This window comes from the organism of the source record quoted next, unplaced genomic scaffold, assembly GCF_019419815.1.
Source record: "Pyrus x bretschneideri cultivar Hongxiangsu unplaced genomic scaffold, Pyrus_bretschneideri_v1 Contig25, whole genome shotgun sequence".
In the NCBI taxonomy this organism is placed as follows: domain Eukaryota; kingdom Viridiplantae; phylum Streptophyta; class Magnoliopsida; order Rosales; family Rosaceae; genus Pyrus; species Pyrus x bretschneideri.
The window spans coordinates 3,492,168-3,632,238 of record NW_025999557.1 but is presented as its reverse complement, the minus strand read 5'-3'; the positions used below and the strand labels follow the sequence as shown (position 1 = coordinate 3,632,238).

General features: G+C 36.3%; 14 protein-coding genes and 1 pseudogene across 22 annotated transcripts in view; 8 read left to right on the top strand and 7 right to left on the bottom strand.

Annotated features, from left to right (window-relative positions):
• The window catches only part of LOC103941891, a 5,526-nt gene extending 2,683 nt beyond the window's left edge, over positions 1-2,843 (bottom strand). Inside the window, exons 1-10 of one of the 2 annotated variants that reach the window (XM_048587032.1) lie at positions 2,699-2,843; positions 2,503-2,580; positions 2,000-2,083; positions 1,742-1,906; positions 1,540-1,608; positions 1,316-1,442; positions 887-959; positions 609-725; positions 368-487; positions 239-257 (exon numbers count right to left, since the gene is read on the bottom strand). In XM_048587032.1, coding sequence (XP_048442989.1) covers positions 239-257; positions 368-487; positions 609-725; positions 887-959; positions 1,316-1,442; positions 1,540-1,608; positions 1,742-1,906; positions 2,000-2,083; positions 2,503-2,580; positions 2,699-2,788 — 942 coding nt within the window. In that variant the 5' untranslated portion in view covers positions 2,789-2,843. The remainder of the gene's footprint in view (positions 1-238; positions 258-367; positions 488-608; positions 726-886; positions 960-1,315; positions 1,443-1,539; positions 1,609-1,741; positions 1,907-1,999; positions 2,084-2,502; positions 2,581-2,698) is intronic. The other variant, XM_048587033.1, reaches the window with a different exon arrangement.
• A 595-nt stretch (positions 2,844-3,438) lies between these two features.
• LOC103941892 (transmembrane emp24 domain-containing protein p24beta3-like) lies at positions 3,439-5,176 on the top strand. Its single transcript, XM_009352094.3, has 4 exons — positions 3,439-3,666; positions 3,876-4,062; positions 4,672-4,779; positions 4,961-5,176. Exons 1-4 carry the CDS (start codon positions 3,439-3,441, stop codon positions 5,092-5,094), a joined length of 657 nt encoding a protein of 218 aa, XP_009350369.1. The 3' UTR covers positions 5,095-5,176.
• Positions 5,177-13,897: 8,721 nt separating this feature from the next.
• Positions 13,898-31,481, top strand: LOC103941894 (protein SPIRRIG). Of its 3 annotated transcripts, none has more exons than XM_048586739.1 (19): positions 13,898-14,640; positions 15,820-15,889; positions 16,346-16,431; positions 17,062-17,197; positions 17,278-17,334; positions 17,449-17,628; positions 18,080-18,271; positions 18,367-18,432; positions 18,704-18,818; positions 18,942-20,098; positions 20,371-21,070; positions 21,153-21,255; positions 21,459-22,564; positions 22,720-24,370; positions 24,473-27,526; positions 27,870-28,178; positions 28,389-28,695; positions 29,074-29,220; positions 29,660-31,481. In XM_048586739.1, the coding sequence occupies exons 1-19, from the start codon at positions 14,465-14,467 to the stop codon at positions 30,833-30,835; spliced, it is 10,788 nt and encodes a 3,595-aa protein (XP_048442696.1). In that variant the 5' UTR covers positions 13,898-14,464; the 3' UTR covers positions 30,836-31,481. The 3 variants fall into 3 exon arrangements, with proteins under 3 accessions (XP_048442696.1, XP_048442697.1, XP_048442698.1); XM_048586740.1 differs by having other exon boundaries at positions 13,899-14,640; positions 17,452-17,628; XM_048586741.1 differs by lacking the exons at positions 13,898-14,640; positions 15,820-15,889; positions 16,346-16,431; positions 17,062-17,197; positions 17,278-17,334 and having other exon boundaries at positions 17,520-17,645.
• A 306-nt stretch (positions 31,482-31,787) lies between these two features.
• On the top strand, positions 31,788-35,799 carry LOC125478511 (pentatricopeptide repeat-containing protein At3g63370, chloroplastic). Its single transcript, XM_048586703.1, has one exon. The coding sequence runs from the start codon at positions 31,876-31,878 to the stop codon at positions 34,822-34,824; it is 2,949 nt and encodes a 982-aa protein (XP_048442660.1). The 5' UTR covers positions 31,788-31,875; the 3' UTR covers positions 34,825-35,799.
• A 17,185-nt stretch (positions 35,800-52,984) lies between these two features.
• LOC103960086 (calcium-transporting ATPase 12, plasma membrane-type) lies at positions 52,985-58,559 on the bottom strand. 2 transcript variants are annotated; one of them, XM_048586826.1, is made up of 3 exons: positions 58,196-58,559; positions 54,174-56,612; positions 53,855-54,078 (listed from the first exon to the last, which is right to left on the bottom strand). In XM_048586826.1, exons 1-3 carry the CDS (start codon positions 58,468-58,470, stop codon positions 53,988-53,990), a joined length of 2,805 nt encoding a protein of 934 aa, XP_048442783.1. In that variant the 5' UTR covers positions 58,471-58,559; the 3' UTR covers positions 53,855-53,987. The 2 variants fall into 2 exon arrangements, with proteins under 2 accessions (XP_048442782.1, XP_048442783.1); XM_048586825.1 differs by having other exon boundaries at positions 52,985-56,612.
• Positions 58,560-64,302: 5,743 nt separating this feature from the next.
• LOC125478441 lies at positions 64,303-68,798 on the bottom strand (annotated as a pseudogene).
• Positions 68,799-69,192: 394 nt separating this feature from the next.
• LOC125478619 (calmodulin-like protein 11) lies at positions 69,193-70,585 on the bottom strand. Its single transcript, XM_048586980.1, has 4 exons — positions 70,288-70,585; positions 69,939-70,096; positions 69,763-69,840; positions 69,193-69,526 (listed from the first exon to the last, which is right to left on the bottom strand). Exons 1-4 carry the CDS (start codon positions 70,361-70,363, stop codon positions 69,392-69,394), a joined length of 447 nt encoding a protein of 148 aa, XP_048442937.1. The 5' UTR covers positions 70,364-70,585; the 3' UTR covers positions 69,193-69,391.
• Positions 70,586-73,297: 2,712 nt separating this feature from the next.
• On the top strand, positions 73,298-78,650 carry LOC125468167 (peptidyl-prolyl cis-trans isomerase CYP63-like). 3 transcript variants are annotated; one of them, XM_048586773.1, is made up of 14 exons: positions 73,306-73,451; positions 74,018-74,162; positions 74,293-74,347; positions 74,928-75,016; positions 75,185-75,209; positions 75,321-75,359; positions 75,453-75,570; positions 75,759-75,925; positions 76,008-76,335; positions 76,433-76,575; positions 76,695-76,896; positions 76,999-77,361; positions 77,440-77,520; positions 78,122-78,650. In XM_048586773.1, exons 2-14 carry the CDS (start codon positions 74,037-74,039, stop codon positions 78,462-78,464), a joined length of 2,079 nt encoding a protein of 692 aa, XP_048442730.1. In that variant the 5' UTR covers positions 73,306-73,451; positions 74,018-74,036; the 3' UTR covers positions 78,465-78,650. The 3 variants fall into 3 exon arrangements, with proteins under 3 accessions (XP_048442728.1, XP_048442730.1, XP_048442729.1); XM_048586771.1 differs by lacking the exons at positions 76,008-76,335; positions 76,433-76,575; positions 76,695-76,896; ... (1 more) ...; positions 77,440-77,520; positions 78,122-78,650 and having other exon boundaries at positions 73,298-73,451; positions 74,079-74,162; positions 75,759-75,957; XM_048586772.1 differs by lacking the exons at positions 76,008-76,335; positions 76,433-76,575; positions 76,695-76,896; ... (1 more) ...; positions 77,440-77,520; positions 78,122-78,650 and having other exon boundaries at positions 73,309-73,451; positions 74,083-74,162; positions 75,759-75,957.
• Positions 78,651-78,851: 201 nt separating this feature from the next.
• Positions 78,852-81,168, bottom strand: LOC103960081 (2-methyl-6-phytyl-1,4-hydroquinone methyltransferase, chloroplastic). 2 transcript variants are annotated; one of them, XM_048586770.1, is made up of 4 exons: positions 81,025-81,168; positions 80,219-80,822; positions 79,498-79,804; positions 78,852-79,135 (listed from the first exon to the last, which is right to left on the bottom strand). In XM_048586770.1, exons 2-4 carry the CDS (start codon positions 80,797-80,799, stop codon positions 78,980-78,982), a joined length of 1,044 nt encoding a protein of 347 aa, XP_048442727.1. In that variant the 5' UTR covers positions 80,800-80,822; positions 81,025-81,168; the 3' UTR covers positions 78,852-78,979. The 2 variants fall into 2 exon arrangements, with proteins under 2 accessions (XP_048442727.1, XP_048442726.1); XM_048586769.1 differs by having other exon boundaries at positions 81,008-81,164.
• A 5,492-nt stretch (positions 81,169-86,660) lies between these two features.
• On the top strand, positions 86,661-89,510 carry LOC125478456 (ammonium transporter 2 member 5-like). Its single transcript, XM_048586634.1, has 3 exons — positions 86,661-87,248; positions 87,951-88,236; positions 88,855-89,510. Exons 1-3 carry the CDS (start codon positions 86,661-86,663, stop codon positions 89,394-89,396), a joined length of 1,416 nt encoding a protein of 471 aa, XP_048442591.1. The 3' UTR covers positions 89,397-89,510.
• Positions 89,511-91,630: 2,120 nt separating this feature from the next.
• LOC125478647 (2-oxoglutarate-Fe(II) type oxidoreductase hxnY-like) lies at positions 91,631-92,623 on the top strand. The gene has a single exon (XM_048587031.1). It carries the CDS (start codon positions 91,662-91,664, stop codon positions 92,601-92,603), a length of 942 nt encoding a protein of 313 aa, XP_048442988.1. The 5' UTR covers positions 91,631-91,661; the 3' UTR covers positions 92,604-92,623.
• Positions 92,624-95,298: 2,675 nt separating this feature from the next.
• LOC125478599 (guanine nucleotide-binding protein subunit gamma 1-like) lies at positions 95,299-97,882 on the top strand. Its single transcript, XM_048586922.1, has 4 exons — positions 95,299-95,664; positions 97,258-97,310; positions 97,432-97,476; positions 97,577-97,882. The coding sequence occupies exons 1-4, from the start codon at positions 95,503-95,505 to the stop codon at positions 97,659-97,661; spliced, it is 345 nt and encodes a 114-aa protein (XP_048442879.1). The 5' UTR covers positions 95,299-95,502; the 3' UTR covers positions 97,662-97,882.
• A 13,631-nt stretch (positions 97,883-111,513) lies between these two features.
• LOC125478577 (protein LONGIFOLIA 1-like) lies at positions 111,514-115,784 on the top strand. The gene is made up of 4 exons (XM_048586862.1): positions 111,514-111,815; positions 111,948-113,378; positions 113,474-113,645; positions 115,001-115,784. The coding sequence occupies exons 1-4, from the start codon at positions 111,675-111,677 to the stop codon at positions 115,546-115,548; spliced, it is 2,292 nt and encodes a 763-aa protein (XP_048442819.1). The 5' UTR covers positions 111,514-111,674; the 3' UTR covers positions 115,549-115,784.
• An 11,858-nt stretch (positions 115,785-127,642) lies between these two features.
• Positions 127,643-130,733, bottom strand: LOC125478534 (beta-carotene isomerase D27, chloroplastic-like). Its single transcript, XM_048586762.1, has 6 exons — positions 130,481-130,733; positions 130,237-130,376; positions 129,777-129,869; positions 129,113-129,174; positions 128,509-128,615; positions 127,643-127,821 (listed from the first exon to the last, which is right to left on the bottom strand). Exons 1-6 carry the CDS (start codon positions 130,731-130,733, stop codon positions 127,643-127,645), a joined length of 834 nt encoding a protein of 277 aa, XP_048442719.1.
• Positions 130,734-134,496: 3,763 nt separating this feature from the next.
• LOC125478437 (histone H2A variant 1-like) lies at positions 134,497-136,466 on the bottom strand. 2 transcript variants are annotated; one of them, XM_048586596.1, is made up of 3 exons: positions 136,336-136,466; positions 135,675-135,800; positions 134,497-135,026 (listed from the first exon to the last, which is right to left on the bottom strand). In XM_048586596.1, the coding sequence occupies exons 2-3, from the start codon at positions 135,792-135,794 to the stop codon at positions 134,730-134,732; spliced, it is 417 nt and encodes a 138-aa protein (XP_048442553.1). In that variant the 5' UTR covers positions 135,795-135,800; positions 136,336-136,466; the 3' UTR covers positions 134,497-134,729. The 2 variants fall into 2 exon arrangements, with proteins under 2 accessions (XP_048442553.1, XP_048442555.1); XM_048586598.1 differs by having other exon boundaries at positions 135,675-135,796; positions 136,336-136,447.
• Positions 136,467-140,071: the final 3,605 nt, after the last annotated feature.

Sequence of the window (140,071 nt, the reverse complement as noted above, 5' to 3'; positions counted from 1 at the left end):
CTTCTGATTCAAAGCTAAAAACAAAGGCGGAAGAAAACGCAGTCGATGTGAACACAAAGTTTTCAAATACGACAAAAATAAAATGATAAAGCATATACCAATATAGAACAATATGTTTACTTATATGTTTCCATATTGTAACTTAAAACTTGTTATTTTGAAAATAAACGCACAAATAAGAATGTCTACCAATGTGTGTGTTCGTGTGAGAGAGAGAGAGAGAGAGAGAGGTACACACCATTTCTCTATCTGTCAGTCTTTTGATGCGGATTGGACAAGTAAACGACACATGTGAGAGATACAAAATAATGTTAGCTTGTTCCGTTAATGCTTTGCATACTAACTAAAAGGAAACAATACCACAAACCTTCTTAATATTATGCGCAGATAATATGCATCCATGTGTTCTGACATGTTTAACGCTACATTGGACCGCCACCAAAAGTTCACGGCAATGGTCAGATCATCACTATCGACCTGGTGGAACCTGTAGCAAAAATAAATAACCACTATGAATAAAAAGGTCACGCTAAAGTCTTATATTATAAGAAGACAAAAAAAAAAAAAAAAGACTCCTAATGAACACACTAATGGATATTAAACCTTACCAGCCTTCAGGAATGAAAAGGGCGTCACCTGGCTGAAGAGTAAGCTTCTGCGAGTGCTGCATTAAACATTGTGCTCTTGGATAATTTGAAAAGTTTGGGTTCTCTAAAGGAACAGAACTGCAAGAAGGCGTAAATTATAAGATTGAAAGACTGCAATTCGTTCTCTTTGTTGATAGAACAATAGATACAAATAACTAATAGAAGCATAAAATTTTCATGATTAAATAATTACAAAGATATCTAATCTGAATTCATATTTATTATTTCAGGTACTATACCTGTGATTTGATGCCTCCCCATATATTGGCCTAGGGTATAGCATAGGACTTGCTGAAGGAGGCCATAAAACCACTGTGAAACATGCAAGCTTTTATTAGAAAAATTCCAGAAATAAAAAAATCTATTTAGACAAATTTTACACACTAACATAGTTGGGGACACTGAACAAAGTTAAGTTCTATCTTCAAATCTCAAACCAACTTGTTCTAGAAATCAAATAACCCTTAAATCAGTGGCCTTCTAAGAATAAAACAAAAAAAAAATCACTTTTGTAGGGATGCAAATAAACAATAAGAGGGAAAATCAATTTGCTTTCTTGGCAGATAATCATTCAGTGATATAGAGAACCGGCAACATGAAACCTATCTAACCATTCTGAAGTTGGACAGAGCATGATGCACTAAGAGAGCCAGAGAAAATGATTCTACCTTGTTTGCCGCCAGAGACTACACAGAGAAGGTTATGGTGTGGATCATAGTGAGTACTTGATCTAGCTTGAGCATTGTTCATCCACAAGTTGATAGAAACTATTACTTTGTCCTCCAAAAATACAGGCTAAAGTGGTCATTAGAAATCAAGGATGAGAAAAAAGGATTCATTAGTGGAAGGCTGTAGGATAAACAACAAGGACTAGTACAAGAAACTCACGAACCGTTTGGATATCCTCCCTCAAAGATCCTAGTTGAACCCTCTCTTCAGTTTCAGTATTGATTATTGGGATCTGAATCACATATAATAAAAGTTATGTCCCAAATATGTGACCCTTCAAAGAAAACTAATCAGTCTAACATATTAAAGAAAGTTAGCCGAATAATGACTAATCAAGCCATTAACAAAGCCTTTGAAGGTTAAACCTGTGCTAAATAGATTTGTTGAGGAGCATCCTCATAGGGCTTACTGTCATACTCAGATGAAGACTCCAGTAGCCCATGCTGATCTGATTCAACACCTGAACCATCCTCCGAATGATGCATGCGTTTCTTACATAGACCAATGAATGCAGAAAATTGCAGCGGTACCTACAGATGGAAGGGGTAGTAAACTAGTTAGGGCTAATGAGATCCAGAAGAGAGTATTTCAGACCATTCACCAGGGACATACAAATTACTTACCCTCTCATGGCTTCTAATATCACCATTGAATACAGGTGCTGAATCAGATAGCATAGCTTCCACAACACACAATCCAACTCGCTCCTAATTTTCCATTCGTAGAGACCATATAAATCACAAACTTCAATTTAACGAAAGCAAAGAAATCAACGATCTACGCAACGAGCAAATAACTTAAAAATGAAACAAAAAATTACTTGTTAATCCCTGAAAAACTACACAGTCAGCTCCCTAAGGCCTAATTCAGTAGTAGGAATGGATTAGCACACCCAAGGCTCGGAATTAGAAACAGAATTCGAATACGTTAAGCACAAGAACATCATTAAGCAACCATTTGAGGTTGATCCTGATCACATTTCGTTGCTGCTGTGGTAAATTTTTAAGTAGTCGAAAGAAAGCAAAGCAGCTTTGACCAGATAATCCCTAATTTCCTCAAATTTACAACCAATCACCACACAGAACAAAGCAGAACTGACTGGAACAAAAAATTCAAGGCAAAATACCTGCAAATAATCGAGACCGCCATTACATGGATTCCAATTGGAGAAAGCTTTCCAATCTGTGACGCAGCCGCTAAAAACCTAATGAGAAGAAGAAAGCAAGAACAGACAGAACGAGCGAGAGTGAGCAAATGCTCGTGAATTTTAGAAAGGCGCGAAGAAAATTGCAGTTAATTATGTGAAACAGTAAGGAATTTACGGCGGGAACGTTCTCGGATTCGATCCGAGACGCGAAGTCTGTGGCCGAAGGAACTTCGTTCAATCTTCGAACTCGCAGAGACGACTCCATTGCTGCGCTGATTCGCTCTCCGACTCACTGAGCTCGGCGAACTAGCACACAACCATAGCAGAGCAGGAGAGAGATTTAGGGTGATATGTATTAAAAATTTAAAACGACTAATTAAAGGAAATATTTTTGTTTTAAATGTATTTAAAATGTTGTCTGCAGTAAGAACGAGCAGTTATGTGCTTTTCTCAAGAACTAATGATTGGTTTTAAAAATATTTCCATCAAAAACGTTTTCAGCCATTTCAAAAATATATTCAAACGAGTTTTTAATTTAAAGAAAATTGTACAAAGGGACGTGATATCCACACCTTCCGTTTTACTTCTCTCACACCCTTTTAATTTTTTAATCATCGGATCGAATAAATGGAAGAATATCAAATGACAGAAATTAACAAGAGATGTGGAAGAACTAAAAAAGGGGTGTGGAAAGCACATCCTTGCACAAATCACCTAAAAGCCCAACCATTTAAAGAAGCTAGGCCCAAAAGAAAGCCCAATCATGAAGAAAACAAAGTCATGGAGGGAGCCAAAGATTTCTTAACGAAGTAACCGAATTTCAAGCCTCCTTATTTTCTTCAGGAACACTCTCTCTCGATCGATCGATCGATTCAGTTCTGTGGCTGATTGAATTCCAGAGCAAAGATAAAAAAAATGGAGAAAAGAAAGAGATTCGAGACCGCCAAGATTTACGTGGCGTACGGTTTTCTTCTGAGCCTCATCGACAATGGCAGTGTTGCTACTGCTCTTTCAATCACCGTGACGGAGTTTGAATGCGTATCAGAGCAGGTTCTACACGAAGGAGACACCGTCTCCGGAAACTTTGTTGCCATCGACCACGACATCTTCTGGAGCTCCGACCACCCTGGCATCGATTTCACTGTAAGCTCCTAATACAAAACTTTCACGTCAAATAACTGAGCATGTTACGCTTTCAGACGGTGTAAATCAAAATCATTACGTAGGTGTCATTGTATCAAAATGCAGAGTCCTAATTTACGAACAACGAAATGTGTCAAATAATTCGTAGAAGATTGTTACATTTCCACTTAAATGGGAGGTGCAATACAACTTATGTGTGGTTTATGCAGGCTACAGCTCCAGGAGGCAGCATTGTGTCTTCTCTGAAAGGAACGTCGGGAGATAAGTTCAAGTTCAAGGCACAGAAAAGCGGAATCTACAAGTTCTGTTTTCGAAATCCTGCTTCGACTCCTGAGACTGTTTCATTCTACATCCATGTTGGCCACATCCCAAATGAGCATGACTTGGCTAAAGACGGTTAGTTCAACATATTTTTTGCTCCTTGGTAGCGAAATATGTACGGTAGGAGAGTCTTTCGAGTTTGAAATTTTGAGAGGATCCCTTTGATTGTTTGCATCGGATTATTCATGGTGATAAAATGGGTCACATTCAATTCAGATTGATCGTTACTCAGTTGTTTTTAGCTTTTATTTTACCACATATGTAACGGGGAAAAAATGTTTTTTAGTCAAAATGATCTATGAGATTGACATAACTCTTCATTTTTGTCTCTGAGATTTGAAATCGTTAGAAGTGGTCTTGAGTCCATCATCAATCATTTTAATTATTCCATAAAAAAATCTTCATTAAATAAAGATAAAAATATAAAAATACTCTCAATTTTATCAAATCATTTTGACCTATTGTTTATTAAATTAAGGATATTTTTGTCATTTTCATTCTTATTTAACAAAATTCTTCACATAATGACCAAAATAATTGATGGCGGACAAACTCAATGACCACTTCTATCGATTTCAAACTCAAGGATTAAAGTGATGAATTATACCAATATCAAAGACCATTTTGACTAAAAACGTCTAAAAAAAAACAAGGTCATTTTCATTTATTGTAATTTTGGTGCAGAACACATGGACCCTCTGAATATTAAGATTGCCGAGCTGAGAGAGGCATTGGAAGCAATCACAACAGAGCAAAAGTTCCTTAAGGCGCGCGATGCCAGGCATAGATACAGTAAGTGTTGAGATTATGAATCCAGCATCCAAGAACGAATAGACTTTGCATGTGCTTATAAGTTGGGTTATTTTTTATATTACTAATTGGTTTCATGATGGAACCTCAACTTTCTTCTGTCAGTCTCGTACGTTTCCAATTGATTGTGTTATCGTCTAACAACATTTTTGTATCGTTGCAGCAAATGTTAGCACGAACAAACGAGTGATCTACTTCACACTTGCAGAGTACCTTGTATTTGCCGGTGCAAGCGCTCTTCAAGTGCTCTACATCCGCAATCTGTTCAGCAAGTCCGTTGCTTATAACAGAGTTTAATTAGGTTCCCATTTTTCTTAATAATCTTCTTATAAATTCGTAACAAATGTTATTTATCTCTTTTTATTGGTAAATAAGGCAACATTACCAGCACATTTCAAACAGTTTTTAGCCTGCAATTTTTTCTTCTGTTTTCATGTTCAACTGTTAGAATACGTGATACCGATCATAATCGACCTCACATACTGTGTGTCGAAGTTACAAGCACGAGTAAATGTCGTTTATGTTAGAATTGTGTGGCTCGATAGAAAGCAAGGACGTGATGATGGACTCGGTACCCTATTCAAAAAAGTACAATAACTTGCAATACAAAAATTAGGTCGTTCATTACTGATAGCATTTCCAAATAAAATGTATACTGCAAGAGCATAAAGAGCGACCTCAAGCTAATAAGGCTCTTTCTTTTGCGAGGATTTGGAGGATCATCTATCTTACACAGTTTTACCATTGCTTTGCAAAGAAGTTATTTTCATGATTCAAACTCGTAACCTTTCGGTGACAAAAAAAACAACATTTTCGTTCCGTCAAGTCCCTAAACCCTATATTGCTGAAGCATGCTTTAGAAAAAATAGGATAGCTACTTTGCAAAACTAAGATTGGGCATGGTTTAATTGTAGTGGCTCAATAGGCATGTGGGGCTCGGCTAGCTTCTCGCGATAAAAATTTGCATGCACTTGTTGGATACTTGTTGACCCTAAAAACTACCAAGTCTACGTGGCGCGCAGGCCAAGTAACTAATGAGCTAATTACGTCATTCAGTTATGTGCGGGGCGTGCCAACTCGTCTGCCGAGTTCAGCCGGGGAGTAAAATATGATGATGTCGCATTGAGCGCGCTACTGACTTCTTGATCTTGTAACTGCGATCAAGTAAGAAACACGTATCGGCATTCGGGTTCTAGAGCTTGTAGACAAGACTACTAGTTCTGCGAAGTTCAATTTCAAATTCGGCTTTCAACGTGCCGAATCGTAGTAAGGTTGATGAGATGACCTCTACCAACAAGGACTTGAAAATCCTTGCCGACCAAGACTTGGATAAATAAGCAGTTGGTCTCAAAGCAATGCTGTTTATCCAAACTCGAAATCTTTGTAGAGTTCAATCGGGATTCTACCACCTTCTCCACATAATATGCGACATCAAAATCCCAAATTCCTGATGTAGACCACGTGCATTTGTGATAATGGCCCCAGGAAACAATTCTAATATTTGATGGTATGGTACCATGCATATCATTCCCTCAATGCCACGTGCTTTATTGGATGACTTATCCATCGATTTCTGTAAAACTTTAGAATGGTGCTATACCCATCCTAATATCTTATCTCCTCACCCATCTTATATTTGCATTCATCATAAACAGTGAAAAAACACAAACTCTTTTCCCACCCACCATTATTTCCAAAATAACCCTTGCTGTAAAAAATAATTATCCTAACAAAATTACCCAATGACTCCAAATATCACCATCCCCAACACCCAACGCCCATCCTCGATCGCCAACCATCGCAGCACTACCATGTTTCGAAAACCGCTTCGGTACCCACTCTGTTGTTTCCAAATTGTCCCAAAACAAATACGATCGAAGTTCTAAGTGTGGAGGATGAAAGGTTTATGATATTATTATTATTATTATTATTAAATCCCATAAGGTTCAGAACATAGCTATATTAATTTATGGATGTTCCAAAACTATCCTGGTTGCAATTCTCAACATTTTTATCTCACTAGGAATTATAACAACTGGGTAGAACTCTGATTGAAATGTCGAATTTGTTTACTATATTTTAGGTTTTTCTGTCAATATAACTATTATCAAGTGTTAATATATGATTGGTTGGTCTTTAGGTCTTTGAAAGTTATTTTATATAAGGATAAATTTGTCAATAAATTTTTTTTTTTTTTAAATGGATGAGGAGATAAGACACTGAGGTGAACTTAATAGTACTCAAATTTTATTAGCCTATTGTCCTCCTTCCTTATCTTTTGCATGGCACCAATTTAATCCAAAGATTGCTTTTAATATTTGAATGCCTAAATCGCAGTTTACGTGGATCTCTATCGTCCAAATTCCCATGCACCAATGACATTCCAATGTGCATCATTATCTTGACTTCATCATTATGCCAAAACCATGCATCCTGACTATTCAAACCTCATCTTAATGTACCATGCTGCTCTAATCTGATAACAAGAATCCCAAGTCCATTTGAACTGTACTACTTGTTTGGAAATATAATTTGCATCTTATCTATCATGTTTAAGAATATGCCAAAACAATACATATTAAAAGATAATTATTATGATAAAAACCATAATATTATATTTTAATAACAAAATTATCTTCACTTTTCCATCCGACGGTTGGGAGCTATGCTCACTCAATGGCCTTGATGGCACGGGCCGATTATTTAATTTTGGGTCCAAACAATACTATAATTTATCTCATATATACTCGAGTGTTACGATGATATGTCATTATAACTGTGAAACACAGACGTTGTGTGCCACAAGTGCATGCAAATTTTTTCTCCTACCTTAGACACAAGATAATGACGCTTCATATTTTTTATATTATCGACGCTAGACCAACTTCATTGTCCTGTTTAACATCGAAGCATTTGTATTAGGCATGGATAAGTGGTCGTTTTATGCCATTTTCTCTTTGTTTCCATTGCATTGAGAGAATATTACAACTTCAAAATGGAAGAGGCCTCAACAGCTGAAAAATTAGGCCCAACTCTAACCGCTCTTCAACTTGTTTCTTACCAATCAGTCAACGGCCCAGAATTGTTTCATCAAGTAAATATTTTTATTTGGTATTGTGCAGGCAAAATTCCAAGGACTGAAACCTTATCCATTTATGACTCTTAGAATTCCAAATATTTGAAATTCCAATATTATACCTCAATTGTTCGTACTAACTAGGGAGAAGTTTTACCAAATCCAAAAAACACAAGCAATTAAAAAATTAAAAACATATATGGGCTCGATTGAAATTGTTTTTAAAATGATTGAAAGCGCTTTTAGAAGAAAAATAAAATATTCTTAAGTTCCAAAAACATTAAAGTGGAAAAAATTCATGATAGTAGAATTTCTTTTATAATTTAATTGTTTTTTTTCTTCTCAAATTTCATTAAGCTAGCTTGTAAGCATGTTTTCACAATGATAGCCTATTACACATATTATTTAAAAATTTTAGTACTTAAATATGTTAAATTCAAGTTCTGTAAGCATTTTGATTTTTTATATTTCCACGCCAAACTTCACCAGGGGTAGCTGCCCCCAGTGGATCTTAGCTATTTCCATCCTTGCACGTAACTTTACCCTCTTATCTTCGGTTTTAGGGTTTATATTCTTCACGCTCATGTCATGTAATAAATATTTTATTATTCAGACAATAATAGATCAATGTCTAATCGTATTTTATACTTGAATCCTGAAAAGAAAAAAAAAGCCACGGGCCTACTAGAAAAGGGGAAATAAGCTATTGCCATGATGTCAATCAAGAAAAAGCAACACTATGATGGAATCATATGGAAGATTTCACGTTTGAAGTATTCAAGCCACCAAAATAGTTCAGATTTATAAAAAAAAAAAAGGATAAAAAAAGAAAGAAGATTCAAAAGTCAGCCATTCGTAATGTCAAAAGACCGAAACTCTTGCATTTCGCGCGTTTTGATTGGTCGTGGGATCAAAATGGAAGGGAAGGGCTGTGCCGCCGTGGGAGCCACTTTCACGCGGTCTGCGAGATGGCGGGGCCCGCACAAGTGTCTGACTCTTTGGTTTTTTTCCTGTCTTCCTTGCAGACACACGCGCGCTTCCAGTGGGGTAGCTTCACCCTCTTCAATCTTCATATGTTATAATTTTTGTACGGTAGATTTGGGGAAATCAAGTGATTAGTGGGATTTGATTGGAAGTAGGTACGGCTGATATTCGCATTAGCAGGCGAGTAGAATACAATTATTTCAATTGTTTAGCAAAATGGTGAATGGTCGACACGAGGACCAAATCACGGTTTTGGCGGGAAACTATTATTTACACAAGGCAGTTCTCGGACGTTAATAAAAATAAAAACTTTAACAAAAAATTCTTGATACTGTTTATTTTAACGAAAAATTATATTTTTACATTAAAAAACCAATGTTGGTACTATTTCTTTTACCCTTTATTTTATATTTATAGTTTAAACTCAAAGTTTATTTATAGTTTAAACTCAAAATTTTCAAATCATTTTTATTAGTTTTCATAAGAAAATGTCAGAAATAAATATTTAAACCTAATTGGATTAAGAAAATTATTAAGTGGAATAACAATTTTTTTTAAAAAAAAACGATATTAACTACACTAAAAGGGTAAGAGGGTAGGTTAAACCTCAAAATAGGTAAACAATTCGTCTTTGACAAGAATTCAACATAAGATCTCTTACTTACAAATGAATAAGAATACCACTAGATCATAGATTAAGTGACGATTTTGTTTTATTTTTAAGTTCTCATGTTTTTTGAAAACCGAAAAATAAAAAGTGAAATTTATTTTTAGGTTTTCAAAGTTTGGCTTTTAGTTTTTTTGTGGCCAAATAGTTTTCAGCTTTTAAAAATATAAAAATTGAAAACAAAATAGGTATTAAATAATTTTCATGTATTAATTTATGATAACTTTCTGAAGGAGGTGAACTAAATTAAAATGACTTTCGACAAAAAAAAAAAAAAAAAAAACCTAAATGAAAATGACTAAAATTTAGTTCATTACCACTTGAAATTGTCTTATTTCGACTCCTTTGAGACCTATAAAAAGACATTGTATATATTAAAAATAGCCATTCATGTCTCAGCTAACCAAAATACCATGGTTGAAAGAAAGGAAATGTTATGTTCTGTGATGATGATCAGACCATGCGTCTTTTCTCAAAGGCATAGCTATAGTTTTTGATATTCACGTTTAGGTATTCATAGTTTTGTGCTATTATATGAAATTTTCTCGATGTTTAATAAAGTATCTTTTCAATTTTTTTAATAAAATAAATATTAACGACGGTGTTGCAAATTGACCCCATCATGTTAGCATCAAATTCCTTGAACATTCTCAAAGAAATGTACTTCGAATATTATGCTATTTTTTTTTAGAAAATATTACGCATCGGTTTAAACTAGTCTACTACTTCTGATTTCCCATGCTAAATCTATTTGTTACCAATGAAATAACTATCACTTCCTCTTTCAGTTACCTAAATTAGCTGCTATGTCACGGTCTAATTCACCTAAATTCACCTTTGCTCTTATTTGAATTTGGTACCAACCTTTGGTTTTAAGTTATATTAAACTGGATGACGCAAATTTAACGGTGTATAATGTAGGGCTGCTCTTAAATTATTTTCTATGCCCAGAAATTATAATCAAATTTGGTTTTTGTTTTCTTTTGTTTAGTCATATTCACACCAAAGGAATTCAACATCCCACACCTCAAAAAAATAAAAAATAAATAAAGGACCGGAAAGGCTCCAACACATGCCAAATTAGAATTTTCTACAAAGAAAAAGAATTTATACAAATTTGTTAAAAAGAACTAGAGTAAATTAGTCACTAATTATCAAAGTTTTAAAAGGCGAAGACGAAATCAAGACATTACATGGATAATTTTGCCTCAAGTGACCTAAAATTATTAATATTTAGTCTAGTTGGAGGGTATGTCATATAGTCTAGTTGATTATTTGGTATAGTGAGTTTAAGCCTACTTTCGTTGGGTGGAGGCGTTTTTATCACTGCCCAAGTGTGCCTCAAGGCTCGTTTTTTATAACATTGTTGATGATTGGGTGTAGCGATATTTAGTCTACAGGTTGTACACGTTGTTAGAAAATATTATGCATTTTAGTTTATTGGACGAATTTTTTTATTGTTTAATCGAATCCATAGGAAGTTTTATTTGTTAGAAATGTCAGATTACGCACTATACTCATAAAAAATTACAATTAAGAGTTATAGTTAATAACACATAATATCACCAGGATTATTATAGTAACGTTGAGTTTGAAATTGTGAATAATTACATTGTCAAGATAAAATGTTATATGTGAATGTGATTACGTTACAAAAACGACTATATTGCATAGTAATATCGAACATATAATAATGCTTGAGGGTTTGATATAACTTTAAACTTTCACCAACTCTTGATCAACATGGTAGCAGGAGTCATAGACATCATGCCTTCCTTAATTAACACTTTAATTAAACTCATTTTAATAAATTGAAAACGTAACATTTGAAATGACTCATGAGTCTTTTCGACTTCTGATAATATGAACTGCCATAACTTCACTACTAGTTGATTCCTTTTCAGAAAAATTCTTGAGCATGTTGATACGGTGGCGGGGTCCACTTTTAGTATCCATTTGGTAAACACATTATTCTCCCCCAAATATACAACCATATTATATGGCCATATTATGTTCCAAGTACATGTTAGCATGAAACATGTGGGATGGATCTACTTTCCCCACCATACCATAAGTTGTTACAATATAATCATATATCGATCATAATGTTTTTACATAGTAGAGCTCAAGTACCTAAAATTAGTAAGTTAATGTATAATTATAAGGTTAATTATTTTATCTCGACTCGCTTCACAATGTAGTACAATGAATCAAATTGTTCGATATTTAGGTTTGTACACAATGATCATAATTGTCAAAATTCATCTGAATTGAAGAGTGTGAACCTTTAATTTTATTTTATTTTTTACCAAAAACGGTGTGTTATTCTAATTATCTGGTTACAATAAGACAAGTAAACGCGTTTCGATGTGAGTAAATATGTGTATGAAATGATTTTTAATGAGAAATTAAATCATGGTTGGTTATATCATGGGGTTATAGTATGTAGTTGGTCCTAACAAGTGGCACGGAGAAATTAATTTTATTTTGGATTCCTTATCGTGATTTATTTTTATAAATTTATAATATTTTATATAAAATTTTAAACCTATGATCGCCCCGCCCCTAACCTTGGGCTGGGTGTCCGAGTTAGCACCCATCATTGCCCTTAGGCCTGGTTTGGTACTGAGGTGATTTTGAAAAAAGATGGTATCAAAAAATGCTGGGAGCTGTTTTTGTGTTTGATAAACATTTAGCTTCAGCTTTTTTTTTCACAGTTTTGGGTAAAAAAAGCCAAAAACAAGAAGCTTGCAAAACCCAGCTTTAAAAAACCGGCTTTTTCACATTTGTTTTACATAAAAGTTTACCAAACACTATAATATTGTTTTTTTTCTTTTCAAAAGCACTTTTACAAAAAAGTTTACCAAACACTCTGCTGCTTTATTTCACAACTACTTATTCTTACAGCACAGCAGAAGCATTTGTTTTTCAAAGTACAACAATACCAAATCAGCCCTTATACCCAATACAATTTTAATGTGCTACGTAGCGCGTAAACTTGTCCCTTACACCTAGTTTGGTTATGCCATTACCAATTATGTGTAATCCCTAGGGCAACCGCCCTAACCTAACAAGAACAATTATCCTTACGATCAAACAAGGAGCAGACAATCCATGCATTTTACTTGGTTATACGTTTTATACTCATTGATACCCCTACATGTTCTACACTCTCCATAATGTGCTAGTTCACTCGTACTTAGACGACTAGTAGTATAAGTTAACAATAGTAGTAATAGATTGATACTTTGACCTCTTTAACATTAAGGAGATAAATGCTACTAGATTAATAGCTAATTGATTTACTCTAAGGGCAGATAATGGCTTTAATATTATAAGGGGCTAGCAATAATGTGATTTAAATTTACCTTTGACGATAATCAGACTTAAGACCTCTTTCGTTCTTATTAAACATCCTACACAAATCGTAAAACTTACACATAAATTCATTAAATATTTATCTCATTCTTGCCTGATTCGCTACTTTTTACCCTACATCTTTTATGTTCGATTCTTCATCTCATTTCTTAAACGAACAAAATTGGTAGGATGAAACTGAAAATGAACAAAATTGATTATTATTATTTGGCTCGATTCTCAACTTCGAAGATGAATCGGATATTACCCTAACATAAGATATCTCATAAAATTAGAAAAAGAAAAGAAAAAGGTACGTGCTAGATCCCTTAGCCATTAAGGCACATACAATACTGTTGCATCAACAATTAAATGCTTCCCACCGTAAACATAAACAAAAAAAAGTTTTAACGAAACACTTTTAGTACTATTCATTTTTAAACAATAAAAAATATTTTTATTTTAAAAAGTCACTCATAGACTATTCACTTACAACACATTTTCGTCATTTTGATTAAAACTCAAAGTTTTCAAGTCATTTTCATTAGTTTTTCTTAAACAAAAATATAAAGCTCATTTGGATGTACTTTTAAAATGATTAAAAACGTTTTTGGTGAAAATATTTTTAGAACAAATCTTTAATAAAAATACAAGTAAATCTTAAAAAATCACTTAAAGTGCTTATTGAAAGAAACACATAATTGATGATTATTGCAGAAAACACTTTAACTGCTTTTAAAACTCAAAAATATTAAACAAAAATATTTTCAATCATTTTAAAAATACATCTATACCAATATATAATCACTCCACCTCTCAAAAAGATCGCATTTGAATCTTTGATTTGCTTTGCCGGAAGCGAGAGAGAGAAAAGGACTCATGAGAGAGAGTGGCAGTCACGTCTGGCACGTTCATATCAGGAAGCCACGTGGAACGCTGGGAGACGTGGATCCCATGCCGACGTGGTCGATGAGAGTATGGAAAAAACAACACAACGTTGCTTCCAATATTTTTGAATTTTTATTCTAGAGAGAGAAAGAGTTAGAGAGAGAGAGAGTTGAAGTTGAATGAAAGGATATATAGAAAGAAGCGACGAACAAGGCGCGGAGAGGCCGTCCGAGAACACGCACACAGACAACGTTATCATTTATTTCAATTCATTTTTTTTCGCTTTTCTCCTCCAAAGTCCGCGTATCCGCGTTTTCCGCACACCAAAAAATTAAAGAAAAAAAAAGAAAATCGGGAAAAAAAAAATTGAACGAAATCCGGGAAGGAAAATCCATCTTGGAGAAGAAAGAAACGCGCAAGAAACGAGCAGCGAAACGCCAAGATTCATCGAGCTCGATACGCCGGATCTTGCTGCTCCGATTCCCGACCCGAATCCGAGTCCGCTCGCTGACTGTTCGGACGCATTGGTTTATTAGCTCCGTGTTCGTTTTGATTTTCCTGCAAATTTTTTTTTGCGGTTTGGGTAAATTTGATTGTGAGGTTTCTGTGGCTGGATCAGATCCTTCCGGTGGAGCTTGGATCTGGTGCGGCGGTGAGAGAGGGGGTGTATGTATTAAGAATCAGTAGGGAAAACGATGAAATGGGGAACATTGCTTAAGGACTTAAGGGAGAAGGTCGGTCTCACTCAATCGCCGTCGTCTTCTTTATCTGCTTCTGCTGCCGCCGCCGCCGCTTCTTCGTCCTCGTCGTCGGCTCTCTCTGCCAATAACAATGTTAATTCAGCTCTTCACGGCTCGTATTCTCCTTCAGGGTACTCTACTCCTTTTATTTTTCATTTTTTTCGCTTTTTTAAATTATTGGGTTTTCAATTTTGTAGGTTAATATATTGATAAACTGGTTCATTTTCAGTATTTTGGGTTTAATTTATTTACTAATTTCTTGTTAATTTGGGGGTTTAATGGGTTTTAAGTGGCCGTGGATTGAGTGTTTTGTTAATACTTCAACGGTGTTATGCACTCTAGGGAAGCTTGTAGTTGTTAAATATTTTTGAATTGAATGAGCTGTGATGAGTATTTGTTGACTTAAGCTTTGCAGCTTGTTGTTTGATCAAATGCTAGATTGTTAGATTTGGCTCATCTAGTTTGTTGTTTGATCAAATGCTCGATTGTTAGATTTGGCTCATCTAGTCTCACCTGTTGGATGGTCTGTTCCGCTATCCATACAAATTTTGCAGCAACTGATGGTGTGAAAATGGATTTAATTTTAGCTTGTTGGAGTGGTTTAGACTTCAGAGTGTAGCCCATGGTTGCATTGCCTTGGCATCGATGTCATTGACATCTCATTTGTGGCAAGTCCTCAGTGATTATAGGTTATATGTGATCAGCTAATGCACCCGTCCTTTAATGGATCCCTGTTTTAGCATATGGTGGCTTGGGTTAGAGTTTAGTCATCAAACCTCGTGGCTTTAGCTTGTTTGTCGTTGATTGAAACTTTGCGTTCCAAACCTTGATATGCTTGAATGGGTTTAGAAAGGAAAATGTAATAGACTATGTCTGATGATGTGATTAAGACATGTAGAATATAACACATAGCTTGTGTGTTAAAACTTGGAGATTTGGCGGATAAAGAGGGTAGTCTATACACACGCATTATAACCTATATATGTATCCATGCAAATAGTTTGTACAAAACAATAGAGGTGAATTATGTAGCTGTTGATTCTGCTGGCCACTAAAAACATGTTTGGATTATCATAAGAAGTAGCAAAAAGTTACTGCAAGCTCTTGGTGCCAAAGTAAAGAGTTAGTGCTGTCTTTTTTAGTGAATCTTAACATAAATTTTGTGAGGGTCAACATCTAAGTTTTATGATTTGCATTCGCATATAAATCTTCCATAAAGGATACATGGTATCAGTTGTTTGTAGTTTCTATATGTCAATTTGATACTGTAGCATTACAAGATCATTAACATCCAATGCCTGTGAAAGCAGAGACAAACATGAATTGGAATTGGACTTCAAGAGATTTTGGGAAGAGTTCCGGTCATCCAGCTCTGAAAAGGTTTTTTTCATTACTTATTCCATATGATTTCTTTTTTATCAATGTGTTGCAGAATAAATAAGGGGAAAAGGAGCAGAGAGTTTCTGGGTGAAATAGAAGAGGGGGGAAATGAGACAGAGATGAAGAGCAATAGGGAGTCGGGGGTTTCAAATATATGATGGTCAATCCTCAAAATACGTTTGGAAAAAAAAGATCCTCAAATAGTTACATCATGAACTATTTATGTAGCCTTTCCAGAAATCAGATCTCCAATTAGCTTTCTAACAAACTGAAATCACCAATTAAATCCGCAATAACATCTCTAAATTAGGATAAAACGTTTCAAATCATTAACTTTTATTCTTAAGCAGAATCTTCATCGTATTGTTTGTTGCTTTTATATATTCGCATGCAGTTATTTTTTGTGTCTGAAAATAGTGGTTTCTAATTTTTTTTTTTTTTTAATTGTATATGCAGGAGAAAGAAGCGGCCTTGAATTTAACTGTAGATATTTTTTGTAGATTAGTACAGCAACATGCAAATGTAGCTCAATTAGTTACCATGTATGAACCCTCTTCCCCTTTTTCTTGTCTTCTGCATTGATTAGTACATAATTTCTTTGAAAAATGGGAAAAAGATGTAATATTATGATTCATATTGTTATGATAAAATTAACTATGCGAAGGGCTAATTTACCTTGTAATAGAGATGCAAGTGATGTATACAATATTTCCTTTTAAGAAAAATTAATTATTGATTTGACATTTATGTGTGTACCGAATTTGGTTTTGTGGTGCTGCTGCAAATTAAAATAGATCAGTTCCCTGCATAACCAGCAACTTTGTGTTGCTAAAGCTGGGTTGGACAAGTATTGGCTGTTTACTCCACTTTATTTTCTTGTCACTGGTGTCACTGAAAACATGTTTTTCCTCATTTATTTTTGTCAGATCCAATTACCAAAATCTGTTGTCATGTCGAGTTGGAGACCTCTATTTGATTTTAATTTGAGTATGCACATATGCATAATTTTGTTTGAATTTTTAAAGCAGTTTTTTCTCATTAGAAAATGAATCATGAAAAATGACTTGCTTGTTTTGGAACTTTTGTCAAAAGTTAAACTCTGCATTTCTATAACTGTTGGTTATAGAAAAATCCGAGTTTGTCTACTAACATACAAGTTTTGATGAACGCAGGTTAGTTGAAACACATATATTCTCATTTGTCCTGGGAAGGGCATTTGTAACAGATATTGAGAAGCTAAAAATCAGCAGCAGAAAAAGATATTTGGATGTAGAAAAAGTGCTGAAGTTTTTTTCAGAAGTCACAAAGGTTGGCTTTTATTTTAGTGGATGTTATCATTGTTTTCTCATCCGTTTCCTGAAGTCATAATCTTATTTACTTCTGTGCAGGATGGCATCAGTCCTGGTTCAAATTTGTTAACTGCTTTACAAGTGCTAGCTTCTGCGGTAAAATTTTGTTAATTTCACTAGATTAGGATACTTCTTTGGTTGTGACGGACTTAAATGACTTTTTTGTCTTTCATTCATATGCTGTTAATGCTTGTTTCCTTTTGCTGTTTGCAGCCTATTGATAAACAATCTCTCCTTGATTCGGGCATAATGTGCTGTCTCATTCATATTCTCAATTCCCTTCTGGATCCTGATGAGGCCAATCAGAAGCAAAGGGCTACTGATCATGATGAACTACTCTCAACTGGGAAAGATTATGACGGTGTTCCTGGCCAAGTCCGTCGGCTTGAGGTAGCTTTTGCTTAATGGTACACAAAACCATACATGTTTATTACACATGGATGTATGCAAAGATTGATTTTGAAACCACAATAGGCTTAATTGCTATCTTGTGTTTAGTAGAAGTAGAACCTTGTAGCATTTAAAGCGTGACATTTTTTTAACATGCCATGATTTGTGGGTATTTTAACATTTTTATTTTTCTTTTTTAGATGTTTATATTTCACATATTTGAACTCCAGCCAGTAGTGCGTGACATTTTTCTCATACTGAACTTTTCTTTGTTTGTATGTTATTGTGCTGTCCATTATCACTTGCCTTATTAGGCCAAACCTCATTATTACTTTATCAGAAATTTTATTTATTTATGTTTGAAATTGATTTTTAAGCCTGTTGTACTTGCTATGTTCTCGGTTCATGGTACTTTAAATTTTCTTTTTGTTTCTAACCTATAATTATGCAGGTAGAGGGGAGTGTTGTGCATATTATGAAAGCACTGGCAAACCATCCCTTGGCAGCACAAAGTTTGATTGAGGATGATTCTCTTCAGTTGCTCTTTCAGATGGTTGCGAATGGCTCTTTGACAGTCTTCTCTAGATACAAGGAGGGCCTGGTTCTGCTGCACAGCATTCAGCTTCATAGACATGCTATGCAGGTTGATACATTGCATGTATTGCCTGCCGTATTTGTAGAGACATTAGAACCCGTAATTCGGATTTTGTTTGTGCTAACTTGTGCTTATCTTTCCAGATTCTTGGTCTTCTTTTGGTCAATGACAATGGGAGCACTGCAAACTATATTCGCAAACATCATCTGGTATGTAATATATTATATGCGTGCACTGCATTGTAATGGTTAAATAATATACTGAATATGCCTGCTCAACTGACCATGCATACCTCCCACATACCCTCTAATGTTGGATAAGCATATAGTTCTAGCAGGAACATGAGCTAGCCAATGATGATTACACAGGCGGTGCTGACTTTTTTAATGTATTGTTTTCAAAGAATGGCTTGATCCATGGTTTTCTGGTTATCATTTTAAAATTATTCTCACATTATGATTTTCTGTTCCCCCTGTGCAGATTAAAGTTCTTTTAATGGCTGTCAAAGATTTCAATCCTGATTGCGGTGATTCTACATATACCATGGGCATTGTGGATTTGCTGCTTGAATGTGTTGAATTGTCATATAGACCTGGTAATTGGCTCGTCAGTTTTCCTTCTTTAGTTGAACTAACATCTCTTCCTTGTGTTGTATTTTTTTAATATGATTTTCTGCAGCTTAAATATGTGTTGGGTCTGATACATTTTTGGTATGTAGACGCTGGTGGTGTCAGGCTCAGGGAGGATATACATAATGCCCATGGTTATCAGTTCCTCGTTCAGTTTGCTTTAACACTTTCCACAATGTCTGAAAGTCAGGGGTTCCATTCCGTTCAGTATAAATTTTCAGACCAAAATTCTGCTTCAGGCGGTTCCCATGCACAGGATGTTGTAGACATTCAGGATTCCATGGGAGAAAAGGGACCCTTAGATGAACAACTTTCTCCCACACTGTCTAGGTTGCTTGATGTTCTTGTTAATCTAGCTCAAACTGGCCCAACCGAACCGAAAGGTTCCAACTCTTCCCATACCAGGTCCAGTGACCATAGCAGAAGTACACCATCTTCAGACAGATTGGCTGATGAAGTTTGGGAAAAGGACAATAATAAAGTCAAAGACCTTGAAGCAGTTCAGATGTTGCAGGACATTTTCCTCAAAGCAGAAAGCAGGGAGTTGCAAGCAGAAGTTCTGAATAGAATGTTCAAAATATTTTCAAGTCATCTTGAAAATTACAAGTTGTGCCAGCAGTTACGGACTGTTCCACTTTTCATCCTAAATATGGCTGGTTTTCCCCCATCTTTACAAGAGATACTGCTAAAAATTCTTGAGTATGCCGTGACTGTTGTAAACTGCGTCCCTGAGCAAGAGTTACTGTCACTTTGTTGCTTGTTGCAGCAACCAATATCATCAGACTTAAAGCACACTGTACTTTCTTTTTTTGTAAAACTTCTATCTTTTGACCAGCAGTACAAAAAGGTCCTCCGAGAAGTTGGTGTCCTGGAGGTTTTGTTGGATGACCTGAAGCAGCACAAGTTGCTTTTGGGTCAAGAGCATCAAAGTGCCAATACTAATCAGTCGGAGAGAAATTCCGGTTCAAGCAGCTTTAAAAAGCACTTGGACAGCAAGGATGTAATTATTTCATCACCCAAACTAATGGAATCTGGTTCAGGGAGGCTTCCTATATTTGAAGTTGATGGTACAATTACTATAGCGTGGGATTGTATGGTCTCTTTATTAAAGAAAACCGAAACCAACCAATCGTCTTTCCGTGTGGCTAATGGTGTAACTACTGTTCTTCCGTTTCTTGTGTCTGACACACACCGAGCAGGGGTGCTTAGGGTGTTGTCATGTTTGATCATTGAAGATGGTACCCAGGTTTGTTAACTTTTTTAGTCTACTGTAACTCTGTACAAATTTGAAATTCTGTGGTTTTGCATTCAATTCTTGTCCCTTTATTTATTTTTTTAAATTTTCATTCATATATTTCTGAAATAAAAATTAGTGACAAATCTAGAACTTTCATAACATAGAATCCGTGGATGTCTTAGCAGTTATAGAAGCTTTTGTGCAGACATAGTAGTATTTTAGTCATCGAGCTTTGCCATTGTTGATTGTCGAAATAACTTTAATTTCTCATATTTGACCAGGCACATCCCGAAGAATTAGGTGTGATTGTTGAAATTCTAAAAAGTGGAATGGTTACCAGTGTTATGGGATCTCAATACAGGCTTCAAAATGATGCAAAATGTGACACTATGGGGGCTTTGTGGCGCATTCTGGGAGTTAATAACTCCGCTCAGAGGGTTTTTGGCGAAGCCACTGGTTTTTCTATTCTTCTTACCACACTCCATAGTTTCCAAGGTGACGGGGAGCGTTCAGATCAATCTTCTTTAGAGGTTTACATCAAGGTGTTTACGTATTTGTTGCGTCTAGTGACTGCTGGAGTGTGTGGTAATGCTGTTAATAGGACAAAATTACACACAATTATATCATCCCAAACTTTCTATGATCTTCTATCTGAGTCAGGCTTACTTGGTGTGGACTGTGAAAAGCAAGTCATACAATTATTGTTTGAACTAGCTCTTGAAATTGTGCTTCCACCGTTCTTAACATCAGAAAGTGTTACATCGTCGGATGTGCTTGATAATGAGTCTTCAAGTTTTTCAATAATGACTACATCAGGTTCATTTCATCCTGATAAGGAACGGGTGTTCAATGCTGGTGCTGTCAGAGTTCTTATTCGGTCGTTACTGCTTTTTACTCCAAAGATGCAGCTTGAAGTGCTTAACCTTATTGAAAGGCTTGCTCGTGCTGGTCCCTTCAACCAGGAAAACCTCACCTCTATAGGTGCGAAAAACAATAATTATTGGCTTAAGTATCTAAATTGGTGACCAGTCCTCTCACTTTCTACTTTGTCTAATGTATTTAGGTTGCATTGAACTTCTGCTGGAAACCATTCACCCATTCCTTTTGGGCTCATCTCCATTCCTTAAGCATGCTCTGGAGATTGTGGAAGTTCTTGGGGCATACAGGTAAGACTTGCTACATGTATTGGAATTTATTTGTTTTCTCTGTTCAGTTCTCATTGTCTTTTCACTTTATTTTTATCTAAGTTCTTTTTCTGTGCCATTTATATATGGATTTTTGGGAATGGAGGTGTCTCTCAGCAATTAAGACTGGTGGTTTGACCTTATTCAATTTGAATAACAAGGTTTTTTTATGTATATGGTGGTAGGCTATCTGCATCAGAACTTCGAATGCTTATTCGATATGTGTTGCAAATGAGGTCAATGAAGTCAGGTCGTATACTTGTTGACATGATGGAAAGGTTAATTCTCATGGAGGATTCAGAAAATATTTCCCTCGCACCATTTGTAGAGATGGACATGAGCAAGATTGGTCATGCTTCCATTCAGGTTTCTCTGGGAGAAAGATCATGGCCTCCAGCAGCTGGTTATTCATTTGTGTGTTGGTTTCAGTTTCAGAATCTGTTGAAGTTGCAAACAAAAGAAACTGAGTCCAAAGCTGGTTCTTCTAAGAAGTGGAGCAGTTCTGCCGGGCAACATCATGAGCGGCATATTCTCCGGATATTTTCTGTTGGTGCAGCAAATAATGGAAATGCATTCTATGCAGAATTATATATTGACGAGGATGGTGTTCTTACCCTTGCAACTAGCAGTTCTTGCTCCTTATCATTTTCAGGATTGGAACTTGAGGAAGGCAGGTGGCATCACCTTGCAGTTGTACATAGCAAGCCAAATGCTCTTGCTGGATTGTTCCAAGCCAGTGTTGCTTATGTGTATCTTGATGGAAAGCTTAGACACACAGGGAAACTAGGATATTCTCCATCTCCGATTGGGAAACCTTTGCAGGTAACCGTGGGGACTCCAGTTAATTGTGCAAGAGTTAGTGACTTGACCTGGAAGGTCCGTTCTTGCTACCTTTTTGAGGAGGTGCTCACCTCAGGTAGTATTTGTTTCATGTACATTCTTGGTAGAGGATATAGAGGGCTCTACCAGGACACAGATCTTCTTCGTTTTGTCCCCAACCAGGCATGTGGTGGTGGTAGCATGTCTATCTTAGATACCTTGGATGCTGACTTGACCTTGGCTTCTAATACACAGAAGCTTGACATATCTAGTAAGCAAGTAGACTCCAAGGCAGATGGCAGTGGAATTGTTTGGGATTTGGAGAGACTAGGTTATCTCTCTTCACAGCTCTCTGGGAAGAAGCTTATATTCGCATTTGATGGAACCTGTGCAGAAGCTATTCGAGCATCAGGGGAGCTCTCCATGCTCAATCTAGTTGATCCATTGTCGGCAGCTGCTTCTCCTATTGGGGGTATGTTTAAGACTACGGCTCACATATTGGGTCCAAATTTTCACATTTATATGATTATATACGTATATATGCATGTATGTATGTGAAAAACTGGCGGATCTAGAGTTTTAGAATTCTCCTCTATTTCCTTTGTTCTCATTTTTTGTTTTGTGCAGGTATACCACGATTTGGGCGTCTTTATGGGGATATTTACCTATGTAGTCAATGTGTAATCGGTGATACTATCTGCCTGGTTGGTGGGATGACCGTTATCCTGGCCTTAGTTGAGGCTGCTGAGACTAGGGACATGCTACAAATGGCCCTTACTTTACTGGCCTCTGCCCTTCATCAGAATCCTCAGAATGTGAGAGACATGCAAAAATGCCGGGGATACCATTTGTTGGCTCTCTTTTTGCGTCGTCGAATGTCACTGTTTGACATGCAATCTCTTGAGATCTTTTTCCAGATTGCTGCTTGTGAAGCTTCATTTTCGGAACCAAGGAAGTTGAAATATAATCGGACTAATTTGTCACCGGTTACAACTATGCACCAAACCAGTTTTGAGGAAGTTAATTTGTCAAGGTTTCGTGATGAGTTTTCTTCTGTTGGATCTCAAGGAGACATGGATGATTTTTCTGCACCAAAAGATTCATATAGTCATATTTCGGAGCTTGAAAGTGCTGATATTCCGGATGAAACCTCAAATTGCATTGTCTTGTCAAATGAAGACATGGTTGAACATGTCTTGTTGGATTGGACATTGTGGGTAACGGCTCCAGTTGCAATTCAAATTGCACTTCTTGGTTTTCTAGAGCATCTAGTGTCCATGCACTGGTACAGAAATCATAACCTTACTGTTCTGCGCCGAATAAACCTTGTTCAACATTTATTAGTTACTCTACAGCGGGGTGATGTTGAAGTTCCTGTTTTGGAGAAATTGGTTGTATTGCTTGGTGTCATTTTAGAAGATGGGTTTCTCTCTTCTGAACTGGAACATGTGGTTCGGTTTGTGATCATGACATTTGATCCACCTGACTTGACACCCCGACATCCAATAGTGCGTGAGGCCATGGGAAAGCATGTAATTGTGAGAAACATGCTGCTGGAGATGCTTATTGATCTGCAAGTAACCATTAAATCCGAAGAATTGCTTGAGCAGTGGCATAAGATTGTTTCTTCTAAATTGATTACATATTTTCTAGACGAATCTGTTCACCCAACAAGTATGAGATGGATCATGACTCTTCTTGGAGTTTGTCTTACTTCGTCTCCTACATTTGCGCTAAAGTTTCGGACAAGTGGAGGTTATCAAGGCTTGACCCGGGTGCTTCCAAGCTTCTATGATTCCCCAGACATATATTACATTTTGTTCTGTCTGATATTCGGAAAGTCTGTCTATCCTAGATTGCCGGAAGTTCGCATGCTAGACTTTCATGCACTTATGCCAAATGATGGAAGTAATGTGGAGCTGAAATTTGTAGAATTGTTGGAATCTGTTATTACCATGGCAAAATCTACATTTGATAGGCTGAGCATTCAGTCAATGCTTGCTCACCAATCTGGTAATCTTTCCCAGGTTGGTGCTGGCCTTGTGGCAGAACTCGTGAATGGAAATGCAGACATGGCCGGGGAGCTTCAAGGTGAAGCATTGATGCATAAAACATATGCGGCACGCTTAATGGGTGGGGAGGCATCAGCCCCTTTTGCTGCTACTTCGGTCTTGAGATTTATGGTTGATTTGGCAAAAATGTGCCCCCGTTTCACTGCTGTCTGCAAACGAGCAGAGTTTCTTGAAAGCTGCATTGACCTATATTTTTCTTGTGTCAGGTTTGTCATGGGACTGAATATTTTCTGACATTGATACTGTTAATTTACTGGTTTTTCTTAGAACTTCTCTTTTTACTGAACTCATTATCTTGTTTCTTACAGAGCAGCCCATGCTGTGAAGATGGCGAAGGAGCTATCTGTAAAGGCAGAAGAGAAGAACTTGAATGATTGTGACGATACCTGTAGTTCACAGAACACGTTTTCTAGCCTACCTCATGAACAGGATCAGTCTGCCAAAACCTCCATTAGTGTTGGAAGCTTCCCTCCTGGTCAGGTGAGTTCAAGTTCTGAAGACACGGCTGTTCCCCTAAATTCTGGGGCCGATGATAAAGCAAAGACCAAGGCTACTACAGCCCAGCAGGAATTGCACATATCAGTGCAAGATGATGTACAAGCTGTTCAGAGCTTAGATGGTGACAATGCTGACCAGGTTTCTGCCACATCCAGCACAAATGATTTCAGTTTCCGTAAGAAGGTCACCCTGGAACCCCTTAAACCAGTGGATTCTGAGAGTTCCGCATCTTTTACCATGCTTGATTCTCCCAATTTATCAGAGAAGTCTAGTTTGAGACTCCCACTTACACCTTCTCCTTCTCCTGTTTTAGCATTGACATCTTGGCTGGGAAGTGCAGGCTATAATGAATTCAAATCTCCCTTGGTTGCCACTCCTTCCATTGATTCTTCTGCGACTACCACTGAATTTGATCCATCTGCAGAGCTGAAGTCTCCTGGGCCTTCTAATGCAAGTAATTTTTTTTCAGCTAGTCCAAAGCTACTTCTTGAAATGGATGATTGTGGCTATGGAGGTGGTCCTTGTCCTGCTGGAGCCACTGCAGTTTTAGATTTTATTGCAGAAGTTCTTTCTGAGTTTGTGACCGAGCAAATTAAAGCATCACAGATTATAGAGGGAATCTTGGAAAGTGTTCCATTATATGTTGATGCAGATTCTATGTTGGTATTCCAAGGATTGTGCCTTAGTAGACTGATGAACTTTCTGGAAAGGCGTCTCTTGCGCGATGATGAAGAAAATGAGAAAAAGCTAGATAAAAATCGTTGGTCCTCAAATTTAGATTCATTATGCTGGATGATAGTGGATCGTGCATATATGGGCGCTTTTCCTCAACCCTCTGGAATACTAAAGATGCTTGAGTTCTTATTATCTATGCTACAATTAGCAAATAAAGATGGCCGAATTGAAGAAGCTACTCCTAGTGGGAAGAGCCTCTTATCTATTGGAAGAGGGAGCAGACAACTTGATGCTTATATACATTCAATTCTTAAAAACACAAATCGTATGATACTGTATTGTTTTCTGCCATCATTCTTGTCTTCAATAGGAGAAGATGTTCTGCTTTTGTGCTTAGGTTTGCTAGTTGAATCAAAGAAGAGAGCTTCCTCCAACTCTTCACATGATAATTCAGGAATTAATATCGGCACAGTCTTACAGTTATTAGTTGCTCACAGGCGAATTATATTCTGTCCCAGCAATATGGATACCGATATAAATTGTTGTCTTTGTGTCAATTTAATATCTCTCCTGCATGACCAACGACAGAATGTGCAGAACATGGCTGTTGATATTGTCAAGTATCTCCTGGTGCATCGTCGGGTAGCTCTAGAAGATCTGCTGGTTTCTAAGCCAAATCAAGGACACCAACTGGATGTGCTACATGGGGGATTTGACAAGTTATTAACATTGACTGAAAATTTATCAGCTTTCTTTGAATGGCTTCAGAGTTCTGAAGCGATGGTGAATAAAGTACTAGAGCAGTGTGCTTCCATTATGTGGGTACAGTACATTACTGGATCAACAAAATTTCCAGGAGTGAGAATTAAAGCTATGGAGGGTCGTCGCAAGAGAGAAATGGGGAGAAAATCTAGGGATACGTCAAAGTTAGATATAAAGCACTGGGAGCAGGTGAATGAACGGAGATATGCACTGGAATTGGTGCGTGATGCAATGTCCACTGAACTGAGAGTGGTGCGTCAAGACAAGTATGGATGGGTTCTGCATGCTGAGAGTGAGTGGCAAACGTATCTTCAACAACTTGTCCATGAGCGGGGAATATTCCCAATGCGAAAATCCTCTGTTAATCAGGATCCTGATTGGCAGCTTTGTCCAATTGAAGGTCCATACAGGATGCGCAAAAAACTTGAGCGCTGCAGATTGAAACTTGATACTATCCAAAATGTTCTTGATGGACAATTTGAAGTAAGGGAAGCAGAGCTGTCCAAAGAGAATAATGAGAATGATCTGGATGCTTCTGATAATGATTCTGAGTCATACTTTCAACTTTTGACTGATGGTGCCAAACAGAATGGCCTTGATGGTGAACTGTATGAAAGGTCATTTCTTAAAGAACCTGATAATGCCAAAGATGTTGCTTCTGTTAGTCGTGAATGGAATGATGATAGAGCTAGTAGTATCAATGAAGCAAGTTTGCACTCTGCACTCGAGTTTGGTGGAAAATCTAGTTCAGCATCTGTCCCCATGGATGACAGTGTACATGAAAGATCTGACCTAGGGTCTCCATGGCAATCTTCTTCTGCAAGAATTGATGATGTCAAAGTCACAGATGATAAATCGGATAAGGAACTCCATGATAATGGTGAATACCTGATCAGGCCTTATCTGGAACCTTTTGAAAAGATACGATTTCGGTATAATTGTGAACGAGTTATGGGTCTGGACAAGCATGATGGTATATTTTTAATAGGCGAGCATTCTCTGTATGTGATTGAAAATTTCTATATCGATGACTCTGGGTGTATTTGTGAAAAGGAATGCGAAGATGAACTCTCTATCATTGATCAGGCTCTTGGTGTAAAGAAGGATGTTACTATGGATTTCCATTCAAAGTCAACTTCATCTTGGGGAGCAACAGTAAAGTCAGGAGTTGGGGGAAGAGCATGGGCCTACAATGGCGGTGCATGGGGAAAGGAGAAAGTCTCTACTAGTGGTAATCTACCTCACCCGTGGAACATGTGGAAACTGAACAGTGTTCATGAGCTTTTGAAGCGTGATTACCAGCTGCGTCCTGTTGCTATTGAAATCTTTAGCATGGATGGATGTAATGATCTTTTGGTGTTCCACAAAAAAGAAAGGGAAGAAGTTTTCAAAAATCTAGTAGCCATGAATCTTCCCAGAAATAGCATGTAAGCAATCAATTCCCAGTTCCCTCTAATTTTTTTTTCCAATATTTCTTTTCGTGTTATAATTGTTGTATTTGTATATTTTTGCATGATTTTTTTGGTCTACTAGTGTGTGTATGTCTGTCTTTGTGTGTGTTTTGTTTGTGTGCCCTTTTGGGACTCGGGATGTTGAAACTGTGCAAGTTTATATTGTGGAACATAGCATTTAAGTAAGATATGAACTGCAAATTTACCTATATTAGTGTTTTACTTGTGTATTGATGGTTTTCCTGCCTAATATCTTTTGTATCACCTTTGGGATTTTTGCCAGTAATTTTTTAATTCGTAATTCTATTCCTTGCTTTAGGTTGGACACAACCATATCAGGATCAGCAAAACAAGAAAGCAATGAGGGTAGCCGCCTATTTAAGTCAATGGCCAAGTCCTTTTCAAGGAGGTGGCAAAATGGAGAAATAAGCAATTTCCAGTACCTCATGCATCTCAACACGTTGGCAGGACGGGGATACAGTGATCTTACCCAATATCCAGTGTTTCCATGGGTTCTTGCAGATTATGAGAGTGAAAACCTGGACTTATCAGATCCCAAAACTTTTCGTGGACTTGACAAACCGATGGGTTGTCAAACATTAGAGGGCAGAGAAGAATTCAGGAAAAGGTAATATCAATTCCACTGGTTTATTCTTATTTCACTTTTAAGTTTTAAGTTGTGTTTTCTTTGATTACAGTTTTTCCTGTTTTATTTCTATATAGTTGTTTTAACCACATGAAGCACTTTAGCATGGTTTTCTATATGCAGAAATACTTTTTTGGATGTATGTTATCAGCACTGTTTATTTATTCATCTTATGTTTCCTTCTCTACTCAGGTACGAGAGCTGGGATGATCCGGAGGTCCCAAAGTTCCATTATGGTTCTCATTATTCCAGTGCTGGGATTGTCCTCTTCTATCTTCTACGCCTACCACCTTTCAGTACAGAGAATCAAAAGTTACAGGGAGGGCAATTTGACCATGCTGATCGTCTTTTTAATAGTATTAAAGATACTTGGTTCAGTGCAGCTGGAAGGGGCAACACATCAGATGTGAAGGAGTTGATTCCTGAATTTTTCTACATGCCAGAGTTCCTGGAAAATCGTTTCAATCTTGATTTGGGAGAGAAGCAATCAGGAGAGAAGGTGAAACATCTTAATCCCTTACTAAGAATAAGAATTATTTGATGTTCAAGAGTCGTTAACCACCCTTGAGGGCCCAAATGCATATACCATTTTGGTAGGCTTGTACAACTTTCTATTGTACATTCTAATAAACAAAATATTGTGCTTTCTAATAAACAAAATAAGATGCTCTAACAAAAGTTTCTTTTGTTGGTACATACAATTTTGAAAATGCTATTAAGGTAGTAATAGTTAAGGTAGGGGAAATGGGGTTTTTTGTGCTCTAGCCAAATGCCACTTTTTTTTTTGAGAGCAAGAGCCCAATGCTACTTGAATCCTCTTTTTTTTCTTTCTACTATTTGAGAATTTAAACATTATCTCTTTAATTTCTATCATTAGGTTGGTGATGTTGGCTTACCTCCATGGGCTAAGGGCAGTGCTAGAGAATTCATCAAGAAGCACAGGGAGGCCCTGGAATCTGATTACGTTTCACAAAATTTGCATCATTGGATAGATCTCATTTTTGGATATAAACAGAGAGGAAAGGTTCGTATTGAGATTCATTCCTGGCATGCTGCAACTCATTCATAAGCTTTTAATAGGCCTCATAACGTTGCACTTGTGCACCTGGAAGTTCTTCAGAGAAATTTGTGGCATCATTTTAGTTTCATCTTTCAGCTCAGTATTTACCGCACCTAGAGACAAATTGCCCACATATATGTGATTGCATGAGATATACCCAAACCTAACTTGAACTGGTGAATAGTGAAGTCCTCATCTTTGCATGTGCTTATTTCAATTTGATAAAGCAATTGTTGGCTGAAAATTTGCTGAGATATAATACTACCCGACTATTTTTCTATTCTGGATCATATTGTGCCAAGCATTTGTGTTTACCGCACTTCTTCTGGTCCTGACTTAGTGTTCTACTTTACTCTTTCTGTTTTGGTTTGCTTTTCATTATAAATTTCCTTGAAATTGACAGGCAGCTGAGGAAGCTGTGAATGTTTTCTATCACTACACGTACGAGGGGAGTGTAGACATAGACTCGGTGACAGATCCTGCAATGAAAGCCTCAATTCTAGCACAGATTAATCATTTTGGGCAGACACCCAAACAGCTATTCCTCAAACCCCATGTGAAAAGGCAGGTCAACAGAAGGGTTCCTCATCCACTTAAGTACTCGCACCATCTCGTTCAGCATGAGATACGCAAGACATCGTCTTCGATAACTCAGATTGTTACTGTCAATGAGAAAATCCTAGTGGCAGGAACAAATTGTTTGCTTAAGCCAAGAACGTATACCAAGTATGTTGCATGGGGTTTCCCAGATCGTAGCTTAAGATTTATGAGCTATGATCAAGATCGACTCCTATCGACACACGAGAATCTTCATGGGGGCAACCAGATTCAGTGTACTGGCGTTAGCCATGATGGTCAGATTCTGGTCACTGGGGCTGATGATGGTTTAGTTTCTGTTTGGAGAATCAGTAATTATGGCCCCCGTGTCTTGAGACGCTTGCAGTTGGAGAAGGCACTTTGCGCCCACGCATCCAGAATTACATGTCTTCATGTTAGCCAGCCTTACATGCTGATTGTGAGTGGATCAGATGACTGCACTGTTGTTGTATGGGATCTCAGCTCCTTGGTTTTTGTTAGGCAGCTCCCTGAGTTTCCAGCGCCGATTTCTGCGATTTATGTGAATGACTTGACAGGGGATATTGTGACGGCAGCTGGAATTTTACTTGCAGTTTGGAGCGTTAATGGGGACTGCCTTGCAATGGTTAACACGTCTCAACTGCCTTCTGATTCAATTCTTTCTGTTACAAGTAGTTCAATTTCTGATTGGCTGGACGCAAACTGGTTTGTAACGGGTCATCAAAGTGGGGCTGTTAAGGTGTGGCAAATGGTTCACCACACCAACCTAGAGAGTTCCCAACAGAAGTCAACGAGCAATGGGATGGGTGGTTTAAATCTCAATGATAAAGTGCCAGAGTACAGGTTGGTCCTCCACAAGGTGCTCAAGTTTCATAAGCATCCCGTTACTGCCCTTCTCCTTACAAATGACCTCAAGCAGTTACTAAGCGGGGATTCTGGCGGGCATTTGTTGTCATGGACAGTGCCAGAGGAGAGCTTGAGAGCATCAATGAATCAGGGGTGATGATCCTAAAATATGATTCAAGTGTGATAACTTCAGCAAATGGGGCAGCCCTCGGTTCTAACTAAGACCCGAACCCTCGTGATGAAAAGAACAGAAGTGCGTCTCATGCTAAAGGGTACAAATGTGACAGCAGGGCTGGCCTGGACCGGAACAGGAGAAAACTACAGAGGATTGACAGTAAAGACAAAGCCACTCATAAACTAATTGTTAAGTGTTGAAAACCACGCAAGCATGCTGCCTATCAGGATCTTTGCTACACCAGGTTGAGCATCTGATTGGGAAGGCAATACTCGATGCTTTTAGGATGAATATAGGAGGATGCTCTCCATTTCGGACGAGGAGCGTCCAAGTCTTACAGGTTTTTTGGTTTGTTTGTTATTTTTAATGTAAATAGTTGGACTAACACGGTGTGTGATGGAAGTTGTATAGCAGAGAAGTGTGCCAGGAATGGGGACGTTTGGGTGAAAAATGATCGGTCCAGTGTGAAATCGGTCTATTGTGGGCATTTTTTGGCTACAATTCTTTTTGTAATAGTGCATTTTGGGCACTTATTATTGCCCATTTCTTTTTGTAAAATTTACCCCTCTCATGAACAAAAGGTTGTGTTTTGTTTTCGATTAGGTAGTGGAATCATTCTAATTCACAACTTCTCGAGCGTTTACTAGAACGTTAGTATTACAATTATTCTGATTCTTTACTCGAGCGTTTACTAGAACGTTAGTATTAAAATTATTTTGATTCTTTACTTCGTTGTGGTTAGTATTGAATACAAAATCAAAAGCATGTTAGTTTACAATTTATAATCACCTGTGCCCAACTTATCTAATTTTTAACTTTCTCGTTCTCAATAAGTAAACATGTCATTATTTTAAAACTGATAATAACAAAATGCATCTTGGAAAAAAATAACTGATGTTGATATTATTTTTTTGAGATCAATTGTTTGTAGTATTGGGTGGTCTGCTTGCACTCAAAATTGAATTCCGCTACACTTGAGTTTGAATCTCCGTCCTAGTACATCAAAGCTCAATATAAAACGCATGCATTACACTCATTATGCGCTAGAATATAGTCCCGCGCAGCGCTTGCGTTTGCCATGCACGTACTCGGCTAATGTAATGGCTACTTCAACCCGACACTACTGCTCCTCCACTTCCTCCGCCGTGCACCGCCATTCCATGTTGAAGAAAGCTCTGCCAAACCCGATTCTCCACTTCTCCAAACACCCTCAAAACCCCATTAAATTACCTTCCTTGAAGGAGGTTTGCGACGGAGGAAGCCTCAGGGAAGCTTTTGACTCACTCGGCAGTTTGCTCACGCATCCAAATTCCCTTCAGCTTTCTCTGGATGCGGCTTACTCGCCGGTCCTCGAGTTCTGCGCAAACGAGAAGGCTCTCTCAGAAGGGCAGCAAATCCACGCCCAGTTGATCAAATGTTGTGATGTGTCTGATTCTGCATTTCTGAGTACCAAGCTTGTTTTTATGTACGGGAAATGTGGCTCTCTTTTGGACGCGGAGAAGGTGTTTGATAAAATGTCCCACAGAACGATTTTCAGTTGGAACGCGATGATTGCTGCTTGTGCTTCAAACGGGAAGCCTTGGAAAGCTCTGGAGCTGTATAGGGACATGAGGGTTTTGGAGGTACCTCTCGATTCTTGCACTTTTCCTTGTATTCTGAAAGCGTGCGTTGCGGTTAACAATCTCCACTCTGGGGCAGAAATTCATGGTCTGGCTATCAAATACGGGTATAGTAATGTAACACTCGTTGTCAACTCACTAGCTTCGATGTATGCAAACTGCAAATGTGTTGACGGGGCGAGGAAGTTATTTGATGGTGTGAAGGAAAAAGAGGATATTGTGTCGTGGAATTCAATTATTTCAGCGTATTCCGCAAATGGGAAATCAGCTGAAGCATTGGGGCTGTTTCGAGAAATGCTAAGCTTGGGACTTGCCCTGAACTCATATACTCTTGTCGCCGCTCTTCAAGCCTGCGAGGATTCTTTTTGTGGTAAACTTGGTATGGAGATCCATGCTGCTGTGTTGAAATCAGGCCACTTCTTTGACATTTATGTGGCGAATTCTTTGCTTGCTATGTACGTAAGATGTGGTAACATGCATGAGGCTGCAATAATCTTCAGGGACTTGGATGCCAAGGATGTTGTTTCGTGGAATACCATGCTCTCTGGTTTTTCCCAGAATGGTCTATATGACGAAACACTGCTGTTGTTCCGAGATATGCAGAGTACTGATACAAAACCTGACCAGGTTTCACTATTAAATATCCTTGCAGCATCCGGTCGATTAGGAGATTTGTTGTCTGGGTTGGAAGCTCATGCTTATGCGATTAAAAAGGGATTCGACTCTGATTTGCAGCTCGGAAATACACTGATAGATATGTATGCTAGGTGTGGTTGTGTGAACTTCATGGGCCGTGCTTTTGACAAGATGCCTACTAAGGACTTAATTTCTTGGACAACTGTTATTGCTGGCTATGCTCAGAACAATTGTCACTTAAGGGCCTTAGAATTGTGCCGGAAGGTGCAGACGCTCCGATTGGATGCTGATGCAATGATGGTAGAAAGCATTTTAGCAGTTTGTGGGGCATTGAAATGTGTTTCTTTGGTAAAAGAAGTTCATGGTTACGCCGTGAGAAGAGGTTTATTCAATCTGGTGTTACAAAATGCAGTTGTCAACCTATATGGAGAGTGTGGATATGTGAAATATGCAGAGCAGATGTTCGAATTGATTGACTCTAAGGATATTGTGTCTTGGACGAGCATGATCTCTTGTTATGTTCATAATGGGTTTGCAAATGAGGCCCTTGAACTATGCCACTTCATGAAAGAAACAAATGTTGAACCTGATGCTATAGCACTAGTTAGTATACTATCGGCTGTTGCGAGTTTATCTGTTCTGAAGAAAGGGAAAGAGATTCATGGTTTTCTTATCCGGAAGGGCTTCATCTTAGAGGGATCTCTTGGAAGCTCTCTAGTCGATATGTATGCCCGCTCTGGAACTTTGGAGAATGCATATGAGGTATATAACTGTATTAAAAATAGAAGTCTAATTTTGTGGACTACCATGATTAATGCGTATGGAATGCATGGCCAAGGCAAGGCAGCCATTGATTTATTCGAGTGGATGGAAGGTGAAAGAATTGTTCCTGATCATATTACGTTTTTGGCTCTTCTATATGCCTGCAGTCATTCGGGCTTGATTGATGAGGGTAAAAGAATATTTGAAATTATGAGAGATGATTATCATTTGGAACCATGGCCTGAACATTCTGCCTGTATGGTTGATCTTCTTGGTCGTGCCAATCGGTTGGAAGAGGCATACCATTTTGCGAATAGCATGCAGAGTGAACCTACTGCTGAGGTATGGTGTGCACTCCTTGGGGCTTGCCGGGTTCATTCTAACAAAGAATTCGGAGAAATTGCAGCAAAGAAAATCCTAGAGTTGGACCCGGAGAATCCTGGAAATTATGTGCTTGTATCTAATGTGTTTGCTGCTAGTGGAAGATGGAAAGATGTAGATGAAGTGAGGTTGAGAATGAAGGGGAGTGGATTGAAGAAAAATCCGGGATGTAGTTGGATTGAGGTTGGAAACAAGGTTCATACATTCACAGCGAGGGATAAATCTCATCCGCAGTCCGATGATATTTACCTCAAGTTAGCTCAAATCACAGAGAAATTGGAGAGAGAAGTAGATTATGTGGCTCAAACCAAATTTGTTTTGCACAATGTAGAGGAAGAAGAGAGAGTTAAAATGCTTTATGGACATAGTGAAAGGCTGGCAATTGCATACGGTCTGCTTAAAACTCCCGAAGGAACCCCTATCCGAATCACCAAGAACCTTCGGGTTTGTTGCGATTGCCATCATTTCATTAAACTAGTTTCAAAAGTTTTTAGGCGGGTGCTTGTTGTGAGGGATGCAAATAGATTTCATCACTTTGAAGATGGTATCTGTTCTTGTGGCGATTTCTGGTGAAAGTTGAACATTGTGTTTAAATTTCTTCACAAACAAGTATGGATGTCTTGGATTTACTACTGCTGGTGGGATCATTGAAACATTGGTTCGATGTGCTAGCCGCTACATCTCTTGTGCTAATTATCTGCTCCCCGAATGCACAGTGTGCGGGATACAATGGTTGGAAATTCTGCTTGCATCAAGAACTTCTCCAAAACATGTTTGAGTCCAACCTTGTGTGCCAAGAAAGAGCAGTTGGAGTTGGTTATTAAGTTGCTTTCCAGCAGCTATTGAAGGAGAAATTACAATGTAACAACAGAGTTCGGATGGATTTCGACATAATTCAGGAATTGCGTACTTCAAATCGCAGGAACTACCAGACAGACGAGTTCGTGAAACTAAACAGGTGAAAATTTTCACCAAATGAACCATAGTTCTTCAAGAATGATTGTTTTTTTTCTTCACCTTACTGATTTTTAAGAAGGAATGGGCAAATAAATCACCATAGTTGTGATGTAGAAACATAAAAAGGTCACTTACTACTCATGATAAATTCTTGTATCTCTCGTCACATAATTTTCTTGTGTGTGTGGGTCAGATAGTGCGAGATAGACACATTGCATGTGATTTTCTTGTGTGTGCATGAGATCGAGAGACTGAGAGAGAGATACGTTGCATGTACTAGAAGGGACTACTTGGCACAAGCACAAGAGGTTGTATAAAGTCAATTGTCTGTATCTCCTGTACGGTATTGTTTGTATCTCTTATTACGTGATGTTTGTATTTCTTGTTACATGACAAGTCGTGTAATGAAAAAAAGAGACGTGTTTGTATTTGACATGCCGTATTGACAGGTGATGTGTTGTGGCAAATTAAACATGTGATACCAATTTCCTAACCAACCCGATAGGGTCTGGGCTAAATGATGGCATATCTTGAGCAGCCAAATAAATGTAATGTTAGCATACCAAGAGAAATGAAAAGGTTGCTTGCTCTCTCTTCTTCTTCCTCTCAGTAACTATGCTGCAGGTTAGCAGGGAAAGATATGGGAGCACCCTACCCTATAGCAGCAGATCACAGACTGCCCCGACTCATGCATTTACTTCTTATTTCAGATGTTAAGACTAGTCCCATCTCAACCTTCAGATTTCTTTATTTTTGGACCTTTAAATGATGGAAAATGGATAAAAAAAAAAAAAAAAAAAAGAAGGAAAGAAAATAAGATGTACCATTTTAGTTGTTTAACAATTTGATTAGTCACTTGGTACTATGATCTAGTGATATTCCTCTTTAGTTATAAGTGAAAGGTTCGATTCTCGCCAAAGACGAGTTTGAATCACATTATTGCTAGCCTATTGTGAGGCTAAGTCCACCTCTTCCCTTTAATGTAGATAATATCATTTGTCTAAACTGTTCAACTAGTCATACAACCTAATAATTAAACTTTGATCACATATTAACCAACACATTAAGAAACTGTAAACAAATTGCTCAAGTTTATTTATGAATGGAACTTTGTAGACTAATTATTTCACCAATTGCTCAAGTTTATTTATGAATGGAAAAGAAAAATCCAATCGATTTCATACTTGTCCAAAAAAAAAAAAAAAAAACTTTTAAAGGCCATCTCACAGGTAGCTATTAGCTTGGTCGTCAAAAAACGAGCCGTCTGCAATGAGAGAGCACGCAGACGCAGGGCATGGAGACTCGGGCATGGAAGGAAAGAGGACCAACGTTTACTGTGATCTTCATCTCCATCGAAACAAGCACCCATCCATCAGATCAGATCCCATGTCTTAAAAAGGAACTTTGATGACAAATTCACGTTTATCGAATCAATAGATCATATCAAGTTTATATGAAACAAAAACTCAGAAGGAACAGCGTCCTGTAATATCAAACACAACGCGAAAATTTGAATTTGCATTTGCGTTTCCTGCTCAGTTATCACGCTTGCAACAAACATGATCAATTGACAACTGACTACTCACTGTCGTCCAATGGAGAGATATCTCTATGAAGTACAAACTAATTGTGATGCTCTTTCAGCCATAAAAAATTCGAAAATAAAATTCTTCTTCTCTTTTCTTATTTTCCTTGTCATTAGCTAACTGTTGTACCAAAGTTTGAACTTTCAATTTTTTTAAACCACTTTTTCAAATCCATTTTCGTTTAGTATCAATTAAACTTGAAATCGTTAGTTATCTAACGGCCATTCAATAAATCTAATAGCTATCTAATATTTAATTAAACATTGAATATTTTTACAACGTAAGCAAATAGTTAAACAATTCTTTATTGGATTAATTTTATGCATGGTTAATTTAAAGATTAAACTAAAAAGTATAATGTTTCGATCTATATGGAATATTACAATAAGAGAAGAATAGTCGAGAATGAAAAATAAAAAAAATTCCAGCTGAGAATGTCAGTACATCCCCTTAAATCAAAAATTTTATCAACCTAATAATTGAAGTATCGTGGCCCTTTCTGTTGTGTAGCAACAGTGTGTTTGAATTTTTGTTAAGTACTTTTTAGAACGAACCCCATCTCCCTCTATTCCTGCAGTCCACAGTCTACAGTTTTCTAAATTTTCTTTAGGGTTTTTCGAGAGAGAAGGAGACTCGGGGCTATGGCCACTGCAAAGCCGCTCTATACCTTCCACCTGTGACACCTAAACACTGTTTTAGCACAGCCTATACAGATTTGATTGATAGCTGCAATAGCTGTTAAATTTCCAGTCCTTTTTTTGCCACATGCTGATACCTCTTTAATTCACTGCTTACAAAGAGGGAAGGGGGCTAGGGTTTTTAAGAACCTCCTTATCTACCTCTTTAACATCTGTCTCATTTCAACCAATCCAAATGCAACATCTGCCTCAGTTCCACCCTATATACATTAACACAAGCCCTGAGGTTTCTGCATCTCTTGCGTTCCTCTCCAGTCTCCTTATTTTTCCTAAAGCTTTCCCAATTTTTTTTTTATTAAACTTCATCTTCTTTTGCTTTCCAAAAGAAAAAACCCTTCTCCTTTTCTAGTTAGCCAATGGAGAAAGAATATCCTTCTTTTTCTTGCAAAAGTTGGCCAATGGGGAAATAGTATCTTTTTTTAATTTCTTGCAAAGATTTGCTCTAGATTTAGTTTTTTCTTGGTCAATACTTTTCTTTAAAATCATAATTTCTTTATATATTGAAGTTTATGCAATATTTTCATAAACTTGTTATGATCCAGGTTTATATATTTCAAGGATCAGATTTTTGTTTGAAATTTTGATTTTTATTATCGTGGATGTTCTTTTATTTTTGTTACCTCGTCGTGGATGTTCATGCACTATATATTTCTTAAACTTTTTGGTCCTTTTTTCATTTTTTCCTTATTTTCATTCTGTGCTCCAGTAGCCCTAGCTTCTTGTAGATATTCATTCTCCTTTTGTTCATCCACACAATCACGAGAGCAAGAGTTGACCTAGTCTCTGCATAAAGAAAGCAAGTTCACAAGGGAAAAAGTGAAGCTGCCAGCATGATCTAGCTTTGGCTAAAGATGTATATAATCACATATATATATGTATGTATGTATGTATCAGTTCTATTAACCCTGGCTAGGTCATGCTCTGACAGCTTCACTCCTTCCTGTTTTGGGGACCCAAAAAACACAGAAAGCCAACCATCCTCTCAAGAACAAGAAAAGCAGCATAAAGTTATGAGATATCACTGTAAGTACATCATAGTATATTCCTCTGGTCTTAGATTTATTTGTCTTTCCTAGCATGCGTTCTAACTTTCTCTTTTTTTGCTCCCAGCTTTTCTCTTTGTTCTTATACTTTTTTTCTAAATTATAAGCTGTTCAGTGATCTAACCCCTAACAGTGTAAGATTGACCCGCACCTTGAAGATGTATATATGTAAATATAATTTTCTCGTGTAAATATTCCTGATGCAGATTGGGTATATACACAGATTTTGGTGAGTGTAAAGATTTTAATAAACTGGTGTGTAGTAAGAATTCAACTCTACCAGATATTTTTGGGTTGAGGATACAATATTCGGATTGTTCAATACTTTGTAACTTGGTTCCCTCTAAGATCCAATACAACTGTCCTTCTGGGTATTGTATACTTTTTTGTTAGATAAAATTTACTATTACACCAAGAGAATGATATGTTTGTCATTTTCAACATGTATTTGTGAATGGAAGTTAGAGATTTCACACCAAGTTAATATGGAAATAAAAATGCTCAGCCAGAGAAATTTATGCGGAAAACAGTGTGAAGCTAGGCCACACTCCACAGCATATATGAATTTGTATTAAGCTTGTAGCCACTCTTGTACACAACCGAACTTGAGGTGAAATGTCAGGAGTTTTTATTTGTTTCTGTTGATATGTTGGACTGTTTGGTCTCCAAATTTTCTATAATGGTTTGAGACTACAAAAATGGGAAGTGTTTGATTGACTGGCGTCTGCACTAAGATCGGATGAGTTATTTAGCATCAATTCTCGTCTGAACTAAACATTGGCTTAATAACTCATCCAATGTGATTATTTTATCTTATATTTAAAAGCCAACACAAAAGGTTAATGGTGCTTTTGGTGTCATCAATATTCATCAAAAAAAAAATATATTTGGACAATAATGCCCCCAAGACAAAAAACTTACAAGGCATTCCAAAGCAATTCAAAAAATAAGGTAGGGGTATTTTTGTCATTTTAATAGTTTTTTTAATAATTAATTTTTTTGTGCTTTTAAAAAAAAAAAAGTAACTCATAATAGACTAGTAATAATGTGATATAATTTCTCTATTTTTAAACACGTTTAAAACATTTTAAGAAGCTTGTAATGTCAATGATAAAAAATGTCTTTTGCACGCGCGCGAATAATAATGTGATTAGTTGTCAAATGATTGTTTTTTTTTTAACAAATAATATTATCTACACTAAAGAGGAGAGGATGTGCTTAACTTCACAATGAGTTAGCAATGATGTGATTCAATCAATTGTTTATTAAATATTATTTTTGCTGAACTGATTTTATTATATGAATTTAGCTGTTTTAATTAGTTTATGAAAAATTTCTTTTAGCATGATCTATAATTATTCATTTATTTTAAATATTTGAATGTATGAAAGCTAGTCACGTGCGTACATAAATGCTAGTTATATATTATTCGCGGACTCCATGAACAGAGATTCTCTACGCTAGTTATATATTATTCGCGGACTCCATGAACAGAGATTCTCATTTCAGCCGTATTAGGCCCACCAATCCATTGCCATATCTCTTGCTGCTTTTCTGAAAAAAGTCGGCTTGAAATCCCCCTCAATCGTGTGCCCATATTGCTACATCCTAATTACTTTTTCTCTATGAACTGGATGATAGATGATAGATTGCTGATTGACTCTTATATGGAATGATGGATTAATTGTCACACACATCTCGAAGTTTTGATTCATTAGACAAATCAATCCCCAAGATCGATAGAGAGGGGTTTGTATTAGTTAATTATATTGTGTATCCTCATCAATTAGGAGGAGTTGAGGATACACAATATAATTAACCAAGATCGGGATACCATTGTGCAAACTATAGATGCTCAACTTCAGAGTATCAAAGATTGTGTCGGTTATTATGATGCTTTACAATATCCATTGTTACCTTATAGAACATATGGATGAGATGAGATGTGAATACTCGAAATAACAACCGTAGAATAGTGACATGTTGTAACTATTATTCTTATGTTCTTCAAGTAACCGGAGACCTTCATTTCTATACACATGATATTAATTTTTTAAATTATATTATGTTGAGCGAAATTTTATATCATTTTAGATTTGTGAACGTGATGAATCGCTTCTACTTCGTGGTGGTCGCCTCTTACAGCAATATGTAGTTGATAACTACGTAAAGATCAAATCACAAAAGCTTAGATGGATGAGTGATAATCAACACATAATTCGATCTAAATTTTATCGAAGACTACAAGACTCATTCATTGTAGGACAAAATAATGCAGGTATAAAACTTATTAAGTTATATACAATAACATATCCGCTTCATTTTCATGTCCTATCATATCAAATAGGAGAAGTTATAACAAAACAAATATATTCAGGGGCATTTTTGTCATTTTAACAACGTTTTTTTTAATGATTTATTTTTTGGTAAAGTTTTTTAATTTTCTAATTAGTACCTCACAATAGGCTAGCAATAATGTAATTTAATTTCTCTATTTTTAAACACGTTCAAAACATCTTAAGAGGTATATAATGCTGGTTATAAAAAGAGTCTTTCGCACACGGATAATAATGTGATTAAATAAGTTGTCAAATGATTTTTTTTTTTTTAACAAACGATATTATCTACACTAAGGAAAGGAGGTGGGCTTAGCCTCACAATGGGCTAGCAATAATATGATTCAATCAGTTTTTTATTAAATATTATTTTCTCTATTTTTAAATACGTTCAAAACATCTTAAGAGAAGTGTAATGTCGGTTAAAAAAAAAAAGGTATTTCGCATGCGGATAATAATGTGATTAAATTAATTGTCAAATGATTGTTTTTTGTTTTAAACAAACGAGATTATCTACACTAAGGGGGTGAGCTTAGCCTCACAACGGGTTAGCAATAATATGATTCAATCAATTGTTTATTAAATATTATTTTCTCTATTCTTAATGTAAATTCTATAGAGATTGATTTTATTATGTGAATTCAGCTACTTTAATTGGTTTATGAGGGGTTTTTTTTAGCATGATCTAAAATTATTTATTTACTTCAAATATTTGATTTTCCTTTTGTCAATTTACGCATATAAATACATTTAAAACGTGTAAGTCACGCATAGAACCAACCCATCTCAAAGTTCGAAGTCTTGATTCATTAGACAAATCAATCCCCAAGATCGATAGATAGGGGTTTGTATTAGTTAATTATATTGTGTATCCTCATCAACTAGGAGGAGTTGATACACAATATAATTAACTAAGAGAAATCTAAAAGGACTCTCAAAAGTGAAACTCTTCATGAATCTTCTATCACTTTATGTTTATGGCACAATATTTTATAATGTTGACACACATGAATCGATGTTAAATTATGAGATGACAGAGAGTCCACTGAGAGTCTCACTTTTAAGAAAGTCCCCTTAGCATCTATCATAAACTAATTAAGCGTTGGTATATGAGAAAGTTAAAACACATAATTATATACTTGATTAACTTGAAATACAATATTATAGTTACAGATAAGTTACTCTAGCTTGGAGAAAGACTTGCAGTGGGTTGTATATTGTGCTTATAGTATACACCTCTTTTTGTTTATCTCTTCACTCACGTGACATATCACATGAGGATCGAGAGAGAGTCACAAAAGTACTATCTAGCTGCACTAAGTTTTAACTTCTTAAACATCTCATGAGGGAGGTAGAAAGTGACACTTGCACTTATGTTTTTTTTTTCACAAGTGGGTGCCAATTTGGTGTACTGTGCTCACTTTCCCAGCCTTCAATACGATACGGTAGATTTTGTATCTTTCACAATAGCATGTATCTCTCCCCCTTCGACTATCTAGCTATGACATAAGGCAGATCTTCTTCCCTTGGAAAAAGAGAGAGAGAAAATTAAAGGAGGAAGATTCACTTCATGGTTTCTGCCAACGTAGATTGATGAAACATGCAATTAAACAATGAGTGACAGAGTGAGCAATAATGCAATATAAGATTGAAAATATCTCACAAGCCAAAGAAAAGATGAACAATATCTCATCATGTTGTCATATGTTAAATGTCTTATTCATGCATTCACATTGTTTTTTAGTATAAAACGAGAAAAATAAAATAGTGGAGATGGAGTGCGATATATAAATTTATCATAACCAGAAAGATCCTTGTACCAACTGCAACATCCAACCCAGCTTTAGTTGAAGCATAGTTTATTATAAGTTCCAGTTGCCCATTCGAACAAGCGAATAATATCATTTACAAATTTCAAGACCAATGAGAGCTTCTTCTTTGCAAATAAGATATATTTTTATATTCAAAATGCAGTTTTTTTAGTGGAGATTGCTTTAATTAGTATGTTAAATAGGCAGTTGTTATGAGTGAAGGAGAATTGATCGGGGTCGAATCCGCATCATGGTGCATAGACATAATTATTTTTTATCATTGTGGTAAAATGTTGTCTGCATATTCAAAATGTTGTTAAAAAAATATAGAGTTGGACTTAGTCAAGTTTGTTAGAACATTATGTTCGTTCATCTACATCTAATTAGTGGTAGAATCAGAATTTTTTTCGTAGGTAGGCAATTTTTAAGAGCTTATTGATGGCGTCCAAGGAAAGTAAAGTTGGTGAATTTGGGTGAACTGAGTTTTCCTCAATTTCTCACGCTCGCAATTGTTGCCTATTGCAAACCTGTGGCGCCCGTCTTGCCCAACTGTTGGGTGTGCATAATCCGATGGCTGGAGGGATTTTCAAGGTATGAGTGCATTCAAATTCAAATTTTTATCCTTATAATTTAGATAATTTAATATAGAAATCGCTTATATTAAAAATACATAATTTGTAGTTAAAAATTAAAAATCATGAGTTTTGTATCCGAATCAAGCCAATATGTTTGGGAACTTTTCTTTAGAATTTTTTTGTTTTCCATTGTCCGAAACTTTCTCACTGGGATGACTCTGCATGCATCTATTGGTTCCATCTGCCCTAACCTACCAAAGGGATCGAAACAAATTCAAAGCCAACAGAATGTCAATATCAAAGCCAACTTTATCAGAATATATTACAAATCATTTTCCTATTTGCTTGTATCAGATTGTTCACTTTACACATTGGACTCGCAAACATTACTTAATTCATGGGATTGTCGTTTTTAGGTTGCTTTTAATGTGTAGCTGACACCAATTAGGTTCCCAAGGATCAAGCTTTTCCACAAATCACATTATATTTCATAAATTAAGGTAGGTCCATTTTCTTTTAGATTTTAGGTATTGAGAACAATATCACAATTACTATATCACATGATAACTACTTGCAATATAATTCTCTAAAAAGTCACATGTATGTATGGGGTGAATGATTTTGTGCTTCTAAAGCTTTGAAATTTAAAACATCTGAATTTATATTTTTTTTCTGCTCGTCTCATGCTCATTTTAACTATCATTAAACAATTTGTAGGAATTTAAACGTTAAAGTGTATTGTTCTTATAAAACACATTAGGGTTCACTAAGATTAAGCATTTTGACCAATGACATACATTTTCTATTTTTTTCTCTCTAAATTGAGGAAATTTTGAATCTACTTTATCATCAGTCATTAATTTATGTAATTATCAATTAGTTACATGTAATCATCTATTTTGTGTCATCTATATGATTTTGTGCTCATGAGCGAAGCATCCAAATTTACAATTTATAGCTCGTCCATATTTCATCGTCGAACTATTCGTTAGGATTGAGAATGCCTATTTTCTCCCTAAGACCATCTCCAACCCTTAGCCTAAAACCTAAAATTTTTAGCCTAGAAAATTTAGGTTTTAGCCCAGAAACAACTTTTCTGCTCCAACCCTTCTGGCCTAAATTTTTTAGCCGGAGATTATTAAAGAATAAATTTAGGCTAATTTTTTCTGTTAAGTAAATTAAAAAAAAAAATTATGTAGACTATCGTAAATTAATTTTATGAACATTTTTATCTAAAAATATTTAAATTCCGATCAACATTGAAAAATCACTAAATCGATACATGAAACTTAATAAAAACAACAATTATTTTAGCCGTTGGATTTAATTTTGAGCCGTTAGATTTTATTTATTTATTTATTTAACCATTAGATTTGATTATATTCGACCTAAGCTGTTGGATTCAATAAATATATAAATATAAAACTAAAAAAAAAAAAAAATTGAACGTGGACTGTTGGATCAGAAAATGTAGTCGTTAGGCTACCACACGGGTGTGACACACGGGGGACAAGCCCATGTGGGTGGGTCCAGCTTGGATTTGGTGCTCGCGCGTTGGGCGCTTAGGTTTCGGTGTTGGCGCTTCACGCACCCGTTTTCACTCACAGGGGTGGGGCACACCCCGATTTCTGGCCTAAAAACAAGCCGGTATTTGGCTTCCATTTGAGTTTTAGGTTTTAGGCCACATTTTAGCCTTGGGTTGGGTTTTGGGGGGGAATAGAAGTGGAAATTTGAGTTTTAGCCTAGGGTTGGAGAAGGCCTAAGGAAATAGAGGGAGAGATCAATGGTAATGCATGAAACCAAGAAGGAGAGAGGGAAAATTGTCACATGCGATTGTTTTGGTTGAGATGCTTCCCCTTTCCTTTTCTCCTAAATTTGCTAAGAAGCGTGCCGATGGTCCCCGATAAACTCATTGTGTTTTGAACTCTTTTTTTGGTTCATGTATGGTGTAGAAGAGAGACCCACTTAAAGTTGGTTAAAGCTCAAGGTAAATTATAGAAGAGGTCACTACCTTGTCTGCATGGTGGTGGCATAAGCCTGATAATATTCAATTTGTCTTACTTTGGACCACTGCCACCTGTTCTCTCCACAAATAATTGATCACTAATATACTATTGCTAACCTTTAATTAGCCCTTAATTATAACAAATTCACCACAACTTAGGACTAACTCAGAGGAGTCTGAGTCAGGAAGGCATTCTTTGGCCTCTATTTATACCACCCTCTTCTCCTCTTCTCCAAACACATATCCTTCAGCTAAAGAAAAAACGGAAATCTCTCTCTCTCTCTTCTCCACACCCCCCCCCCCCCTCTTTCCCCTTCTCTCCTATGGATTAGGGTTTTGCTTTGGATATCGTGGACCAGTAGCAGTTGAAGCTGCCAGCATGATCTAAACTTCCCTCTTGGTCAAGGAAAGATCAGATCATGTGGTAGCTTCACCTGTTGATGAGGATCACGAAAAAGAACACTCTCCACTATCACAATTCTAGCCCTACACTACCTGGCTAGCTTCTTTATGTGATTTTCTCATTTGGGGAATCATTATTCTGCTACAATTTCTTTCATTTGCGTGCCACATATGGTACTGTTTCATCGTTTTTTCTCTTACTCTGTCCTTTTCCCCCTCATTTTTGGTTTAACTTAATTTGTGGTGGATTTGATTTTAAGCAAGCATTTTCCTTTGACTGTGAGCAGTTTTCGTGTTGCATTAACATAGCTGATAGTAGGCCTTCTAACATTTTATTGTTTGGAGTTGCTATTGGCACTTTAAAAAAAAAAGGTCATTATGCACCATTAACTAGTGAAAAAAGAAAAGAAAGTAAAAGCGCATGGTGACTTTTTTAGAATGCTAATACAAATTCTAATGATTTATCATATTTAATCCAGTTGGAGAGCTTTGGTTTGCAAAAGAAAGCCATGACTTGGCCAATGAGAATCTAAAAAGGGTATATGCTGGGGAATCTTAGCTGCTTGGGGTAATATTCATATTACTGTTAGGGTTTTGAGTGACAGAATTTCTCCAATCCAAAAATGTTTGGTGCTTTTGAGATTCCATCTTATCCCTTAACCCTTATGCTTAAATTAAGCCCTTGATTGCATTAATCCCTTTTAGATGTTGTTTAATATGTTGGTTTTGTTAAAGAACAATTTAGTGGTTACATCTGTTGTAAAAGCATGCATTAACAAGGGGGAAAAGCACTTGAATGTTTGTGCATGGCTGCACTAGTATTATAAAGCTTCAACTGTTCCATCATGTATATTAATTAATTAAGTCTCTTTGGATATAAAGTGCTTGTGAAATTCTGCTATTGAATCTGGGAAATCAGGTTTATTGTGAATTATGAGGTTCATTGTAAGTTCCTATTCGTTTTTATGCAATTTTTCAGATTGGCAGTCATTATTCGAAGAACTTATATGGTATGATCGTCATGTGATGTTTCTAATAATACACTGCCACGTGGTGTCTATTGTCTAAACATTATTCGATCACAATGCTTCATTTACCATGTTCGCAGAAGGTGGAGCGCAAAAACTACACCCACCATAATAATATAGTAGGGTTTGCAGTTTATTGGGGCTGTAATTTTATCTATGCACGTAAGATTAGGTGCTTAATTTTTCTCTCCTTCAGTATTAATTAATCTTAAAGTATTATATCTTTTTTTTTCTTTCTAAAAAGAACGGTACGTATGCGGAAAATTTAGTGATATTGAAAAAAAGAAGAAGTTACACCTATTTAAGAAGGATATAAACTTTACTACTTAATTTGCAAGGAAGACAAAGAACGTAGGATCATTTTTTTTCTTTTGGCAATTTTACATATAATTCACGGTAGATATATACCTTGTAAGTTACCACAATATAAATACTAAAGAAGTTGTCCAATTAAGTTGAACCAACTGTTGGAGCAATATTAGAAAATATGAAAATAACACAAGAATTCCAATGATAATAATCATAAAGAAAATAACAACATCAATAGTATACAAGATTAATATAAACAACTAGAGATAAAGTTAGAAAAACTGACAAACTTGAAGATTGAGGCTTGCATAAATGCAATGTCCTAAAGATAGAATTTCGCCCCCACTCTTGTGCTTGTAGTTCGGTATGCGTCCATCTCTATAAGCCAAAGCACTTCAATCTTCGGACTCTGACGAACTTTATATATTCCGTACTCTCAAGACACGACTTGGAATTTGACACACGAAGCATGAGAGAAACATAGTGGGGAAACCCTATTTCTCAAGAGTAAGAATTAACTCTAATTTTCTATATCTAATACCAATGGTTTCATGGGTTTATATACAATCCAACTTCTAATTATTAAAGAGATGTAACTTTTCATCTATAAGTACACATTACTTATCAAGAGAATACACCTAAACAACATAACATTTCTAAGAAATTGGTTAATAATATTTTTCATTCAATTATTAAACTTATATATGAAATATATTAAAATTATATATTACAATATTTCATATTATAATATATAATTTTCAACACCAACTAGGTCCATTTGTGAAAACTTGCTCCCGATTTGAATGATGTGTTGTATATATGTGAAACTTGAAATCTACCATCTACACCAATTTGACGTAGGATCTGCAAACTAACATGAAAACTCGACAACATTAAATAAATTAAGAAAACGATCCATCCAGAAAATAGAACTGTCGGAACTCTATGTGCGGAACTATTTTTTTGTCAACGCGAACCGAATAGAAGAATAGAAGAAAATGTTACCGAGATGGCAACCTAAGAGCCCAATAATTTTAATTGATAAGAATTTGATATGTAACTTTCCAATTAAAAAAAAAGTATATAACACAATTCTACAAATTCAATTATAAAGGTTTCATAAAGATACAAAAGATAATAACCTACAAGGCTACAACATGACCTAATGAACCCAAAAATTCAATTAAAACAAAAGGAGGTCTGAGCAGACAACTACCATCAACATCACATAGCAGCACCACTGTGGCAACTCCAAGTACTGACCAAACGCCACCAGGGGCACCGCCGCTACCACTACACCACAAAGGTCGTTGTATAAGATTACATAACCACGCAAATCTCAAATCCTGCTCATTCGAAACCTAACCTTATAAACCCAAAGAGGAGAAACCAAAATCCAGACAAGCCCCAAATAACGCAGCGAAACAACTGACCAAATGAAATATTTATGTCATTTTCACCACTTGGAGACCAGCAAGAACGAAATCCCGACGTCAGCGAAATCAACAAGCATGCATGTAAACAATAACATAGAAGGAGGCGGAACGAAGACCTAAACCGAAACCAAAGGAATAGTTTTGCACATCTTCCACTGAATGAGTGATAAATCGCTTTCACAATGAGTGGCGAAGATAAGTTTCAGATTATTCCTATCAACCGAAAGCAAAAGCATAGGAGGCAACCAAGCTTATGGTAGAGAGGGGATGGGAGGAGATGTGGATGAACATGGCGGTGACTAGAAGAGGGGAAAAAGAAATTGAGGTTAGGGATTTGAGATTCTTTTTGGTAGGGTGCAATTCAGGCAAGTTGGAAGGTCAACCAAATTCTAACCCAACTTTTACATTTTGGGTTCGGGTTTCGGTTGGGTTTTATTCGGGTTTATTTGGGCTTGGGTTTATTTGGGTTAGGATTTATATAGATTGGGTTTGGGTTGCCCAACTTTTCAAAATTTAATCTTTTAACAACTTAGGCCATCTCCAACTGAATGGAATAGAGGACCAAAGGGCCAAAAATAGTCCAAAAACCGTCTCCAACCGAGGGCTAGGCCAGAGGGCTCGTGGGCCCCAAGAAACCTGAAAGGGCCAAAAGGGTAGCCCTTTCCAGCCAGCCCCAAATTGGCCAAAATTTTTGCTTAAAACTGTCGGATACAACCGACAGGAATAAGAGCAATAGTGTTAGTTATAATCGACATGAATAGGTGAGAAAATTTTGAATCCAACGGTTAGCTGACGTCAGCTAGTTGTTAATTTTGAATTTTTTTCACAGTTTTATTTAATTTTTTTTTATTTACAAAATTTTTTCTATAACTTCTATTTTTTTTCTATAACTTCTATTTTACAAAAATTTGTTTCATATTTTTTTTAAATTCTATTTTTTTCCTATAACTTCTATTTCACTTTAAATTCTTTTTTTTTTTTCCTATAACTTCTATTTTACAAAATTTATTTCATATTTTTTTTAAATTCCATTTTTTCCTCTAACTTCTATTTCACAAAATTTGTTTCATATATATTTTTTTAAATTCTATTTTTTCCTATAACTTCTATTTTACAAAATTTGGTTCATATTTTTTTTTTAAATTCTATTTTTTTCTGTAACTTCTATTTCACAAAATTTGTTTCATATTTTTTTTAAAATTCCATTTTTTCCTATAACTTCTATTTCACAAAATTTGTTTCATATATTTTTTTTTAAATTCTATTTTTTTTTCATATAACTTCTATTTTACAAAATTTGCATCATGCTAACGTCACTTAGCCGATGGATTTGAATGTAAGTTGTAGTTTTTAAATAATAAATTATGTTTGGACCTCGGTTGGAGACGGTTATTTGTGACAAGGCTAAAACAAGCCCTCTGTGTGACATCCCACATCGCCCAAGGGAGTGATCCTTATATGTATATTCCCATCCTTACCTAGCACGAGGCCTTTTGGGAGCTCACTGGCTTCGGGTTCCGTAGGAACTCCGAAGTTAAGCGAGAAGGGGGCTAGAGCAATCCCATGATGGGTGACCCACTGGGAAGTTGCTCATGAGTTCCTAAAAACAAAACCGTGAGGGAATGGTAAGCCCAAAGCGGACAATATCGTGCTACGGTGGTGGAGCGGGCCCGGGAAGGGATCCGCCCCGGGCCGGGATGTGACAATTTGGTATCAAAGCCTAACCCTGGCCGTGATGTGCCGACGAGGACGTCGGGCCCCTAAGGGGGGTGGATTGTGACATCCCACATCGCCCAGGGGAGTGATCCTTAAATGCATATTCTCATCTCTTCCTAGCACGAGGCCTTTTGGGAGCTCACTGGCTTCGGGTTCCGTAGGAACTCCGAAGTTAAGCGAGAAGGAGGCTTGAGCAATCCCATGATGGGTGACCCACTGGGAAGTTGCTCGTGAGTTCCCAAAAACAAAACCGTGAGGGAATGGTAAGCCCAAAGCGGACAATATCGTGCTACGGTGGTGGAGCGGGCCCGGGAAGTGATTCGCCCCGGGCCGGGATGTGACACTCTGGCCAGCCCTCGGTTAGAGATGACCTTAGTTTCCAAGAATTCCTAAAAAAATTAAGCCAAGTAGCATCAAAGTTAGCTAACTTTAATTTCATAAATCCATCTACTACAAAACTTTAGGATTTAGAGACTACAAATATGGGATGACTAATCAAAGCCTCTTATTCCCTAAAAGCTTAAGTAATTATAAAGGGTAATTTATTAAAAAAATATTAGAAAACGCATTGGTTTTTGGATTTGGCTCACTTGGGTGTAGTATGAGCATTAAATGATTAACCCAACTCAACCCAATCAATGAACGGGTTGAAATTGAGTTGGGTTCGGACGGGTTATAACTAAAAAAAAACCCACTTATTTGGGTTTAAAGTCAGGTTGGACATGGACGGGTTTGGATTGGTCCAACCTAAGTTGCACCTCTACTTTTTGGGTAGATCCAAAAGTTGAGGCTTAAGAGAACAAGTCTAAGATGGCTATAGGGAAATACATATAGTAAGAGACAGCCTTTTTGTTGAGACAACGTTCAGCCAATTGGAGGGACGGTTGTGCCCAAGATAGTGAGAAATTTTTAAATGTGACGGGAACACAAGTGGTACATCACGTGTTTTAATAGAAGTGGTGAAAAAATTTATTTTTTAAGTTATTAACTTTTTACAATACATATCCTACAATTTGTATAGTGACATATGGTATACCATCTCGTGTACCGGTCAAACTGAAAAATCTCTCCAGATAGTTAACATCTTTAGGGATGTGTGTAACATCACATCCAATTATTGGAGAAATTTTCGGTGTACTACGAACACGGCTTGGTACATGCAAGTTGTTAGAAGTTTTTTTTTTTTCAAGTATACCATTTGTATTATGACATTGGTATATAAGTCGTACACCCCGCAAACAGAAATAGAAGGGGCATTATTGACCTTTTGAGTTCTATTTGTGCTTCGAATTACTCAATTTATTGAGAAATTTTTCAGTATGCCCAGAATACAAGGCGGAACACTACATGTCATTATATAATTGGTGCAAAAAAAATTTCTTTCAAATGTCTTCGTAATTGTATAATAACATGTGATGTTCCGCCTCATGTTCCGGGCAAATAGAAAAATCTCTCCACTTTCATAAGGATCCTGCAAATACTTTCTGTTTATTTGGCGCACCTGATCTATTTCTCTCTCTCTCCACTGTATCGAAGAAGGATGCTTGGCAGTTCACAACGAACATGTAACTGTGCAGTGCCAGTGAGTATTCATAATCATACAATTTACTATTGTGTTTTTGCCTTTGCCTTTCCTTTTCTTATTGTTCAGTTTGGTAATTAATCTGATTCAAAAATCAGTAAATTTTAACTTTTTTCCATGTGAGTTCAAATGAGAGAATTAGATTTTAAGAGGATGGTGATGGGTTCTTTTTTTTTTTTTTTAATTAAAAGGGTGTTCCTTAACTCGTTTGCTTAATTATGAGTTTGCTTGACTGTGGTTATGGGTAAGGTGAAATTCCCCGTAGCTTCTTCGAACTCAGAAGGGATGGATAATCGTGACCAATTGTGCCTCTTTTCAAAGTTAAAAAATAAAGAAATAAAAAAAAAACTCGTTTACTTAATTGTAACAGGTGATGAGGTTGAATGATTCATCTTCTCAATTGGAATTTTCTGGAGTTTCTGTGTGTAATTGATTTTTTTTTTTTCTAAAAATTTGTTGAAAATGGTTAAATGCGTTGTCTTAAAGGAAGCAGCTTGATTTTGATTTATGTCAGAAATTGTTGCACTGGGATAGGTATCATATTCATCGAATACGATTCTTGAAAGCTTGATTTTGATTCATGTCAAAAATTGTTGCACTGGGATAGGTATCATATTCATGGAATACGATTCTTGTAATGTAAAATGGTTGACACAGGTAATAAAGTGAGGGAAGGCGGTGAAAGGGCAAAATCTTGGGCATAACGGTTGTAATGTCCCCCCAAAACTCTTTAATCATCAGGTGATGAGAAAGATAGAGAGAGGGAGAGACATTACAACAGTTACACGATCAAATCTCTCTTGCAAAACGGTTCGTTGCCATATCCGCCAGTAGTAGTTGGTTTATGCAAGTAATCTCCAATTACTACTCCAGCTCAGTTCATACTTGCTGATGTTTGTGCACAAATTGGTTATTTTTTGTCTTTGTAATTAAATAGTCATAAATCATAATTAGGGTTTGGCAATGTTCAATACCCCTTACAATCATCAAAAGAAATGTGACTGTCAGATGATTTTACATGTGTTATTCATTGAAATTATGCAGAAGTCGGGATTAGAATTCATATACTAAATCCTTTCTCGAGTCTTTTGTTTTAGCCATAGTCGATCATGTCTGTTGCTCCCTTCTTATTGTTGAATGTATATTGTACATGTATGACCGATCTTATCTAATCTACCTCTTGCTCGTACGCTTTACAAATAATGAATTAATCTTATGTAAGTTAGAAAATGACTGATGGCTGATTAGATTCGGCCTATGCACTCTTGTAGATCTCCTTCAAATATCACACTTACAAGTTCAGTACATGGAATCTCATATTGGAACTAATCATGTTACACCATAATAATCCACATCTTAGGTAATGTTTGGATCATTAGGGTACATGCATGCTTCGGGAATGACCATTCCATTGTTTTGGTTCACTTGTATAGTTTAGAGATGAGCATTCCAAATTTACAAATTCACTCAAGTCTAGGACTCCAAGCCCCAGGCATTAACTCCGAGCCTCAAAAACTCGAACCTGGACCCGCCACTAAGGACCCAAATTCCAAGCTAGGGATCTAGGACTGGAACCCTGAGTGTTGAGTCCCAAACCTAAAGCTTGGGGCTCTAGTTTGGGCCTCGACCCTAAGTTCACGCCTAGAGCTCTTAACTCAGGTACCAGACTTCTTGGCCTGGTCCCAGAGCTCCGGAACCTGACCTTGATTCTCTAGCCAAACCCAAGACTTAGAGTCTGAACCCGAGATGCTTACACATTCCTTTTGAATCTGAGTAACTTCTTGATCGTTTTGAAGAATGGTTCATCTGGAACTGGCATCGACTTCACAATCCAACCGATTGGCCATGATACAGCTGCAATTACGATACAAGTTACCCATTGCAACAAAGTCAACCTCTCTGTATCTGCAAACTTTTTCAGGAACTCCACCATCACAAATTGGAGAACGATGGTTGTCCCCACAATGCCCATAAACAGTTTGTTCCTGTGAATACCTTTGAATACATTCTGCTTCTCCATGCTCCTTGAGTTGAACTCGTTGAAAATTTGACAGAGTACGAATGTGTTGAAAATCATAGTATCATTCACCGCATCAGTGACATTGAAGATGGAATCGCCACTGAACTGCAAGGTTAAGAGAATGGCTATTTGATATAGAGCTTGGCATAGAAGGTTTCTCCACATAATATTGGTTATGAGCGGTGCACTTCGACCTACAGGCTTCTTCTGCATTAGCTCATCTGTCGGCCGCTCAGTAGCAAGGGCGAGAGCGCCTAGTGTGTCCATGATGAGATTCACCCACAGCAATTGAACTGCTGTTAGGGGAACATCGCCAGCTGAAACTGCTGCGATAAAGTTAATTACTAGAGCTGCGACGTTAACAGTTAGTTGAAACTGGATGAACTTCTGTATATTGTTATAAACACATCGCCCCCACCTCAAAACTGTGACCACAGAATTGAAGTTGTCGTCCAAGATGATAATGTCTGAGCTTTCCTTTGCCACCTCAGTACCTTGGATTCCCATGGAAAGTCCTATATCAGCTTCTTTCAGTGCAGGAGCATCATTTGTGCCATCTCCTGTGACTGCAACCACATGTCCTTTCTGCCTCAGACACTGCACCATCAATAGCTTGTCGAAAGGGGAAGATCTTGCCATCACGCGAATTTGATTGACCTTTTTCATTCTCTCTTCGTGTGTGTAGTTTCGGAATTCTGCTCCTTCTATCACTTGATCACCATTTGTTGCGTCCTCAGTCTTTAGTATTCCACATTCTGTAGCTATAGCTTTAGCTGTGAAAACATTGTCTCCAGTAATCATTTTGATTTGCACGCCTGCAGACATGCAAATTCTCACAGCATCGGTGACCCCTGCCCGGCATGGATCTTTGAGACCAACTACCCCTAGCAAAAATAATCCTTCTTCTTTTAGCTTTGGGTGGGTCTTGTTATCGTCGCTATATTCAATTTCCTTTTCGGAAATTTGAGTATGAGCAAAAGCAATGCACCGGAGGCTTTTAGCTGCCATGGCTTGGATTATATTCTCAATTTTTGACCTTCCTTCTTCATTCAAGGACTTTATAGTTCCGTTGGTTTCATAATAACTTGAGCACATTGCAACTATCATCTCAGCAGCTCCTTTCCAGTGCACATGGATGGTGTTGTCATCCTTCTTTTGTATAAGAACCCCGCTTCGTTTCTTATCTGAGTTAAACGTTTCAACATGAAGAATGTCATATCTAGGCTTCAACTTTTCCATGTCCATACCCAAATCTGAAACGGCCCAATAGAGAATTGCTTTCTCTGTTGGACTACCAGAAATTTCAGGTTTTGATCCTAAAGGAGGTATGTAAACACTTCCGGTCGTGTTCAAGCCAACTCCTTGATGAAATAATTCACAAACATTTGGTGTGATTGAATTATCTTTTTCAATTTCTTCTTGGCCAAGACAAAATTTAGTCACTTCCATTTCATTTTTTGTCAAAGTTCCTGTTTTGTCAGTACAAATAACGGTTGCTGATCCCATCGTCTCACAAGCTTGTAGTTTTCTGACCATAGCCTGATCTTTCATCATTCTTTTCATTGAGTAAGCAAGTGTTAATGTGACGGCCAAGGGCAGACCTTCCGGGATTGCCACAACCACAATAGTGACTGCGTCGGAAACAATGCGAACTACTCCGCTCAACACACTATCAATATCTTTGTTGCTACCACTATACTCCGCATTTCCATACTCATCTTTTGTGTTACCAGTGAAGTAACGAACCAACAAGACTACAAGAACTAGGAAGGCAACTGCAAGGCCTACCTTTCCAATAGAAGAGGTTAGTTTGTCGAGCCTTGCTTGTAATGGTGTTCGTTCATTTGAGTCCTGCGATATTGAGCCCATCATTTCTCCCCATGCAGTGTGCATCCCAACTGATGTGACAAGCATTCGAGCATGGCCATCTACCACCTTTGTACCGGAGAACAGGAAGGGGTTCTCGGCGGAATCAATTTCAACATGGTCACTCTCTCCCGTCATGCTTGACTCGTCCACTTGTAAGGAATACCCATCTAAGAACAATCCGTCTGCAGGTATTTGATCTCCCATGTTCAGAACCACAACATCTCCAACTACAATATCAAAGATGGAGATTTCTTTTCTTTGTCTGTCTCTAAATACCTCAACTTTGATGTTGCTACTGATTTTAGACAATTTGTCGAACTGTAATTCTTGTCTGAAGTTACTGAGAGCTGAGACAACAATGACAATGAATACAGCAACAAAGATGCTCCCTCCCTCATACCAGCCTTCCTCCGCTCCATGCTCTTTGATTCCAAATCCGAGAGAAAGTGCCGCACAGACACATAGGATCAGAATTGTTGTGTCTTTTAAAGCGTCGAGGACAAAGTAGAGCAACCCTTTTGGAGGCTGCCTGTGGTAGGTATTTGAACCAAAGATTTCACGCCTTTTGTTGACTTCTAACGCATTTCCATGAATTCCATTTTTAGGGTTTGTCCCAAGAGAAGTGGCGACGCCGATAACTCCTCCAGACTCCTTTAGAGCAGCCAAGCCTTTATCCTTCACCATTTGTACGAGTCCTACATGATCAAATTCAATGTTGGGGAGGGAACTAAGGCGATCCGCTTCAGTATTGATTTCTTGGTGGGAAGTGCTTGGTTTCACGTCCAGTGCAGTGTAAGAATAAGAGTCCAAGATCTCGGGGTCCTTTTTGTAGTTGTTTCCCTTGTTTAGAAGCTCTCTGGGAAGCGAAAGCATTGCCCGAACAGCATATATTGCTGCGTAGGCCATGCGCCATCTCATCTTGGCTCTGGTGAGGGTGGTGGTGGTGATGTCGAGGAGCATTTTTCCATAACCATAAGGCGAATCGTGGCTGCTTAACATAGTTTGTCAGTAGTTAGAACTTTGAAGAGTTCACATTTAGGTAAATAAAGTCAAGAAGTGAGCCTAGTTCAACAAATTAAAAACTTCATTCTTATGTGCATGTTGCAGTATTTTTAGGAGCAGAATTCCCTCCCCTTTTTATTTTTTTTCTCCCTTCTTATTTGAATGGTTACGATTACACAACATTAACATTGTTGAGAATGAGTCTCACATTGATGAGAGAAGAGATCTTGCATAGGCTTATAAAAGGTTGGATTACTTCCTATATTATCAATTGATTTTACGGTGTAACCATAACTTTCTTCAAATATTTTGTATTAATTTCTTTAGAGAGAGAGATAAAAAAAAAAAGTGAGAGATGAGGAAGGAAATGGGATAAATTTCATTTTTATAACCAAATTCAGTCAATCGTGTAAAATGTTGCAATTTGTGACACGACAAGAATGACACGACCTGAACACCATACAAGTATAGAACCCGATGCGTACACGATTAACGTTGTTCTCGCACTGTATTTGTATTTCTCTTGTGAAATGGAAAACTACTCCCTCCAAACTTTTGCTTGGTGGGCCTTTTTCTAAGGTCTATCATTCAAGGTCAATCACCCTAAATCAAAAGGTTTCTTGTACTACGTGCAATGGGATGTGAAGTGCTGGAAATTTCCCCTCTTGTGGTGGAGAAATTTTTCCAAGTGACGGGAACACCATGACACGTGGTGTTCCCTCACACATTAGAATTTAGTTTTATTTATTTATTGAAATATAAAATTGAAAGATATTCAAGATGTCAAATCCTAATGTGTGAGGGAACTGTTTCCGTCACTTGGAAAAATTTCTCCTTGTGGTGGTCCATGGAAGGAAAACTAAACAATAATGGTTGTACCACTACCCCCCTCTACCATTCTTTATTAAAAGTATGATGGTACACTAATGGTTCTAAGAGTTGAAATTGTCAATTTCTATGTGTGAGTAGATATTTCAAACCATCGGTAATATAAAAATGATGACGCTATCCACACGCTATTTTTTATCATTTACACGTTTTCTCAATTATTGAATGTCCGTTCAGATAAATTAAAGAAGATAAAAAAAACAAAAATTAATAAAATATGTACAAAAAGTAAAAATATGTATATAGATATCATCACCTTACAAACAAGTGAAAGACAATTTTAGAATGTGTGGTTTCCTATACACTCACAACCCTTTCCACAAAAGTCTCACTGTTGCAAAATCCTGAAGTAGGATTATTGAGTTTTTATTAGGCTCACATGACTTTTGATTCTCTTATTAGTGCGATTACACAGTTAACTGACTTGGATTGAAAATAAAATATTTGAAACGAAAACACGATTCTCTTTCCTTTTTTGTTCTAGATAAGTAAATATGTCACGAACAATAATAAACCACCAACTCAATAAGTTTAATATTTAGGTTAATAGGGAAAAGCGTGTTGAAAATTCAGCTTAGTTTTACTTATCGTTCTTCTTGTGAAAATATTAATTTTAATGTTTGATATATATTGCAAATTTTTTAAGGATACAAATTAAAAATTGAAAATTGAAAGTAGTACCTTTGTGTACCAGCCGAGTTCTTTTCCCTCACAATTTCTGCAAGTCCAGCATCTTCATGATCATCAACGTCGGCCACAAAACTGTAGCGACCAGTTTCATCGTCTCCATATTTTTTTGTCGTGGATACTATCTCTTTGGGAAGCTCAAGCATGACGTGGACAACACGTAATGCCAAAAACGCCATCCGCCACCTTCTCTTAGCTCGGAGGCCGGTATCAAGGTCGTCGAGGAGCGATTTGCCGCAGTGGTAGGCCGAGTCACTGCTGCTTGCCATATTTTTTTTTTTAGGCCTTAAGAGTTTAGAGTGAGAGATTAGTAGTTAGTGAGGAGGAGGAGGAGGAGGAAGACCTAGCTAGTAGATAGAAAAAGAGTTCATTCTAATGTGCATGGTGAGTTGTTTTATAGACAAATTAAAAAAGGAAAACTAATGAAAATGACTTGAAAATTTTAAGTTTTAACGATAAGGACAAAATCAAGGGTAAAATGAATAGTATCAAGATTGACTTTTAGTGTAAAAATGTAATTTTTCGTTAAACTAAACAATTCCGCTGACTTTTTGTTAAAACTTCCCATTAAAAAAGGTAGCTATCAATATGATGGAAGCATATACGTCCATGTCGGCACAATAAGCAGCAATCACACGTCTATTTGGTCGATAACAAAATTTTTGTTGAACAATAAAAGGCAAAGTGAACACTACTTAGTTTCTTACATGAACTTTTGGTAAAGTAACTTGACCTGAGAAGTTTTTATATTGAGTGGAAACATTATGAGATCGAGTGTGATCAAAATACAAGGTTCTTATACTTTTTTACAAGAAACACATAACTGGAATTTCTTGCAGGAATCACTTTTAATTGCTTTTGAAACCCAAAAAAATATCACCAAAAACGTTTTCATTATTTTAAAAGCAATTTTGAATGAGTCATAAAATTCATAGAACCTATATTTTTTCCACTAAAGGTCTTATTACAAATAACCTGATTAGACCGCCATTACAAAGTCATTCCTTCTTGCCTTCACAAATTGACACATACTAAAGCGATTCATTTAAAAAAATAAGTTTGCACGTACGTGTTAAACTATAATTGACATGTAAAAAAGAATGCTCATTAGAGTCGGTATTCTTCTTTTGTCATTGCCCTGTGAGATGGAAAGCACTCAATTCTGCTTAAATTACAGAACTGCTAGTCTGGTCTTGGGGGAAATTGGAGAAAAAACAATTATTAAACAATGACTTAGGGTCTACACTAAAAGTTATCGACCAAAGTTTTCCAGCTCGATGTAAACGAAATGCCTAAGATTTTTTCAAAGAAATCTATCAAATAATAATAGAGAATGAAACAACTGGAAAGCTTGTTGGAGTATATAAACCCTAATATTTTTCACACGAGAACAGTTTAGATTGTGAATTGTTATGAATACAATCAAATTGAGACAAACAAGCTGATATTCAAGGTTCTAAAAGGAGCTAGTTGGGCGGCAAACAGTGATTTAGCGCCTATGCGTCTAGGAGGAGCTAGGTGGTTTTTTTAATCTAAATTACCGATTAATAGAGCTCTCTTTGTCAACCAAAAGAGGATGAAAAAACTATTTAGCATTCTATCACACAAAAAAATAATGGTAATAATGTAATTTCACTTATCCAAATTTACTGTTTTTTTATTGAAATATCATCTAGATGATGTTAAGATATATCTAAAATTTAAAAAAACAAAAAACTCCCACTATTTCCCTCTCTCACTCCAATTTTTAAAACAAAAGTAAAAAGTATTCAAACACACAATGCGTATAGACGTATGCTAGTTTTAATTAGATTTATTTTATAATATATAAATAAATGTCTACTCATTCTTATGAAAAATGTATATTTTGTATTGGGATACATATATTGCCAAAAAGAATAACATATAGATTATAAAGTATTAAAATATATTCAAAACATAGAGAACAAACATATAATAAGTGTTCATCCAAATATTTAACAAGTTTTTTACAATTTATTGTAAAAGATAAAATTTATCTAATTGCAATCTCAATAAATTTAAGCGTCATTTCTTAATTTTTAAACTTTTATAAATTAATCGAACGGTGATCAACTGCCTAATATCAATGCGACACCTTAGACAATGCAAGGCAAACAGCATTAATTTTAATTTTTTTTTTTTTTTTTTGTGAATATTTAAAAGGTCCTCGATGTAGGGTTTTTTTTTTCTGACAACCTTATTAATTACTTGGCCCATAAAATGGGAAATGTACGGGTTTGTCAGTACGTCAAATTTGCAGCCTCCTCTTAGTTTGAGCCTCCTATTGGCCAGAGGATCTACAAGTATGCATGTCTTAACCAAATAATATTATTCATACTAAAAAAGAAAAGGTTGACCAAGTTTCATAATGAGTTAGTAATAATATGGTTTAAATTTGTTTTTGAAAAGAATCGAACCTAAGATCTCTTATTTACAAGTAAAGAAGAATATCACTTAATCGTAATATTAAGTAGAGCATGTCTTAGACTTTGTTCAACATAAAGTGAAAGAAAACATTGCCAAAATTTGCATCGTAATTTTTGTCCTACCTAACTTTTTGTTAAAATATTGATTTAAATTTGTCACTCTATTTTTTAAGATGGTGAATTCATTACTAATTAGCTCATAGTGTAACAATTCTGGCTTTTTAAGGTTTTCATTTTAACTTGTGAGGACCAAATGCATATTAACTTCAAAATTATATTAGTTTTGATCCAAATACTTAAAATGTTTGACAACTTAACAGATCAAAATAATTCATTATTCTCTTTCTTCACCCAACTTATAATTTTTTATCTTGAAATTTCCAATGTGCCCAATAATTCTGTTTATACACCCAATAAAAAAAATAAAAAAAAAAGAATTCAACAATAGGCAACTCTGACCACCACATTTGTCCAAACCCCAACCACCCCAATGTCTACCCATCCCGAACCCCCCACCACCATCTTCCCTACCACCCACAACAATTTGAAAATTTGGAGAACCTTACCCCCTAAAAACCAACCATTAAAAAGACCCAAAAGACATTCATGACAATGTTTCTTTTGAAAAAAATTATAATATTACTAAAATTGTGATTCTCCACATATTTCGTACACTCAAGTCCAACATAGTTAGATTCAATTGGTTGATAGTTACTGCGTGGAAGTTTGTGTAGCTAGGGAAAAATCGGGAGAGGGTTCGTGATGGATGAGACCTTAGGGTTTTCATTGTTGGTGATAGGGAAGGTGGCAGTGGGGATTGGGGAAGAGTAGAAATTGGGGGTGGTAGGGGTTTGGAAATTGGAGAGATGGGGGGTGGCCGGAGATTTATGGTGATAGAATTTTATTTTTTGTTCCTTTTCATTTTAGAGTTGAAAGAGAATTGTTGGACACACTCGGAACTTCAAGATAAAAAATGATAAGTTAGGTGTAGAACAAAGATAAAAAATGATAAGTTAGGTGTAGAACAAAGATAGATGAGTTTGAATAAAATTTCTCTGAAATTGTCACATATTTTAAGCATTTAGATATAGGGAATTGTTATTAGTATTCCAAAAATCTCATTCTACACTCCAAACTTTCTGTATTAAGAAAGAAAAATACACTTATGAGGAGTTTAGAGTGAAATTTTTGAAGTGCCAATAACACTTCCCTAGATATAAACTAATATAATGTTGTGATTAATATGCATTTGGTTATCAAAAGTCATCAAAATGAAAATTTTAGGAGAGCAAGACTCCATAGTCTAATGGTATGTTCGAATTTGTCGGATGGGTAATGTTAGGGAAACTAAATTTGGAGACAAAATTTGCAAACTAAATGATGCATCACTAATAAAAATAAGCACATTTATCAACGCTTAAGTAATAAACCAATCATCAATTTCCATATCCTTTAGTTTTCAAAATTTAATCTCCTTATCATTACTCTTTGCGGGATACTCAAGTTTGAAGCCTCTACCTGAGAGACCCACAAGTATGCATTGAAGTTTGATCAACAGAAATCAAAAGCAAACATTGCCGATTTATTTTCTGTGGTAGCCAACTTTGTTCAAATATTTGAAAGTATGACACCAAAAGGTGAGAGGGAAAGGTTGAAGTTCAACATTAAATATGAAGTGTTTAAGCTAATGGCAAATTAGAGGAGCCGTTGTAACCAACAACTGTCCGTTTATTTTCGTCCTTGCTTGTTCAACGGTTTTTGAAAAGAATTGCCGCCAAGCCGGACTTGTTTCACCTATACTTATTTTTTATTTTTTATTTTTTATTTTTTTTAACAAACGGTATTTTCTATACTTAAACGTGGGGAAGTAGGCTAAACCTTACATTGGGTTAGTCATAATGATATGGTTCAAATTCGTCTTTGGTTAGAATCGAATCTAAGACCTACAAGTAAAGCAGAATATCACTAGATCGTAATATTAAACGACATTTATTTATTTTAATTTTTTTTTAACGTTTTGAAATATGCATAAAATACAACCATCCAATAAAATATACGAATTAGTTTTTTTTGTTGTTGTTGGAATAAAAGAATTAATTTATCACACATTTTGATATGAGGAAATTGTGACAATGATCCATCAACTTTAATCCAATTGGAGTAATGGTCCCTTAACTAAAAATCAATTACCATTGGTCCCTCAACTCATCAAAACGTGCAGCTATAATCCTTTTCATCAACTCCGTTGGAACTTTCGTCAAAATAAGTCATGTACCACGCATGTGAGGGTGAATAAAGGGGCAAATATGGAAAATAAAATAAGAAAAATTGTATTAATGGTCTCTTAACTTTAATCCAATTGGAGAAACAATTCATCAACTTTAACTCAATCGGAGCAATGATCCCTCAACTTTAACCCAATTGTAGCAATAGTCATTCCAACATAACTCATTTTGACAGAATACTAACGGAGTTGACGAAAATGATTATAGTTACATGTTTTGATGAGTTAAGAAACCAATAATAATGGATTTTTAGTTGAGGGACTATTGCTCCAATTTAGTTAAAGTTGAGAGATTATTGCTACAATTTACTCTTTTAGTTCACTCTTTTATGTTTTGTTACAATTTTTTATGTTGGTTCTAGTAGAAGAATCTTCTTCTCAAGTGATATTGCTAAGGCGGCAGATTACGATTAGCTCGGACGTTCATCGGGTTATGTGGTAGCACCAAAACAACGTTATTTGCGGTGTTTTTCACTTTCACATAGTTGTTATTGACCTTTCAAAAGAAAATATGCAACTTCGAAGCATCTAAAAAATTAAAGAGAAAATACCGTTTGAAAAAGTATATTGTAACTTTTCTATCGTGCCATATTAAAGAGAAAATGCCCTTTGAAAAAGTATATAATAACTTTTCTATTGTGCTAATAGAAGGGTTAAAAGTGTTTTCTGACATCAAAAGCATATATAATAACTTTTCTATCGTGCCAATAGAAGGGTTAAAAATTTTGTGACATCAAAAGCATATATAATAATTTTTCTATCGTGCCAATAGAAGGGTTAAAAGTACTTTTTGACATCAAAAGCATATATAATAACTTTTCTATCGGGCCAATTGAAGGGTTAAAAGTATTTTCTGACATCAAAAGTATTTCTACCTGCATTTAAAAGATAAATCTAGAAATAGTTTTGGATAATAAAAATGCTTTCTTAAAAAAAAAAAAAAAAAAAATGCATTCAGATGTTTTTTTTTTTTTTCTTGAACAAACGATATTATTTACACTAAAGATGAGGGGATGGGCTTAACCTCATAATGAGCTAGCAATAATGTGATTCAAACTCGCATTTGGTGAGAATCAAACTTAAAACACCTTACTTACAAATGAAAAAGAATACCAAAAGATCATTGTACTAAGTGACCATTCATATGCTTCTTAAGAAAGCACTTCCAAATTTTTTTAGAACGCACTTCAATTTTTTTACCGCACTTGTAAATGTTTGCAGTAGAAGCAGTTAACCCATGAGCAAAAGTGCTTCCTACTGTTGCAGTCCCAAACAAACCCTAAAACTAAAGGCATAACAACAGAAAGACAATAATTACACAGATGATTTCCGAACATTGATTTTCTCTCTTCTAGACACTCATGGTTATATGTGTGTGTGTATATATATACACAAACGACAATTTCCTTTAAAAATATATGAAATAAGTGTGCGGAAACCGTTTCCAAACGACAATTTCCTCAAACTCTCTCCAGCTGGTTCAAAAAAAATTCCTTTAAAAAAAAGTCGGTACTAGTTTACAAAAAACACCGCTTGGACAAATCGCACGCCAAAAGCAATTTCCTGGTGGTTTCCACTCGTCAATGTTGGAAGAGCCTTTCCCGACTAATACCAACAAACCAGTCAAACAAAATGGCCAACTTCATACATCACGAGATTGACAAAAACCAAGTTGATCTTAATTTAACACCAGGAGTCCACAAAGGCTGTCCTTGCAACTTCCTTGCAATTTCCAGTGCCTCAATGCCTTCTTTTTTTAACTTTAGATCCTTGCTGCGGCTGAACCGTGTGCTTCGGTTAGAACGAAGGCTTCTCGTGACGGTAATCGGGTGTGCAGACTTGTCCTTGTTGAGTATTTCATTGGTTTAAAAATGACCTGCAAGGCAAAATGTAGGGTTTTATATGTATAATATTCCTTGCAAAACTTATGATATTGAAATTAATCATACGTGCACTCTAAGGGGAGCGCAATTCGCGCTACGGGTCACCGTCAAAGCTCTAGTGATGTTCGTCCGTTGCGCAAATAACACTCCCTAAACTCTACTGCCATTTTTTTTCCACCAAACCTAGTGGTGCATAAACGCAATGAAAAAACCGCAACGCCAAGTAGCAGATCAGAAAACGTGTATATGTATATTTTAGTGAAGCATGCAAGATCAAAGAAGTTCTTCATAAATTTTTAATGCCAAACATCAACAAAACCAAATAAGTTTCTAAGAGTAATACATAGCTAAGTTAATATTAAAAACAAAATAATTGTTTGAAGATAACTATCCTGCATATATTAAAGTTTAAAATCCTACTTATGCCGAACGTCTACGTAGCTAATTTATTTTATAAATGAAAATGATGCTTTCAATAAACTATTTGCTTATATAAAAGGTAAAGCCTTTATCAACAAAAAAGTCTATACAAATAAATTAATTTACAAAAGAAAAAGATTCTTTTTAGATAGCTATTAGAATGTTAAAGATAAACATACATAAGCAGAAAATCTACGGTGAATGACTTCATAAGGACAGTCCAAAATCATATATCCCCTAAAACATGCAATTAAGAGGTACAAGATGCCCTAAATTGTTTAATCTTTGGCCTAAAGTTTTTGGTTTGTATTGATGTTCAACCTAGGTCAAGGTTAGTACTTCAATGAGGGTTTAAACTGGGCTCTTTCGGCCCAACGGGCCTCGAGTGCCATCCTTGTAAACAGAATGCAGTACCACGCCCTAAGAACGTTGTGCATTCAAGCTCCATTATTTAAAGTAAGGATGCAGTCAAGAGATGGGAAAGATAGATTTAAATCCAACAAGGCCATCCATTAACCTGTTCAGTTCTACACGCACAAGTCACAGTGAAGCACTACTAATTGGTATCTCTATTCACGCAAGCGACGAAGATAGTCGATAGATGCACTCGCCGTAGTTTTAGCATTGCAGCAAACCTATGTCAGATATATAGCAGATTTGGACACTCTAGACAAAATGAATCCAGTAGAAGATGCATATGTTTCGATCATTTTCATGGATCTGTTTAAATATGTAGTGCAAAGGGAAAACTGCAGTACGAGGTGAACTTTACCACATAGTTGCAAAACCAAATTTTTCTTAACAGAATGAATAATCAGAAACATATAAATAATTTCTCTCACTCAAATGACTGCTATCAAATTCTAACAACTAAATAGAACTTAAACCAGTACAAAAATTCCTATCCGAAACCAAAATCATACGAAGCTCATCCAATACTATAACACAATCATACTCACAAGTAGACCTGTCCTCATTGAGTATTTCATTGGTTAAAAATGACCTGTAATGCACATGTAGAGTTTTATAAGTATTTTATTCCATGAACAACTTATGATGTTGATTTTAATCATATGCATATTGTAAGGGGAGTGCAATTCGAGCTACAGGTCACCATTAAAGTTCATTGTTGCGCAAATAGCACTCCCTTTACTACATATTTGATCACGAGATAAACTATCATTACGACAAGTTTTGTACTACAAAACTGATCACAAGACAAGATATGATTAATACAAATTTGATCACAAGATAAGATATCAACAGCATGTTTCCACGTAGTTTTGCGTGTATGAACTTGTGTGAACACTCAACTGCCATTTTTTTCTATTATTTCGGAGGCCATAACAAATCCAGTTTGATATTGTGTCAGCACATTAATGAAGCAGAAATTTCCTAGCTAAATAGCTTGACGAATTTCACCAAACCTAGTGGTGCAAAAACGCAAGGAAACAACAACATGACCAAGTAGCAGATTAGATAAGCTGTAAGTTGACTAAATTATATTTTTCAAAGTATTTGTACATTTTGGTGAAGCATGTAAGATCATAGAAGTTCTTCATAAATTTTTAATGCCAAACATCACCAAAACCAAATAAGTTTCTAAAAGTAAAACATAGCAAAGTTAATTTAAAAAAAAAAAAAAAAAATTGTTTGAAGATAACTATCCTGCATAAATTAAAGTTTAAAATCCTACTTATGCCACGTAGCTAATTTATTTTATAACGAAAATGATGCTTTCAAGAAACTATTTGCCTATATCAAAGGTAAAGCCTTTATCAACCAAAAAATGTCTATGCAAATAAATTAATTTACAAGAGAAAACGATTCTTTTCAGATAGCTATGTTAAAGACAAAACATACACAAGCAGAAAGTCTATGGTGAATGACTTAACAAGGACAGTCCAAAATCATATATCGCCTAGAACATGCAGTTATGAGGCACAAGATGCCCTAAACTGTTGAATGTTTGGGCCTACAGTTTTTGGTTTGTATTGAAGTTCAACCTAGGTCAAAGTTAGTACTTCAAATGAGGGTTTAGATTGGGCTCTTTCAGCCCACCGAGGCCCGAGTGCCATCCTGTAACAGAAGTACCACCCTAAGAACATTTTGCACTCAAGCTCCACCATTTAAAAAAGTAAGGAAAACTAATGGAAAGGGCTTGAAAATTTTGAGTTTTAGCGATAAGGACAAAATAAAGGGTAAGGTGAATAGTACCAGGATTGACTTTTAGTGTAAAAATATGGTTTTTCGTTAAAATAAACAGTACCGGAAGCTTTTCGTTAAAGTTCTCTTTAAAGTAAGGATGCAGTCAAAAGAAGGGAAAGATGGATTTAAATCCCACAAGGCCATCCATTAACTTGTTCAGTTACACATGCACAAGTCATAGTGAATCATTACTAATTGGTATCTCTATTCATGCAAGTAATGACGATAGATGCATTCGCCGTATAGCATTGCAGCAAACCTATGTCAGATATATAGCAGAATTGCACACTCTAGACAAAATGAATACAGTTCAAGATGTATATGTTTCAATTTCATTTTCATGGATCTGTTTAAATATATCGTGCAAAGCAAAAACTGCAGTTCAGGGCGAACTTTACCACATGGTTGCACAACCAAAATTTCCTTAACAGAACGAATAATCAGAAGGATGGTGCTATCCACACACCCATTTTTAACTCTCACACACCCCTCTCAATTTCCAACCGTACCATCGGATTGGATGAACTGAAGAAGAACAATGGACAAAAATTATACTCACAAGTTTTGAACACTAAATTCAAAAATGCATTGAATCTTTTCTACTCTTTCCATGTTAAATCAAAGAAGCAGAGTTCAACCAAACATACCTTTTGCACAATCCCACTTCACCAGCAACAATTTCATCACAAAGGCACCAAATTTCACCTCCATTTTCCAAATCTCACACCTTCAATGTCAAATTCCCACTGCCAAAACACGATCAACCTCACTATCCGAACCAAACAATTCACCAGCCCTATAATTCATCGCTGAACCCAAAACCCCTAACTTTTCCAATCCAATCAAGTTGAGCCACGTACTCCGATCCGCCAGAGTCCCCCAGCAGACCAATCTCTCAGCCTGATTCACATTCACCCCTGCAATCCTCGCTTCTCTGAAGGGTTTCAAGCACTTCTCCTTCGCGAACCCGCCGCACTTCTCATTCGCCGCCGTCAAACACCCCTCCATTTGTCTCTCCTCGCACTGTTCCCTCTGCTTCAAGTCTGACTTTCTGGCCAATCAGAGCTCCCCACCACGGGGGCTTACACTTTTCCGATGCGCTAATGGCGCACGCGATCCTGGCACCGGCCTCGCACTGCTCGACGATCTTGGACTCGCAGGCTCTGTACGCGTTCGCCCAAGCTTTTGGGTCGCGAAACGCCAGGACGTACGGACCGGACGACGGATCGTCGGGTGGCCCTGCCCGAACCGGTCCACGGAGTAATGGTACCGGGCTGTCGAATCGTATAGTTGTTGCGGCGGCTGAATGCTCGTCGATAGGGTTCGATTCGGAAGCCGCCATTTTTAGGTTCGGAAAAGAAAAGGAGGCGCGTGCACAGGTTAGTGATTTGGCGCAAAACTGTTGTATTCCGACATGTGTGAAATTTTTTTGCAGAGGCCGCACGTGAGAAAGTGAACAATGATATTAGATTGATTGAAAGTTATTTTAAAATAACTGAAAACGGTTTTTATGAAAATATTTTTAGAATCAATTTTTAGTAAAAATACAAGTGAATTTTAAAAAATCACTTAAACCGCTTTTGTTTATTTTAAAAACACTGACAGTACTTCAAATGTTTTTTTTTCCTAAAAGTGTTTTTTGTCATTTTAAAAGCACTTTCAAACTTACAAACGAGCCCATTGTTCATGATGTGAGCTAATCTAAATTAAGAAAAATTCCAAGTTCAGTGCAGATAGAAGCACACCAAATAATGCAAATGTAATTTTAAAAAATTCTAAGCAAATTATGTTGTGAACAATAAAAGTAAAATGGCACCTCTCATGTGTTACAACCATAATTGCACAATGTGCATTGCTTCCTAATCAGCGGGTTTAAAGATTAAACACATGATTTAGTTTTAATCCATTTTTCTATTTCTAATAACATGATTAAGAAAGAAGGAAAAGATCAACAGAGCAGCATCATCCTTGCAAATTCTTCATAGCTAACTAGACCATCACCATCCAAATCAGCTTCTCTGATCATTTGTTCAGCCTCTTCATCGCTCAATCTTTCTCCCAAATTTATCATCACTTGTTTCAACTATCACAAAAGAAAAAAAAAGTATGTAGATATATGAGTGGTGTTTCTTGCACCGTACATTATCTCTCAAATTTATGATACTAACTGATGTGACACATAACATGACAGTTGCTCATTGATTGTAAACAAATGAGGTTTAATGTGAATCCGAACATGAACAAATGCAATTTTGACACATCAGTTGAGATTTTAAAAGTCGGGATACAACTAAAAGTCAACTATAATTTTATGTTTACCTCAAAGGCTGAAATGTAGCCATCTTGGTCTCTGTCAAATACTTTGAAGGCTTCTTTGAGCTCCTCGGCAACATTTTCCTACAAGATTAATTACAATCTTCATCAACTCAACTGGTTTCAAAGGCTTAATTAACACAAATATGCTGAGTAAATTTGACATTATAGAGCTTATTTACCTTCATCTTTCTTGACATAATATTCAAGAACTCTTCAAAATCTATGGTCCCACTTCCATCACCACCAATCTCACTAATCATGTCTTGAATTTCTTCTTTTGTGGGACGTTGATCCATTGACTGGATCACTGTAGCTAGTTCTTCCAAGCTAATAAGTCCTGCAAATAAAGACTCGATCAAAAACCCTAGCGACTTATCGACGTGAGCAGCACGAAAGCACGTGATAGATAATTAAACGCGAGAGGAATCGATGTATGCGATTAAAGGAACTCCCGTCACCGGTCGAGAAGAATCGGTTAATGGAAACGTATGTAAAGTAATGATTATACGTGAACTGATAAGAACTTACCATCTGAATCCTTGTCGATGAGGCAAAAGGCTTCCTGGAACTCAGCAATCTGACCTTCTGTCAATGCCTCTGCCATTTTCTTGGATCAAAAGCTGAGAGAAAAATAAGTTAACTTCCTGTTGGCAGCTGAGAAAGCTGTATTGTTATGTAGAGAAAAATAAGTTAACTTTCTGTTTGGCAGCTAAGAAAGTTGTACTGTTATATGTGAAACAAAGAATGGTACTTGTTCACCCAAAAAAAACACAAAGAATGGTACTTTGGAACTGGCCTGGAGTGTTGGAATTGTTTGTGTCACATTCTCATTATAAGTAGGTAAAGAAAGAAACTAAATAATTTTTTTAATTTAAGGTTTAATTGAAATAGTCAAAAACAGTGCGTGTGGCATTTTTTCCAGTCAAAACATGGAAATTTTCTAGAAGTGAGGCCAAGAGTCCTGAATCAACGGTTGAATACTTTGATTGTAAGAATTCTCCAATTACTTAGCTTAATTCTCCAGTTCAGGAGTTTTTTAGAGTAATTATCACACGATCATATAATATTTTATTATTAATTTTGTAGCGCATATTTTTATCAATATTATACTCTCAATTTATTACACATTAATTATATCGTCTATTCATATTATAATGCAAAAATTAGTAACATAATTTCTAGAGCGGAAAAATTTCTACAATTCTTAGTCAAAAAGGACATGACTTTGATGCTCATTTTCAACGTACTTTTTATTACCATTATTGACATTTGTGACCGAAAAAACGAACAATCGAATTTCAAAGACACCATTATTATACTATGTCTTTGTTAGCGACTCCAAGTATTCAGCAGTAGCATGCCGTTTGACAAAATTTTGTAAGACATGTCATTTGGTTAATTACAAGGACTTAAATGTTGTTTGTGTTGGCCTTACATGATTACATAACTAAAACACAAATAAAAGAAAACGATGGCTAACCTAAAGCACTTCGAGCGCCTACCATTGACTGAGTTTGAAGGAGGAAAAAACACCACATCAGTGTTGAAGTTTTCTACAAGCTCCTAATTTTATACAACTACTCAATGGAAAGTGTTTGTTGTGTTTTAAAGATTGTAGGGACCTCAATATTTATAGAGTCAAGGGTTTTGTCCATAGAGGAGACCCAAATCTCACTTTCTTAGCTCACATGTAAGGTATTATAATTACATGTTCATCAAGGATTTAAGCGGCCTCATTTGGGTTCCAAGACATACATTCACAAGGCTAATATAAAGGGGATCAACCACAATTTTAGCATTAATCTCTATTATTTCATTCCTATTACATTGTTGACCATTTAAAAGTTGATTTATATTGGATTAAGTCCAACCGTTTCAGAGTACTTTTGTAAAAAAAGACTTATAATTATAAGCAATTATGCTAGATTGTACCGAGTTTAATCTTGACTTGAGATCGTTGGCTAGGTATATTGATCATACGAAAAGTCCAATATGTAATAAGTTAGTATCGGACAACGTAGACAAATTTCACAAACATAAGCCTTTAAGGTTAGCTCTCAATTGGTCGTGCAGGTAAAAGTGAGATAATAAGTTAGGATTATATTAGACTTAAAATTCAATTTCTTCTAACGTGTCGTTTATCTGGATGCAATCGTTGTATATTGAGGCTCACATTTTACGTAGTGAATCATAATGCATAATGGAAATCACAAACAACAATCGTTTAAAGAGGAAACAAGGAAAATGGGAGAAAGAAGATGAGACTTCCCAAAAAGAATGAAGAGGAAATAAAACTTGGGAGATGAGACACATTTTATAGCCCCTGGCATAGTGGCGGATTTAGAATTTAATATATATAGCGGTTTTAATAAAAAAAAGGTTTTAAAAAATTAGACGAAAGTAACATTAAAAAATTAAACGATAAACTACTAACTTTTTATTCATAATCTTTATACAAACAACATTGCAAGCTACAAAGACTAAATTTGTCCAAGACGAAGTTTCATAAATTTATCCAAGACGAAGTTTCATACTCTGAAAACATGTCATAATAGTTTTATTGTCAATACAAGAAAAAAGAGATCAAAGATGATTTGAAACTATCCAAAATTGGAGTTGAATTATCCAAAGTATAATTAGAATAATCCAAAATTGGAATTGAAAATATTTGGAATAGGATTGTGTCGAAACTAATCGATGATGATTTTTGATTGTGGTGGCCTAACCATCTCCAAAGGAGTCCAAATAAGATGTCAAATTTTGAAAATAAAATTTAAATTTTGACAGCTTATGTGGCACTTTGATATCTTTTAAAGTTTTGTCCTCCAACCGATATGTCAAATTAAATTATTTTATAAAATAAATTATTAAACTAATTAAACCAAGTTGTGAGGCGCGAGCAGGTTAGTGTGGAACTTCATCGGAGGTAGAGCGGGACCGCCACCGCCGCTGTTGGTGCCCAAGCGTAGTGGCGATATTGGGTATGTGTCGAAAGTGAGTTTCTCGGCAAGAGGTGATCAGACCGTTTGTGGGGATTGTTGCTGCTGTTTTAGCGCTTAAATTTCTGATCCCTACAGGTATTCAATTGAAAAATGAAAACTGGAAATTGAATGCTCATAGATGTGAAATGGGTTTTTGAAAATTTTTGAACACTGGAGATTTGGGTACCTGTTTGATCCATTTGATCGCATTTTCGTCGAGGCCTTTGGTGTAATTGTTCACCTTCCTACTAATTAACAATTAATAAAATACATTTAATAATTAATAAAAAAAAACATTTGAAGCTGCTGTTAAATTTGATAGCAACATCTTTTGCTGCCAATCCATGTCATAGTCACGTAAGATTTGACACTTCGATTGGAGAATATTAGTCTAGTCTTTTTTTTACTGTTATAGCTGATGTGTTATAGCTGATGTGTACATTTTGACATTCATTTTAGTTGTTGAAAAGCGTATAGATCTACCGCAAAACCATGTACCGCGTAGCAGTCGATTGGTCCTCAGCCCAAGATAGGTAAGAATCGTATAACCCTCGGGGGTTTTAGCGAAAGCGCCAGCGACAGCAAAGCAGCAGCAAAGCCTCGTCTTTTCCCTCTCTCCTCGCTCGCCTCGCCGCCGCCGCCGCCGCCGTCGCATTTTGTTTCCGAATCTGGAACCGAGTTTACTCGGACCGAGTCGAGCTCAACCAACAGGTACTCTTCAATTTCTCATACCAGCTTTCACATAAAGTTTTATAATTCGAGTACCGCAACACTCCGTTTTACAGTAACCGATGCAATCCCAAAAGTTTAACATTAGGGTTTTTGAGATAAATAGGAATCGTGATCGGACGTTTAGGTTTCAGGTTTTGCGATTCCCATTGAGGGTATGTAGATTTGGTTCTGAGGATTAGCTGAAAGAACAAAACTTGGAGTAGTTTCAGCTAACGGTGATATTGGGCACATTTGGAATTTGAATTCAATGCCGATGGAAAAACCGGTTGGGGAATCCGAATTATGGGTTCAGCATGGAAGGGATCAATGTCAAGATCATTGCCAAAACCCTTGGAAATAAATAGAACCTGCATTTCCTTTTTCCGGTTTCTAGGGTTCTCAGCTTCACTGATTGGTTTTTTTCTATCTGCCCTTATTGTTTCGCAATATCTTGTTAAAAAAAATTCCTTCAGTTTGTGTATTTTCGCTGAATTACATTCAAAGATACTTTCTTGAGCTAAATGGTATGTAGATTTTTCTTATATCTATGCGGGATTGTTATGCAGGTTTACACTGTAAGATGGTATGTGTTTATTTACTTCTTTTGCTCCGATGTTCTTGAAACAGGAAGATATGAGCAAGAAAAAGAACCCTCGCGTCTTCTTAGATGTATCAATTGATAGGGCCCCTGTGGAACAAATTGTTATTGAGGTACATAAAAATCAGTTACACTCTCGCTTGTTGGAGTTTTTAGCTTGTTTTACTTGTTATAAAAGGAAAATTTTAGCTTGCATTTTGATATAGTGTTAATGTTAAACTCGTTTCTCCCAAAATTTTGCAGCTTTTTGCTGATGTTGTTCCCAAGACAGCAGAGAATTTTAGGGCTCTCTGTACAGGTAATTTAATGTAATTTGATTGTTGTGTTTGTTGGTTAAGTGTCCACTTTAGATTCTTTAAAAGTTTGAGGAATGCAGATTTGGTTTTATTATGGTTATGTCCGGAAGAAACAAAATATAAAGACTAAGAAGACATAGGATTTGTGAGCATTGGAACCACATTGGTGTTGCTGAAGTAAGGGCTCGTTTGGATGTGCTTTTAAAATGACTGAAAGCGCTTTTAGAGAAAATATTTTTGGGTTCCAAAAGCACTTTAAGTGTTTTCTACAAGAAGCACCAGTTATGTGTTTCTCCCAGGAAGCACTTTAAGTGCTTTTCCAGGATTTACTAACATTTTTACTAAGAATTGTTTTCAAAAATATTTTCAACAAAAGCGTTTTCAGTCATTTTAAAAGCACATCCAAACAAGCTCTAAATCAGTTCATAAACCCCGGTACTAATACATTATCAGATTTGGAAATCTGGTTATAGTGTTTGATTCCATATCTTTTGTTTTTCTTGGTATGAATTTTTTTCTGCTTACATTCATCATCGGTTAAATGACCTATGAGGTGACATTTTGTGTTGTCTTCTGTTATAGGTGAGAAGGGCATTGGAAAATCTACAGGCAAACCTCTCCATTACAAAGGATCAACATTCCATCGAGTAATAAAAGGATTTATGGCACAGGTATGTTGTCTCTTTTTCAGTGAAGCACCACCGTCACATATTACTTATCTTCCTGAAAGGACAAATCACTCTGTTATAGGTAGAGATGACAACTTTTTCTGCTCATTTTATTTATTTACCTTGTAAGTACTAACATGTCATAATTGTCCATGTTTCTCCTTTATACAGGGTGGTGACTTTTCAAATGGAAATGGTGTGAATTTCTTCCTATAAATCAATTTTTTGTTTGATGAATGTAAATTTTCTGTTTTACTTCGAAATTCATGCCCAGACTTGTAAAGATTGACCCTTGATTGGTTTGAAGGCACTGGTGGAGAAAGTATTTATGGAGGAAAGTTTGCAGGTAGATTTTTGTTTGTTTGTGTGTGCAGGAACCTGCACGCTTGCATGCGTCATAACTTTTTAGTTGTGGTCATGATTTTCATTGCCCTTGCAGATGAAAATTTTAAATTGAAGCATGATGGACCTGGTCTTCTGTCTATGGCAAATGCTGGTCCAAACACAAATGGTTCCCAGTTCTTTATAATCTTCAGGCGCCAGCCTCATCTTGATGGGTAATTTAAATTGCTTTTTTATTCACACTTTTATGTGAGATGCCATTTATACGCATTACCTACCACCATAGATCTTTTTCATTTCCATTTTTCACCACTTGGTAAAGAATGTTTTATTTAGGGTCCATTTGTAGCTTTTAAAATGATTTTTAGTCATTTAATGTGATTTTCTTTATCTTCTTTGTCAGGAAACATGTTGTTTTTGGAAATGTTGTGAAGGGAATGGATGTAGTTGAGAAAACTGAGAAAGTGGGAACTGCTGATGGAAAACCTTTAGAAACCGTGAAGATTGTGGATTGTGGTGAATTCTCAGAAATTAAAATCCCTGTTGCAACAGAGAAAGAGAAAGAGAAAGGTAATGTGTGTACATAAGTACTGACACAAGAGGCATATAAATACTTTATTTTGGCAGCATATAAGATCAGTTTTTCGTCCAGGTAAAAAAAGGAAATCAGGAAAGGTTTCATCCACTGAGGATAGTTCTGATGAGGAAGCAAGAGGAAGGCGTAAAAAATCCTTGAAGGAAAGAACTAAGAGAAGAAGATATTCTTCATCTGACTCCTACAGCTCAGAGTCTGAGTCAGATTCTTTGGATTCTGATTCTGATTCTTCTCGATCTGACTCACGTTCTTCTGGTGATGGAAGGCGCAGGAAGAGGAAATCTGTTAAAAAAGGTAAGCACCAGCGTTCAAGGAAAAGAAGAGATGGAAAAAAAGAGAGGAAGAGCAGGCGGCATTCCAGACGATCAAGGCGCAAGTCAAAACGGTACGGTTCCTAGTTACTTTAACTGCCACTTCTTTTTTTTTGTTTTCTGCCTTGGCCTCTTATTTTCCATGGATGTTTATAATGACCTTGTTTTCAGGAGATCGGAAAGTTCAAGTGATACAGAAAGTGAGAGTTCTAGAAGCAGCAGAAGCAGTTCAGATGATGATAAAGATGGTCCTCATGTTTCTTCCCGTAAAACCAGTAACTTAAAGGGTGCAGAAAAAAAACTTCCAACCAATGGTATGTCATCTATATTATTATAAGATGTCCACTGTTACCTGATAATAGTTTATGTGAGTTATTTGTTATTAACATTTATTTGTGTGCGTGCCTGCTCGTGGTTTGTTGTTATGTTTCAGACGCGGGAAAAGAACCCCCTCTAGTGAAAAAAATTGTTGTTGAACAGAAGAACAATCATGGTATGAAGAAAACTGAGGGCAACTCATCTCGAGGAGAAGGTGAATTATCTCGAAAGAATGATGCACCTTTCAACAATGGGCATAATGCAGAAGCTAAAACTGCTAATCAGAACTCTGACTCAGATGACTCGAACAACTCCAGGTTTCCACTGTTAATAGCCTATTGCGTTTATTTAGACTGGTTCATGCACAACTAATAGTTAGTTTTTTTATTGCTTGACAATTTCTGTGCATGTTTAATCAGCAGAAGTCCGACTCGCAAAAGGAGGTCAAGAAACAGCCCTAGGAGCAGGCCAAGCCCAAGTCCTAATAGAATTCCTAGTGGAAGTCCTCCGAGGAATACTGGCGAGAAAAGTAGAGGAAGGCTTTCTAGGAGTCCATCGGGTAGCCCTGTCCGGAAAGCTCCTGAACCTTCTACTACCAATCATGACGGGGGTCTGTCAAAAAGCACTTCTCCAAATGGAAATGCAAAGCGCGTTAGAAAAGGGCGTGGCTTCACTGACCGCTTTGCCTTTGCACGTCGTTACCGTACTCCATCTCCAGAGCGTTCACTCCGTAATTCCTATCGTAATGATGGAAGAGACACTTACAGAAGTAACCGTGATAGGTAATTTCAGTATTATGTTAGTGATTTATGAGTAATAAAGCATGCACGTAAAATGAATTATCTTTTGCATGTCTGAAGGTACTCAAGCTATAGAAATTTTTCTGAGCGCCCACCTCATAGACATTTCCGAAGCCCACCAGGAGGCGGAAGCCCACCAAGGTTCTCTCTCTCTCTCTCTCTCTCTCTCTCTCTCTCTCTCTCAACCAGCCTGAAGGCATATACTTAGCCATTGTATACACTAAATATATGAGGCGAGAAAAAGTAAAATCAGAGCATAAACGATCTTTTTGTTGAACATTTTGATCATAGTAGACCAACATGTCTTTTTTCTTTTGTTTATACACATGAAGTGAGCTAGACTCATTTTTATTTAAACCCATTAATTAATAAGGAAAAATCTGTGGCTCCGTCCCAAAGTCCTCTCTGAGAAAGATAAATTGTTGAAATGCTGCTTATAATTCAGAAGCATTTATCCTATCCAATCAATAAATGAAGCCCTCTGGATGAAATTAGTAATAGATTTTTGGCGTTTTGATGAGTGGGGAACTAAGCACGTCATCTTATATTACCAGGTGATTTCAACTACTGGGAAGAGGATCTTGTCAAACTTCACTTAATTAACCAGAATTCTAGTTTTACGTATTATGCTCCTGCACTTAATTGGATTTGTCGTTTGTATTTTAAGTTATGTGTTATATTGTTTATGGCATATTGAGGCACGAATGTAGCATGCTATTGATTGGGTTTTCCGTATATATAGAAACAGGAGCAGGAGAAGTCGAAGTAGGAGCATTTCCCGCAGCCCTGGTGGTTACCGTGGCCATAATAGGGACCGCAGCCGCAGCCGTAGCCGTAGTCCAGTAGATCGACCTCCTGTAAGTGATAGACTAAAGTCCCGCCTTGGACCCCGCTTTGGTGATCAGCACTCTCCAGACAGAGGTAGGCTTAAATCCAGGTCGAGGAGCCCGAGGCCTTCTCATTCCAGATCTCCAGATGCTACACCTAAGCGTCGTAATCAAACTCCTAGGTCTCCCAGTAGGTCAATATCAAGCTCCCCACCTGCTCAAAGGGGGTTGGTTTCATATGATGATATCAGTCCTTGAAATCTTTTTCCTGGTTCCAGCACGAGAGTAGTTGCATCTTGAGTACGTGTATATGCACGCAGAATGGATCAATCGGAATTCTAGGTTATGTTTCTCGTTTGATCTTGCTTTCGCATTGCAATGTAATTTGAATGTAATTGACTTGGTTTTAGGATGATGTGTGGGGTTTTTGTTTCCCTTTTTTCAGAGACTTGAGGGATTTCATGCCCGTTTAGAGCTAAAACAAAACGGCAATTTTTGGGGGTGCATCTGATTGCTTACGTAACTAAATCACTATTCAACATAGTGACGAAGTTTTGGGCTTGTAGCTCAAGTGGTAAGCGCATCCACCGCTGCGGTTGTGTGCTAAGATTTTCCATATAAATGAATTTTAGGGCAATCTTAAACTTTATAATGTATGTTTGCGATATCGGTCATCAACAATTCACTCTCATCCTGCATACACACACCACAACTATGCTTGCCTACTACTACTACTACTAGGAGTAGAACCAGAAAGGCATCAACTCTCTCTCTCAGATTGGTTGGCCTTTGGGTACAATTTGATCTTTGATCCACATGTATATCGGCACCAGTACATAATATGTTGCTGCCATGACACCCAACATGAACCGCACGAAGAACGTCCACGGGTTTACCGGCTTTGTCACGTCCTCTGCTTTTGGACCAAGCTGCATCGGAACACAACGACAGATGAAGAGTAAATAAGATAGAACATAGGATTAGATGGAACTACACATCATAAAACAAGAACAAAATTGACAGCAATAGAATTCGAGTTCAATGATCCATTTTAGCGACCGGAACTTCCACAAATTACACAGGAAATAATGAAGTTTCTCCATTTCTATAAACAGTAGTAGCATGGCCAACGTATTTGATAATCGAACTACTACACATTTAGAATCCACTAGTTTCATCGGAGTACTTGAATCTTAATCAACTCTAAATGCTGAAAAGAAAAGAAATCGATCATGGAAGAGCATTAATCATCAAGAAATAGGTCAAACAAAAGTTCTCCAAAAGAAAGTACCTGTAAAGGAGAATCCCCGGACGCAGGTTTAACGCCTGTTACAGAACATCCCATGATCAATCCATGGCGGCGAACCCCACGATACCATTTTGGGCCAATTCTTTTCAGCTGGACATCTTTAAACCCTGCCTTCTTGAACCACTCAATGTACTCTTCCTCCTTTGGGAAAAGCATCCATACATCGGCAAAGAAGCGAGATAACCAATATGTTGGGTACACAGGACCAATTACGCATGCTTTCCCTCCGAGTTTTAAGACCCTGTATGCTTCCCTGATGCCACGCTGCGGGTCTGGCCAGTACTCGATGCTGAGAAAATGCAATCATACAGTCCCATTAGAAAGACTACAAAAGTTAGCATGTGTATGTGAAAGTTCAAGATGAGCTAAAAGTGAAGACCATCATCCTGCACATTTTTACCACATGTTTGAGTTCAATATTTCACATCAAGTGTGCATTTGAAAACCAAAGATGCGTTCGTGCTCAATCAAGCAGTAGCATTCTTTCTGACAAGACTATATTCTAAACTACTCTAACCTACAAGGAGGAGGGGAATTCGAACATTGGCTTGGCCGATGTGCGTATAATAGCATTCTACATACGCGAAGACTATTTTCTAGCGGTAAAATTGAAACACGGTCAATACATTACATGACAAAGTTGCAACTCGAAGATTGACAAAAGCTAGAAAACACACCAAGGAAAAGGGTATGAGCAATGTACCTCCCAGCAGATACATATCGATCAGCGTAATCAGTTCGAAAAGGGAGGTCCTCAGCATCCCCCTCTATAAACTTGCACTCCTTCAAGGGCTCCTTCTGCTTAGCCTTGGCAAGCTGATGAGGTGACTGGTCAAGAATGGTGACATTCTTAGCATCCACATGCTTCACAATCCCCAGAGTGGTGAACCCCGTGCCGCCACCAACATCCACCACAATCATTCTCCGATCAGTGAGCTCCGCCGGCTCAAGCGCCTCGTCCCTCATGTCCTCGGTCCAATGCCCGGGGTTTATAACATGGTCATACACAATTGAGAGGAATCTGTAGAACCAGAAAGCCTCCTTCTTGTGCTGAATAAACCTCGGCTGAGAAGCCGGCCGAGGAGCCGAGATGCTGCCGCCGCTGCTGCTGCATCTGGGCACACTGATTCTACCACAAGATTTGGGAATTCTTGCGGCTGAAACAAACCCCGTTTTCAGAAACTGCTTCCCGTGAAGATCCGACCCGTTGAAACTCAACCCGTTTGGGGTTATTGCTCTCACGAGGGTGAGATTCTCAGCTCCATTGAGCATCGCAGAGACCATGATTTGATAATTCAGAGAAAACTCTGAAAGAAAAAAGCTACTGAATTTCACTTGGGTTTTCAGCTAAGTGAATAAAATCAGTGGAAATTGATCCGCATGCAAATTGTAGCAGTTTTATGGGGTTTTACTGTTGCTCTGTTCACTTATCTCTCTCTTTCTTGAAATGGAAAGTTTACGAGAGAGAGAGAGAGAGAGAGAGAGAACTTACTGGTTGAGGGAGCTTACAGATTGAGAGGAAGAAGCTTTTCTCGAGCGTTGAAGGAGCACCACAGGTTTAAGGTAGAGAGGGATAGGAACAAAATGCTTGTGAGTGAACTGTGAAGCAGCGTTCTTGTGGTGCTACTTTCTTTAGGTGAACGTTCTTGTGGTAGTGCTACTTGCACTTGACGCCAACAAGATCATTTTTTTTCCTCTCTTCTTTTTATGTCTAATTCTTATTTTTGAAGGCCACGATATTCCAAAACATTTTTCTTTAAGACAAACTATTGTCTACGTTAATTTAATTTGTTTATATACTACGGTGAGCAGAATTCGGATATTATTGCAAATGGGAGAGTATAATGTTCTACTCAACTTAACTAAAACTGAAACTAAAATAGTGATTAGGTTTAGCCAAATTGACTAGAGCAGTGTGTTTTTCTCTTTGACCGGGACTTAAGCCTACCTCTGTAAAATATCACTTGTACTGGCGGATCCATGATTTTAAACACGGAAGGTCCTAATAATAAATGTCAAAAAATTAATAGACAAAAATAACATTGAAAAGTTTAATTATAACATTGAAATTTTATTCTCGGGTCTCTTTCAAGATTATTCAAATCAACGTAACACTCATTTTGTCTTGAACTTAAATTATCCGAACTTATAAAGGGTGCTATTGGCTTTGGTTAAAAATCTTTCCATGTTTCTTATTTCTACGTTACACAATTGATAAAAAAAATAAAAAAAAAAAAAAAAAAAAACACACACACACACACACACACACACAAACATATACCAATTAACCAATAAACAAAAATTCCATCTAAATTCCAATAATCACATGAGTATACAAACATAAAACATATCAATAATCATATCAAATAATTGACTATAAACCTCCATCAATATCTAATATAATTTAATTGAGATTAGATTAGAATACCAAAAAACTTGCATGAATTTTGAACCAAATGGTGGTGGTGTGGAGATTTGAAATAAATTGAAGTATGATACTGCAGTAAAGTTTAAATATGGGATCGGGTAGGATTTAGAATTTTAGGGTTTTGAAAATGAGGGAATTGGGGATTAGGTGAATATGTGAAAATCAAAGCAATGGGATGGGGGAAGGGATGGGGAAGAGTGGGACTTGGGGGAAGTGCTAGTTGAGAATTTAAAACAAAATATACACTAACAACTACGTTTTGTATATTGTTTTAATTAAAAAAAAATTAAAACAGTTGGCCAAAACGAGCGTTTTCGGCCAAGCCTTAAAAAAAGAAAACTTCTTCACGCGGTCGTCTTCTCCGAAGTTGCCGCCGTTCACGCAATCGTCTTCTCTGAAGACGCCGCCACTTAGTCACTGCAGCTTGCATACATAGGCTTTTCTCCTCGAGTGCAAGAGGTCCCTAGAAAATTTTAAGGAACGATTCAAGGTTGTCGAGGGTTCCTGGTACCTCTTAGTTCCCTCAATGGATCTGCTACTGCTTGTACATAAAAAAAAACTAAAATGTGCAGAAAACTTGTAGCTTCACTTTTATATTCGGAATCTCGAGTTCAATTCTTCACCCCTTTAAAACCGTTTGTATCCCGAAAGAAAAACCTTCAACTAAAACTTAATTATGCAAAAGCAAAAATAATCTCTTAGTCGTTTTACATTTGGAGTTGAGGTGAGCCATGCAGAATCGATCTCTTGTTGCAAAATGCGATGCTGTTACATGGTACTCCATCCCACATCAATTCTGCCAGCAGTTGGTAGGATAGATAAATGTAAAAGGGACCACTTTTGGTGGGATCTAATTGTATAAGGTTCTTTTTTTTACCATGCAACACTAAAGTTTGTTGGCTGTTTGCCCAAAATTGTGCTCCCTTCATTTGTGTCACTTGGTGTTCGATTTACACCTTTCAACTTGATCTTTAATCTATTTCGTTGTCTTATCTACATCGAATTAGTTGCAAGCTGATTTTATTCTTGTTTTTTCAAGTATTAGATTACGAATTTGAACGTGTAATCTATTGTTTCTATAATTTCTTATGTGTTAATAAAATACAAAGAAAATCACGCGGTATAATAACTTTAGCAGTATATTTTAGAAAACTTTGGAAAATTAAGAATTAAAATAATTCCAAAACCTATTTCATTTAAGTATGCATGTTATATCATCTCAAAAAAAAAAAAAAGGTATGCATGTTATATATTGGATTGGAATTGATAAGTATTATTGATTTCTAAGTCTCAAGACATTAGTCTCAGAGTATGTTTTAGGTGTACCCGAAATATCTCCACGTGACGTTACTATTTTATTCAAATTATAATAATGTATTTTATTTTCTATTATTATATTCTAAAAATATGACATATCAACATTGTCATACATTATTATCACGTAGAATACTACTACCATATGTCAGCACTACAACTAATAAGGGCAGTGTGTACTGATACAGATGACTGTGAAGGAGACTTTTATCAGTGTCTAATGAGAATTTTACCCTTGAAACTTTTGATTGAGAATCATTGTTTTAAATTGGAATCGTTAATGACAAAAAGGCTACCTTTATATATCCGTCCCCCTCTTTTATTTCCATTTGAAAACAAATACAAGTTTTACGTCCCATCAATTTTTACAGAAATTCTCTCACGTCATGCTGGGATGAATGCCAGACCAGAAAACTGAGGGAGTTTGAAGAATTGATTGAATTAATAAATGAAAGCTCAAACATGCAAAATGGCTAAATTTTTAAAACAATTAAATGAATACAGATAACCAAAGGCAAACGGCCAAAGGAAATACACTTTGTCAATCAAACAACTGATCAATAACAAAATCAAGCATCCAACTCAAACGTTTTGTTTCACTTTACCTGTTACTTAGAAACCAAATATAATCCAAAAAAACTTGGGCGTGTAAAACCCTAATTAAATGAATATGCAACCCCAAACCAAATTACAAATTAACAGAGAAACAAAACTGAGAGAGAGAGAGAGAGAGAGAGAGAGAGAGAGAGAGAGAGAGAGAGAGAATTACACTCTGTGTCCTCTGAGCATCGCTAAACACCTGAATTTAGTACCCACAACCAAAAGCAAAAGTACATCATTAAACACAATGCTAAAGAAAAATTATCAGACTTGAAACACAAAAAAGAGTTTCATATCTGAGACCGAACTGAAGAAGAGGAGAGCGCGTAATCACAATAATATCTTTTTCTATAATAACAGTGTTATAGTGGAAATGACATTGTTGTTCTAATTAAAAGATAAAAAAAGGAGGACACGCATGGAGCTGTGAAAGTGGGAGAAGAGGAGGGCGTGATGTTTAGAGGAGATAGAGAGATAGAGATGTACTAATGCCCAGTCTCGAGACCTTAGTCTCGGAGTAACTTAAGGGGGCGTTTGTTGCGCCGGACTATCTCGGACTGGATTAGCTTCAAGGACTAAGCTGGACTGGCTTAGACTAGACTAAATTGGACTAACTTAGTGAAGCGTTTGGTGCAGTATTGGACTAAGAAGCTGGATAATAACAAATTCTAATATTATATTATTTAATATATAAATTATTAATATTTTTATTATGATCTTATCTTTTTCTTCATCTTTTCCTACCATTTCCGTCTCACTCTTTTCCTCTTCTCTCATCGTCCCACCCTCTCCCTCTTTTTTTCCTCTTAGACCTCTCAATTCATGTCTCTTTCTCATTCCTGGTCAAACTCCTTATTGATTCCAATCTCTATTTCTCTGTCATCCCTCCCTCTCTAGCAATGCGTTGTTCGAATCGAACCTCATGGCTCCAATTTTCTTGACGAGTTGCAGGTTTCCCGATGTGTTTTCCGGCCAACCCTTGTTAAATTGGATGAAGTTAGCACCGCCAAAAAATTCATCACCATCCCTAGATCGAGATCTTAGCTTTGAATGCTCGAATCTGTCATGGATTTGAAGAAGCCTAAACAGGCCGAGACTTCCAGGCCATTTTCCGGCCACATTCGACCACATTTTGGCCTCAATTCAAGTAAAATCGTAATCTTGTCACTCCCAGCTTCAATTTGGTATATTTTATATGAAAGTTGGTTGTGAAATGGATCTAAAAGAGAGTCGGAAAGTTAATGATTGATCTAGGTGACCGGAGATGATGAGGAGTCTGTCGGGAGTGGTCGTTGAGCATGACGAGGACGAGAAAGAGAGGATAGTCTTAGTTAGTCCCATGGTTATTGGGGGGTCTCGCTAAGACCTCTTAGTGAATGGTTTTGTCCATGCTAGTCCCCTTTAGTCTCATTAATGTTAGTCCCAGCATGGAACAAACACAGTATTGGACTAATAGCTAGTCCAGTCCAGTCCAGTCCAACTTAGTGAGGGCAAACAAACGCCCCCTAAGTATATTCATTGGCGTCGGTGGCCTAATTCCAAATCTCGAGACCTTGGTCTCAGAATAACTTTTAGGTGCATCCTAAACATTATCATGTGTGTTATTGTTTCATTAATAGTATATTTGTTTTTTTTTATTATACTTTATAAGTAAGACATATGAATACTGATGTATACTCATATTATAACATATGAAATGATAACACAACATGTCAGTGTTCTCAATACACACAAAAAAGTATCTCCTAGTCTTAGAGTTAAGGTCGAAGGTATTGGGATTAAGTGTCCTAATAACTTCTTAATAGAATAGGTTAGGCTACAAACATAGGATTGAACTAATCGAACCCTTCTACTATCCCTAACCACCCAACAACTAGTATAAGGATTATGAATCTAAACTATCCAATCCAAACGACCTCATTGGCCTTGACTTTGAGCTTGCAATTTGCGAAAAATAATTATAGAGTAATGATAGTGAGATCAAAATTTTAAATCAAATGATATGTCACTAATAAGAAATAAGCAGGTTAATTGACACTTACTTAATAATTCAATCATCTACAACCACACCATTTAGTTTGCAAATTTGATTTAAATTTTTGATCTCCCTAGCATTATCCTGACTTAAGTGTTGATTAACATGCTTATTTTCTATTGATGACATATCATTTGATTTGCAGATTAGGTATCCTTAGCATTATTTTTAACAATATGTATGTATACGTAGATTACTTATTATAATCCCTTAATTTGCACAAAAATATAAATAAATAAAAAAACCAATTATTTAACCTGTTAATTAAAAAGAATTTACTTTAATATATCATGTTCCTCCATTGGAACCATCAATCTATTGGCCAAGAGCAAGCCCCCATGCGAATGGCGGGAATTCCAGTGCCGAAACTTGTAGCCATTGGATTCACCGTACGTCGTGGAAAACGACGCGAATGAGAGACGCTAAAGCTTAGGAATCTCTTGGTAACGATGAATCTCAATCCAGTTCCAATTTTAGCCATCAAACGTGCAAATATCTAGTTTTCAACCAACAAGGTCAAATGGCACATCAGTAACTTCACACGCCCCTGAACCCGGAAGTACTCTGCGGACAATTTTCAGATTCATTAATCTGGACAAAAATCACGTAGAACCAAAAAAGATCCAGGCAAGGAACAGCAAAGCCCCGATGCTTCAAAGTCACAATCCACAAATAAATTTATAAAGCGTTCATGGCATCCCATTCATAAATCAACACACAATCATCATCTACAGTCTAAGCCCTAAGCTCGTTCGTCAATCCATCGCAATGGCACTCCCATCGAACCTCCAACCTGACGAGGCGAGCCCCGAGTGGCTCAGCAAGGGTGACAATGCTTGGCAACTCACGGCTGCCACGCTCGTTGGCATGCAGAGCGTGCCAGGCCTTGTCATTCTCTACGGAAGCATAGTGAAAAAGAAGTGGGCAGTGAACTCCGCCTTCATGGCTCTGTACGCCTTCGCAGCAGTCTTGGTCTGTTGGGTCGGCTGGGGCTACCAAATGTCGTTCGGGGACGGGCTTTTCCCATTCCTTGGCCGACCCAATGTGGCCATGGACCAAGCCTTCCTGCTGAAAAAAACATTCAGTGGGTTTCTTCCAAATGCAACCATGATTTATTTTCAGTTCGTGTTTGCAGCCATTACGTTGATTTTGATCGCCGGGGCTTTGTTGGGGAGGATGAACTTTCATGCATGGATGTTATTTGTACCCCTTTGGTTGACATTTTCTTACACAATTACTTGTTATAGTATTTTTAACCCCCAAGGCTGGTTGTATAAGATGGGGCTTATTGACTACTCTGGTGGCTACGTCATTCATCTCTCTTCTGGTGTTGCTGGTTTCACTGCTGCGTACTGGGTAAGTCAACACAATTTTACTAAAGTCAGTTGTTTAGTTTACCCTTTATGTGGACGAAATTTCACCATTGATGTATTATGGCCTCTCGAGCATCACGGGCCAAAAATTTAACCATTAGAATTTGAGCCACTGATCGTAAAATACATCATAATTTTAGCTCAGCCAAAGTTTACTCTTTATTAACCTACAAAACCTATTTGCAAAGAAGGGTAAGATTATGTATAATAGACTTCTCCCGATAATCACAAAGCATGAAGCCTTGATGGTTAGGGTCGCCTATATTGCTCCATACATAATATTGACCATTTTTAATCTAGCCTATCAGTCACCCTTTCTGTGAAGTCTAGGCCGTACTGCATGGTGAAATCAAACTCTAATAATAATTGTTTAGAGTTTATAAATAGAATTTGCCCCTAAAAACTGATTTGTAAGAAAGGTTGCATAAATTTTTTTTTAATTTTTTATGATAGACCGCTATATTCTAATATGAGCAACATGCTTATGGCAGAACATGTCGAGTATGTCTCGCATCCATTAGATTTTTTACATTAGTATAATGAATTAAACTTAAATACAAAAGAGCGAGCGTATTATCCTAATCAACTAATTTAACACACTTCTATCAAATAATTTTATTTTGTGGGTTAAAATTAAGTTGGTTTTACAAGTAAACCACAAATACTGTTTTCCTTGAGGATTCAGGTTGGGCCAAGGGCAACCAATGACAGGGAGAGATTTCCACCAAACAACATTCTGCTGATGCTTGCTGGGGCGGGCCTACTTTGGATGGGGTGGAGTGGATTTAACGGTGGAGATCCTTACATGGTGAGCACAGACGCATCTCTGGCCGTCCTCAACACCCACGTGTGCACTGCCACTAGCTTGCTGACGTGGCTCTTGCTTGACATTGCTTTCTTCGGGAAGCCCTCTGTGATCGGCGCTACTCAGGGCATGATCACTGGCTTAGTTTGCATTACTCCTGCTGCAGGTATAAATTAGTCGATTCACATAAACATACTCAAATAATTTTGGCTTACCCTTTTTATTTAAATGTCATAATAAACATGAGATTTCATTTTTCTTGCTTTAATTTGAAAGCTAAATTTAATATCATGTGGCCAATTTGAACTATTCAGCCAGTTTATACTTATCTCTAAATTAAGCCTACTCAAAATAATATATTTCTTAGTGCAATTGTAAATTGTCACATCAAATTACTGCCCCATCATATTTTATATATATCATTTTATTTGAGTTGTACATGATCACTTAGGACCCGTTTGGTATCCTATTAAAAAAAATCAACATTTCTCAAAACATTTCTTAAGAACATCTATCAAAAACAATTTTCTTTAAGACCCCAAAACTTGTTTGGTATAAAAGGAGAAGAGAGAAAAGTAGGGATGCTTAGAGTTTAAAATCTCGCTTTTAATATTATTTTCAAGAAATAGACTATATTTTTAAGTTAGTTTTGAATTCAATTTGGAAAATAATTCTACTAAGCAAGTACTTATGACTTCAAACTTAAAAAGTGTTTTTGAATTTAGAAAGTTGAATTCAAGTACAAAACAGAGCCTTATTGTGTCACATAATCTTTTGAGTATAGGAGTGGTACAAGGTTGGGCAGCAATCATAATGGGAATGATGTCAGGAAGCATCCCATGGTACACTATGATGGTCCTCCACAAGAAAAACGGCATCCTAAAGCAAGTCGATGACACCATGGCCGTGTTCCACACCCACGCCGTGGCCGGAAGCCTAGGTGGCATCCTTGCCGGCTTCTTTGCCCACCCGAGGCTCTGCCGTATATTCTACTTAACCAACAATTGGGAACACTACATTGGCCTTGCCTATGGATTGCAAAGTGGCCATGTCGGTGCAGGGTTTAAGCAAATGGGAATCCAATTCCTAGGAATAGTGTTTGTGGTTATAGTCAATGTGATCACCACTAGCATCATTTGCTTGTTCTTGAGGTGTTTCATTCCACTCAGGCTCGACGACGACGAGTTACAGGTCGGTGATGACGCGATCCACGGCGAGGAGGCTTATGCATTGTGGGGAGATGGAGAGAAGTATGATGGTTCCAAGCATAACTCAGTTTATGGAATGGAAGAGTTTCCCATGAATGCGCCTAAAGCTGAGCCATGAAGTTGATATGCTTTTTTTTTTTTTTTTTTTGTTAATTTCTACTTTTATTTGTATTTGTATTTGTATTTTGGTTTCTTGCAAGAAACGTAAACCTCGTTTGGAAGTGCTTTAAAAATGACTAAAAACGTTTTGGTAAAAATGTTTTTGGATGCAAGTGCTTATGAAATCCATTTTCTCAAAAAATGTTTTCAGTTATTTTAAAAGCACTTCCAAACGAACTCATAATCTACTCATCATCTAATGTAATAAGAAATAAATAAAAAAATATTGACAAACTATTTTGTCATTGTAATTGTACTTGCTCTGCTATTCTGCCCCAACCTGGTTAAGGAAGAAAATATGGTTAGCGACTTCATTTCTTGGGTAGGAAAATGTTAGACTACATCTAGCTCCAAAATGAGGTGGAACCTGCACCAAATTAAGGGCCTCGTAGTAGTCTCGATTTCAGCGGTCTATTTTTCAAGTGTTTGTTTGACTAAGAAAACATAAGCAAACAACTTTTCTTTAATTTTCTTTTTTTTGGGTGTTATTGATTAAGAAAAAAATATTGTGCTTTTTTTTAATTTTCTAAATTTAAAAGTTCATAAAAAAAAAAAAAAAGTGATGAAATATAACATTGGTAGTTTGGAGACTTGAACCGAAAACAAAACAAAAAACATACCTAAATTGTAAGGGCATTACAACTTAGTTATTTGAAAGCATAAACCAACAAACAGACCTAAATCGTAAATTCATTACAAGATAGTTATTTAAATGCTCCAAACATAAGAGTTAGGTCTCCAACGGCGCACAAGTGCAAAATTTGAATTTTGTAGGTTGAAATGTTCATTAAAAAATTTAGGATAATACGACTAAAAATCAACTTGAAAAAAGTTAAGACAAAAATAAATTTACCACGTAATCAAATTACTACATAAATAAATATATAATCTCATATAGAGCCAAAAGGTGTATAGCCCCTCGTTAAGAGAGATTATTTTTTAAGAGCCTCAAAAATTTCTTAAAGCTCTAAAATGGACTATATTTACTACTTTAACAGCCTCATATAGAACCCTTCATTGGAGATACTTAGAAGAATCATGTGCTTCTTGTAAACCCTAGAGAGCAGGCACATGCTTTAGCCATAGGATCTAGACTCTAATTTTTCGTGAAAGAGAAGTTACTACAAATATTTAGCAATTGATTGCATGTGGTGGCAAATATCGACAAGCTATGTTGGTCAGAGTAATTTTTTTATTTTTAGTACAACGATATATTTTATATTAAAAGGAGGGAGAGTTTGATTAAATTATACAATAGGCAACCTAATTTGGTATCGAATTTGTCATTCATGAAATTCGAACCTAAGGCCTGGTTTGGTACTGAGGTGATTCTGAAAAAAACTGGTATAAAAAAAAGCCGGGAGCTGTTTTTGTGTTTGGTAAATATTCAGCTTCAGCTTTTTTTCACATTTGTTTTACATAAAAGTTTACCAAACACTATAATACTGTTTTTTTTTTTTTTTTTTTTTTCAAAAGCACTTTTACAAAAAAGTTTACCAAACACTTTGTTGCTTTATTTCACAGGTGCTTATTCTCACATCACAGCAGTAGCAGCTCTTTTTCAAAGCACAACAATACCAAACCAGCCCTAAGACCTCTCACTTATAAGTGAAAATGAATACAACCAGACCGTAGTATTGAGTGACATGTTAGTCAGAGTATTGTTCCCCCTGTATGGAAATCAAATGTCTTTTTTTAATTAATGATAAATCAGATTAGGTTACAATATCATTTGCAATAAGAATTGGGAAATGTTATTAGCACTCCAAAAATCTCATAATACACTTCTCACAAGTGTATTTTTCTTTCTAATTATAGAAAGTTTGGAGTGACAAATAAGTTTTTTGGAGTGCTAACTGCTAATAACAATTCACGCATAATTTTTTTTTTTAACAAATTATATTATTTGCACTAAGAGAATAAGATGAGTTTAGTCTCACAATAGGTTCGAAATTGCTTTGGCAATAATCAATGCATAGGTTAAATTTATGTAAGCAAGAACTTTGGTGTTAGATGCATCGGTGATTCCCCTGCATATAATAGTAAGCGAGAACTTTGGTGTTATATGCATCGGTGATTCCTATGCATATAATTTCGTAATTAACAAAGAAACAATTATTTTAGCATACCGATAATGCCCGGGAGGGTCGGAGTGTTGAGGGAACCAATCTCTTTTTTTTGTCGTGAGTTTTGAAAAGCAGGAGGACTAAAAGTAAGGAAGCAGATGACGACGGAGGCAGTGAACCTGCCGATCATTGACTTGTCCTCATCAGATTCTATCTCCTCCGCCGATTCAATCCGTCGGGCATGCATAGAGTGTGGTTTCTTCTACCTGGTGAATCATGGCGTCGAGGAAGAGCTGTTTGCAGAGGTGTTCGATCAGAGCAGCAACTTCTTTTCGCTTCCTTTGGAAGATAAGTTGAAACTGGATCGCAAGCATCACAGTGGTCACAGTGGATACACCCCACTCTTTTCCGAAAACCTCGACTTCGCTTCCAGCTCCAAAGGTGACTCGAAAGAGAGTTATTACGTCGGCAATTTATATGACCCAACTCAGAGTCATTTGAATAAATGGCCTTCAGAAGACATCCTTCCATCTTTGAGACCTACAATCGAATCGTACTATAGAAAAGTCCTGTCTGCTGGAAAAAGGTTAAGCTCTCTGATTGCCCTGGCTTTAAACCTAGATGAGGACTTTTTCGACAAAGTGGGGGCACTGAATAAACCAAGGGGTTTCCTTCGACTTTTGCACTATCCAGGTGAGCTGGGATCAAACGATGAAGAAATATATGGTGCTTCTGCTCATTCAGATTATGGCATGGTCACACTCCTTGCATCCAATGGAGTTCCTGGACTTCAGGTTTGTAGGGATAAATCTAAGCAACCTCGAGTCTGGGAAGATGTTCTTCACATAGATGGGGCATTCATTGTCAACATTGGCGACATGCTGGAGAGGTGGACTAATTGTTTGTTCAGGTCAACACTGCATAGAGTGATGCCAGCAGGACGAGAACGCTACTCCGTCGCTTTCTTCATGGATCCCAATGAAGATTGTGTCGTGGAATGTCTGGAAAGTTGTTGCAGCGAAGAATCACCGCCAAGATTTCCTCCCGTCCGCAGTGGGGACTACCTGGAAGAGCGTTTTCGGCTTACAAATGCAATTTAAAAGGTCCGTCTTTTGCAGTTGCAGTACGATGATTTTACTCTGTGATGATAAACGGCTTTTATAATCAAATACATCTATTACAAATCCTGGTTTCATAATTCCACTGGAAATAAATTGCTATTGTATGTATTGAGCTGGTGCCTAAGGTCCCGTTTCAGATTGTTTCTCTAACAAACACTTCAGTTCATAAGCGTTTGTGACATCAGTGCTTTTATTATAAATATGTTGAAGTTTTCTATACTCTTTTTTCGTGGATTGAGAAGAATATATTGAATGAAGTTGGAGACTGAAAAGAAAAGAAAAAATTATGTTTAGCATAACGCGTCACGTGGATTTTTTTTAGGATGAATTGCTAATTTAGTCCCTCAATTATCACCTTAGTGAAAATTAAGTCCCTAAACTATTTTTTTTTTTTCAAAAAAACCAATCCTTGAATTATAAAAATTTGCCAATTACAATCCTAATATTATTTTCGAAACTATTATATTCAATTTTCCATCAATTTAAGTCGAGTTACTTGCATGTGATACACCTTGGAGGGTAGATTGGTAGTTTTTCATTAAAAAAAATAGCGTATGGAATTAACTTTGAAGGGTAAATTGGTAGTTTTTCATAAGAAATAGTGTAAGTTAACCTTGAAGGGTAAATTAGACGTTAGATTCGCAACTTATATGAAATGTTAAGGGCTTATAGGCAAGAAAATGACGGTATTACACTCTTAAGTGTGTCAAGTAACTTAAGTTAACGAAAAAAATGGATAAAATAGCTTTGAATAAAATAGTAGAGATGAAGTTAGCAATTTTTAATGACTTTTAGGGACTTATTTTACCAAAAAAATAATTCAAAGACCTAATTTTCACTGAAGTGATAGTTTAGAGACTAAATCAGCACTTCACCAAAAAGAATGTTAGCTCATATACCCTGCCTTCAAGGGCAATTTGGGATTGCTGCATTTTTTTTTTTTTAAAGCTACTTCTGTTGTGTTAGAAGAATAATGAGCTATAAAATAAAGTATTTAAACATTTGATAAATTTTATTTTTAAAAGTTTTGTGAGTATATTTAATGTAGAAGTGGTATATTTGTAGATAATAACAAAAATGGACATGGTAGCGGAGGTGGTGGCGATGACAATGGTGGCGAGGGCAGTGGTGATGGTTGTAGTGATGATGGTAGGGACAAGGGTGGAGGGTATGGTGCTCTTACCGATTGTTATGATTGGGGTGTAAAGAGGTAATAATGGTGGTCAGGGTGGCAACAATGGCAGTAGTGACGGTTGTGGTGGCAGTTGTGGTATGCTGGTGATGGTGAGGGTGGCAGCAATGATGGCGATTGTTGTAATAATAACACTAGTTGTGGCAATGATAGTCGTGGCGGTGGTGCCAGCGATGGTGGCGTTATGGTTGGAGTGGTGGTAATGACAATGATGGTTTAATATTAGTGTTTGCAATAGTAGGTGGTGGCGGTTATTTTGTCTCCAATAGATAAAAAGGAAAACTAATGAAAATGACTTAAAAAATTTAAGTTTTAACGATAAGGACAAAATAAAGGATAAAGTGAATAGTACCATGATTGACTTTTTAGTGTAAAAATGTGATTTTTCGTTAAAGTGAATAATACTGAGAGTTTTTTTGTTAAAATTCCCTAATTAAAATGTGTGTAAAAGTTCAAATATTGTCATTTTAAAAAAACTAATGAGGGGTTACAAAATTTAAAATATTCATTAAAGACTCAACTCTGCTTTATTCAAGCAACTTACATGATGTTTTTGCTTTTAAAAGCTGTTGCATGAATGTCATTGCTTTTAAATATTTTGCCGAACACTTATATTTTATTGTTAACGTTAAAGTGAAACCATTTTGGGGGAAAAAACGCCCCCGGCGGGGGGGGGCGCGGGGTCGAAGAAGAAGGAATAAAAACACTTCTAAATAAAGCTAAAGCTGTTGTTTTGCCACTTGAAACACATTATGTAGTTTAAAATATGGATTCAATGAGTTGTCATTCAGTATTACGATATGATGCTATTCTTATTCACTTAAAAGTGAGATATCTTATGTTCGAATCTCATTGATGACGAATTCGATACCAAATTAGGCTACCCATTATATAGCTTAGCCGAACTCTTCATCTTCTAAGTATGAAATGAATGAACAATAATTAACTGAAGGTTGGAAACAGTCTTTCCACGAGTCTCCAAAAGTCTTGATATTTATTTTTGTATTTTTTTTGGTGAAAGCTTGTTGCTTGAAATATAGATAAGAGAGAGTGAGAAAAGCCGAAGAAGAAGGAATAAAAACACTTCTAAATAAAGCTAAAGCCGCCTCTTAGCTGTTGTTTTGCCACTTGAAACACATTATGTAGTTTAAAATATGGATTCAATGAGTTGTCATTCAGCACTACGATCTGTTCGTATTCTTATTCACTTGAAAGTGAGATGTTTTATATTCGAATCTCATTGATGGCGTATTCGAATCTCATTGATGACGAATTCGATACCAAATTAGGCTACCCATTATATAGCTTAGCCAAACTCTTCATTTTCTAAGTGTGTAAAAATATCAATGTATTAAAAAAAAAGATTAAATGACCTAATGAACAATATTTAACTGAAACAGTCCTTCCACGAGTCTTCAAAAATGTTCATTACGTATGGTATGAAATGAATGAACAATAATTAACAGAAGGTTGGAAACAGTCTTTCCACGAGTCTCCAAAAGTCTTGATATTTATTTTTGTATTTTTTTGGTGAAAGCTTGTTGCTTGAAATATAGATACGAGAGAGTGAGAAAAGTCGAACTTGTACGAAATTTTCCTCTTTCTTCACCCGAAACACCACCTACCAGATCTGTATGCTGATGCATAACATGGGTTTGTAATGCGTGCGTGAGCTGGAAGAGAAGAATGGCGTCCGATACGGCGTCGTCGGTGGAAGAACAGGCGCAGCAGCTGGTTGCTCGGGGTGGTTTAGTCGGAGGAGAAGGAGGAGGGTCCACTGATAAGAGAGGAAGGCATCGGATTCTCGCCGAACTCAGCCGCCTCGAACAAGAACTTAAGTTCTTGCAGGTTTCTTCCTTTTCGATGCCACTTGCTTTCTGTCTCTAAATGCTGTTTGTTTCCCGGGAAAATTCTTACTTGTAAAACAGTGTAAAACATTTCCCACTTCCTATTTTTCCCCTTTTGAGGTTGCAATTCAAGTTTTGCGTAAAAAAGCTTGAAGCTTTGTGTGTTAAAGGTAAAGAAAGTAACTTTCTTTACAGAAAAGGGAAGGTGAAAGAAGAGGGGATGAGGGTTATTTTTGCCAAGGCATGTTATCTAGGGATTGGTTATTTGAGGAAGAAAATATTTCTGGGTTTTTGGAAAACTGCATGTTATGATTCCGGCTTTGGCGTTGAAGAATGTAAGAACGAGTCGCTGGTCCTCTCTCTGAAATCTTGACGTTTAATTTGAGTGGTCAAAATATTGGGAAGTTCCAATTTTGTGGGAAATGTCGCATTTAGGGATGCAATTTTCTCTGACTGCTTTTTGGTACTAATTCAGGAAAATTGTTAATGGAGAGGTTACCAAATAGGCTGCAGACTTGGTCAACAGCATATTTGACTGGGAAACTAAAGAATGTAGCTTAATTCTTAAGTAGATTTATCATCGTGATAAGCAGAAAGTTGTTCTCTTTCATATGGGTGGATTGACAATTGTTTTAAGGGAAAATCAAGCTGCAAGAACTCACTAGTAACTCGTTGCCGGTCAACGGGATTGTTATCCGAACAATCATTTAGCCCTTGATGTAGGATGTGTTGAACCACCACTTTTTGGCTCTGTGAAAATCCGTTTGACGGTTAGATTGACAAAAGCACAGTGCAATCAGTAGTTGTTTTATGTTTTGATCATATACATTACATCGGGTGCGTTTTGTGGTATCATGTCACATTTTTAGCCCTCAAATGCTTTAATTTAATCAAGGTATGAAAGGAACATCATCATAGCTCAACTCTAGGGAATGCTAACCACATTTCTCGTTTTTAGGCTTCCAAGTTAAACTGATGTCCAGTTTTATTTTCATCTTCCAAAGCATTGATGCTGTAGGGACTTTCTGGTCTTCGAAGAACTTGGAATAAAGTTGCTTTGATTGTATATGTGTATGACTTGTCTGGTTTGCTTGTTTTATTTCTCTTGTGGAATTTCTTATGTTCCATATCCTTACATAGTCCTAGGTTTTGTTCTAACAATTTGAGATTTTCCTGCATATTTCTATATGCATAGCTTATCCGAATTAGTGCTAGACTTAGGCATTGATATATAAGTAGAAAACAGTCTTTCTGGTCCATAGCAACACCCCTTTAGACAGAATAAGTGCCTCTCTGTGATTAATTACTTAAATGAATCATGCAGTTCATGGCTTTAATTTAACAGATAAGCGTTTTACATTTGTTATGTGCATGAGGTAGATGAGTTTTTTCTTATTCGTGTTTTAACGTTGTCTATATATACTCTTTTTATTCTTCTTCTTTTAGTTAGTGCAACATTTATAAACTTATGTCGCTTGATATTGTATTATCTGCATTGTTGTCATATTTAAAGTACTGCAGAAGGTCATAGTCGAGTGAGTATTTGTAAACAGTCGGTCACATTTTGATGTTACTTTGTTTCTTTGATATCCAGGACGAGTTGGGAGAGCTCGAAAGAACCGAAAATGTTTCAACCATTTGTTCAGGGTAAGTATGAGCAGCCATATATAAAGTACCCTGTCCCAAGGCTTAAGTTCCTAACATGTAAAATCTGATAAACTCGATTCAAAGTGATGAGCAATGATCTGTTTTTGGTGATATCCCTTAGATTGCTGCCGTACGTCGAAGGCAGGCCAGATCCTCTACTCCCATTGTAAGTTCCATGACCAATCTCCTCACTCTGCAATAATACAAGTTACTTGCTGCAATTTCTATATGTCTAATGCTCCATCCTTGATTTATTCTGGTTGCAGAACAAATGGACCCGTAAATCTGGTATGGGATCGATGGTTCGAAGGACCGCAGGATTCACAAAGTTGCAGCTGCTGGATACTCTGATGATTTGAATCTCATGCCATCTGACATTTGTTGCCATGGTTTGCAGGACAGGCTCTAGCTAGCAGCTTAGCACCATCGTTGACCAAATTGAATGTATAATTGACCATTGACTTAAATGAAGTTTGGCATTGTAGTAGATTTGAATATCGTTTTGTCAAAAGAAAAACAGATTTAAAAACGATGAGGATTCGGGCAAATGACCTCCGACTGCGACACTTAAATTTGAGTCTCGTTGTTCTTTACATTAAAATAGATAAAATGTCATTTTGTCAAAAATAAAATTGATGAGGATTTCACTTCTGTCTAAATTTTGTCTACACTTTTAATCACAACCATTCATGCTCATCATACGGTCAAAAATCATTTTTCATTCTTGGGCCTTTCTCGGCCCAAAGTTTTCACATCATTTCGATAAGCCCACGTTAAGCAATTTAGTGTGGGCCGTGAGTAACGAACGGTCAAATTGAACTCATCCCAACTAATTAATCAAAGCCTGATACATCTTCTCCGGATTGTAGGTGTGGGCTTGATGTTTCTCTAACACAATGTTAGGCGACCCAAGAAGAAATTAGGCAAGCCCAAAAATTCAGGCTTGAATTTGTTCTGATAGTGTGGGCCGTGAGTGAATGCGCTAATCAAATGAGATACAAGCCTCGACTCTGTTGAGATATATTCAGAGCAAATGGAGCTTTCATCAGAATATCATAAGTACTATGCCAGAGTTGGTATAGAATAGAGATGGAAAACAAAGGCTGCTTTAGAAATGTTTTTAAAATGATTGAAAGTGTTTTTAGTGACAATGTTTTTAAAACCAATCCTTAGTAAAACTTGAAGCGGATCCTGGAAAAACAGTTTAAGTGTTTCTTGCATATTGTGCTTCAAAGTGTTTTTTGGAACCAAAATCAATTTCACTAAAAGCACTTTCATTCATTTTAAAAGTACTTCTAAACGAACCTATATAATTTAAGTGATTAACTATAAATTGAATCAAAGCTAAAGAAAATAGAGAGAAATTGTAATTTTCTAGACGGCTGCCCCTTTTTAAGAAAGGGTTTAGATATATAAGTCTAGTTTGAAAAAAGAATTAACGTAATGTCAAGAGAAGAACCATACACTAATGTGATTGAGTAATGTGTAAACATGTTGTATTAACATCACTCAACTATTGGATAACAAAAACTACGAGCTGCCCCAGTGATTGTGGCAAGTTTTAGATCTGTATTTCTCACGACTCATTTTGGGTTTGATTTATAGTGCTGATGAATTATACAATAGTGATCGTGGAAATGCTGAAATGTTTTTGTGAGTCTTTTCAACTCCTAAAAAGATAGATTACCGTAACTTGACCACCAAGTGGTCTCCTTTTAATGAAATAAAAATATTGGATATACAAAATTATTAATCCGTCATTTGCTGTGTTAACTAACATGCATGTTACAATAAACATAGGTTGTCTTGGTCAAACACAAAGTCTAGACTCTAGAATCTAAGAGTCTAAGAATATAAAAACAGAGCCTAAATCCCATTCCTATACATTGCATCATCATTACATATTAGAAAAGATGCATTGATCAATGTTTGAATTAACTAATTAATAACAATTAACCCCCTCATCGAAATCCTAAACACCAATTATTAAACTCGAGTTTAATATACTTGATTAATCATATTACGGATTCTCTTATCCCCTTGTGACCATATCACTTCACGTTCTTCGCTTCCTTCAATGTATCGAACTCTTCCTCCTTTACTTTTTTTGATGAGAGAGAGAGAGAGAGAGAGAGAAGCGAGGGCATGTGAGGGGAGGATAGGAGGGCATATGGTATGAGCATCCATCGAAATGAACTTTAGGCAGATTGTCTTCGCTTCCCCAAAAAGGATTCTCTCCGGATATTTTTGATGAGGATTATGAAGATCCATGAATCATGTCTGTTTATCGTACATCGTGCAATCAATTTTTGTTAAGTACTGTTTGTATTTAATTTTAAAATAAAAATATTTAAAATAATTTATGACCGTACGATGTACGATGAACTGACAAGATTGACAGATCTCCGGGATCCTCACAAAAAGGATCGGGCAAGGATCCGGATTCCCGCTTCCCAAGCAAAGTGGGTGGCAAAAACCAATGTGAAACTTGATACATGCACTGCAGCAACCTAATAAAAAGACCGTTAAATTCAACTAATACCATCTCTAGATAAATGCTAATGGGACTATCTGTATATTCTCTGTCACCTCATGTTTTTTATACAATATTTTATGATGTTGAACAAAAAAGCGTTAAACTGTGAAGTGGTAAAGAATCTTACTTTGAGAGAGTCCCTTTACCATTTCTCCCATCTTCAGTGTAAAGACTTGAATTTCTATATTCTCTTATTTGGCTCTCAAAAAGATTGTGGATTTATTTATTTTGGTTTTAATTTCCAATGGAAACCTCAAATTTTAAGACTCAAAACTCGTACTTGAGTTTTAGCATTTTGATCAATGTGCATTGGAGATGATTGGACTCAAAACTCAATACTCATTTTTTTAAGTTGAATAACATGTTTCCTAGTTGGCATGAGCTCCACCTTGGACTAAATTCTCATATTAAAACCCAAATTTGGGGTCACACTTAGCCTATTTGAGTTTTAAGTCTCATGTGCATTGGAGACTGAAATATAAGATTTGAGTCCTTGCATTAGAGATGCTCTGAGAAAACTTTGGATAGGAAATTATGGTAATTTTCTCACTTACCTTTTCATTTCAACCTTCTTATTTCTCCACATGCTCTAAGAAAATTTTAATTATGTGAAATCTTACTATTTTTCTTCATTAGTTAGTATAATTAAAATTAAATTTGTCAACCCAAAAATAATTAAACATTTAGTTTTACATGCTAGTGAAATACACGTGGCATGAGTTAAAAAGAGAAGGTTGAAATGATAAAGTTCTAGCACTCACACTTAGAATAAGACAGTTTGTTCACGTCATTCATACCATAGTCTTCACAAATAAATGAGACCTCTTGTATATGCTTTCATTCAGTTCCACATTATCACATTCAAATCGATGCTTACAAAAGTTATTGTATGAATGACGTGATCAGTTTACCCTGCTAAAAATTTTCTCCTCACTTTCACTTTTGTCCCCCTCTTGGATTTTAGACCCCAGTGAAATAATAGCCGACCTAGTTAATCCTTTGTCCCGGGAAGATGATGCAAGTTGTTAATTGTGCTTTTAAATTTATTGGGCAACCTAGACGATCGCTAGGTGTATATCGTAGCATCCAAATATTCCGCTAGCACAAGCCTCTCTAGTAAATTATTTGTCCCTTTAAAAATAATGGAGTAGGTTCTAACCATGCATGAACTAGCTTATGCATGTTTTTTTTTTCTTTCTTTAAATCAATTTAAAACCTAAAAATAAAGAAGATAAATTAATGTGTCAGGTTGTAAGAATTTTTGTGTGTACTCGAAACACTTGTTACATAGTATGTTATACTATACGTGGGGCGATACAATTGACATGTTCTATTTCTATGATATTAATTAATAAATAATAACCGTACATGATTGTGTTCCGCATGTATAAAAAATCTCCCATTCCCTACACATGTTGGGAAATATATGTGCTTTCACGTTTTAGAGTCATATTTCTTCTTTTATTTATTTATTTAAGAGAAAGTCTTATTTCTTCTTAAATGACATGAGAATGGAAGAGACTGACCAATATGATTTTAATTAAAGGAGAAGAATTAAGGATTAGATATTTAATTAGCTGATAACTAAGTGCCAAATATGCCAACCCTATCATCACATGTCTTAACATGATGATATATTCTCTCCCCTTTCAAAATTTACATTTAAATATCACACGTTTGAATTTTACCACAACAAGACTCATGTGCTATACCGCAAAATAGAAACTAGGAGGATCCTCGCTGGATCTCATTGTGAGGATCCTCCAATCACATAAGTTCATTGTACATCGTATAGTCAGAAATTATTGTAATTTTTTTATTATTTAAAATTGAATATAAACAGTACCTGACAAAAACTGACTGCACGATATACGATGAACAGATGTGATTGGAGGATTCCTGGGATCCTCACAAAAAGGATCCGGCGAGGATCCTCACTCAAATAGAAATCAAACCATAAATATTAAATACAAACATTAACTTTTTTGGTAAGCTTTGACTACGCAATTAAGCCTTGAATTCTCTTTCTTCTCAAAGAAACCGACAGGCATCGAAAATCCATTACCAGACACCCCTCCCTCTGGACGTGTGGTTTTGGTCCTTGATTAAAGGTGTTCAATTATTTTGCATAACAATTTCGTCAAAACTAAAGACGACATAATTTATTAGCTAGTTACCACACTTATGATATCTTTTATATATAATGTGACATAAGACTAAGATCCAATCAAATGTCACAGTAGAATTCTCTCAGAGGGTCCAACAACTCCAATATAAAAGAAATTTTTAATTGTGACAGGAACAAAAAAGAGAGAGAGAGAGGGGGTGGGAGTCAGAACTTCAGAAATCCACATCGTTTCATGATTGATTCAGCATTCCCAAGTCCCCCTTTCCTCCAATCAACTAATTTGCAGACTAAAATATATCTCAAACCATATGGGGGATTCTGAAACTGGACATATTTAATTTTATTGAGTTAACACAAGGGTATTTTTAATATTTGATTAATTAGGCGAGTTGAATATTCCTTTAACTAATAGAATTAAACCCTCTCAGTTCTGATGCAATGCTTATAGAAGAAGAAGACAGTTCTTCAGTATTGTCCTCCTGCTGCATGCCTAGCTATCTTCTTTTCATAGATGGGGGATGAGAAATATTTCTTTGAAAAAACGTTAAGATATATAAACCTATGAGGAAGAATGTGTGCAGAAGAGGGGGGTGGGTGAGGGAACACGGGAGTTTTCTGGTTTGGGAGGTTTGGAAACTGTGCTCTATATATGTCTCACTGCATTCAACTAGAACATGGGAACTTGAAGTAGGGTAGGGGCCCACCTGCAACTTTTGCAGTTATTACAAACTAAATAATCGCGCGGGTAGGTCGAGTGTTTATATCAGTCATGTACTTGTTAAAATTGATTTTGCCTGTTTCTAGTTTTTGTGTGTAGATTAACGAAATTTAAGATTTCTCACGTTACAAGTGAACGACTTATTAATGAAGTTTGGAATTTCTCGTATTACAGGTGAGCGACCTATTCTAACATTTTTAATTTACGTACTAGGTTTGATTTCGGCCATTTCCGTTTTGTGTGTATGACGCATGTTACTCAGGCATGCACTGACTTGTTCTAACCTTTATAATTTACATAGTAAGGGTTAATTCTGACTGTTTTTATTTTGTGTTTATGAATGATTGGAATTTAGAATTACTCGTGTGCGACTTATTCTAGCATTTCTAATCTCAATTCTTTATATTATCATAAATTTTAATTGTTAGTTAATTTTCTGTATTTACTGGAACAAAAGGGAAGAAGCAACAGAAGTGGAATGCATCATGCATGTGGATTAATTGAAGAGAGAGATCAGATAAAGGTAAGAAAAGGTTCTGCAAATGTGCTTATCTTTACTCTGATATAGTAAGAAGCTATACACAACACACACACACACAGATGTATAGGTGGAAAGCTCCTCAGAGGCAGCAATGCATATGTAGAGAGAGAGAGAGAGAGAGAGAGAGAGTAATAGGATCACATGGAGGAAGCAGCAGGAAAGGCCATGGGGTCATTTGCCTTTATACAATACACATGGGTTTTGGCAGCAGCAGCCTGATAAAAACCCTAGCTATATGTATGTTTGGCAATCAGATAAGTCATCTTCTGGTCAAGGGTTATTTTCCATTCCAATAACTGTATTGGTCTGATCGATCAGTCTAGGATTTTTCTTTTTGAACAAAATCAAGAGAGAAAAAAAAAAAGGAAAGTCGAACACAGAGTTTTGAGTTTGTAATAAGCATTCTTAGTTGTTTAAACCACGCAATGCAGGTCTCTTATATCTCATACGATTCATATTTTAGGGATTTTATGTGAAAAATAACGTGTTGGATGTTGACTACCTGATACACTCTTTTTTCTTTATCCAGATTTAAGATTGACAACGTAATATAATCTTACACCGACATAATTGTATTTTACAAGTCTCTGCAGTTGAATATATGTCCATCTCCTTGAAAGAAAATTAATTAGTCCAAAGTCCATAAGATGTAAAAAAAAATTCGTTAAACCAATTGATGTTTACAGTGAGCTTTGTTTTAACAACATAGTTATACCATTTTTTATGTATCCAAACCTCAACAGCTTTGGTTGACCAATTGTCTTGAAGCTCTCCACTCGAGGTCGACTAAATAATCCACCAAACGCAAACTTATTTTTGCACTTTATGTTTAGAGAAAGAGTAATGTTTAGGTAAATTAAATTTACAAAAATGCTAAAGAGATTTTTTTCAGGAATTTTCGTTGACTCTTTGTCACTTCATATTTTTTGCATAATGTTTTACAATGTTGGCGAAAATTAACATTAAACTATGAGGTAACAAACAATAGACTCCCATTTTAAGAGAGTCCCTTAGCATTTCTCTTATATTTATATAGATTAGCTTTTTTTGCTTGATTGCACACAATAATCAAGACATAAAATACATATATACAAGATACATATTACACATTTTTGTTCAGATGATCGGATTTTAGACTTCAGACTTAGAAGTGATTAACCAAATCTAAACCAGAAACATAAAAGTCTCCCTAAATAGGTGATTGTAAACCTAATTAACATTTTGTGTCGATATAATAAAACTCTATCAAAGTTATAAGAAAATTCCCTCAAAGAAAAACAAAGTTGAAGAAAATTAAGCACGAATGAAATTTTCTCGACGCGTTCTAAAGACGACCGAGCTCAAAAAAACTTAACTACAGATGATATGTACGCGAAGCAACCGCTCACCTTAATCAAAACAAACAATATAAGCATGTGTTTAGAGTTAACTAAAAATGATAAGTTTGATGAGTTGGGTTGGGTTATGTTACAAAAATACACAAATTCATGCGGCATTTTCTTAAACAAGTTGCAGATTGCAAAGCAAGTGCAGCAATTTGCAAAATCTCTACACAGAAAGAGAATTATAATAATAAACAGCCAACGGTATTAGGTACATTTACATTTGCCTTGTAATTTAAGCAAGGTCCATGGATTCGACAGATTCTACACAATTTTATCAAGACCAAGATACATAAAAAAAAAATTAGCAAACCATACATAGTATTGTGCGTGTATTTAGGCACATATTTGCTGCAACCTTAAGCAAAAACGCCGGGACAATTATATTAATAATTTTCACCTAACTTTTTGCTCAGATAATTAAGCAAGTTTAACGTAAACCCTAAATATGAAATTTTCAATATAAGGGTTCTGTCGCAATAGTTATTTGGAATTGGTTTGACTTCTCATTTTGGTTCTTCAAGTTTAAAATCGATCAATTTCATTTTTGAAATTTACCACCTCATATTAATTTGATCATTTTGTTTATATTTCGTCAATTGTAACGTTAATGTGTTGATAAGGCATATAGGCAGGTCTTATAAGTTCACTAATATATTACGTAAAGTTAAAAAAAAAAAAAAAAAAAATCAAACCCACATACATGTTTTGTCAACACATTAACTGATCAATAGAGTATAAATGAAATGACTAAATTAATGGGTGATAGTAAATTTTAAAGATGAAATTGATCGATTTTGAACTATCAAAACTTTAGTCAATTTCAAAAATTATTTGTAATAAAAGCCTCTTAAAATTGATCAAATTGATGAAATCCAGAAGAGATATTAAAGGAAAGGCAGAAACCCCGAAATGATCTTTGTTCAAGTACGGGCACGCATATCATGACATTATTGGTAATTAATATGGTGTTTAATTATTACGTAAAATGCAAGCTACTGAACATAGAAAGTGGCATATTTAGCACATCACCAAATGATTGTGGTCACTTGTAACCTCCTACTTGATCAATTGGGAACATCAAAATGTGTAACTACAAAAAAATTTGAGCATAAAATATATTGTCCTCGAACTAATAACTAGTATTACGGTTAGAGAAATGCTAAGAAGATTCTCTCAAAAGTGAAACTCTAAAGGAATTTTTTGTTTCCTTATGTTTTTTATACATTGTTTTATAATATAGGCACGAAAATAGATGTTAAACTATGAGGTGTCCAAAAGTCTATGAAAAGTCCCACTTTGAATCTTAATAACATTTCTCTTACGGTTAATGATATTTTTTTTTCACTTATAAATGAAGTTTGTATTCGACTTACCTGATAAATTAATCGTATTATAACTTATACGTATATATATTTCTTACTAGTTAATAGAGCATCACATATTATTATATAATTAGAGAAAATTCTTTTTTAAATATTTCTCCATTTATATAATAACATGTGATACTCCGCTTTATTCACCGAGCACATAAAAATAGTCTCTCATCGTCCACCTCTCGTACAAACGTGGCAAACAGTTCCAAAGCTTTTACGTATGTCGTCCCGATTGCTGGGCTTTAGCTACTTAACCTTGATTCTCCCAAACACTATAGGCTCTAGCCCGCTATATGTGTGTCCTTACGTGGACTATTGTTCACCTCTATCTCCGTACGACCTCCACGTGGCCATCACCCAAGTGGCGCCCTAACATTTCCAAGGTAAAATTCGTCCACTAGTGACATTGACTTAGCACGACGTCCCGTTTTCGGGGGCAAAAATAGTAGGCACCCCGTTGCCAAGTGGCTCCTCTCGTTAAGATCAAACGCAAGGGTTGGACTATCGTAAGGATACGTACTCCATGGTTTCTATTACTCGTACTCAACGTTATAGCAGAGTAATTTATAACTTATTGCGAAGCAAAGCGCCTACCTTCTTCATTTTAATATAAATAATATCGTTATAAAAAAAAAAAAAATAGAAAACAGTGTTATAGCCCGTTGATTGGGGCATGTGGCTATGTGTAGTAAGTTTTACTTATAAGTATTTGTACATGAGACGTATACGTACCCTAAAATAATGCAATTGAAAATAAACAGTTAAGTCTGAAAGGACTTAATTATACGGAATTTGTCCACAATTATGTGCCTTTCCGTTGTAATACAACATTGACAAGTCTAAGTATTTTTTTTTGAGTATATCGATATTTTTACACTGGGATGAGAGGGAGTTCGGCGAAGCCACATAATGGGTAGCCTAACTTAGTATTGAATTCGTCATCCACGAGATTCAAACCTAAGACTTCTTACTTTTAAGTGAAGAGAAATACCACCAAACCGTAATACTAAGTGGTAAGTATAAGTGTTTTAATATGTCATTATTTTAGTAGATTGAGACACCACATGAGAATAAACATGTATCATATAAATTCCTTGATATTTACCTTCAACAGTCTCATTTTTTATTTATTAAATTTTATCATGACAATTCATTTCTCGTACTAACCTTCAACAGTCTCACTTTTTATTTATTAAATTTTATCATGACAATTCATTTCTCTTACTTTTTATTTATTAAATTTTATCATGACAATTCATTTCTCGTACTAACCTTCAATAGTCTCACTTTTTATTTATTAAATTTTATCATGACAATTTATTTCTCGTACTACAAACGCGGGAACTACGAATTACTAAAGGAAATTTGCAGCTGTAAACTTCAACTCCCCTCGTGATTCGCGTTATTGTCTCTTTCATTTTACTATTTTATGTCCCACTAGAGCCGGCTCTAACCGCAGTGCTCCCACTCTCCCCACCAGTCCGCCTGAAATCAACGGCTGAGATCATCCGCCGTATATTGGTCAAACGAGTCGTGGGTTCGTTCAAAGGTGGTGGGGGGTACGCTGTTCGAGCAAGTGGGTGCATGCAAAAATAATGCATTCTACACCCATGGAGGATCGAGTGCGGGTCCAGGCTGCAGGTCCATGCTCTCTCGGTGCAGGCAACCACTCTCCAAAAATTAAGAATCCCAATTTCTTTTAAGAACCCCCGCCCCGTGACTACCTTGACTTGAGGGCACCACCGTCGATTCGTTATCAGAAGGACTCGCATTAAGCATTTCGAACGAAAATGTAGGGTTGGTTTGAAAGTGCTTTCAAAATCATTAAGAATGTATTCGGTGAATTTGTTTTTAGATTTTAATAGCACTTGAAGTGATTTTTGCAAGAAGTACATAAATATTTCTTTTTTTCCAGAATTTACTTGTATTTTTATTGGATTAGTTATAGTAGCACTTTCATCGAAAGTGTTTTCAGTTATTTTAAAAGCATTTCCGAACAAGCCATTATGGTAATTATTTGAATTTATTTCTTCATGCTAATCCACATCATTTTTCTTTACTACGCATTCATCTTATTTATGAACATTGCATTGTATAAATTAAATAAAAACAAAGAATTATAACATAAATCAAGTGGAAATAACAAACTCAACTTTCAAGTCGTTTATCGGACAACCGGTTAAGAATTTGTTAAAATAACATATTTGAAATTACATTATCTGTTAATATAATGAATACGACATAACACAACACGATCTGCTAAGACAGTGGTTTGAGCTCTAATAAGTGCAATACCAAACAAGTCTTTAGAAACACATAAAAAATCTTATTAAAAATTCAAGTGCATATAAGGTACTCAAAAATGCTTTTGAAAGAAGCACTAGATTTTATAAGCGCTTTTAAATTTTCAACCAAATCGTAGAAACGCTAGTTGTCAAAAAACCATTTTTAACCTTACTGTGTGGCCTCTTGATTTATTCTGTAAAGTCGGGTTATCATTGGGCGCACTGTCCGGTCATTCCTAGGATCCCCCATAGCTCCTCATCGACTGTAACCACCTCGAAGTTATTTTGGAAGTTAGTGTGGAAGCTCAAAACTCCCCAAAAAAATCAGGCATTTCATGTGGAAGACGTTGCATATTGCCCCTGCCCACTATGGAGGCTCTTTGTAGAAGGAAATTGGATGTTTCACTCATTTGCCCTCTATGCAACACTCATGAGGAATCGATTGAGCACCTATTTCTCCTTTGGCCGTGGGGACGCTATTTGGTTTGGGGGAGCTTTAAACTATAAGGTCAATAGGAATGAGGTAACAGCATGTAGGAATTGGCTTCTGGCAATCATTAGGGCCAATGATAATTTGAAGGCTGATATGGAGAGGATTTTGTCTATGGTTGCCTTATCTTGTTAGCATTTTTGGAAAGCTCGATGCTGTTTTCTCTTCCAACAGAAACATATAAACCTGATACATGTGCTGTCAGCAATCTCAACAAGTGTTGGCGCATTCCAAGAGGCGACGCAAGCTCCCACTGTGAGCATGGTGCAACATGGACTTGGTAGCACTGGGCAGGTTCGTTGGCTGCTGTCGTGTCTTCTGATAGGATTAAAAGCACACCATAAAGTAGCACACAAATGTCCTATTAATTTTTCTTATTAACAAAAAGATTTATCAATTGAAGCATATGAAAATAAGGGTCTTTCCCGCATAAGATTGTTTTATCTAACTACTTAGAATGTCACAAAAACTGGGCTGTTGTCCCTACTGACCAGCCACCGAAAAATAATTATTAGACTGACTTACACTTATCTAAAGTCTACGAAATTTTATATGCATATATCAGACACACAGAGCTATACTCACACAAATTTTTGGGATTTTTGGAGTTGATTTGATATTTAAATTAAATCGAACAAAAACAAGACAGAGACAGATTTTTAAGTAGTTCACAAATTATGAAAAACGAGTTAGGGAATTGCTATCCACCACCAAATAATCATGCAAACATGTTATGTTTCATTCAAATTCCTTTCATTTTTGGATGAAGATGCTCAAGTTAACTCAATGTTAGAACTCAACTTATTACTCTTTCTTATGTAGTATGTTAAGAGAATGGCGTTTTCAACTTAACTTAGTCCCTAACATGCAATCTCGAATGGTGTGTTCATAAATTTAACAAGTAGAAATCATTAAGAACGAAAAGAGTTTGAGTCATCACAAGGCATTGTAAGTACTAGCGTTGTCTTACTAATCCTAGAAATTGGTTCACATGTTAATCACAATTAACAAGTACTACTCTAGAACATGTGTAGGTCCTCATTCGACAAGGGTAGGCACACACATATTCATAGCATTAGAATCCTAGATATACTTACTAAGTATGCATCCATAGAAAACACATAAAGAATTCATCAATGAGACAAGTAGTGAACCAATTTTCATCCATTCATAAAAGTAATTCAAACGAAATGTCATAACAAACTTGCAATCATATTCAGGGCTTCAAACAGCCCCTAACTACTAAAAATTTAGTTACACAATCCTTAAGTTAAAATAAAAGATAGACATAAGTTTGAGAAAATAGAACCGAAAGAAATCGACTAAAGTTCTCCCCCCTTTCCTTCCTTCCCCAATGCTACTTTTAAACCAATTCTTGCTTCATCATTTTCTTCTCCTTAACTCACCCACTAATAGCCATTTAGTGATGACAATAAGTGAGAGGATATGTAAAACAATTGTAACTCCTTGGGCAGCCTTTATGCCAATTACTCCCTCTTAATCCTCATCTTTAATTCCATTTCCTCTTATATTTGAATAGGTGTCAGCTGGTTTGTTCTTGATTGCATCAGATTTGGCTACTAGATTTATTGGAGTTATTGCTTTCAATGTTTTATTGTCAGTTACAAACTGCTCAGCCTCTTGGGAACCTTTCAATGTTCAAGCGGCCATAACTTCTTCTAGAAAAATGATCTTAACAATCCGCGAAATGCTCCAAAAAATAGACATCCGTAGCTTTCCAAGAATATAAGGCTCATTCTCTAATTCATTCTGAGCTGTCCGAAACTTGCTTCCAAAGTCAGCTGACCTGCACAGGCAGTTTTGACGAATTTGTTACTTAAAATTCCACTTGTGCTAATTTTCTTTTCTTTGCTTGACATATCCTACAAAACGCAAAAACAAAGTAAATAGCTCAAAAATATAAGGAACTAACTAAGAAAAGAAAAGTGAATTTGATGTAAAATTTATATAAATATGAGCTTATCATCTTCCCTTTGTAAAAATTAACGTTGACGCAAATTGGGCTGCTGCGACAATTGTGGGTTTTGCAAGGGTAGTGGTCCATGATTCTTCTGGCAGTTTCATTGCTGCTCGAAGATCCAGGCTTAGTGCGCTTTGTGTTGAGGTTGCAGAAACGTTGGCATTGGAGCGTGGATGTGAGTTGGGTTTATCGTTGGGTCTGAACCATGTAGTTGTCGAATCTGATTCGAAGAAATTCATTTCTTGCCTGTGGGGAAACATATCCAATGGCAGATGGGAGGCTTTTCCAATTTTAGCAAGGTGTAAGAAACTCGGGGAAGCCTTTCAGGTCTGTCGCTGGTCTTGGATCCCAAGACCAGCCAATATGGTGGCTAACCTCTTGGCGTCGCAAAGATGTGTGGAGATGTGTGACTTTTCTTGGTTGATCGACCCTCATCTTCAATTGTGCATGTACTGAACAACGATGGATTACCTTGTCCACCTTAATTTTGTGTTGGTTGTGCAAGGGGGGACGCTTAGAGCTTTGCTTGCAGTGTCAAGTCTCTTCTATCCCCTTGTACGTCCTGTCTTTTTTTTGGTTGTTTGCCTTATGGGGGGGCTTTCGTTGTTATCTTTAGCATCTCTTGTCTTGGTTAATATTTTCAGTTTACAAAACATAAAAAAAAAAAAAAAAAAAAAAAAAAGAGAGGAAGTAAAATACCAAACGTACCCTTATTATATCACTCCTGGCCTTTCCATTAACTCCGCCAACCCCTTTAAAAAGAACCAGAAAAGCGGGAGACACAGATAAAAGGCGTAGTAGCCAGTGTGAGAGAGAGAGTTATGGAGAAATCTAAGCTAATAAAGTGAGTGAGTGAGGGAGAGCGACGAAATTAACATAAATAGTGTTTGGAGAGAGGGAAAGTGAGATATTTTCCGAGAAAAAAAAATGAAGACTGGAAGAATGGTGCAAGAACAGAACCTGGAGAAGCAGATGGGGTGCATGGCTGGCTTCCTCCAGATCTTCGATCGCCACCAGCTTCTCAACGGAAAACGCCTCAACTCCACCAAACGCCTCCCTCCCTCGGCGGTGAGTTTTCCATTTATTATCTGTTTGGTTCCCAGGAAAATGTCCAGAGTTTCAATCTTCACTTCTTGTACTTTCTGTTTGACTGCATTTAATTTATCATTTATTGAAACTCATTTATTGAGACTCTCTCAGACGGTGGTATCGTCGCCAGAGTCGGAGTCGGCCATGTCGCCGGAGATATCCAAAGAATTGGAAAAACAACCGCAGAACAAGACGGCACCGTCTCCGGACCGATCGAAGCAATCTCCATCTCCGACGAAAGATCTCCGATCTCCATCGCCAGAAACTCGCGCTCCTCCGTCACCGGAACCTCATCCGAAATCTCCTCTTCCGCTTCCAGTTTTCGAATTCAAAGAAGGCACGAGGTCCTCGTGGAAGTTCTCCAGAGAAGCACCGAGGCTCTCACTGGATAGCAGAGCCACCGTCGACGCCAAGGGAAGCCTATACCCGAGGGAGATCCGAACAAACGCCGCCATACTAACCGCCGGTCGGAGCTCCGCCGACGGAGGAAGCGATAGTGACAAGCAACACCGATCACCGAGCGTTATCGCTAGGCTAATGGGACTCGAACCGTTGCAGATGTCGGATCCAGAACCGATTAAGCTCCGGAGATCTTCGTCCGAATCCAGAGTGAACCGAGACCTGAAACAGTACCGGTTCGTCGACGGCAACAATTACCAGCAGAAGCAACCGCCGCCACAGAATGTGCAGAGCCATAATTTCTCCGGCAATGTAGGCAAAGACGACCGGAGCTCCAATCGGGGCTCCTATCCGAGGCAGCCGGATCCGAAGAACAATGCGAAGGCTCAGAGCAAAGGAATGGCGCAGAGAAAGTGCTTCTTCAACTCGGCGGACTTCTTCCCCGAGCCGAAGCAGAGAGCCTCCGTTTACAACGAGATTGAGAAGCAGTTGATGATGCGAGGAATCGACGAGCGGTCGAAAGATATGGAGACGTTGAAGGAAATCTTCGAAGCTCTGCAGCTCAAAGGCCTCCTGCGCTCCAGGAAAGCTGCCAATCAGATTAATTCCAGAAACTTCTTCTACGATCGGAGCTTCCAGTCGCCGATCGTAGTGATGAAGCCGTCCATATCGCCGAGCTCGGTTCACCGTGCAGCCAGATTCGGAAACGACTCGCCGCCGCCAAGTTCGGGATTTAGGTCGAGAGCCGGAGTTCGCCGAAACGGCGAGGTATCACCTGCGGTGAGTCCTAGGCCCGACCGGCCGGAGAATGCACGGAGCCAGACTAGAGGGAGGAGTCCTGCCGCGCGAGAGGGCGGCGTGAGGAGTCCGAGTCGGAGAGGAGGACCGTTATCGATCGAAACGCAGCGGAAGGGGAATGATTCGGTGGAGCAGAGGAGAGTATCTCCGGTGCATTCGCCTAAAGTCAGTTCGAGAATACCAGATCAAACGCCCACGAATCGATCTCCCAGGTACATCAAGAAACCAACGGTTGAGATTGCTCCAAGTGAGGAAAAGGCCCTCCATCGGGCGGAGGACGAATCGTCCACCACCATGTCAGAGAGCAGCGTTAGCAACAGCACCTCGTCACAAGCCGAGACAGAGGTACATTAATCATCATCAAAATCTTAATTAACGTAATTAGTTCATGTTTAATTAAGTAAAATATGATTAACGGTTTTGGTTAATTAATTTTGCAGAGGTGGAAGGCGGAAGAGTACAAAGAAGGGAGGAGTTTGTTGGAGAGGTGTGATAAGCTGCTTCACAGCATAGCTGAGTTGCAACCGAGTCCTGTCTCGGTTCTCGACTCGTCGTTTTACAAAGAGGAATCTTCGCCTTCGCCAGTCATGAAACGCAGCATTGATTTCAAAGGTAAATAATATAAGAATAGGATTCTCTCTCATCCTCTCTTCATATCTTCATATCGGTTACTTGATTGCCCACTTACCTGCATTTGGTACGTCATGTTGTCTAAACCAATTGTTTTCTTACGTTTTAACTTGACTGCTTAACTCCGGTGGAACAAAACAACTTGTTTTAAACTTATCTGTAAGGCGATGCATGATTGGCTTGCGATGCTGCTAATTTGTCATTTAGCTGCATGGAAGTTTGATTTTGCACTGCCGTGCCATGTGTTTCAGAGGAATGGATGATTTGCTTGAAATACCACTAGTATGGTATTCTAGTTGCGTGAAAACTCAATCACGCACTGTCATGTCATGCATTCCAACTTGACCACGCTTGTTTCAATTCAAATATCACTAATATGACATTTCAGTTGCATGAAAGTATCATTCAAGTTGCCTACGTGGCCTTGAGATGGCAAGTATTTTGTGTGTAGCAGTACTCTACCTAACTAGGCTCTGCTTTTAGCCTTCTAGGTTAACCAGTACTCTACTAGAGATTTGTATCCTCTCTTGAGTTCAAGAAAATGATCCTTCAGACCAAGCAATGTGGGCCGTTGGATTTTCATCTAACGGTTATAATTAATATAATTTTAAAAGGATCTCCTTATTTGTAATCGTTGGATAAAAATTCAATGGTCCACACTGCTTGATCAGAAAGATCTTCTTCTTAGGCTCAGGAGAGTCCAAATCCCTCTACTAGTACCCTGTTCTTGTGCTGCACTCTGCACCCAGTGAATATTTCCAGTTAAAGTCAATACCTTCCAATAAATACCTGCCACATCGGCGTAAAAAAATCCAGGATCCAAACTCTTCCACGGAGGCAGATTGTCTGCCCTTTTGTGTGGGTGTCTTTTCCATCCCCTTATATTTGTGCGATCACGGTTAAGCCACGCCAATATTTTATATTTCTATTGTTTTTTATCTTATTATTTCTATAAAAAAATTAATATAAAATGTTGACGTGGCTTAACCGTGACCGAACAAAATAGGAACAAAATAGGAGGGGATGAGAAGGGCACTAAATAGGAGGGCAGACAATCTGCCTCCCTCTTCCACCTCAGCCTTTTCCTATGCTTAATCACAGGTGGATTGATTTGATTGGTGTTTCCATCTTAACGGGATGTCGGTAGGTGGTTGTGCTGTGTTGTGTTGTACTCTGTGATAGTGATACTGGTTGAAAACGACCCCGTTTTGTTATACCCCTAACTGTAATCGACGACAATGACCCACCAAATTTGCTATGGTTATTAGTAATTAGGGATTTTAATTTGGTTTGGTTGTTGAATTTAATTAAATTTAATTTTTGGTTTGATGAAACAGTTGAAATGGAAGACATTTGGGGCGAGGCAATGTGGGGCACTGAGTTCGAATCCAAAGACAGCGATTTCGTCTACGTATCGGAGATCCTGTGGGCTTCCACTTACTTACCGGAAGACTCCGACATTTTCCTATTACTAGAGAAGAAGCAACATTTCAAGGGAAAAGACACCTCTAAAGAGTCAACACTCGAGAGAAGGATCATTTTCGACACCATCACCGAAATTCTAGACCGAAACCGCCAATTGCCGCCTTGGAAGGCGGTCTCGTGGCAAACTTCCTTGCCTGAAACTTGGTCCGAGTTTCAAAGAATGCGGGAGAGGGACGACTCCGAGGACTTGTTCAAGGTCATATGCGGGATGTTGAAAAAGGACCTTGCCGGCGACGCAATCAACGGATGGGGAGATTGCTCCATCGAAATGTCCGACGCTGTTTTGGACATCGAACGGCTCATTTTCAAGGACTTGATCGGGGAAACGATCCGAGATCTCGCCGCTTTTCCCACCAGCTATATCAAAGTTTCGGCGCCTTGCAGGAAGTTGGTCTTCTAAAAGCGGAGGGAAAACAAAAAAAACATGGAAGTTTTCATTTGGCGCGCTTTTTAAATCATAATCCAAATTAAAATATAAAATATCATCCTTAGTTTTTAATTTTTGTTTGTTTTTAGATTAGAAATTCAACGGTCGATCTGGTTTTGCAAAATCTGTAAATTAAATGGTTGTTTATTGTAATTTGCAATATTATATTTTGCGAAATGCTGTGGGAAATTGGAAGTGGGTTGCTCTCAGGCATGTGCAAAAAGGGGAAAAAGTAAAAGTGGGAGGCTGAAAAGAGGACAATGTTTTCCGCGATAAAGCAAAAGATTTGATTGCACATGTTTTTGTCTCAAGTGATGAGTAAACATTCCATTCCATGGCTGCTGCTATCATTATACTCTCATCTTAATCTTAGTATTCGTTTAGATATACTTTTAAAATGATAAAAAACGTTTTTAGAGAGAGTTACAAAAGCGCTTTAAGTGCTTTTTCAGGATTTACTTGCATCTTTATTAATGATTGATTTTAAAAATATTTTCATCAAAAACATTTTTAATCATTGTAAAAATAAATCTAAACGAGCTTTTAATTAATAATAATCATTTTATACCTTAAAATTTTGAATCTCATTGTTTAAAAATTCATAATCTAAAAAGAATTGAAGAGAAAAGAAAGACTTATTTACACCCGTTATTACGGTAAAATCGCACAGCGCTTTGTATATTAGGTTGCTCACATGACATCACATAATTAATTAGAAAAAGCTGTCATGCAATCTAGCTTCCCAGTGCCATGACAGGGTAAGTTGCACAGTGCTTTGGCTAGTTACCTTCGGCCATTTACCTTACCCTACCTCAGTTTTATTGGACATTTTATCGACAAGTGAACATTAAACAATTTCATATGTAGCAATAGTGGATACATAAGGCAACTACATACACAAATCTTTATATCGATAAATCCATTAGTTTATGTGCGAATAAAATGTAACAAAATTATCAACGATCATGATGAAACCATACAAACATATTCGCGACTGATCCTAGCACTGTTCGTAATTTCTAGGTGGTCCAAAAGAAAATGACTTAACTAACTAACAAGCAAGAACTAACAACTAACAACAGTTAAGATCCTTTTTTTTTTTTTTACCTATTTTTTCTTACGAGTGCTACTCAAAATAGTTCGTCAAACAGTCCTTATTAGAATATGGTCCTCAAATTTTAATTAATTATTTGGATCACAAGCTTTTCTTCATGACTTCATTAAATTTTGTCACTGTTTTTATTTTCAAGTTGTAATAATCTACAGCAACAAGCCGATACTCTATTCAATTATGTGGTCCATCAATCATACAAAGTCAAATACTATTTTTTCAACTATTTTTATTCACTTGTCAAAATTTTGGACCTACTAGAGAAAAATCTCGATAAGCATGCCTGATCAGACGCCTAACTTTGGGCAATTGGATCTATTGAGATCAGATTCATACTTTTGTTACTGGTGCTCCCTACCGATGAGCTGATCGTTCATTCTTACTTAAGTTTTTCTTTGATAGGCATGCGCTTGTCCATAATGTAAAGGTTGTCTGTTTTTCTTCTCTTTCTTGCGCTTGGTTCATATGGTTTTTAAATTGTATCATTTCAATTTGGAAGATATTTATAAAATAAAAAAAATAAAAAAAAAAGTTCGAATTTGGTGGGGTTGTTAACATAGAAGGGGGTGCCAATCCATCTCTCTCTCAAAATTATTCTATGAGCAAAGAGAAATATATAAATCCACCTCATATTAAATATATTAAATATATATTAATCGTGCGGTACTTTTGTTCTCAAGGTTGAGAGAGGTTCGATATATAAACTCTCCATCCACTAAATTTGTTTATGACAATTTTCTTACTGTTCAATTGGAATTTGGTCATCTTCACCCAAAAACGTGATTAAATTTTGATAAACTATTAAATTAAATTTCAAAACGACAAGAACAATGAGTTATATATGATATGATGAGTTTGTTTCGTCTCTTACGATTTGTTTCGTCTCTTACGACAAACAAAAACACACACACAACTAATAGTGAATGTGTATGAGGTGCTAATCCCACCAAACAACTCGTATTCTTGCCTCTCGTATTCATACCAATTAAATTCCCCTGCTCCCACCCTAAGCACAAATGAATCAAGTAAAAAGAAATAGGGTCTTTGTCAAAAAACAAGTGAAAGATGGGGTCTTTGTCATGTAAAAAGGGCACAAGCTTATCTATGAATGTGTAAGAGATGTGGATGGGTTGTCTGGCAATGCCCACATGCCGGTCATCTGCCATCGACTTTTCCATCATTTTCTTCTCTTTGATTGAATGGTGGCTCTCACTTCCTCATAAATCCACCACAATTGCCCACATTTACTTGAATTTTCGTGTGTTCTGGTAGGTTGTCATCATCATCCTCATCGCTGTCTCCTCCTAGGGTTCTTTGCAGATGCAAAGTTTCTATTTCTTTTGAAATATTTTGACTAAGTAACGTGAGTGCATTATTGGCTTCGGCTATGAGTTGTACTTGCACTCTACTGTATCTGCATGCTCAATGAAAACTAAAACCTAATACCAAAGGGGTCGTGGTCCTATGCATAAAGGTCCTTTGGAATTCATCGATGGATAGTAATCATCTTAACAATCACCATCTCAAAATATGATCTCAAAGAATTGAAGAAGAACGCTTAACAGAGAAGAAAGAGAGAAAAACTTCAATATTTCTCATTAACTATTTTTTGTAGAATACAGAGTACTTAACCGACAATACAAGAAGGGGAAATAGTACTTATACTAACAGCTCAAATACATTGGCTTAAGACAGAAGCTACTATTGCACATGTGGCACTGCTGGCATGGCAAATCATACTTATCCAATACCCCCCCTCAATCTGAACTGAGGTAACTCAGTTGAAGATTGAAACAATGGCGCAAAAAAATCAGGACCATGAAGACCCTTGGTCAATACATCTGCAACCTGATTTTTAGTGCACAAATATTCAACAAGCAAATCACCCTTTTGAACTCGTTTGCGAATAAAATGGATGTCAATCTCCAAATGCTGAACAAGATTTAAACTCAAGGCAATTGCATATTGGTTATCACAATAGATCACTGGAGGAGAAAACAAATATTCATGTAAATCCTTAAGGATTAACCTGATCCAAGCAATGTCCACAGTAGTATGAGCCAAAGCACGATATTCAGCCTTGGTGGAACTGCGAGAAACAGAAAACTGTTTCTTGAACTACCACGAAATCAGATTATCTCCTAAATAAACAAAATAACCAGTAATGGAACACTGAGTATTCAAATATGCAACCTAATTAGAGTCATTGTAGGCTTTTAACTGCATAGGACTTCTAGAAGTATATGTCAAACCACAATGAATTGTGCCTTGGAGAAATCGCATAATTCTTTTCACCATTCCAAAATGGACATCAGTAGGTGCACTCATATATTGACAAACATTATTGACAGCAAAGGCTATATCTGGACGAGTAAAGGTCAAGTACTATAAAGCTACAACTAAACTCCGATATAAGTAGGATCAGGAGGCAAGGTACATTCAGTAGTTAAGATTTGATATGTGGTTTGCAAGGAGTTGAACATGATTTACAATCATCAATCCCAGCTTTATGGATAAGATCTTTGACATACTTGGCTTGACTAATGAACAAATCTCCATTAAGCTTATATATGACTTGAAGACCAAGAAAATAAGCTAATATGCCCATATTCTTAAGATCAAAAACCTCACTGAGAGTAGTAATCACAGACTGAATCAATGAAGTACTATAACCAGTGATTATGATGTCATCAACATAAAGAAGTAAAATAACTACATGAACCCCATACGTCTTTACAAACAAACTTGAATTGGATAGAGAAGCTTCAAAACCAATGGCTTGCACAAAACTAGTAAACTTGTCATTCCAGGCTCGAGGAACTTGTTTCAAGCCATATAACGATTTTACCAGTTTACAAACATGTGTAGCAAACTGAGAATTAACAAAACCTTGAGGTTGTTTCATATAAACCTCGTCGTGTAACTCACCATGAAGAAAAGCATTCTTTACGTCTAATTGACGAAGCTCCCACTTATGTATAGTTACTAAAGATAAAATCAATTGGACAGTAATATGTCGAACAACAGGGCTGAAAATCTCTATATAATCTAGACCTTTTTCTTGGCTAAAACCTTGGGCAACAAGCCTAGCCTTATATCGAGATATTGACCCATCACTATTCCTTTTAACTTTGTACACCCATTTACTGCCGATAACATTTTTATCACAAGGATGAGGAATAAGAACCCATATACCTTGAGTTTGAAGAGCATTAAACTCTTCCTGCATTGTCATTTGCCACTGTGGAATTTGAGAGACTTGTTTAAAAGTAGAGGGTTCTGAAACATCATGGTTATCTGCAATGAAAGTAAATCCTCCTGAAAAATGAGTATCATCATCAAGATGTAATGACTGAACTTCTGAAACACTGCTGTGACGGCTGAATAATCTCTTCTAGTAATAATACCAGTTCTTAATTTGGTTTGAATGCCTTGGGAAGGAATGACATTCTCTGAACTATAAGGATTAAAAACATTATTAGGAGGTAAGACAACCTCTAATTGATTGTGTGGAAGGACAGGCAACAATGTGTTGGGGTTGGAAAGAGTAGCATGAGAACTTGGGTCCTGTGCACGGCTGACATGTAGACTTGATTCTATACACTATTGGAAGAATTGGCATCTTGTTAATGAGGCATAGAATGAAGAGACTGACTAAGAGAAATTCCCTGTCTGCTAGAATCTGAATTTTCAGAAGTGGTATTTATATAAGGCAATTAAACAATAATGGGTCTCAACATAGTACGCGAAGAAGACTGAGATGAACTCTGAGTAGAACTACCTAACAATTCCACATAAGGAAGAGTACCTTCATCATAAATGACATGTCTGGAAAGAAAAATCTGCCATGTCAACACACTATAACAAATAGCACCTTTATAACCATATGAATAACCTAAGAATACACATTGTGTGGATCTAGATTGAAGTTTGTGGGCATTATATGGTCTGAGATAAGGGTAAATTGCACAGCCAAACACCTTCAAATTAGATAACTCAAGCCGTGTTCCAAACAGCTTGCCAAAAGGAGAATCCAACTTTAAAGTTTTACAAGGCATTCTATTAATAAAAGAGGCAGCATGAGCCACTTCATGATACCATAATTTATAAGGTAACTTTGCAACAGACAACAAAGTGATTGTTGTCTCAATGAGATGTCGATGTTTGCGCTTAGCTAATCCATTTTGCCGAGGAGTATATGGACGTGAAATAAAATGCATAATCCCATTGGAATCTAAATAACTCTTAAAAACATTACTTAAAAATTCTCCCCCACCATTAGACTATAACACTTTAATTCTAGTATGAAACTGATTCTCTATGTATGCACATAATTTAACAAAAGCCTCAAAAACACCTGATTTATTCATTAAGGGAAACATCCATACAAACCGGGTTGCTTCATCAATAAAAGGGAAACATAGTACCTAAAACCTTGAAGAGATACAACTGGAGAAGGTCCCCAAACATCACTATGTATCTTATGAAATGGAATCACAACTCTATTAACTCTGTCTGTAAAAGGTAGTCTACTCATTTTCCTACTAATAAAATGTGAACAAACTTTACTTGTGACATCAAAATTACAACCAATATTAAAATTCTTGAGCATAGCAGCTAATATATCATTGGAAGGATGACCACATTGTTGGTGCCAAAGAGAGGATTTCACAACATGTCCCAGAAAAGTTGAAGAAGAAACTGCACCTTTATTCAGTAAAGTAGGAAAAATGTGCACGTGAACCTTTAACAACTCATCATTGCTACTTTTTCCGTGATGAAGAATTGCCCATGTTGCCTTGTCTTGCACAAAAAACTGAGCTTCATCACATATAAACCAAGTGTGATTGTCCGCACACAACTTTTTTACTAAAAGAAGATTCACAGTTAACATGGGAACATGCAAAATATTCTTAAGATTTAAAACATGAGATGCAGTTTGTAAAGTGCCATGTCTAATATGTTGAACTTCCAAACCTTCACCATTTCCCACAATAATCTTCTATGTTCCTTCATAAGGTGTGGCTCTATTAAGAAGTGTCACATCAGGACTCATATGATGTGAAGCCCCTGTATCAATGATCCAAGAGTCTCCATTAGTAAATTCCTGAAAATGTTGTACAGACATGGCTAGAAAATCATGAAAAGGAACTGATGAACTTGATCTAATACCTTGTGGAACAAATTGAGAATTTGACCCTTGTGAAACATATGGATTAATTGAACCTTGTGGAGCAAATGGTAATGGAGAGGAGAACATTTACAACTCATGAGGAGAGACATTAGAATGAAAACCTTGATGAGCATAGTTGGCAGATAAAGAAGGTGGAGGTTAATTGCCTTGATATGCATAATTACCCCGATGTCTGCAATTGAGAGCAATGTGACCCCGTTTTCCACAAATTTGACATTCATGTGAAGATTGACCATTATTATTCCTGGACAAACAAGTAACTGTTGTATGACTTTTTTTGGAATAGATTTGACACTCTGGAACAGGTTCAAACCGAGTTGTAGAATTCTCAGACCATGGTTGCCATTAATTGCCAAACCTTGAATTATTAAATCGTGGTTTATAGCCTGCATTACCCCGTGGTCTATAGTTATTAGAACCAAATAACCTGCCACCATTATGACCTCCTGAATTATGATGCGGGTGAAAAGTATTACCATTGGACTGATATTGAGAAGATGAACTAGAGCCGGAACCAGGAAAACCATAACCAAAATTCTAAGATGATGAACTAGTACCAGATGTATCAGAAGAAGTACTCATACCATTAACCTGAGAACCAACATGCACAAAGTTATAAGCTGCAGGATAAGCATTAACATACATAGCTACCATACTGTGGACTAAAGACTGCATTCGAGCGTCAATGTTTTTCTCGACACCTATTAACTGTGCTCAAAACTCTTTCATTGTAATTGGTGAATCTCTTGCCAAAATCACAGTTCGAATCATATCATAATCCAAAGGTAAACCAGACAAAGCAGCAATTATAAGATCGTTATCAGACACTTTTTCACCAGCAGCTTGCAATTGATCCTTGATTGCCTTTAACTTCAACAAGTACTTATCAATGGTATCTCCCCCCCCCCCCCCCCCCCCCCCCAAAAAAAAAATCTTTTGCATAGTATGAAGTTCTGCCTTTAAATGGTTCATAGTAACACTAGATACAGACATATAGCGATCTTGTAATACAATCCAAGCCTCCATGAGAATTCTTACACCCAACAACATGTTCAATAGCATCATCACTGAGAGTAGCAATTAGTAAACTTAACAAAGCCATATCAATCTTCACCCATTGTTTATATGCATCATTAATCTCAGTGGTAATACCTAATTCAGGAGTAAGGACAAATTTGGGAGGACACACATACTCCCTAGTGAAATGATCAAGAATATCATATCCATGAAAAACAGAAGAAAATTGAAAACTCCACTTGATGAAATTGTCATCAGTAAGTTTAATGGTAAGTATATCCAATAAACTTTCAATTTTCACAGGATTCGACATGATTCACAAGTAGAATATCGGAAAATCTACAATTGATGATCCAAAAACACAAACAATCCAAATACAATCTTAGGTCAGCAAGAAAAACCCAGTCACAAACTTAAGTCGGCAAGAAAAACCCAAATGACAACTTTATAGATCTGAGTCCACAGAAGAAGAAAAATACAATTCCATATACGAATGCAATCACAGAACAACAAGAATCAAAGAAATTCTAGCTATGGCATCGGCCTTCGAACTTCAAGAATCAACAACAACAAAAAATTCACTAATTTAGGCATCGGCCTTCAGAAAAATAAAAAAATAAAAAATCTTCAAACAACAAGATAACATGGCATCGGCCTTCAATTGGTATATAAATCCCAAAAAAAATTCCAGTACTGTGATCAAATCAGAATTCTCCAATTTTGTATGCACAAATCAAGAACAACATCACCTCACATCCAAGCGTAGCAGCGGAAAACAATGAACCATCAACACCGCGTCAGCGAACCAGCTATGGATACCATTTTAACAATCACCATCTCAGAATATGATCTCAAAGAATTGAAGAAGAACGCTTAACAGAGAAGGAAGAGGGAAAAACTTCAATATTTCTCATTAACTATATTTTTTAGAATACAGAGTACTTAACCGACAATACAAGGAGGGAAAATAATATTTATACTAACAGCTCAAATACATTGGCTTAAGACAGAAGCTACTGTTGCACATGTGGCACTGTTGACATGGCAAATCATACTTATCCAATAAATCACTGGTCATCTAGTAGCTCATTTGATTAATGTATCCCCATCTATTACCAATGTAATTTGTCTCTGGAAGACTCTGTTTTATATGTGAAGTCTCCTTCCTACTTGGAGAAATTTTTACAAAGTGTTCGGTATTCAAGCGGGTATAACACGAGTCATAAAATAAGTGGAGTAAAACGGAAAAAATATATCATTTCTTCCACTTATATTATGACATGTGAAGTATCGCTTGAATACCTAACAATGGCGTCCATTAGGTGTCGATTGTGTGCATCCGATCAACCCGTCACTTGCCTCACATATAGGGAACAACATTAGAGTTCACATGTAAATAAGAGATCTGATGTTTGAATCTCATGAATGACAAGTTCGATAGCAATTTATTACTTAACCCTTAGTGTAATGAAAATACTTGTGTCCCTCTCCTATGCAAATCTACTTGCCCACCACTTGAGATTAACGCATCTTCAACATACAAACATCATAATCAGAATCGTTCATTCTTTTTCTCATCATCTAAAGATCATTTCTGGAAAAAAAATCATTCAATTCGGAGATCGTTTAGCCATTCATGTGTGTCAACCATTGAAACATTTTTGATATAAAGTAGCATCCTCATGATGAGCCACATATTTGTTTTATGCATATGAATATCGTTTCTTCAAATGGAATGGTTTTTTTTTTTTTTTATTTATTTTTTTTTTTTTTTGCATAAATGACAAAACGGTACAAATTATGATATTTGTACGATGAAAATAGGTTGATCATTAGTGTAAAATATACCAGTGAATTAAAAATGCATTTTTTCATTATGGGCCTTAAAAGACCCGTTATTCATATGGGTTTGGGTCTTTCTTTGTAGCACCAGACGGCACCATTGGGCCTGAGTCATCATGTTCTAACTATACACCAAGGTCAACCAAATTTTGGGCCTGATAAATTGGGTAAGAAAATTCCTCATCAACTAGTTAACCTTCAGGATCATTGACTTCCGCTTCAAATTCCCACCGCAGAAGATTGAAGTAATTAATCAAAGAGAAAGTGCCAAGGATCTAATTCACCTACAGCATTTGTTAGTAACTTATTTCTTTCTAATTCTCAAATGAGTATATTCTATCTGAAATTGTCTGATTTTTATCTAGTTTGGGTGATGATGATTGCATGACCACATTGTAACTTGAATTAAAACCCGTCTTTAGCTTTATTTTGATAACACATATAGTATTCTTATTTATTTAGACAGAAATTTGAATTTGCGTGTAAAGATACAGATGAACACATTGTCCTAAACGACTGACCTAATCTACGTCGAAAGCCTTTAGCTTTATATATCATAGAATATGATGGCTTTAACACTGTTTATGAGCAAACGAGGAGACTAGGAGAAATTGAAAATGCACCTCGCAAAAAATATGAACCCAATTCAGGGACAATAAGCCACTTCATAATGACTAGCTAATGACATCACAAGTTTTTTTTTTTTTTTTTAGTGGGAGGATTGGGTTTAGTGGCTATAGTTAAAGTCCATAAAAGACTCAACCGGAGGCGGTCATGGAAGGTATTATATGGGACATTAACTATATTAAGAAGCAATTAAGTTCTGTTGAGTTTTTTTCCACTCCTTGTGCCTGTAATGGGACTGCTCATTTGGTGGCATCTTATGTCACAAGTGTGGGAGGTTATCATACGTGAGATTGTTTTGAAACAGAGTGGTTGTTTAATTTTCTAGCTTCTGATGTAAACGTTTCAATTCGTATCTAATACTATTTCATCTTCGACGAAAGAAAAAAAAAAAAAAAAAAGAAGAGAATTCAGAAGTTGGTTTCTGGTATTTCTGGTACCTGTTATGATCCTCAGACTCAAAGAAAAGCTTAAATTCTGGTATTTCCTTTTCTTTGCAAACTCCAAAGTTATGTTTATATTGGTAGATTAACTTGCGTAGTAGTTTGACACGCAAATAAAATATTGACAGTGGTCGTGTAGTAACGCTTTTCGCACTTTTGATGCGGTTATTACACATCTATTATATTTACTGATTTGTTATTATGTTCATACAAAATAAGAAGTTTTAACGAAAATTTCACGGTACTGTTCACTTTAACGAAAAACCACATTTTTACACTAAAAAGTCAATCATGATACTATTCACTTTACCCTCTATTTTGTCCTTATCATTAAAACTCAAAGTTTTTAAGTCATTTTCATTAGTTTTCCCTACAAAATATCGGTTTTCTTAATCCCACTTACAGATTGCCTATTTAGTGAAATCCAACTCAGTTAAGTGGTCTGCCACCAGTTATCTTTTTTTTTTTTTTTTTAAATTAAAAAATTAAAAAAAAACTCAGTTAAGTGGTCAAACCGACCGGACTGTATTACCTATATTGAAAGTGGTGGATTCCCTTGGAGTTTGGATTACCCTTAAAAAACCGGCTCATATATTAAGTGGTGAATTCTCTTGGAAGTTGGATTACCCTTACAAAACCGGCTCATATATTACAAGTGGTGGATTCCGTTAGAATTTGGCCTTCCTCTTCAAGCCATTGCGTCTCAGATTCAAAACTTCACCATTTTCTGTTCATATAAGCTACAAACATGCCTGATTCCTCTCCACTATCCTTCTAATACACATCTAGAACACACGAAGAAACTTCAAAGCATATTATTATGGTGAAAGAAATCCACTTTCACTAGTTGAATATTTTAATGGGTCAAAGACGGTCTCTTGGCACTTGGTTTTCTGTCTCAGTGAAATACAAAAGGCAACAGAAGAAGTCTCATCTGATGTTGAAAGTGGGAGACAAAACATTGCTAGGCCACCCTTTGCTCAACTTATACCCTACATTCCATCTGAACTCAATAACTCTTTCTCCTCCCAAGGAAACCTAATTGGAGTTTCCATTAGAGTAACTAAGAAGCTGAGACACATCATCAAAATTATTATTGCTATGAATATGGTGTTCCGGGGTTTCTATATTTTGGAACAGCCTAGAATATACTAAAAAAATCCTAGAAGGGAAAATTTTAAGCAGATTACTAATTAAACAGCTAATCATTTGAGGGGAAAAAAAAAAGTTAGATTTGAATTGAAATGTCTGGTCACATATTTGTACATCATTATTCTTCGTGATTTCTTCCTGATGCGTCATGGGAAAAAAATGAAGATTCAACTAGGATCAACAAATTCCATGAGTTGACACCATAATCTTTCTCAGTTGCGTGTTGGAGCTGCAAGTTTCTATGATTATTTACATTCTTGTAGTCATCTAGCTTGAACTTCTCCAAAGCTGTCGAAAGAAGAGACAGCGGACTGAAATGAGTTTTGATTGCTTTAATGATCCTAAGTTTGATTACTATATATTCTTGTGAATATTCAATTATGATTTCAATAGCCACTTTGTTATAGATGCATAAACAAATAGAATATGAGAGAACTAAGTCCTAATTCTAACTAGTCCGATTATGAAACAGACGTCGATATATTCTTTATTAAAGTTTGCATTTTCAACCGTTCTTTAACAAAGAATGATCAACGTGTTGCATATAGAATTTCTAGATTCTAATAGCTTAGTTTTGCAACTTTAGCCAAAATTACCTCTCTTTTTTTGCCATGGAAAGCATCCCATGGTTTTACTTGGAGCAGTCATTACTGTTGTGCCTTTTATTTACTTTGCCTGCATGAATCAGTTATGCATGAGATATATGATGTTGGATATTAGGGTGCGTAGGTAATACAACCGAGTAAAGTGATCAATATTTGAAGTATTACATAGTTTGTAGCATGGTTGCTTGAGTGCTGGATCGTTGGATATGTCTGGAGGATCCTGACCAAATATCATCTCACAGCTCATATCATCAAAATCTGCAATATCGAATGGTACACAATATGATTAGGTCAACAGTTATCTGCTAGATGTTGAGACATCTCTATTTTACTGATCATGGTTTGTCTAACAGCTATCCGACAAGTGGTGTATCCGAACAATGTTGATATTGGGTGCCTTCATCATATGTTATGGTGACATATATGGGCAAAGATGATTGGTCTCATGCACCCACCTACGCCCAACACACGGAGGAAGGGGGCGGGTAGCAAATCACCTTGTATAAAAAAATAAAAATAAATAAAAAAAAGAGTGGTCTCATGAGGAAGAGGAGAGTTTAGTAGAAACCAATTAATCATGAAAATTCTGTATATAGAAGATTTATGGCTAGGAATTCTGGTATCAACACTCTCATGTAGTCATGTTAGAAGTTGGACGGTACAACTTGCAGATTTTGCACCCTTTGTGGGTTTATGCATGGACCCTCCATTTACATCATGATCATGGCCCTCCACATTTAAACTTTTACCATCACTTTGTCAGCCAGTCTTCTTTCCATTTTCGTTGATCTTTAATGAAAATATTTGAATAGTAAATTAACTTTAAGAGGATATTTGGCATAGCTTTTGTTACCAAAAGTTTGTAAATTTATTTTGAATAGCCTAAATCATTAGTCTGACTATAGAACAGACGTTTGTTCTTTGTTACTACATAAACATACTTACTTGGAACCATGTTGACAGGAATTCCAAGGGAAGTCTTGATGAAGCTTTGAGATGGCACCTTGCACATATTAAGGCACATCCCTACACAATTGGTTTCCTCTAAAAACCTGCAAATTTGTTGGAAAAATAAGAGAGAAGTTATAAAAAAAATTGTCTTAAAACAAAAAAGTGGAAAAAGGAATTGTTAAGCCAAAGATTATGCTGAAGGTGATTGAAGTATGAGTTTTATATGGTGATGATAATTACGTGTGATGACAATTAGATGATTAATCATGATGGTAATGCAGAAGAAAGGAGGGCAGGATTAGCACAATGATTGGTGCAGATTGTTTTCAAGCAATGGAGATGTCTTAGGTTGGTGAGGAGGTGGGACCCTTTAATTTTGAGGGTAAAAACTAAGAGATTTTTTAGTATGCTTGGAACACATAGTGGTACATCACATGTCATTATATAAGTAGAGTGATGTTTCATAAAAATAAAACTTTCATCTACTTATATAATAATATGTGATGTATTATTCTGCATTGTAGCTACACTTAAAAATTTCTCCTAAAAATGAGGGGTGAAATTGAGTTACAATGAAGGGTGAAAGCAAAAAACTTACCTGCACTTCTTGATGTACACTACATTTTTCTCTTTTCTTCCATTGAGCTCCGATTGCTTTACCTTCAAGAGTTAGATCACTCTAGTTACAATTTTTCAATTCAACTTCATTTAAAATGCTAATTGCTTGTGCACATGAGTGTTCTATTTGTGAGAAAGATTATGCAAGTGACTAAACCCTAATAACTTTTCATATTTATATTACAAAACAGTGTTAAAATCAATCATATGTGCTGCGAAGCTAATTTATTTGTTTTTTGTGTGCACGACTGAACTTGACATTTCTTAAGTAAAAGAGAGATTTTTTAGTGAATAAGAAACAGCCCGACATAACAAGTGTAACAATAATATAATTAGTCGGAAACTTAAAAAAAATTATGATCAATTGTATTATTACAATTTGCCTAACAAACAACATTCATGACATACTAAAAAATTTCTCCAAACAAAGTGGTCGAAGTAATGGTATGCTACGACCGGCCAAATGACATATATATATATCGAAGCATTTTAATCTAAAAGAGGAAAAAGGAGCAATTTAATATAACATAATTTACATTTATATAATAAAAAAAGAATACTGTCTCCTTCTACTTACCTCACAGGGTCCCACCAACCAGTTACATTTATATAATAAAAAAAGGATACTGTCTCCTTCTACTTACCTCACAGGGTCCCACCAACCAGGCAAAGAAGATGGTGGTGAAGACTGCGAAGTATTCCCTGGCAAATTTTGATTCAGGTAGGATTGTTCTAAGCTGTTCATTGGAAAACACAATTTTAGCACAAGGTAAAGAAAGGTATGCAAATATAAACCAGAATATGAAAAATTAAAATTAACAACAGTAGAAAAAACAAAGGTACAGCAGGCAGCTAAAGAACCAAACACCAAAATACATGTCGATTAATAAAGTTATCTTTTGATAATCTTCTCTAAACTATGAGATATGGATGAAGGTTCAAACTTTGATATATAAAAAGAAGCAGACGATGCTGTCTAACAACTTAACTATGCTCATGTTTGCTTAAAATGCTTTTCTTTTTCTGTGTCTAATGTGAAGTACGTAAAATGAGATGTTCTGGAAGAAAATAAAACAATATATATATATATATATATGAACTTACCAAGGAAAATACTGGCTTTGGGAAGGCAGTATCAAGAGCTTGAAGAACTAGTTCTCTCTGTTTTGCTGGATTAAACTTCCTGGATGCAACTGTTGCTGCCTCCACCAAACTTTCATAACCGCTCCTATTGTTTCTCAACCCTGCAATAACATTAAAATATAAAAAAAAAAAACCAACCTCAAATAATGTCATTTGTGAATCATTATTAAATTTTGAGATGAACGAGTGAATAAAGTGAGAGAACCTGTTGCAGCCTGGACATTCTGAGACAGATGATTAATGGCCATTCGGTCGAACCAGTTATCTTTGTAAACTCTCTTCCCTTCTACAGCAGCATCTGCCGGTCTTGCGTCTGTTGCTATGTTCATGTTCTCCGCCGGCGTTGTAAGCACAGCGACAATCGAACAACGCCGTAGCTTGTGTTCATGTACATGCCTTGGTTGAGCCAGTGTGGTTGTTACGAAGCTCCTGCTTTGTAGAAAATGTGATGCTTCCATGTTTGAGAGAGAGAGAGAGAGAGAGAGAGAGAGAGAGAGCTAATGAGAACAAAGAGTGCATGGAGAGCATTTTAAAGGAAAGGGCATGTGAGAGATCCTGTGGTTTTGGAATCTTGCCAACTTAAAACTCTTGAGATATTTCATGGAGGGCTGGAGATACCCTTTTAGCTATTATGCATTTGTTTTTGTTGGGAAATTTTGAAATAGGTCCAATTTTATAAATCACCTTTTGAAATAGGTCTAATTTTTAGTGACTTTTGATTTTTGAAATAGATCCAATTTTTAGTTACTTTGGACCCATATCAAAAAACCCCTTGTTTGTTTTGGTGTGTTTGGGAATTTGGTGGGAGCCAATTTCCAAGTGGGAGTAAACTAAGACATTTGGTGTATTTTGAAGTACCAAACACAAAATATAAACTGACAGTGATATCGACGGAGTAGTATATATCTCTTATATAAATTGACTTGTTAAATTATTTGTAATTCTTAGAGTTGTTATTGTCTAAAAAAATGTTACATAAGTAATTAAATATCTCTTGTATATTCGCAAAATGGAGTTGTCGATAATCAGGAGTAAAACAATACCTTTCCAAAATTTCGAGGAATATTGACAATTTTTTTTATACTTCAATCGAATATTCAACAAAATTAATTTAGGGGATTTTAGAGATATTTCAACGAAGATTTGGGTAATTTTTTTTGTGAACTTCGGCGCAAATTTGATCATAAGATTTCTTTTAGTTGTTAGCAAACTTGAAATAGAAAGACAGCAAAAACAATTCTCACAACTATAATACTTTTGTGTATTTTTTTTTTTTTAAACTTTTCTCATATTGTTAAAGGTTTTTCATATACTATTATAAAGTACAAACAACAAGGAACAGAACAAAGAAAATGTATTTTATATGTTCTAATATAAATTCAAGTTCTTATTAGTGTAGCATTGTACTCAAATTTAATTTTTTTCCCGTGCATGCAAATTTCGTAGTGTAAATTATTTTACAAAGTTTATATGTCACATAGATTTATTTGTTGATTTTTGAAATTTGTAGAAATTTCAAACATAACTTTATGTTTATTAGACTGAAATCGAAATTAAATACTTGATTATACATTCTTCTCTTATACAAACGCAAATAATAAATTGCAGTTTGAGAAGTACATGACGAATTTGTTGTTCTGATGATTCTATAATGTCTAATTGTTGAATAACCAATCTCAAAAAAGTTAATGTTGGGTTTATAGGAATGAAAAATGGGTCTATAAAGACAATATAATGGGTCTAAGAGCGTATGATCAATTTGACAATGAAAATTTTGTTTGTGATCATTTTAGCAATTAATGATGGGTTTATAAGAATGGAAAGATAGGTCTATAAAGTAAAATAATGAGTCTATAAGAGCGTCTGATAAGTTTGACAATCAAAATTTAATTTTTGACCATTTAGCAAATTAATGATGGGTTTATAAGAATAAAAAGATGGGATTATAAAGGTAATATAATGGGTTTAGAAGAGCGTCTGGTCAGTATGACAGTCAAAATTTAGTTTCTGATCATTCTAGCAAATTAATGATGAGTTCATAAGAATGAAAAAAATGAGTCTACAAAGATAATATAATCGGTCTATAAAAGCGTATGATCAATTTGACAATCAAAATTTAATTTCTGATCACTTTACAAATTGCCCTTTGAAGTGTGAGATACACTCTCTTATATAGTAACTTTCTTTTAAGTTTTACCTTCACCTATGGGGTGAAAATCAAGCCTATTATATCACTTGGAACATATGAAAAATGATTGAAAATATACCAAACAAGAATACAGCCACAAGCATTGGACAAAAGACAAAATACAAAAATTAAAATGAACTTTGAATCAACGATTTTCAGTCAAAGCCCAGCAATTAAGCCACGTATACAACCACAAAACCAAAGAATAAAAATGGCAGGAGCTGCAAAAGCACTGGTTCGTGGGTGTCACCGACCGGAGTAGTCTTATGTCCCATGGGTTAATTAACTTAGATAAACAATTTGTAATTTTGATGTAAAGCTGTTATCAGCACTTTAAAAATATCATTGTGAATTTCTTCTTATGAAAACACGAAAGTTGCAGTGTACTTTGAGGAAGACGAAATGAATTTTTAATGTTGCTAACAACAATTTTGATAGGAAAAGGGTAATCACTCTTTTTTTTTTCTCTACACACTTTTATTTAACCATATCCATTGTTTTTATTAAATTTGTCAATCTAATAGTTAAAAATAAAGAAAAATACATAGAACGAAAAAAATGATGTATGATAATCATTTCCCCCGTTCTAATAATGTTGAAAACCTAAGCATTATATCATATGAAAAATATGAAACATGCTTGAGGATAAAGTTAACAAAATATATATTAGAAATTGAACTTTGAGACAGCAACGTGCTGCCAATCCATGTACGGAATCACATGTGCTGAATTTTTCAGTGTGTTCAGAACATTGGATGGTACACCACTGTCATTATATAAGTGGAGGAAAATTTTATTTTTCAAAAAAAAAAAAAAAAAATGTTCCTACATTTATATAACAAGTGTTATATCATTCCGTATTTCGAACATACTGAATAATCTCTCTACCAAAAAGAAAGATTCTCTCATGTTACTAATTTATCATCATTATTTCACCCGTCAAATGGATGAGAGGGCAAGGGCTTAAGATTCGAGAAGGCAAACACATTTTTTTTTTTCTTTTTACTACCAAAAATACTTGTACTCCAAGCTAGATTTAAACAACCGGACCAAACCCAAGAGCATTCAAGTAAGACCCTAACCACAATTTGGATATAGTTTCGATTCTCTCACGGACATTGGATTTAATGGGTAGATAACTTGATAACAGTGCAAAATTGGGTCATCAAAAGATAAACACAAAAGTTGAGTGAACAAACACCCAACAGGATCCTCTCCGAATCATTTTGGTGAGAATTCTTTTTTAAATTTGTAAATCATATACATTCATCGTACATTATGCAATTAATTTTTGTCAAGTACTGTTTGTATTTAATTTTAAATAAAATAATTTAAAATAATTTCTAACCGCACAATATACGATGAACAAATATGATTTATGAATCTTCGGATCCTCATAAAAAAGATCCGACAAGATCCGGATTCAACAAACACGTCCCAAAACCAAACCAATATGCCAAAATATCCGTCCGCTCTCCTCCGAAGCCCAAAATATATTTGAATTATCAGTCATTAATCAAACGATCGGCCTTAACGGATCTAAAACTATTCATCCCTAAAGAATATTTCCAGAATGGTGCTATCCACAAATGTCTCTCAATTTTCGGCCAAAGACCATCGGATTGAATGAATAAAGATCAAGGTACAAAAAGTAAAAGAAAACGTTAGAAGTCAACGGTTTGTGGATAGCACCACCCTATTTCAATGGAGAGCAACAACTCGGAGTAGATAACTCATATATAAGCACAAAAGAGATGACCATCCATCCACCACTCCTAAGATGGTCCCAACATCAGAAAACCAAAGGTGTCCATTGACCACAAGAGACCTCAACTTCACCAAATAAGAAACAGCATCGGTTTACTACCACAGACCAACACCGTGGTTGGAACCAAAAACATACTAGCATCACTTCATTGCTTAGATTTAATCATATATAATCGACTACATCGGTCACATAGGCATGGAAAAAGTTTATCACAGCGCAAATGATCTCTTTGAGAACAATCATCATAATAAACAAGACGCAAAGCTTATAAAAGTCGCATTATATAAATAAAGACTAAGAATACCAGGTTAAACTATCCAACAGAACACATAAAGATGAACAAACATACAGATAATGGTTCAAACGGACAAGCACTAGATTGCCCATATGTACTACTAAATCCAGCTAACCTAAACAGCTACTAAAACACAAGAAATAAACAGTCATAATATTAAACAACACCATCAGTTAATACCCATTTGACTCATCAGATATTAATTACTCCTTGGAAGTCTTGTTGATGAGGGACTTGTGGATGTGGGGGATGACACCACCGCCAGCAATGGTTCCCTTGATCAGAGTGTCCAGCTCCTCATCTCCCCTGATGGCTAGTTGCAGATGCCTGGGTGTGATTCTCTTGACCTTGAGATCCTTGCTAGCATTCCCGGCCAACTCAAGAACCTCAGCAGTTAGGTACTCGAGGATTGAGGCCAAGTACACAGCAGCAGTGGCGCCAACACGCCCATGAGCAGCAATTCGCTGTTTCAGCTGCCTATGAATTCGACCCACCGGAAACTACACATAACCAAAATGAAAACTCAGCACCAACAACACAATCTAAACAAACCCAAATGCAATATCAGCAAGAATAATGGAAAATAAAATGAACCCAAATGCAATCTTAGCACCAACAACACAAATTAAACAAATCCAAATGTATATTCAGCAACGATAACACAAACAAAATGAACCCAAATGCATATTCAGCATGACCAATGCAAACTAGACAAACCAAAACGCAATTTCAGCACCAAAAACACAATTTAAACAAACTAAAATGCAAATTCACCAAAAACAATGCAAATAAAACAAACCCAAATGCAATTTCAGCACTAACAACGCAAACTAGACAAACCCAAATGTGAATTCAGCAACAACCACCCAAATAGACAAAGACGAATGCATATTCAGCACCAATAATGCAAATCCAACAAACCCAAATGTGAATTCCATACTTACTACGCAAATTAAACAAATCCAAACGCTAACTCAACACCAACTACACAAGTTAAACAAAATACAAGCCCAAACGAAAACCATCACAAACACCGCAAATTAATCAAACCAAATACAACAAACGAGTAAAACAGCATGGTAAAAACAAGTTTGGTCGACATGTATTCCAAATATTGGTAATAAGGAACTGCAAATTTGTAGTAGTACCTGGATACCAGCGCGAGACGAACGAGAAACAGGCCTCTTCTTGTCCTTCTCCTTTTCTTTGTCCTTGTTAGCCGCTGTGGTTTTCGCTGCAATAAGCCCCTTCCCGCCTTTGCCCGCCATTTCTGCCTGCAAAAAAATTCAAATTTGAGAATAAAATATTAAAACCCCTAAAAATAGCACAAACAGGAGACCCCAATAAAATTGAACAAATCATGACTTCACAGCACGTTCAAATTAAATCCCCAAGAAACAAAAAAATTATAATTTTCCACAACTTTTTTTGCAAATCTAAACTTGAAACACTGGGTTCTGAAAACGAATTCAAATTCGGTGGGTGAAGTCAAACGAAACCCAGATCTGAAAAAGCTCCTCGCAGGTCCCAAGTGGGAAATTTCAGAAAAACTAAGTTAAAATCTAGCTTCAAAAATCGTACGAACCACAAACACAAGAAGAAGCGTTCTAGATCTGGGTTTTATCTGCCCTAGCCGGAAAATCGAAAATTCCAAAGTAAACGACGGAACCCAAAAGAAATTGTGAAGAAATAAACCCTAATCTGAAAAACCCATAAATCTTAAGATCGAAAGTATCAAGAGAGAGAGAGAGAGAGAGAGAGAGAGAGAGAGAGAGAGAGGGAGAGGGAGAGGGAGGGAGGGAGAGAGACCTGAGGAGTTCCTGGGAAGCTCGAAGACGGAAGGGAACTGTAGAGAAAGAGAGAGAGGAGGAAAGCCAAATTTAAGAGGGAACAGGGGATCGGGTAGTTTTATCCAATCACGGAGGGTAATATCGTAATTACGGTGCGTGGATTTTGGGTTCGTTTTGAATGCGGTCAACGGAAAGGCGGTTCGTTTTGGGTGGGAAATTAAAATTTTTCTCAATTTTGGATTTCAAAGTTTCCCACTTTTTTTTTTCCTTCATTTCAATTGAATCCCAAATCTGACCAAACCATTTTATTGCCCCAGTCTTTGGCATCTTTGTTTATTTTTGGTACACAAAGTATTCCACATGGTCACATTTTTTTTAAATACAAGGGGAATTGAATAATAAAGTAGCGCTACATGTTCTTGCAAATTTAGGCGCGGACACCACCAAATACAAGAGATAGTGGCAATAAAAAAAGATTGAACATGTGGAAGGGTTTGAACGACTTCTGCTTTCATTTCCTCCGTACGATGATGCGCTGAATTACTTACAGTCTTCAACATGCAGGCTGCACTCTAGACAACAATTAGGAGGGATCACTTGATCAGCAGCCACACCAAATTAAATTCATCTCAGTTGAAGTGTTACAAGTTTAAAAAGAAGATTGTTATACAAGTCATTGCATAAAACAAAAGATTTATCAGACACAAGTACAAAAGTATTGGACCAAAATCCAACAGGCCCCAACTTGTTGGGCCACTAATTTGTTGTACGGACTTTTTTTTTTTTTTTCTGTCTCTCTGATACATGGGCTATCTTTACTGGAGTTAGAGGCCTCATATTTGTTTGTTGGGTTTTCTTCCCTTTTGAGGGTGATTTCATAAAATTTGTGTTGCAAAAAATTTAGAAGAGTTGAGCTTTAAACTTGAAGGGACCAAACCCATTTTTCACCACTTTCCTAGCTTAATTGTGCACATTTTACATTGCGTAAAATGGTTAAATATTAGATCTCGGTGAGTTAGGACTTCATATCTTACACAACAACATAGACAAATAAGAATAATATTTGCATTATTACAGACTTATTTATCCTGACGCATCAATTCTCGAATATTATCAATATGAAAATGCATTTTAAGTAGAGTGTGAAACAATGATACTTTATGTATTTATAAATGAATAGAAGTGGGGGAATGTGAATGTGGGGTTCTAACTTTGTTACAATAAGAAATCAATGGGTAATCTCGAATTCCTTGAATCCTCATTAGTGGGACAAAAATGAAGAAAAGCAGGAAAGATGTCTGCCATTAGATGTATTTTGTGGAAAATACAGTAATTAAACAAGGTTAAAGCAAAGTAACATTATTTAGAAGCAATGTTCTAAAAGACGCTAGACACGAGTCGGGCGGTCGGCTAGGCGAAGTCTAGGCAGATTTAAGTATATGTATAAAAGAGCGACTGCCTAGGAGGTCGCCAAGGACGCCTAACCCACCCAGCACCCGTCTAGGTGACGCCTAATACCCTTGTCGATTTCTTCAACGATTTTGGTTTAATCGCGGCGACGAACCACCGACTAGGCCAAACTTGAGAACACTGTTTAGAAGTCAAAAAAGTTAAATGCTATTGCTTTCTATCCAAGTGAATGCAAGAAATTCAGAGCTTAGATGGACTTCATTGTGAAACTCGTGATTCAGTGTAATATTTTCCACGTGTGATATTTAGAGCATGACAAGTTTTTTTTACCAAATTTACCATAAAAGAAATGATGGGATTTTTAGCAATAAGCCCTAAAAAACACATTTTAGTAATCAATCCTTGCTTTTTGTTTATTTACTTCTTTTTTTTTTGTCAAAATTTATGTTTATTTACTTTATTATCTCAACTTTGTTGTTGTTCAGTTTTTGGCCTTCCATTTGGTGGGGTTTACATTAAGACCTCATTTATTTAAGTGCAAAAAGTTATCATTGAGCCACACTGAGGACGAAACGATAAATATGAAATTTCTATTTCTAGGGTTTTATAAACTAAAATTCTAACTTTTTAGGGGTGTTTGTTAAAAGCTAGAAGGAAAAAAAAACCATTACAAAAAGGATCAACATCAGATCTTAAAATCAAGCATATCAAAATGTAATATAAGAAGAACAGAAGGGAGAAATTCTTGAACCATGCACAAAACTGATTATAAAAATGTATTCGTCAAGTAAAACCATAAGTTGCCATATTTCTTTCACGATAAACGTCTTAGAGAATTTTTTTAGTGGTTTTTCACGTAAGTTAGATGTATTTTGTGGAAAATATGGTAATTAACCAAAGTTAAAGCAAAGTAACTTTATTTAGAAGTAAAAAAGTTAAATGCTATTGCCTTTTTACCCAAGTGAATGCAAAAAATTCAAAGCTTAGATAGACTTCATTGTGGAACTCGTGACTCAGTGTAATATTTTTCACTTGTGATATCTAGAGCATGACAAGTCATTGTTTTACCAAATTTACCATAAAAGAAATGATGGGATTTTTAGCAATAAGCCCCCCTCAAAAAAAAAAAACACATTTTAGTAATCATCCTTGCTTTTTGTTTATTTACATTTTTTTTTTGTCAAAGTTTATGTTTATTTACTTTATCATCTCAACTTTTGTTGTTGTTCAATTTTTGGCCTTCCATTTGGTCAGGTTTACATTAAGACCTCATTTATTTAAGTGCAAAACGTTATCATTGAGCCACACTGAGGACTAAACGATAAATATGAAATTTCTATTTGTAGGGTTTTATAAACTCAAATTCCAACTTTTTAGGGGTGTTTGTTAAAAGCTAGAAGTAAAAAAAAAAAACCATTACAAAGAAGATCAACATCAGATCTTAAAATCAAGCATATCAAAATGTAAAATAAGAATAACATAAGGAAGAAATTCTCAAACCATGCACAAAATTGATTATAAAAATGTATTCGTCAAGTAAAATCATACGTTGCCATATTTCTTTCACGATAAACGTCTTAGAGAATTTTTTAGGAATTTTTGACAGAAGAGATGTTTTTTTGTGGAAAATATAGTACTTAACCAAAGTTAAAGCAAAGTAGCTTTATTTAGAAGTCAAAAAAGTTAAATGCTATTGCTTTTTTACCCAAGTGAATGCAAGATATTTAGAGCTTAGATAGATTTCATTGTAGAATTCGTGACTCAATGTAATATTTTTCACGTATGATATTTAGAGCATGACAAGTCATTGTTTTACCAAAATTTACCATAAAATAAATGATGGGATTTTTAGCACTAAACCCCCCCCCCCAAAAAAAAAACACATTTTAGTAATCATCCTTGCTTTTTGTCGAAGTTTATGTTTATTTACTTTATTATCTCAACTTTTGTTGTTTAGTTTTTGGCCTTCCATTTGGTGGGGTTTACATTAAGACCTCATTTAGTTAAGTGCAAAAAGTTATCATTGAGCCACACTAAGGACGAAATGATAAATATGAAATTTCCATTTCTAGGGTTTTATAAATTAAAATTCCAACTTTTTAGGGATGTTTGTTAAAAGCTAGAAGGAAAAATTGTTAAAAGCTAGAAGGGAAAAAAAACCATTACAAAGAAGATCAACATCAGATCTTAAAATCAAACATATCAAAATGTAATATAAGAAGAACATAAGGGAGAAATTCTCGAACCATGCACAAAACTGATTATAAAAATGTATTTGTCAAGTAAAACCATATGCTGCCATATTTCTTTCACGATAAACGTCTTAGAGAATTTTTGTAGGGGTT

What these genes read in the sequence shown, in the direction of transcription:
- LOC103941892 (XM_009352094.3), top strand. Translation starts at nt 3,439, where the DNA reads ATGGAGAAAAGAAAGAGATTCGAGACCGCCAAGATTTACGTGGCGTAC. An exon ending in ACCCTGGCATCGATTTCACT is followed by an intron (nt 3,667 to 3,875) that starts GTAAGCTCCTAA and finishes TGGTTTATGCAG; the next exon opens with GCTACAGCTCCAGGAGGCAG. An exon ending in GCATGACTTGGCTAAAGACG is followed by an intron (nt 4,063 to 4,671) that starts GTTAGTTCAACA and finishes ATTTTGGTGCAG; the next exon opens with AACACATGGACCCTCTGAAT.
- LOC103941894 (XM_048586739.1), top strand. Translation starts at nt 14,465, where the DNA reads ATGAAATGGGGAACATTGCTTAAGGACTTAAGGGAGAAGGTCGGTCTC. An exon ending in AGCTGCTTCTCCTATTGGGG is followed by an intron (nt 22,565 to 22,719) that starts GTATGTTTAAGA and finishes TGTTTTGTGCAG; the next exon opens with GTATACCACGATTTGGGCGT. An exon ending in CTATATTTTTCTTGTGTCAG is followed by an intron (nt 24,371 to 24,472) that starts GTTTGTCATGGG and finishes TGTTTCTTACAG; the next exon opens with AGCAGCCCATGCTGTGAAGA.
- LOC125478511 (XM_048586703.1), top strand. Translation starts at nt 31,876, where the DNA reads ATGCATTACACTCATTATGCGCTAGAATATAGTCCCGCGCAGCGCTTG.
- LOC103960086 (XM_048586825.1), bottom strand. Translation starts at nt 58,470, where the DNA reads ATGGCAAGCAGCAGTGACTCGGCCTACCACTGCGGCAAATCGCTCCTC. An exon ending in AACTCGGCTGGTACACAAAG is followed by an intron (nt 56,613 to 58,195) that starts GTACTACTTTCA and finishes TATGTTAAGCAG; the next exon opens with CCACGATTCGCCTTATGGTT.
- LOC125478619 (XM_048586980.1), bottom strand. Translation starts at nt 70,363, where the DNA reads ATGGCAGAGGCATTGACAGAAGGTCAGATTGCTGAGTTCCAGGAAGCC. An exon ending in CATCGACAAGGATTCAGATG is followed by an intron (nt 70,097 to 70,287) that starts GTAAGTTCTTAT and finishes CTTTATTTGCAG; the next exon opens with GACTTATTAGCTTGGAAGAA. An exon ending in GCTACATTTCAGCCTTTGAG is followed by an intron (nt 69,527 to 69,762) that starts GTAAACATAAAA and finishes CTTTTGTGATAG; the next exon opens with TTGAAACAAGTGATGATAAA.
- LOC125468167 (XM_048586773.1), top strand. Translation starts at nt 74,037, where the DNA reads ATGTGTTTATTTACTTCTTTTGCTCCGATGTTCTTGAAACAGGAAGAT. An exon ending in TCAAGGCGCAAGTCAAAACG is followed by an intron (nt 76,336 to 76,432) that starts GTACGGTTCCTA and finishes CCTTGTTTTCAG; the next exon opens with GAGATCGGAAAGTTCAAGTG. An exon ending in AAAAAAACTTCCAACCAATG is followed by an intron (nt 76,576 to 76,694) that starts GTATGTCATCTA and finishes GTTATGTTTCAG; the next exon opens with ACGCGGGAAAAGAACCCCCT.
- LOC103960081 (XM_048586770.1), bottom strand. Translation starts at nt 80,799, where the DNA reads ATGGTCTCTGCGATGCTCAATGGAGCTGAGAATCTCACCCTCGTGAGA. An exon ending in CGATATGTATCTGCTGGGAG is followed by an intron (nt 79,805 to 80,218) that starts GTACATTGCTCA and finishes GCATTTTCTCAG; the next exon opens with CATCGAGTACTGGCCAGACC. An exon ending in CCGGGGATTCTCCTTTACAG is followed by an intron (nt 79,136 to 79,497) that starts GTACTTTCTTTT and finishes GTTCCGATGCAG; the next exon opens with CTTGGTCCAAAAGCAGAGGA.
- LOC125478456 (XM_048586634.1), top strand. Translation starts at nt 86,661, where the DNA reads ATGGCACTCCCATCGAACCTCCAACCTGACGAGGCGAGCCCCGAGTGG. An exon ending in GTTTCACTGCTGCGTACTGG is followed by an intron (nt 87,249 to 87,950) that starts GTAAGTCAACAC and finishes TTGAGGATTCAG; the next exon opens with GTTGGGCCAAGGGCAACCAA. An exon ending in TTGCATTACTCCTGCTGCAG is followed by an intron (nt 88,237 to 88,854) that starts GTATAAATTAGT and finishes TTTTGAGTATAG; the next exon opens with GAGTGGTACAAGGTTGGGCA.
- LOC125478647 (XM_048587031.1), top strand. Translation starts at nt 91,662, where the DNA reads ATGACGACGGAGGCAGTGAACCTGCCGATCATTGACTTGTCCTCATCA.
- LOC125478599 (XM_048586922.1), top strand. Translation starts at nt 95,503, where the DNA reads ATGGCGTCCGATACGGCGTCGTCGGTGGAAGAACAGGCGCAGCAGCTG. An exon ending in AAGAACTTAAGTTCTTGCAG is followed by an intron (nt 95,665 to 97,257) that starts GTTTCTTCCTTT and finishes TTTGATATCCAG; the next exon opens with GACGAGTTGGGAGAGCTCGA. An exon ending in CCAGATCCTCTACTCCCATT is followed by an intron (nt 97,477 to 97,576) that starts GTAAGTTCCATG and finishes TTCTGGTTGCAG; the next exon opens with AACAAATGGACCCGTAAATC.
- LOC125478577 (XM_048586862.1), top strand. Translation starts at nt 111,675, where the DNA reads ATGAAGACTGGAAGAATGGTGCAAGAACAGAACCTGGAGAAGCAGATG. An exon ending in AACGCCTCCCTCCCTCGGCG is followed by an intron (nt 111,816 to 111,947) that starts GTGAGTTTTCCA and finishes AGACTCTCTCAG; the next exon opens with ACGGTGGTATCGTCGCCAGA. An exon ending in ACGCAGCATTGATTTCAAAG is followed by an intron (nt 113,646 to 115,000) that starts GTAAATAATATA and finishes TTGATGAAACAG; the next exon opens with TTGAAATGGAAGACATTTGG.
- LOC125478534 (XM_048586762.1), bottom strand. Translation starts at nt 130,733, where the DNA reads ATGGAAGCATCACATTTTCTACAAAGCAGGAGCTTCGTAACAACCACA. An exon ending in CAAAGCCAGTATTTTCCTTG is followed by an intron (nt 129,870 to 130,236) that starts GTAAGTTCATAT and finishes TCCAATGAACAG; the next exon opens with CTTAGAACAATCCTACCTGA. An exon ending in TCCTGTCAACATGGTTCCAA is followed by an intron (nt 127,822 to 128,508) that starts GTAAGTATGTTT and finishes TCGATATTGCAG; the next exon opens with ATTTTGATGATATGAGCTGT.
- LOC125478437 (XM_048586596.1), bottom strand. Translation starts at nt 135,794, where the DNA reads ATGGCGGGCAAAGGCGGGAAGGGGCTTATTGCAGCGAAAACCACAGCG. An exon ending in CGTCTCGCGCTGGTATCCAG is followed by an intron (nt 135,027 to 135,674) that starts GTACTACTACAA and finishes GGTTATGTGTAG; the next exon opens with TTTCCGGTGGGTCGAATTCA.